Below are 144,179 nucleotides of genomic sequence, written 5' to 3'. Positions count from 1 at the left end.
TATTCATTTTGTGCGATAAAGTTTATATCTATAAAACTTTCTTTTAAGTCGTGCTTGTGCGAATCTTTCAGATCATACCTCCACGAAGAGCTGTCAGAGGTCATCCCGCTAGGAGAAATGTTGAACCACATGATTAAAGGGTACCTATTGCACCAGAAGTGCAACCCCAAGGAGAGGTCACCAATACTGAGTTCTGGGAAGCTATCCAGATGTTGATTCAAGCTGTGACCAGTCAAGTTGGCCAGAGAGAGAATCGACTGGAAGTGACTGATACTTCAAGGATTTGTGAGTTCTTAAGAATGAATCCTCCAAGCTTCATTGGTTCAAGTGTCATTGAGGATCCGAAAAACTTTGTGGAAGAGCTTCAGAAGGTTTTCGAGATTATGCATGTTGATGATGTTGAGGGAGTGGAGCTAGTTCCATACCAATTGAATGGTGTCACTAGAATCTGGTTTGACCAATGGAAGAAGAATAGAGTTGAAGGTGCACCAATTGTGAGTTGGGCAGTATTTGAGGAGGCCTTCTTGGGGGGTTTCTTCCCTAGGAACTGAGAGAAGCAATGGTACGAGAATTCCTCACTCTTAAGAAGGAATCTATAAATGTGCACGAGTACAACCTTAAATTCACCCAACTTTCCCATTATGCCCTAGAGATGGTTGTTGACATGAGGAGCATGATGAGTTTGTTTATTGCTGGGTTGTCACGTTTTTCAAGTAAAGAGGGCAAGACAACTATTTTGATAGGAGATATGGACATAAAAAGGCTGATGATCCATGTGCAACAGGTTGATGAGGATAAGTTGAGTGATAGAGATGAGTTTAGAAACAAGAAGTCTAAGACATCTGAGAATGAGTCCGGACAACAAAAGAGTAATGCCAACCGGTCATCTTTCCATCATAAGCCAAATGGACCTGCTCCATCATCTGCTAGTGCACATGCACCAAGGAATAGAGGTGAGTTCAATAATCAGAGTTCGTAGAATTTCAGAGCTAGACCTGCACAGTCTCAAGGTAGTGTGGCACAAGGAGGTAATAAGGCTCTTACATGTGCTAAGTGTGGTAGGAACCACCCAAGAACGTGTCGCGATGGCTCCATTGGTTGTTTCAAGTGTGGTCAAAAGGGTCACTTCATGAAAGAGTGTCCTAAGAATAGGTAGGGAAATGAAAATAGAGGCAGTGCGGAATTGGCCTAGACCCACATCTCCAACTGATATTAGGAGTTTCTTGGGGTTGGATGGATATTATAAAAGGCTCATCGAGGGATTTTCATCTATTTTATCCCCGTTAACCAAGTTGACTCAGAAAATAGTAAAGTTTCAATAGTCCAAGGCTTGTGAGAAAAGCTTTCAAGAATTGAAAACTAGGTTAACTACTACCCAATATTGACCTTACCAGAAGATACGCAAGGTTTTGTGGTATATTGTGATGCGTCCAGAGTTGGACTGGGTTGTGTATTAATGTAGAATTGTAAAGTTATAGCTTACGCCTCGAGTTAACTTAGGATTCACGAGAAGACTTACCCAACCCATGATCTAGAGTTGGTCGATGTAGTGTTTGCTTTGAAGATTTGGCATCACTATCTTTATGGTGTTCATGTGGATGTGTTTACTGATCACAAGAGTCTTCAGTATGTGTTCAGTCAGAAAGATCTTAATCTCATACAGAAGAGGTGGTTAGAGTTACTCAAGGATTATGACATGAGTATCATATACCACCCAGGTAAGGCTAATGTTATTGTTGATGCTTTGAGTAGGTTGTATATGGGTAGTATCTCCCAAGTTGAGGAAAAAAAGAGAGATTTAGCAAAAGATGTGCACAGACTTGCACGTTTGGGGGGCCGTTTGTTGGATTTCAATGAAGGTAGGGTAGTGGTGATGAATATGACAGAATCATCATTAGTGTCAGAAGTAAAAGAGAAACAAGACCAAGACCCTATTTTGCTTGAATTGAAGGCAAATGTTCATAAGCAAAAAGTGATGGCTTTTGAACAAAGGGGAGATGGTGTATTAAGGTATCAAGGTAGATTGTGTGTACCAAGGGTGGATGAGCTCCAAGAGATGATCATAGAGGAAGCTCATAGATCCAGATATTTTATCCATACTAGTTCCACAAAGATGTATCGTGACTTGAGAGAAGTCTATTGGTGGAGTAGTTGAAGAAGTGTATTGCTGAGTTCGTTGATATGTGCCTGAATTGTCAACAAGTTAATGTAGAGCACCAAAGTCCTGGTGGTATGGCTCATAATATAGAGATTCTGGAATGGAAGTGAAAGATGATCAATATGGATTTTATTACTGGGTTGTCGTGGTCTCATAGGGAACATGATTTTATTTGGGTGATTATAGATCGAATGACTAAATTAGCCCATTTTTTGCCGGTAAAGACTACCTATTCAACAGAGGATTATGCTAAGTTGTATATTCAAGAAGTTGTTAGACTTTATGGAGTTCTAATATCCATTATTTCAGATAGAGGTGCACAATTTACTGCGCATTTTTGGAAGTCCTTCCAGAAAGGTTTGGGTTCGAAGGTGAATTTGAGTACTGCTTTCCATCCTCAGACTGATGGTCAAGCAGAGTGTATCAAACTTTAGAGGATATGTTGAGAGTGTGTGAGATCGATTTCAAGGGTAATTGGGATGATCACTTACCTCTCATTGAATTTGCTTATAACAACAATTATCACTCTAATATCCTGATGGCTCCTTATGAAGCTCTTTATGGGAGAAGATACAAATCTCTTATTGGATGGTTTGAAGTTGGTGAAGCTGGGTTGATAGGACCAGACTTAGTTCATCAAAGCTATGGAAAAAGTGAAGATTATTCAAGAAAGGTTGAAAACAATACAGAGTCATCGAAAATCCTATACTGATGTTAGGAGAAGAGACTTAGAGTTTAAAGTAGATGATTGGGTTTATTTGAAGGTTTCACCCATGAAGGATGTTATGAGATTTGGTAAGAAGGGGAAGCTTAGTCCCCGATATATTGTTCTTTACTGGCTATCCAAGAAGATTGACAATATAGCTTATGAGTTAGAGCTACCCCAAGAGTTAGCAGAAGTTCATCCGCTATTTCACATTTCCATGTTGAAGAAGTGTATGGGCTATCCTTCACTTATCATACATATACCTACTGAAGATATTGATATTAAGTATATCTTATCTTATGAGGAGATTCCTGTGCAAATTCTAGATCGTCAGATTTGCAAGTTGAGAACCAAGGAGGTAGCATCAATCAAGGTTCTTTGGAGAAATCAGTTTGTTGAGGAAGTTACTTGTGAAGCTGAGGAGGATATGAAGAAGAGATACCCACATCTCTTCGAATTCGGAGAAATTCCAAATTAAGGTACTAATCCTTTTCTTGGCATCTGTTTTAAGTTGGCATGTTGTATTTATTTTTTGCTTGTTGGGTGTTTCAGTTGAATGTTAGATGTTACACCCTTAGCCTACTAAGAGTAATCTCATTCTAGGACAAATATTCCCAAGGGAGAGATATTGTAACACCCCGCTATTTGAAAAAGCTAGAATTAGAAAGAATCATTTTTGGAAATAATGAAAAATCTGAAATTTGGCAAGTTATGTTAAGTATGAGTTTTGGGTCAACTTCAAACAATCATAACTCTCGGTATATGATGAGTTAGGTGTGCCATCAGATATCAAATGAAAAGTCTTTGAATTATCTTTCCAACGCCATCGAGTTTGCTAATTTTCGAGCTAGTATGAGGGAGATATGCCCGTTTGAAATTGGGTTGTCTGGATAAGGAAAGTCACCCGAATTAGTGATAGGTATGTTGGTATTTTCCTTATCCAATCAGATTAATTCAATTTTAGGTATTATTTTGGGGTCAAATCTGATTGGGAGAGTTTTGAGGAGAGTTCAAGGAAAAGGAGAAAGGAGAAAAGTCAAGTGTTCATCAAGTTTTCTTGCGAATCGAGGATCGTTTCGCCAAGGGTTTGATCCCTAAGAGGTATGTGAGTTCTCATAGTGTTGGGTTCGTTCACCAACATGCCAATCATGTTAATTTCAGTACAATTTCATTCTTGAAATCGAAGAAATTGAGTTCTTAATAAGTGTTCTTGAAGTTCATTCATAAATCTTGATTTATGGGGTTATTGATGAGTTCTTGAGATAAGATTCATTGTTTTGAGTGTAATTTTTGAGTGGATTATCGTATACTAATTTTGGGTATTCGAATCTAAGTGATTGGGGAAGAAAACCAATCAATTAAAAGTGTTTTAGGATCAGAAAATGAGATGAAAAATTCGTCGAAATAGTTCTGGGATAGAGGTGGCGCGGCGCGCCTCAGATGCACCAGAAAGTGTTCTCTGAAGTTTAGGGGTTGGGGCCCCGCGCCAGCAATGCGCCAGGGTCGCCTGCACCCGCCCTTTTTTCTGTTGTTTGCTCCGTTTAAATTCTTCTAAAGTATATTTTTACTCCCTACTGATTCTAATCACTCTAAACTACTTCTAAACATCTAGAAATCATTCATAACATGAATCATAACCTTGAATTCATAATTCAAATTCAAGGTAGAGCTAAGAGTCAAGTCTTGAGATTTCTTCCGAGTCATTTTAATAAGTCTTTTACAATCATTTTAAACTTGTTTTAAGACTTGAGCATTTGAGTTAGAGAAAGATAAAGTTAAGTTCATTTTCTTCAAAATTATATATGGGAACTAAGTATTCCCAAGAGAAAAATTTTTACATTTAAGATGAGAGGAAACATCGATTTCCAAAAGAGCTTTTGAGCTAGTCTTTTAAGAGGAAGATTTTTTAGTAATAATCTCAAACCACTTAAAAGTTATGTTCTTAAAACATATGAGCTAGTTACATTTTGGGAGTAGTATTGAGCACCGATATGGGCACGAGTTCATATAACTCAAAGTTCTCATAAACCTTGTAGCCAACTGTCACGACTCAGGGGTACACCCTAGATGCAAAATGGTGTACTTGACCCCAAAGGGGTCTCATACAAACCCTTAGCATATCATAACATAAGATAATAGAAAAGTGCTAAATTTTAAAACATTTTCAAACAATCAAAGTCTTTATAAAACGAAGCGGAAGTCTATAACACTTTGTCTCAAACCATCTATAACCAAGTCTTCAACTCTTTGCTCTTCTAGAAACCTATCCTGAAGAATGGAACTCAAAATTGTCGAACCCTACATTTGATGAGAATGTAGGCAAGAGTATGTGTTAGTACAAAAGTACTAAATATGATAGCTAGCATAACATCATAAGAGCATACGATAAGGGTTAGTCCATCACAAGATATATTCCATATACATAAGAGACAACAACATAGTCATAAGAGATACACCATGTTCATAAACATAGTAAATCCTTAGATCTTCACAAAATAAGAGAACTACTTTTCAAATAACCTTAAAGCATACTTGTGCAATGCATGAATGAAACCTCATAATCCCATCCACACTAAGTACTACCTTTCAGTCACCATAATCATACTTACCCTCTTAGGATCTCATCCTTAGCATAATCCTCATAGACAAGGAAATCTTCACCGTTAGTCAAACATATCAAGGAAGGCAATTATAGCACAGTCCTATCTAAACATACATCACATAAGAGAACACTTCATAATTAGCTTCAAGTCATACTTGTGCAATGTATGGATAATACCCCATAATCCTACCCATACTAAGTACCACTTTAGGCTTTCATGCATATTGATCATCTCTTTGATCTCATATTTAGCTCATCATAAAAGACAAAGGGAATCACCTCTAGTCATGAGTGTATTGGAAGGGCCTTTCAAGCTACAATCCAAACTAGTTATGCTCATCATACTCTTTACTTATTATTAAGACATGGGCGCTCACCTCTCTATGTCTTATCATAAGGGTCAATGGGTATTCACCTCTTTATATCTATTATATAGGCCAAATGGGTATTCACCTCTTACTTTACATTATAGTCATAGGTATTTGCCTCCATAAATATTTTTAGGGAAACATAGGTATTCGCCTCCATGTTCCACCATTATATGATATAGGTATTCACCTCCACATCATTAAATAAGGATCATAGGTATTCACCTCTATGATCAACATAAAGTCTAATGGGTATTTACCTCTTGCCTTACTATAGAAGTTATTTATTAAGGATAGTCACCACACACTTCTCATATCATGTCATGGGTAATCTCCTCATGATTATCTATTTAGGGATAAGGGAAGTCACCTCACATCCCTTTCATACAAAGGTCTTTAGGGGAATCACCACAAGCCTCATCACATTTCATAGTCCTCGGACTTAGATTCATTTTAGGTGAGCAAGCCTTTCAACCTAGAATCATTCTATGTGAGAGAACCTTTCATATCATATCATATTCATGCATAAGTGTGTATATGAGAATAGCCTTTCAACAACACAACAGTTATATCATGAGCATATTCACTTTACTCTCAAAGTGTTCATAAGGCATGTACATAACCTTAATAAAACATGTATCATATCATATATTGCCCTTTCAAGGGTCAAAGCTCATATCATATCATATCAACACATCTAGAATTACTACATTAGACATGGATACTATAATAACCTAAGTGATTCTATCACTTCATACAATCTATCATTCATAAGGTAGATTAGGTAGGTAAAGTCTTTCCACAACAATTCTATTTAATAGTCTACCATTATCATGCAAGGTTCACTCTTAAAGCCTTAACATACATAATCCATCATATTGGCTTTACTCTCAAAACCCTAGTAGTAACCCTAGTAGTCAACATTCATTACTAGAAACCTTACCCTCAAAGCTTTACTTCTTACAATCATCATACATACCTAGATTTCAAGGCATTCTAATCACATTCTTCATTATTAAGTGATTCTAGTCATAACTCATCGTAAAGGTTCAACTTCAAGCTTTACTAGTCATGATCCATCATATATACTATAATCTAGTTCAATTCATGTCTACATGCTTCTATTCTTGAAGAATTACTACTCATAACATCAACTTTAGAAGATCATCTCTAAGTCTTCAATTTCCCTCTTTAGGGCACAAACCCTCATTACTTTAATTTCATCAATTAGATTAGGGTTATCCATGGAAAACATATAATATAATCATACTAACATATTTCAATACTAAATCAATCATAAACAAGTACTATTCATTCAATTGGAATCGTACTCAACACTACCCACAATATAGGAAGAAACCCTAGCTAGAATTGGGGTTCATCTTCACAATTTGGGGAAATCTAAGGGGATCCATGGATGAATAAGTTGTCATACCTTGATTATAAATCCCTCACAATGCTTGCAACAATGGAGGAATTTTCACTAACTTGCTTATCTTTTTCTTCTTCTTTGCTTCCTAAAGAGAGAATTTCTTGAAGGGAATTGAGTTTGATTTGGGGATTTAGGAATAATGATTTGGGATGACTTAATTAGGGGTCTAATAGCTTTATCTAGAAGGTCTAATCTAGGGTAAAACAATATCACTTAATAACTAATTAATCCTAGAACCTTCAATTAACCCCTAACTTAAACAACTTAAGGACCTAGGCTGCCTCACCCACGAGACCATGTCCACGGACCGTGGGTGGGTCCATGGGGTGTACTGATCCTCCATGGGTGGTGGCCTGTAAGTCCTCATTTGGGTTCTTGACCCACGACCCCTCCCACAGGGCGTGGGTCCACCTATTACCCGTGAGTCCTTCCGTAGGTTGACTGTTTTGGGCAGTTTCTAAGGGTTGTTTTAGGGTCCTCCTCAAGGACCCTTAGTTGGTCCTTGAGGAGTCGTAACTTGACGCTCTAACCCCTCGCATCAAGCCTTAGACCTCTCACATAAGGCTCTAGTTTAGCCTACTAGTTTACGGGTGTTACACCAACGTGGGTAGAAATGGTCATTCTTTTTAGATGATTCCTTAATATTTTTTAGCATAGACTAGTGGATCCATGTAGTAGTAGGTTCTATACCCCGGAAAAGTATAGGACGGATCTGACAGCGTGGGTTAAATGTTGTATCATCACATAGCTCATAGTGATGGTTGTCGGTTATAGAAACTCCCACAGAGATATTTTGTATTTTCATATACAAACAAAGTTTGTTTTGTTTCCTTGCATACAAATTGAGTATATTGTGTTTTTACATACATTGAGTTATTATCGACTATTTTAAAAGCTTTTCTTTATGATGCAGATACAGGTAACCAGGATCAACATCCAGCGCTTCGTTGATCTAGTGAGTTCCAGAGTTATTTGGTGAGCCTCCTTGCTTCTGGAGGATCCCTTTATTATGCTTTATCATTCCAGTTTTGTTAGGATGATTGGGGGTCTTGTTTCGACATCCCTCATAGTATTAGAGGCTTCATAGATAGATAGACGGTAGTTCATGAGTCTTTTCATTTCTAGTTGTTTATGTTGAGACTTGAGTTGCTTCTTTGGCTAGTTGAATGTTTATTTCTAAAAACATTATGAGTTTATCTTTTGAGACTTTTGAGTTAAAGCTTTCATTATGAGTAAGTCTTCCGCTAAATTTACGCTAGGCCAAGGGTTCGCTTGGGGTCAGCAATGGTTCTCGAGTACCAGTCGCGTCCAGGGTGTAGGCTCAGGGTGTGACAACCTTTATCGAAAAGATTGGTGGAAAAATCAAAGGAAACTATCTTAAATTGCCCTTCTCAGTTCCAAGAATGAAGTTGCAGAAAATAAGAGGTTTTTAAGACTTATCTGCACAAAACCCGAACTAACCTTGCTATAGCGGCGACGCCATAGCGGTCCACCCGCTAGAGCGGGAATCATCATGCTATAGAGGCTTACACAGAGACAGAGACTCATAAATCCATCCCAAAGCCTTCATTTTACAACACACCTTCGAACCTTGACGTTCTATACTAACCTTGCACGCCAGATTCGATACCGGGAGTTTTACTCACCTGAACTCAATTCTGAAAGGCCTTATGAATTTCTTAATGTCTCAGCTACTAGGAATTACGATCCAAGCTTAGACATAGAATCCCATCCATTCTTGAATTGTCCTAAACCTTACCTCGCTCAGATTCCATCTAAAACTGGCTTAGCCTAGAATTTTTAAGTCACTACCCAAAAAGTTTTCTGACCCAATTCTTTCACCATTGGGCTACGTATAACAACCGAAAAGGGACGTTATACCTGCTCAACGATATAGGTGCGAGATTAATTTAAATAGGTGATTATAAGGCTCAAAAGACCATGATCATATGACCATTCCTGTGATTCAATAATTTGATAGATATTTTAATCATACTTAATGACTATAATTTTAAAAAATGAAAATACGCAAGCATCATAGCCTAAGTCTATAATTTTTTTGTGATCAATTTCTGCAATAAATAATTGTGTCCTCTATTTGCCTTGGTTGATCCAATACTTCGATATATCAACAAAGGTCACTTGAGAGACTTATTATATACTAGATATAGGACCCCGTGCTGGTATATATTATTTTTTTATTTTAATTTATGTCATATTATGGAATTTGAGAAGTTATTGAAATTTTTATATGATTTTAAAAATATTTTAAATTTTTAGCTATTGTGATTTGTAGTACTTTTTTTTAACATAATTTTGAAAATAATATTTATTACTCTGTTTGTTCTAATTTATGTGGCACACGCAGAATTTCAAATATTAACCATTTTTTATGTCTCTTTAATATATTAAGTTGTTAATTATTGTATTTTATAGTACATTTTGAACATAATTTTTTAATAATATATGTTATTTGCCATGTCCCAATTTATGTGGCATTAATTGATAGATTTGTTGGAGTCGAGAGATTTATTTTGTTAATTATTGTAATTTATAGTTTTTTTTCGTCAATTTCAAACAATATATGTTGTTAATTGATAGAATACTTTTAATGTAATTTAAAAAAAAATATATGTGTGACTCTCCATGTCCCAATTTATGTGGCACATGTAAAGTTTTGACAATTAACTAAAATTTTAATACATTTAAAAAAATATTTTTAAGTCGTTAAATTTTAAGTAATTTAAATTGTTGTATTATTTATTACAATTTATAATGCTTTTAAAGTAGTTGAAATATTGTACTATTTATTATTATTTATAACACTTTTTTTTAATTTATGTCATATTATGGAATTTGAGAAGTTATTGAAATTTTTATATGATTTTAAAAATATTTTAAATTGTTAGCTATTGTGATTTGTAGTACTTTTTTTAACATAATTTTGAAAATAATATTTATTACTCTATTTGTTCTAATTTATGTGGCAGATGCAGAATTTCAAATATTAACCCTTTTTTATATGTCTCTTTAATATATTAAGTTGTTAATTATTGTATTTTTTAGTACATTTTGAACCTAATTTTTTAATAATATATGTTATTTTCCATGTCCCAATTTATGTGGCATTAATTGATAAATTTGTTGGAGTCGAGAGATTTATTTTGTTAGTTATTGTAATTTATAATTTGTTTTTCGTCAATTTCGTCGACTATTTTTTTAATTAATTATTGTAATTTATTGTTTCTTTTTCGTCAATTTCAAACAATATATGTTTATTATATAATCCATTTTATGTGGTACCAATAGAATTTAAAGAGTCAATTAAATTTTTTATATAAGTTTTAAATAATTAAGCTGTTAACTATTGTAATGTATAGTATTACTTATATTATTTTTAAATATATTTAAATATTATATGTTAGGTTTTTTATCCTAATTTATATGGCATTGATAGAATTTAAAGTGTCAAATAATTTTTAATTATTGTAATAGATAATATGGAGTATTTAAGTCATTTATAGTATAGTAATTAATCTATAATATGTAGTATTTAAGTGTTATATTATGGAATTTAAGAAGTTATTGAAATCTTTATATGATTTTAAAAATATTTTAAATTTTTAGCTATTGTGATTTGTAGTACCTTTTTTTTTACATAATTTTGAAAATAATATTTATTACTCTGTTTGTTCTAATTTATGTGGCACACACAGAATTTCAAATATTAACCATTTTTTATGTCTCTTTAATATATTAAGTTGTTAATTATTGTATTTTATAGTACATTTTGAACCTAATTTTTTAATAATATATGTTATTTGCCATGTCCCAATTTATGTGGCATTAATTGATATATTTGTTGGAGTCGAGAGATTTATTTTGTTAATTATTGTAATTTATAGTTTCTTTTTCGTCAATTTCAAACAACATATGTTGTTAATTGATAGAATACTTTTAATGTAATTTTTTTTTAAAAATATGTGTGAATGTCCATGTCCCAATTTATGTGGCACATGTAAAGTTTTGACAATTAACCAAAATTTTAATACATTTTTAAAAAAAAATTTAAGTCGTTAAATTTTCATTAATTTAAATTGTTGTATTATTTATTACAATTTATAATTCTTTTAAAGTAGTTTAAATATTGTACTATTTATTATGATTTATAACACATTTTTTTAAAATTTATGTCATGTTATGGAATTTGAAAAGTTATTGAAATTTGTATATGATTTTAAAAATATTTTAAATTGTTAGCAATTGTGATTTGTAGTACTTTTTTTTTAACATAATTTTGAAAATAATATTTATTACTCTCTTTGTTCTAATTTATGTGGCAGATACAGAATTTCAAATATTAACCCTTTTTTATATGTCTCTTTACTATATTAAGTTGTTAATTATTGTATTTTTTAGTACATTTTGAACCTAATTTTTTAATAATATATGTTATTTGCCATGTCCCAATTTATGTGGCATTAATTGATAGATTTGTTGGAGTCGAGAGATTTATTTTGTTAATTATTGTAATTTATAATTTGTTTTTCGTCAATTTCGTCGACTATTTTTTTTATTAATTATTGTAATTTATTGTTTCTTTTTCGTCAATTTCAAACAATATATGTTTATTATATAATCCATTTTATGTGGTACCAATAAAATTTAAAGAGTCAATTAAATTTTTTATATAAGTTTTAAATAATTAAGCTATTAATTATTGTAATGTATAGTATTACTTATATTATTTTTAAATATATTTAAATATTATATGTTAGGTTTTTTATCCTAATTTATATGGCATTGATAGAATTTAAAAGTGTCAAATAATTGTTAATTATTGTAATAGATAATATGGAGTATTTAAGTCATTTATAGTATAGTAATTAATCTATAATATGTAGTATTTAAGTGTTATATTATGGAATTTAAGAAGTTATTGAAATCTTTATATGATTTTAAAAATATTTTAAATTTTTAGCTATTGTGATTTGTAGTGCCTTTTTTTTTTACATAATTTTGAAAATAATATTTATTACTCTGTTTGTTCTAATTTATGTGGCACACGCAGAATTTCAAATATTACCCATTTTTTATATGTCTCTTTAATATATTAAGTTGTTAATTATTGTATTTTATAGTACATTTTGAACCTAATTTTTTAATAATATATGTTATTAGCCATGTCCCAATTTATGTGGCATTAATTGATATATTTGTTGGAGTCGAGAGATTTATTTTGTTAATTATTGTAATTTATAGGTTCTTTTTCATCAATTTCAAACAACATATGTTGTTAATTGATAGAATACTTTTAATGTAATTTTTTTAAAAAAATATGTGTGACTGTCCATGTCCCAATTTATGTGGCACATGTAAAGTTTTGACAATTAACCAAAATTTTAATACATTTTTAAAAAAAATTTAAGTCGTTAAATTTTCAGTAATTTAAATTGTTGTATTATTTATTACAATTTATAATGCTTTTAAAGTAGTTTAAATATTGTACTATTTATTATGATTTATAACACTTTTTTTAAAAAAATTATGTCATATTATGGAATTTGAGAAGTTATTGAAATTTGTATATGATTTTAAAAATATTTTAAATTGTTAGCTATTGTGATTTGTAGTACTTTTTTTTAACATAATTTTGAAAATAATATTTATTACTCTCTTTGTTCTAATTTATGTGGCAGATGCAGAATTTCAAATATTAACCCTTTTTTATGTGTCTCTTTAATATATTAAGTTGTTAATTATTGTATTTTTTAGTACATTTTGAACCTAATTTTTTTAATAATATATGTTATTTGCCATGTCCCAATTTATGTGGCATTAATTGATAGATTTGTTGGAGTCGAGAGATTTATTTTGTTAATTATTGTAATTTATAGTTTCTTTTTCTTCAATTTCAAACAATATATGTTGTTAATTGATAGATTTTTTGGAGTGGACTATTTTTTTTTATTAATTATTGTAATTTATTGTTTCTTTTTCGTCAATTTCAAACAATATATGTTTATTATATAATCCATTTTATGTGGTACCAATAGAATTTAGAGAGTCAATTGATTTTTTTATATAAATTTTAAATAATTAAGTTGTTAATTATTGTAATGTATAGTATTACTTATATTATTTTTAAATATATTTAAATATTATTGTTAGATTTTTTATCCTAATTTATATGGCATTGATAGAATTTAAAGTGTCAAATAATTGTTAATTATTCTAATAGATAATATGGAGTATTTAAGTCATTTATAGTATAGTAATTAATATATAATATGTAGTATTTAAGTGGAAGGTGGTGGGGCCCACTTATATAGTTTGATAAATATATTGGATATTAGTTGTGATTTATAGTATAGTAATTAATAATATATAATATGTAGTATTTAAGTGGAAGGTGGTGGGGCCCACTTATATATTTTATAAATATATTGGACATTAGTAGTGATCTTATTGGACCATTGGTAGTCATTCCTAGACTCTTCTATAATATAGTAATAAACATACTTCCTTTGTTTAAATTTATTTTTCTGATTTGACCTGAAATAAAGTTTTAAAAAATTTAAAAGTGCTTTAAATTTTATGATCTTAAATTAAAAATATGTATAAATAAAATATTGTATTATTTTTTTAAAAAAATGTCATGTCAAAAGTATAACTAAAATTACACCATTTTTTAAAGAGTAAAAATAGGAAGCAAGAAAAAGCAAAAGAGTGAAAAGATATAAAAGAAATGAATAGAGTCATAGCTTAAATTTCTTTGTTACTTTTATGTAGCTTCATGAGAGTAAAGAGATATAAAAAATGATCGATCTACGTAAATATACGAGTTTGTATTATAGATCATTCTACTTAATTCTTTATTAATTGAACTTTTAAATTCAATAAAACATAATATATTAAATCTCCTCTGATAATTGACTAGATTTATATGACGTTAAGAAGGTTGAGTTGGCGAGAGTACATGATTACACACTTGTTGAGGCAAAGTAAATATTATATTTAAATTTTAAAAAAATTAAAATCATAAAATAAAAAATAAGAATTTTCTTCTTCAGATGACGTGACAGAAAGAGTAAAGTAATAGAAAAAGAGATGGATTGTGATGTAACTTAAATTTGCTTTTTACTTTTTAAAAATAATAATAATTGAGGATAGGTGAAGGGGAAAATGATGAAGGATTAAATTTGCTTTTTACTACCTCTCAAGTGATGTGATTTAAAGTGTAAAATAGTCAATAACTTACACTTTTTATTTTATATTAAATTTAAGAAATCATAAATAAAATGATCAATATGATTAATTTACCCTTTATTCATATTGATAGATATCAAAATAATTTATGATAAAATATGACTTATATCCTCCGTTTCTTTTTTATATATCACATTTTTACTTTGCGCTTGCATTAAGAAATAATGTAACTTTACCCTTCTACTCTTATTTAATGTTTTCTTAAATCAACTTTATAATAATGATAAATATTAGATTTCAAAAATTGCATTTGAATGACTATTTAAATTTTTGAGTTTATTTTTTGTAGAATAGTGAATAAAGAAAGTAGTTAATCAATGTATGAAGTCCTCTCCCAATGAATATTAATTACTTGTAGATTTCCTAGGTTAGTCAAAGTATATATTTTCTAGACTAATTAACAACTCTATCAAGGGTATAATAGGAAAAATATAGTAATTTATGCATTGATTTTATAAAATGACAACTATTGTGATCTAACTATTTATAGAAAGAATGACATATAAAAAGGAACAAAGGAAGTACAAAAAAAAAAGGTATAAGTACTCCAAAGTGGGTGAGAGCAAGAGTATAAATGAGTAATTAAGTATTTAATGAACTCTTTGGAAAGATAGATTCTAGAAATTTTAATTTTTTTTAAGCTACCACATAGAAATTATGGAACATTAAGCATGGTGATGATATTAATTATAGGGGTAAAATGAATTTTTTTAAAAATTAATTTTATCTTGATTTAATAAGTGATTGAGTAATTTAGAACAAGCAATTTTAGAAAAGTGATCAGTTAATGAGACAGAGGGGTGGGTATCTATTTATGTGATGTTACTTCGTCATTTGTATGATTACAAATTATTATACTAAAGGTAAAATATAATTTTAAAGTAATATATATTTTAAATTATAGAAAGATGACATCTTTTTAGATAGAATTAAATTTTTTTTGTATAAATTCAGATAAAGAATCCCTCTGCCCTTTTTACTTGCTAATTTTTACTTTTTATTTGTCATTTTGACAAATAGAAAAAAAATAATTTTTTTTTTACGTATTATATCCTCAATTTATTTAGAGAGTTAATATTTTTCTAAAAAATGATAAAACTTTTTTGATGAGTAAATTGATTTTGTAATTCTATCAATTAATAGAAGTAAAATGGTAAATTTATTATATTAATTATTATTTTCTTAATAAATATACCAACTAAAAAATAAACAAGTAATTAGAGACAAACAGATTTAGATATAGTAAAAATGTCTAAGAACATTTTAAAGGGGAAAAAAAAAGTAAAATAACTTAGGATAAAACAATTGTGTGAGAGAATGGCTAGAAATTAGAATAGGGGCCGTTTATCATTTTTGTCCTTTGTGAAATAAGTGAGATGCATATTTTTCTTTCTAATAAATTAATGATGTTTAATGTTCCCGATGCATAAAAGAAAGTAGTTCATCCGTCTATTTTTAATTGTCATGTTATATTTTTTTAAAGTCAATTTGACTCATTTTTAAAGTTAAATTAGATTATATTAATTTGATATTTTAAACAAACAATTTAGATATTTAAAAACTATACGAAAAATACTATAAATTACAACTTTTTACATATCAAAATAATAAAAAATACATCATAAAATATTAGTCAAAGTTCTTATCGTTTGACTCTAAAAAAGGAAACCATGACAATTAAAAATGGATGGAGAGAGTAAAACTTAATTTTGTTTTATTGTTCAGGTCTATTTTCTCTGTCCAACAATAATTATCAACTACTCCTTTCGTTCATTTTTATATGACATCCTTACTTTAAATAGTTGGTCCATTATCAGTGGCAGAGCCAGGATTTTCAATAATGGGGTTTAAAATATAAAAAAAAATAGACACACGAAGTAGCTGAAGGGGGTTCGACATCTATTATATATACCTAAAAATTATTTTAACTATGTATAAATCATATAATTTTTCGTCGAAGGGGGTTCGGATGAACCCCTCATTGTAAGGTGGCTCCGCCATTGTCCATCATACTTGTCATTTCATGAAATTAAGGCATAAATTACAATATTTTTCTTATTATACCCTTGATAGTTAATTAGTCTTGAAACTATATATTTGACCAACTTGTGAAAACTAATACTCCCTCTCCATTCCATATTTAATTTAATTTTTGAAGCATTTTTCCTTTTTCAAATTAACTTAATTGTTCAGTTTTCAAGACTACTTTTAGAGTGTTCTTTCAATTTTACCCTTCATTAGTTAGTATTGGAATTAGTGATTAATTAATATTTAGTTATTTTAATCATAAAATTGACAATAATTAATAAGGATAAAAATGGAAAACTATGTTTAATTTATGTCTGAATCTGCTTTTCTTAAAGAGTGTGAAACACCTCAAAAATTAAATTAATATGGAATGAAAAAAATAAATAATTAATATCCATTGTAATTACTTCATACATTAATTTATTACTCTTACCATTACACTACTCTATAAAAAATTGATTTTGAAAGAAATATCTCAACAAATTAAAAAAAATAAAAGATAGAAAAAAATTCATGTAGTAGTAGAACTAAAATTCATGTCGGTCTAGTCATATATGCAACTATATTAAGATCATAAATTTCTTGTCTAATTTCACTATAAAGATCATCAGATTCATCGGGAATATATATATCTGTGTGTGTGAGAAAAAATTAATTTTTCCAGATTTTGGATCAATTCATACTGAAAAAGTTTGGGTCCAAAAACAAACTCAAAAAATTAAATAGTCATTCAAATATATTTTAATTTTTGAAATCTAGCATATTTATTATTTATTGGAAAAAATTTCAAAAAAAATTAAATAAGGAAAGAATTGTAAACTTACTTGGTTTCTTAATGCAAATGAAATCTAAAAAGTGACATATAAAAAGGAATGGAGGAAGTATTGACTTGGCACACACTTAAAGAAAAAATAAATAATAAGGATAATATTATATTACCTTTTGAATATATTCCCTCCGTTTCTATTTACTTATTCATTTTTTATTTGACACACTTACTAAGAAAATAATAATTGACATAGTGAATTTACCATTTTATCCCTATTAATTGATATAATTTCAAAATTAATTTACTCATCAAAGAGGTTATACCTTTTTCAAAAACATTGATTTTCTAATTAAATTGAGGGTATAATAGATAAAAAGATATTGTCTTTTCTTGATTTGTCAAAATGACAAGTAAGAAGTCAAAATTGGACAACTAAAAAAGCAGAGGGAGTATTAAATTTTATACTTCAAAAAATTTATCAGATATTGAATAATATTTAATAGTAAAAATAAACTAAAAAAAAGGTAATTATCTCTTGATTTTTTAAATTTTACAAATATTATTGAACAATTATTTTTAATATATAATAGATAAGTAAAAATAGCCCCGGGGGTATCATTTAAAGGAAAAATTTAACTAAAAAAAGATATCCTATAAAGTTATTTTTGTCCTTTTAAAATAAACAAAGTCACTTTTTTAATTTATTTTGTAGAATATTAAATCACTCAAATACATTTTTTCCTGACTCAAAAGATACGAGGCACATATTTGATATGTCATGTTATATTAAATTCTCATTTTTAATAGTCATAATATATAAGTGTGTCTATTTGTACATAATATATTACCTTTTTAAAACAATTTATGCGACACATTTCATTTTTTGATAGTCAAAACAATTTAAGTTTGATAAAAAATTTGCGCATGAAATCTTTAATTTTTTTTGAAATAAAATTTATATATTTGTAAACTACTCTCTCCATTTCAAAATAATTGAACTGTTGAGACATTTTTCATACTTAAAAATTAACTTAATTATTCAATTTTTAAGATTACTTTTAGAATATTTTTCTACTTTTACCCTTACTCTTATTTTGAATTTTCTATATGATGAATTCAAAAAACTTTAATTGCTTTGAATTATTTTCTTGCAAATTTCTTACATTAATGTGGCTGAGATTTTCATAAAGAAACTTTTCACTGTATTGACAAATTAATACTCCATTTTGGAGTATACGCTACTTGTTATCTACACCAAATTTAAAAGTGAATTAATAGATTTTACGAATTTTGATTTTGAAGATTCGATTCAAATAGTTCATGATACGGATAAAGACTCAATTGATATAATTAAACAAAAAAAATTTAGTCATTTTTGTTAAAGTATGAATTAAAAATTTAGTTAGTATTGGAATTAATTATTATAATTAATGTTAGTTATTTTAAAGATTAGTTTAACAATAATTAATACGATAAAAATGGAAAGTAATGTCTAATTTATGTTTTAATATTCTTTTTTCAAAGGTGTGAAATATCCCAATAATTCAATTATTTTAAAATAGAGAGAGTACTTATAATGATAGGACGGAAGTCGGGGTGGCTGCACTGCGCTTTATATTTTAAGCAGTGTACTTCTTTCCTTCGAAATGGATCAGTCAAGCTCTTCTTATCTTTCCCAACTTGAAAGCCAACCAAGCCACTATTCAAAAAGTCTTGGTTAAGCAAGGAGGCATGGATCAAGGAATGAAAAAGCCTTTGATGAATGAATTTAGGTATCAAAGTTTGACTGTTTGACACGTTATCTTTCGATGGCACTATCATTTTGGAGCGATATAAAAAATATTATAAATTACAATAATTGATAATTCAAAATATTTTTAAAATATATAAAAAACTTATAATAAAAAATAGACTTATATAAATTTCAAAATCTAAAATATGTCATATAAATTAGAATACAGACAATATGTTACTATCTATGATCTATCTAATCCACCCAATAAAAGTAGAAAAAAGGGACTATTTTAAAAGATTTTTGTCCTTTCCACCCGTGATGTAGTACTACAATAGTCCCTTATTTATTCTCTTTGTTCAATATCCCCTTCATTTCAAATTGATTTAATTATTGAGTCATTTTTTATTTTTCAAATTAATTTAATTATTTAATTTTCAAGATTGCTTTTAAAAGTTTCTTTCAATTTTATCCTTCATTAGTTAGTATTGGAATTAGTTACTAATTAATGTTTAGTTATTTTAATCATGAATTTGATAATTATTAATAAGGGTAAAAATGAAAAGTTATGCTTAATTTATAGCTGAATCTTCTTTTCTTAAAGAGTGTAAAATAGAGAGAGTAATAATTATCCATTATACTATTTGGGATGTCTAATAATACTTGTCCACTCTATAAAATTAATGAATAATTTTACACTTAGTTTTTTAATTTACTTTTATCATGAATTATGGAAAATCAATAGTGGACAAGTATTATTGGACAGAAGGAATAATATTTATGACATTATTAAATTTATTTTACAATATTATTGACCACGACGAATTGTTGATATTCCTCTTCCAGACATCTTATAAGTCAGTTGAAGAGTAAATTCACCTGTTAATTTTACAATAATTCACAAAATTTAATTTTATGGTATAACTAAGGGCTGTCTGGATTTACTTTTGGCTTATGACTTATAAGTCAAAAGCCATAAGTTAGGATTTCTAACTTATGATTTTTGGCTTATTTTGGCTTTAAAATAAGTGCTTATAAATACTTTTTAATTTTACCCAAATACTTCAAAACTGCTTAAAAACTATTTTAGCTTAAAAACACCTAAAATAAGTCAATCCAAACGAACACTAAATATCTTAATTCTATTGCAATGTTGTTGATTAATCAAATATTTGTGTAAAATTGATATTTTAAGTAGTGGGGTATTAAATTATTTTTAAAAAAAAAAAAATCACTTTTGACTAAATATCAGTGTTATGCATTGAACTATATATGAATCAACAACTTCACATGATACTATGTTAATCTATTATTTGCAGTAGGCAGAGAATAATAATCATTAGTATAAGATTAGTAGTATTTTTCAAATTGATAATTGAAAGCATGTACTTCCTCTGTCTCATATTAGATTTTTCAAAAAATATTTTCGTATATTATTTGATCACTTACTAAATCATAAAATTAATTAAATATTCTTATTTTACCCCAACAGATACACTTAATACTCCCTCGGTCCATTTTTACTTGTCATTTTTGACAAATTAAGAAAAAATAATATTTTTTTTACCTATTATACCCTTAATTTATTTAGAGAGTTAATATTTTTTGAAAAAATGTAGAACCTCTTTAATGAGTAAATTAATTTTGAAATTCTATCAATTAATAGGGGTAAAATGATAAACTCACTATGTCAATCATTATTTTCTTAATGAGTATGTCAAGTAAAAAATGGACAAGTAAATAGAAACAGAGGAAGTATGACCTTTGAAAGTTTAAACAAATTTTTAAGATCTAAGAATTTCTTTTTTCAAGAGGCTAATTAATATGAACAAAGGATAAAATAGTAAAATTGATCAATCAATTAATGATTTCTTAATTATCATATAAAATAGAAAGTATCCATCTAATATGAAACAGAGGAAGAAATTTTTTAATTGATGACTATTTTATTTTACTATCAAGAGTAAATGAGTGCTATAAAAGAGGTTCAAGGTCTAGACAAGGAGTTCAAAAAAAAATCATGGGTTAAATACAGAGGCGTATTCAGGATTTCATAAGGATGGGTGCAGCATTATTACGAAAAGATGCATCCAAGATATAAATTTGATCGGTTTAACCTTTACGTTCTTAACACTAACCGTTAAACTTTAAAAATTATAGGTCCAACATATATAATACTACTAGTTTTAAATTTTAATATACACATTTGATTTAATAATATAAAAATTATACCAAGCTAATTTTATTTAGGAATTTTCAATGTTACACATTTGAAAATTTTGAAAGATAAAAGCAAAAAAATAAAAGAAAAATTGATTGAAACGCTAAAAGTGCTATCGATAACCACTTGGAGGGGTGTTAATAACAAAAATAAGATAGATACAATATTTAAATTACTATATTTGCTTAAAGAGATGCACCCAATCTTCATCGTATTATTATATGTTACTTTTAATGTGGGTTCACACCTCTATATTTAAATATTTTAAAAAAAATATAACACTACTATATATAATCTAGAGAGAGGAGCATGGGTTCATGTGAACCCACGGAACCCCTCTAGATACGCCTCTGGTTAAATATGTTTTATTATTAAAAAAGAAAGATTTCCATATAATATAACAGGCTAAATATGTATATCTTTAAGTCAAAATTGTCCTAAAGAGAACAAAAATGATGTTGATAGGATCATATATAGGTAAATCTAAGATTCAAAGAATCGGAGCGCCGGTATTTTGAAGGATAAAACACAATTACTTATCTAAACTCGAACTTACAAAGTTTCCAAATAAAATCACAATTTCAATTGGTGTGCATAAATGAGTTTCAATCAGTGTTTTAAAAGGCGGGGCGTGAGGCGAGGTGTTTTACTTAGTATAGGACTAGGCGTAAGCCTTGAGATGTGGGGAGTAAAACCTATGAATCTTTAAATTTTTAATTTACAATATAGTATAATAATATAATAACACAAAATTATAAAAATATGTGAATAGTTTGAAATAATTACAAACATGATTAAAGAAACTCATAGAAAATAAAACTTTTAACATGATTATACAAGTATAAATAATCTAACATCTTAACTTTTTATTAATAAAATAATAATTATTTCACTAAAGATTTTAATACATAACTTGTGCAAGATCTATTAGGCAAGCCCCAAGTGTTGGGCGTGCTTAGGACGTATAATTGGGCTCTTGAGACGTAAGTTTTATAGAACTAAGCCTCACACTTGAGTCTCAGGGCGTTTTGCTAGAACCCTGCTCCAGGGCGAGCCCCAACATAGTTTTTTAAAACACTGATTTCAATTATGAAAGTGAAAAATTAAATATGACATCTTTTCTTAAATTATTATTATATATATAAAAATATAAAATCTCAGGTGCATGTGCATCCTCATGGCACCATGAGGAAGCCTTTGAGTAGGATATCCCATAGGCTGAGCAACTTTGTTATCCTGGCAAAAAATAAAAGTGACTTTAGTACGATATTTCTATAAGTTAGAGTGATCATGCAAGGAACATGCGCATATGTCAGTGGTGTAGTCAGAAAATTTATGAAAGGTGTTCAAAAACTGAATGGGTAAATAAAAATAATTTAATGAATGGGTGTACTAAAATTTTGTAAATCAAACTATGTAACATAAATAATTAATTTTCTTAATTAAAAATATACCAAAAAATTTAAATCAACTACATAATATTTAGTTTTAGTATTCATGTTTATTTAATAGGATGTGAATGGACAAAGAAAAAAATGAAGAGAAAAATTATTTTAGAATGAAATCTCTTTTATGCTTTAAGTTTTCATGAACCTTTGATGACTAACAACGAGATATGAAAAATAAAAAATAGAATTAAACGGGTTTTATTAAAAGAAATTTTATATGGAGTCTTTATCACTTTTAGTAGCTTTATATAAAAAAAAAATAGGATTTTCTTATTAAATTTAAATTAACTAATTACTTTTGAATTTTATTTAAATTTTACTTAGAAAAGCATAAAAATCAAAAGTCAAATCAATTAAAAATTCAATTGGGCATTGGCTACTAAACTTTTTTTCTCTTAATTTTTTAAGTCGCAAGTTTCTAATTTAAGATAATTTAATAGATAATATTATTTTTGAATTATTTTAAAAATAAAAAATCTATTAATTATGATTTAGAAGTTAATAAGGAGCCTTTTTGAAAATGTAAAAAAGAGTGTAGATTGGGGGAATTTGGATTTGAACCAATGACTCCCGCCATATGAAAGCAGTACTCTAACCACTGAGTTAAGAAAATCGAACCCAGGCATAATTGGTTGCAACTGCCAAAGCTATGGCTGATCAACAGAAATCCACTAGGCTAAGAAACATTATTGTTTAAGGGCGTCCAAAATGTCTTATTTAACCATCTAAAGTATTATGTTACTTATATATACGGTGTAATTTTTCGACGAAGGGTGTCCAATTCCTAGTGTAGCCCCACCACTGGCATATGCAGGAGTGTGTCACTGGATTCACATGAAACATGCTTTTCTCTCAAAATCATACATAATAGTAGTGTTCTATCTTTTAAAAAATAATTAAAAATAAATGTGTAAGCTCACACTCAAAATATGATAATTGAGTGCACTTCTCTAAGAAATCGTTTGGTAGAGTGTATAAAAATAATGCTAAATAGAGTGTATCAATAATACTTGCATTATTTTACTAATCAAAATGAACAGTGGAGTAGCAAAAAAAACTGAGTAATGGAGAAAGAGCCCCGTTACTTCAGCAAACTTGTAGCATAAGAGGTAACTGCCTCATAGATTGCAGCACATACACAAAGGTTTCCTTTCCTTCTAAGTAGGATAGAAATTATGGGTCTCTAATCAACTAGTAGGATATATACTAATTGAATAGTTCAATTTGTCTACAATTGTCTCTTTTGATTCTAGGGAAAAAGGATAAAAATACCCGAACTATTCAAAATAGGTCAAATTTATCCTCTGTTTTATTTTTAGATTAGAAATATCTTTGCTATTACACTTTTAGCCAAAAGTGTAACCACAAGGGCATTTTTAACCCAGAAACGTAAGGAGGGACAAATTTGACCCACTTTGATTAATTCAGGATATTTTTAGCCCTTTCCCCTCGAATTATTAAAAGAGGGAACCATAGACAAATTGCCAGCAGCATAGTTTGAACCACTTTGCTAAAATGTACACTACAAAGAATTATATGAACCTGCAGACTTACAGATAAATTATACGAATCTTTACTCGAATGAAGATGCAAAGTTGAGCATCCTCAAATTACACTATAAATATCCAAAACGGATTCTACCAACTGTATCAGAAAGAGATATTCCTAGCATATGATCAACCTTGCACCACACTACAGTTTAAGAGAGTGCATTCTTAACTAAACATTGTTAATCAATTTCGGGACAACGAACATAAAGATTAAATTAGTCTCCACTTAGTTCATCAGCATATGATCAAATCCACCTGCCTGTAGAGCAACACGGGCACCATTAACATTGTTAATCAATTGTTGTAGCCACCTCCTAGTTGTAGGGTCCTCCTGTTGAGCACAAGGGTATATTATATAAGAACTGGAAGATTGAGAGAAAACTAAGAGCTTAGCGGAAAATATGAAGCACTGAAATTGAAAATGTACATACACGAAGACAGGTACTGAAGGTGGTGTCTCTAAGCATATCAGGGAGACCACTTCTTAGTGCATCACATGCCCTGACGTAAACAATGCACATCAGCATTAGCTCAAGGCGCACCGTACAAGGTGGAAGCTCCATGAGATATTTAAAGTGCACAAGTCTCACCTTGGATTGTCTGACAAGCGAAGATAGCACCTAATTATGTGCTTCAGCAACCTAGATGAAGGCTGTTCAGCAAGTGCACCTACCATATTCCCCAAAACTCGGCCAACTGCAAAAAATCTTTCTGCTGTGGTACATATGTAATCCAAACCAACATCATCTAGAAGTATTTTTTGCACAATGAAAGTTGCAACCTGTCAGGATGACTCTAAATTAGATGTACGAAAACCTGATATAAACTCAGGGAGGATGTAACCGGAAATAATCAAACAGAATGTAGAATAAAAAAGGATACACATCATGAACAGAATATAATGCAGCATAAGTTGTCTTTCATTTTGGTAGCGGAAGAATATGATGACAATATTATGATTGTATGACCAACATAAAGAGGAAAAGGGATTTGAGGAAGCACTCAACCGTTTTTGACAGTTCACTGCCCATCTCCATTGTGCGCAGGCACAGGGGAATTATTTCAGTTGATAGTAGAAAACTGATAACTTCAGTATCATCAACCTGCAAAGAAATCACAGCAATATTTTTTTTAAGTCATCCAAAATGGAGAAACAAAAAGCAACCAGATTCATATGATGAATATTGCACTTTTATCACATGAAATTTCACCAAGTCGAGCTACAAAAAGTATGTGCCACATGTTAAATATATATTGCATATTTGGACAATATCTCTAGGTACCATAAATAGCATCTTCAGATTCTCAAATAGCACTGATCATGGTTATACTGAAAGAGAAGATATCAGCAAAATACAGTATAAGCATTACCTTCACAAGGGCACCAATGACTCCTAAGCTAGTAAGCCTCAGATATTCAAAAGGTCTTGATTTGCTTGTTGTATTCAGAAAAGGGTACAAGTACAAAGGAATATGTGCTGCAGTTTGGAATATTTCACCAGATTAGGAGAAAGTAAGAACACACCCAAATCAGAACACGTACCACACTAAAGTTGTTTAGATCTTGAAACATGCATCACAAAGTAGAAAAAAGTTGGAAGTATTTCATGAAATCAAGAGAAAGTAGTAATCATGAGTTTTCACCAAAATAGTCCACTGAGTATCACACTTCAACCAATTTGATCCTCTGAATATCACCTTTCAAAGATGTAATCTTCCAAGTATGTAAGGGTTCAGCACTTCTCATCTCAAACCTGATGGCTTAAGAAACTTAACGATTTGCAACATCACATGCCCACATGACTAACGTCGATAAAGCCCCATTTGACAAAGCCCTATATGAAAAACAAATCTATTTTCCTCCAACGTGGGATCCCTAAATTGAGGAGAAATTACAAAACCTGACCAGCATGGGACTGAAAATACAACAACAAAAACAGACCCAGTGCAATGGGTCTGGGGAGGGTAGGAAGTTCCAGACCTTACCCCTACCTTCGTGGCATAAAGAGGTTGTCTCTAATAGACCATCTACTCAACACAAACGTAATAAAATAGGATAGGCAAGAAAATAAAGACAGCAAAATAGGAAGATAAACAAAGCAATCGTAGTGGCAGTAAAATTGAAGAATAGGCAAGAAAGGAAGGTATCTATTGCTTGATCTCCGGGGAAAAAAATAAAAAGAACAACAATGATTTTAGCCAGCGTTATGTCACCATTGTTCGCGAAAGCAAGAAGTACAACTGCAAATGAAAGTAAAAACCAATTTTCTAGCATTCAAGCTCTCTTTATAATAATGTAATAAGACAATTCACTACAGTCAAAGAAATTTTTCATTGCCATGATTTATGATTCGTGATTCAACTGAAAAAAAGATGTCGACTACAAAGCTCAAGAAAATAGATTTACAAGGATATTGCATCTTCTTTCCCTTAAATTAGGGGTGTCAATGACAAGGCCCCAGGACCACAACCACAATGCAATCATGAAGGTGAAAAGCTTAACATGGAATGTAAGGGGATTGAACAATGAGGATAAAAGAAGACAAATAAAATCCTTAGTTAATCAGTGGGGAGAAGATATTTATGTATTCGTAGAAACTAAATTATGGGGGACAGTGGAAGAATATTTTCAGCAACTTTGGGGAAACAGATTGGTTGGAGGGGGGGTATGGATGGACTCCATTGGTAGAAGTGGTGGAATCATTGTATTATGGGACAAGAGGGGATGGAAAGGGGAGCTCATTGACACTGGCAGTTAGATGCTCACTTGTAAACTATCTGGGATCAACCAAGACTTGACTTGGTATCTTACTGCTGTATATGCAGAGTGTGACAGAAATGAAAGAGAAGAATTGTGGTGGGAGCTCTCAGCTATTAGAGGAATATGCGAAGGGCCCTGGGTAATCTGTGGGGACTTTAACGTATCCAGATTTCCCTCTGAAAGGACAAACGGTAATAGAATAACCAGAGCCATGGCTGATTTCAATCAATGCATAAATGATCTTGAGTTACTGGATCCTCCTCTTTCCGGAGGTAGTTATACATGGAGGAGAGGTCAAAATCACAGTTGTGCCACAAGAATAGATAGATTCTTATTCTCTTCCCAATGGGATGAGAGTTTCTCCAAAATCAACCGAAGTGTTCTCCCACAACTTGGCTCGGACCATAACCCCATCCTACTATCCTGTGGTGATTGGAAACATAGGAAATCATATTTCAAATTTGAAAATTGGTGGCTCAAGGAGAAAGGATTCATAGACAAGGTGAAAGAATGGTGGAGCAGCTTCAATGCAACAGGCAGACTTGACTTTCAATTGGCTTCTAAGCTTAGTCAATTGAAAGTCAAGCTCAAAGAATGGAGCAAAGCCAACAAGAACAACTGGGAGGAAAGGAAAGATCTGATTCTATCACGGGTGAGAAATCTGGAATCCATTCAGGATCACAGACTTTTGACAGATGACGAACAGCTGCAGAAAATTTAGCTGCCTATGGGGTTTAAAGAGGTGTCTAGAAATGAGGAAATTGCCCGGAGACAGAGATCTAGGGTATAATGGATCAAAAACGGTGACAAAAACACAAAGTATTTCCATAGAATGACCAATGCTCACAGAAGATTCAACTCCATTGACATCCTCCAAGTCGAAGGGGCTGAAGTTACTGATCCTGAAGAAATAAAAAATTCCATAGTGAGCTTTTATCAGGAACTATACAAGGAGTCTGAGAATTGGAGACCTGATTTCACACTCCAAGGGAATACCAGGATCTCCACTGAAGAACAGGTGTGGCTGGAAAGACAATTTGAAGAGGATGAAATATTAGAGGGGCTTAACCAGTGTGCCATCGAGAAGGCCCCAGGCCCTGATGGATTCCCAATGTCATTCTTCATTACTTTCTGGGAAATGTTGAAGACAGATATACTACTTACCCTACGAAATTTCCATTCACAACAGGGTTTCAAGAAGAGCTTCAATGCCACATTTGTAGCTCTTATCCCGAAGAAGGTGGGTGCAACCGAGTTGAGAGACTTCAGACCAATAACTCTCATCACTGGAATGTACAAGATCATTGCAAAAGTACTAGCTGAAAGGTTAAAGAGAGTGATAGATAAGCTAATAAACCCTCATCAAATGGCCTTTATTAAAGGAAGGCAAATCATGGATGCAACATTGGTGGCAAGTGAGTGTGTGGACACCAGATTGAGAGGCTCAGAACCAGGGGTGATGTGCAAATTAGACATTGAAAAGGCGTTTGACCACATCAATTGGAAGTTCTTACTCAGCATCCTCAGGCAAATGGGTTTTGGAAGAAGATGGCTAAATTGGATAAGTTTTTGCATTAAAACCACCAGGTTCTCAATTCTAGTAAATGGAGAACCAATTGGTTTTTTTCCAGCAGGAAGAGGGCTAAGACAAGGGGACCCACTATCCCCTTTTCTTTTCATCGTAGCCATGGAAGGCCTCAATAGCATGATGAAGATTGCAATACAAAGGAGTTGGCAAAAAGGCTTTAGAGCAGGGAGCAGGACATCAGGAGTGCTAGAGATATGCCATCTACTTTATGCAGATGACACAATAGTTTTTTGTGATGCTACTAGTGAGCAAATCAGTTTTTTGAGACTAATGCTAGTCATCTTCGAAGCAATCTCAGGCTTGAAGATAAACTGGAGAGAAAGCAGCGTCTTTCCTATCAATGAAGTCACTCAGATTCAGGTTCTAGCTAACATTTTAAGATGTGGAGTGGGAAAATTGCCAACTGTTTACCTAGGACTTCCATTGGGTGCTAAACACAAGGCATTAGAGATTTGGGACAACATCATTGAGAAGACAGAAAAGAAGCTTGCTATGTGGAAGGGACAAAATCTATCACTAGGAGGCAGGTAATCCTAGTAAACTCTGTGCTAGACTCATTACCAACATATGTGATGTCTCTCTTTCCTATGCCTTCTAAAGTACTCAAAGTCCTAGATAAATTGAGAAGAAACTTCCTATGGCATGGCAAAAAGGAGCATAAAGGTTACAATCTAGTGAAATGGAACATAGTGCAAAAGAGTAGGGAGCATGGAGGTATGGGGGTTAGAAACCTAAAGCTACAAAACAGCAGCCTGCTCAAAAAATGGTTGTGGAGATATGCTGAAGAGAGTCCCTTGTGGAAGAATGTAATACAGCAGAAGTACGGACAAAACGGGCAGTGGTGCACTGATGAGTCCACTGACACCTATGGAGTTGGACTATGGAGGACAATCAGGTCTCTCTGGACCAACCTGGGGAAGGACATTACTTTCCAAGTTGGCAATGGCCAAAAAATCTTTTTCTGGAAGGATAACTGGGATGGTCAAGGCACTTTGCAAGAGGCTTTCCCCAGCCTCTTCAACATCAGCACCAACCAAAATAGCACAATAGAGAACATCTGGACAGCTCAAGGATGGAACCTAATTTTTAGAAGATTTTTGAATGATTGGGAGGTTGAAAGAGTGGCTACTTGGCAGAATAAGAACCTTCACAGGGACTACCAATGAACCTGACATCATCAAGTGGAGGCACAACACTGATGGCAAATTCTTAGTTAACAGAGTCTACAAAAGGGGCCTTCTAGAGATGACAGAAAGAGATAGAGGACCTTGGAAAGCTACTTGGAGAAGTATGGCACCTACTAAAGTGAAATGCTTCTCATGGCCAGTAGTAAGGAAGGCATGTCTCACCCACGAGGCATTACAGAAAAGGAAATTTCATTTAGATTCCATATGCCCTCTCTGTATGGAACCCAATGAAAAAAACAGCCACCTCTTCCTCCACTGCAAGGTAACTTCTCAAGTTTGGTCCCTATTCATTACCTTAGCTGGGGAAAGCTGGACAATGCCAGAGCACACTGCTGATTTATTGAGCTGCTGGATCAGAAGGGGAGGGAGCAAAAGCCAGAAGAGATGGTGGAAAACTGTCCCAGCTTGCATATGGTGGACCATATGGAAGGAAAGGAATGAGAGAATTTTCAAAGGAAGATCAAACTCCATTCAACAGATCAAAGGGAAATGCATTTCTACTTTATGTTTTTGGTGTAAAGAGCAATGTATAGTAAATGAATTACAGATGGTGGATTTCCTAGGCTTATTGTAATTAGCTATCTATGTAAGCACACTTTTGGAGGTGGCCAGCATACCCTTAATGCTGAAGAATACATGTTACCAATTTCAAAAAAAATTAGGGGTGTCAATAGTTTTTTAACAATCGACTTAACCGAACAATACTGAACCGACTATTAGGTTTCTTTTAATAAAACCAAAGTTTTTATTAAATTTATAACCGTACCAAATAATTAGGTAGGGTTTTAATTTTATAAAATAAAGCCAAAAATTACTGAACCGTACTAAATAAGTTTCAAAAACATACCCAGTGTAATCCCATAAGTGGGGTTTGAGGAGGGTAGAATGTACACCTTACCCCTTACCTTGGGAGGTAGAGAGGTTGTTTCGATAGACCCTTGGCTCAAGAGAAAAAAAATTCAAAGCAAATCGGAAAAATAAATTAATAAGAGTGAGGAAGTCATGACAAAATACTATAGAAAGCATGTCAAATCATTCTAACAAAAAAAAAAATGTAACCACAACAAAATAGTATGAGAATCGAGGTGTGCAAGAAACAACAGGTAATAAAATACATCAAAGGACAAAAACTCCTAGAAAAACCAAATTACTAGTATGGAAAGATAAGCGAGACAATGCTCTACTACCTACCAATCTTCCATCCTAATTTGTTTCCTCCACAACCTCCTATCTAAGGTCATATCCTCGGTAGGCTGAAATTTTTGCCTTGAATTGTGGTGGAAATGACTACATCAACAAGTAATTAACACCCAAAGTCCCAACTACGAAACCTGTTGTGCTATTCCTATTAAAACAAAATTAGTTCTAGCACTTCTACTAATAAGCTAAGTTATTCCAACAATCTTGAGCAACAAGTTATAGAGTATTACAAGTCTTTCTTCTCATATGATCTTAAATTTCTCTTATCGGATACTCAATCTTAGTAGACTTGGTTCTTGAGTACCACATCTTGATTGAATTTTCCCCGCTCGTGTGATTTAAATTGTCTTAGTTTAACTTTGTTTTACACCACTGTAAAGAAGTGGGATGGATCTCTATCTTTGTCATCTTTCATGTTCCCTTGATTCAATACCTTTTGAAGGTAAAAATGTCTAGAAATTGTTTGCCTAAAGTCTTACAAAAGTATGCATGTTATCGTGTTCTAACTTTTACCTGTAACTTCTACATTACATATCTAAAAGTTCCAACAATTAACCGAACAGTACTGATATTGAAGAGAAACATAGATGATGGGATGGCGTTGAAAAGTCTGATTTTGGTTATACAAAATACTACAACATACCCAGTGTAATCCCACAAGTGGGCTCTAGGGAGGGTGGGGTAGTGTGTACGTAAATCTTACCCCTAACTTGGAAGGAGGTTATGCAAAATAAAATAGCCAAAAAATTGATATGGTATAAATTTCCATAGTCTATCAATTTATTGTAACTGGTTCTACATAGTCTTAACTCTGAAACCGTACCATTGATAACCCTACCCTAAATAAAGCCATTCCACTTAAAAGTAAAGCCAAAGAGGTTTTGCATACAAAAAGACCATGATCACCATTGAGCAAAACCCATAAAAAGGGAAAAAGATTACCATTGAGAAACAACATTCTCGTGTCAGGGTGAGAGGCTACACACTGCAGAATAAAATGGGAGGAAAGAGAGTCATTAGCTGGATATTTGACCCACATAAGAATTAGATGAAGAATTATAGTGATTACAATTCCTTAAAGCACATGTATGAAAATATTTGACACTTGAAAGTAAACTAAGATATGCCAAGTGTTCCAAGTAATAATAGTAATTGAAAGAAGTTTGCTCTTTTCTCTTAACAAGAAATGCAAAAGCTACCATAAATAGGGTTTGAACAATATGCAACACGCAACTGGATTAATGTGAGTCCCCCAGTGTGCTCTTCCTTCCTCCCTCTCCTCTTGATACATAAAACCCCCAAACAAATCCAATTTCTACATCCTACTGCTGACCAAATAATCCTAATGGAGAACGAAAAAAGCTTTTTCGGTTAACAGAAATCTATTATTTATCATGATGGAACATTACATGACAGTTGATAATTGATACTACTCATTACTTTACAAATTGTTGATGAGAGATGAGTAATGAAAACAGCACAAGGAATCAACTAAAAGAATTCCATCGGGAAAAGAAATTTCTATACCTGAAGAAGTGCTAAAGCATTGCAAACTCTGTTCGATTGTGCTGGAGTCAAGTTTGGCGGTGATAAAACAGGGTAGATGGAAACTATCTCCTGCAAGCATGTAATGCATGTAAACTTACAGCACAAAGGGAAACAAATACAGAGAAACAGTTGTCAAGTTCCAAGAAAAACTTTAGGAACTAGCCCCCAAGGCCCAGCTCGAGTGGCAAAAGGTGGAGGATTTGTGGCTTAGGTCGTAGGTTCAAGCCCCACACCACGCAAAGCGAAGCCCGGTATTTAAGTAGAGAAGGGTAGAGGGGCGGGCCCATTATCCACCGAGTTTAGAAGGCTGTGATTGGTCCAAAGGGCGGGTCACAGACGAATTTCTCGGTTATCAAAAAAAAAAAACTTTAAGAACTAGAATTCAAACGATTGGGATCCATTTTCTATTATAATGAGTAGCTCACTTTCACTGTTAAGATAGAACAAATCTGTCGAGGCGAGAAATAGCCAGGTCGTTACTTCTCTGTAGGACCTCAGGAAAGTCATTGTCCATCAAGTTAGACTACGCTTCAATTTTAACCTTTCTCTTTGGCATATCCTAATTTGTGTTATTCAGCACACAGCAGATTTGAAGTATCTTCGTAGCTGGAGCTTTAGGATGTCGAAAGTGTTGGATACTCAACAAAGATGAGACTGTGTGCACGTGAATGAAGCTCATTTCTTGTCATTTATCTCAGACAATCAAGGAAAAAGCATCAAGATAATCATTTAGTACTTTCACCATACAAACATTCCAGTTTTCACCATACCATCTTTTCCGTTCCTTTTCTCTCCCACCAACAAGAAGGTAATCCAATTCAGTATTCACAACTGTCACTCATTATCCAGTTTCCTTCACTAAAATAAGCAAAATGCCATCAGCTGAGTACAATCTCCCCCCCCCCCCCCCAACACACACAAACCCAACCGGCCACTCCAAAACTTCACAAACTTCTTTTATCATCACAAGATTTCACATAAGCTATCAGTTTTTACCATCCATTATTTTTCACTTTATCCATAAAGCAAAAGATACAAAAGGAAGTTCTACTCCTGAATTTCAGCTTAAATTAATTGATAACAGCTTTCCAGAATGGCATTCTAAATCACTCTGCCGCTATTTCACCCCTTCATTTGATTCCCTATGATTTTAGCTCATTCTTTTGTTCAGAAAGTATCAAGCCAGGCTTCGGTCTGTAACAAGGCCATTCAGATGTTTCACCGAGTCCTTCCTTTTAATTCTCACAAAGTGTAAATCACCGCCAATTTAACAGTAAGGCACAAGAAATCTTGTTCAGACAAATGGAGGAATATGGCAGTGTAACAGTATAAGTTGGTATAATCTGAAGAACTAGAATGAAACACTTCAAAGATTACCTGTAAGAGCGCAGCAATAGTACCAAACGAGTTCCATAGTAATGGGGCTAAGTCCTGGAATAATTCCCTCTTCTGGAAAAGGAAAACAAGATTAACAATTTTCTCTTTAAAGGGCAATATCAGAATAGAAAAAGAAAACAGAAGACTATCCAGCACAAAACGTCAAACATTTCTCATATTGCACAAAAATATATGTAGATGGATAAAGAGAAAAAAATAAATCACTGGGGCAAATACTAAATTATTCGCTGATAATATTGGATGAAAGAAGAAATTAGTGATTATTCTCCACCATTATATATTGCAACCAAAGGGAGAAGCCTGGAATTAAAAGTCAAGCTCTAATATTGCTCAATTCGCTGACAAAGAAGAATGCTGTGCAGTTGGGAAATGCTTGAACAGAAATTTTTCCAGTTCATATCACCAGTGTTCATGGAAGGAAGAATATTCTGTGCATGTAAGCACGTCTTTAGTCATTAACTACAAGTATGATGGAAGAATTTATATGGTAGATTCCACCAACAAAAGCTTTCAGCAATCCAAAATTTCCCAATTTGCTCATGGAAAGCTGTAATTTTCCATGTTTGACCAGATAAACCTACAAAGGAAGGGTTTTAATTTATGTAGTTGGTGCATAGATTTGCTCATGGAAAGCTGTAACTTTCCATGTCTGAGCAGATAAACCTACAAAGGAAGGGTTTTAATTTATGTAGCTGGTGCTATCTATTCGAAGAAATTCTGAAACTATGAATGAATTATTCTTACATTGCAAACATGTTTTGATTTGGTGCATGTTCCTGAACCTACATGGAATTCAGGGGGTAATGCCAGAATTTAAACCAAGCATTGTGCAGATGGCAGGACCAGAAGATAAGGAAGAAACAGAAGCTGATAATGAAGACCATCCCTTTATGCATTCTGTGGACTGTTTGGTCAGACAGAAACAGTAGAAGCTTTGAGGGAAAGAAGGAAATGCTGCTTTTTGTGATGTATAGATGTATCCAATATCTAAAACTATGGTCTAAACCTTCTATTAATGATGTTGTATCATGCTAAATTTCTTGGAATCCCTACTGTTATGAAGGGATAAAATCCAGAAAACTTTTGTAAAACCCAGTACATCTTGGTACTGAAGTTTTACTAATATAAAAGATTATTCTTATTTGTCAAAAAAAATTCCGTTTATTGCCTTCCTTTCTCACTGAATCAGAACTCCTCAACAGATAGAAAATATAGGTAAGCTAACATGGCAATTCTAGCTTATATATATATATACACACACACACACACATACACACACAAAACAGGTAGCATACCTAACAATTTATATATGTTCCTATCACAAAAGCAACAGATAAATCCCCAAAGATGATAAATCTAGGGAAGGTAATGAAACACTAATGAGATCTAGAAATTTGAACAACCAAAACAGGTAGCTTTAGACTCAACGCGATACAAAAAGTAGCAAAGACACAAAGTAGTCAACAACAAACAGCAATACATTAAGTAGGATACTTTAGCTAGTTAGCCCCGAGCTAATCTTCTATTAACCAAAGGAGATATGGAGTCCAATTTTGAGAGAATGACTACAGTCAAAGGAGCTACAAGTGTTAGCAGAGGGTACAATCTCGAATAGTGGTGCACATTCTTAACCAACTTTTAAGGGTTCCTCTCACAGTAGAAAAGATATTAGTTCTAGAAACAAGATATGAAAGCTCACACACCAAAACATAAATTGCTTTCATTAGCATCATTTCCCTTCCCAGTGCTGGAATCCTAAAATGGAACATTCCTCATATTTCAAAATTACACTCTCAGACGAACAACCATCCTTAATAGTGTTCAGAAACTTACTTTATCCATTCACTCAACTAATTTTTCACATGCTCCTTTAAGGCAAAACTTCTTGAGCGTGTTGCCGATGGGACAAGACAGGTAATTTGAACAACCAAAACAGGTAGCATTAGAATCCATATGATACAAAAAGTAGCAAAGACACAAATTAGTCAACCATAAACAGCACTACATAAAGTAGGATACTTTAGCTAGTTAGCCCCTTATTCAAGCTAATCTTCAATCAACAAATAGAAGATTTAGGAGCCCAATTTCGAGAGGATGGCTACCGTCAAAGGAGCTACAAGTGTTAGCTCAGGCTCGAGTAGTACACATTCTTAACCAACTTTTAAGGGTTTCTCTCACTGTAGAAAAGATTAGAGTTTTAGAAACAAGATATAAAAGCTCACACACCAAACCAAAATTGCTTTCATTAGCATTATTCCCCTTCCCAGTGCTAGAACCCTAAAATAAAAAAAAAATCCCTCATATTTCCGAAATTAAACTGTCTAACTAACAACCATCCTAAATAGTTTTCAGAAGCCTATTACATCCATTCACTCAATTCTTAACTTTTGACACCGCTTTCCCCCTTTAGGCAAACGTTGTTGAGCTTGTTGCAGATGGGACAAGCCAGGTAATTGAACAACCAAAAAAAGGTAGCTTTAGACTCTACGTGATACAAGTAGCGAAGATACAAAGTACTCAACCATAAACAGCAAAACATTAACTAAGTGGAATACTTTAGCTAGTTAGCCCCTTATTCAAGCTTATCTTTCAATCAACCAATTGGAGATTTGGGAGCCCAGTTACGAGAGAATGGCTACAGCCATAGGAGCTACAAGCGTTAGCACAGGCTCAAATAACGGTGCACATTCTTAAGTAGCTTTTAAGGGTTTTTCTCACTGTAGAAAAGAATAGAGTTCTAGAAACAAGGTAAAAAGCTCACACAGCAAAACCTAAATTGCTTTCATTAGCATTATTCCCATTACCAATGCTGGAACCCTACAATAAAAAATCCCTCATATTTCCAAAATTAAACTGTCTGACTAACAACCATCCTATATAGTTTTCAGAAACCTACTATATCCATTCACTCAATTCTTAATTTTTGACCCCGCTTTCCCCCTTTTGGCAAAACTTGTTGAGCGTGTTGCCGATTGGACAAGCCAGGTAATTTGAACAACCAAAACATGTAGCTTTATACTCCACATGATACAAAAAGTACAAAGACACAAAGCAGTCAACCATAAACAGCAATACATTAAGTAACTTTAGCTAGCTAGCCCCTTATTCAAGCTAATCTTCAATCAACCAATAGGAGATTCGGGAGCCCAATTTTGAGAAAATGGTTACAGTCAGAGGAGCTACAGCTGTGCACATTCTTAACCAACTTATAAGGGTTTCTGTCACTGTAGAAATGATATTAGTTCTAGAAACAAGCTATAAAAGCTCATACACCTTATCCAGTGCTGGAACCCTAAAACAAAAACCATCCTAAATAGTTTTCAGAAACCTACTATATCCATTCACTAAATTCTCAATTTTTGACCCCCTTGCCCTCTTTAGGCTAAACTTGTTGATCACATTTCCAACTACACAAGCTAGGCGAAAAATTCAATACCATCCACCTGATCACATTTCCAACTACACAAGCTAGGGGAAAAATTCAATACCATCCACCTCCAACACTTCTATTGTAAAAATCACCCGGATGAAAAAATTGACCATCTTTGAACTTTTAGCCCCAGCTTACCCCTTTCCGCAAAACTTCCTAAAAAGCTTAACACCACTCCCACCTCCGAGACAATTCTTGTAAATCACACAGATCAAATTGATTAATCTACATAAAACCCTGCTACAGCAAACAAAAACACTTATATATGGGCAATTCACAGTTCTCCGAAATTCAAAAAAAATAAAATCCAGTGGAAAATTAGGTCAAATTTATATACCTTAGAGAGTTCAAGAAGAGCATTTTCTCTAAGATCGGGATTGCTGAGTTCAAGCACAAGCTGCTCTGCTGATTGCATTTTTTTTCCGGTGGCTCCTCCTCCCAATACTGACATTGGCACTCCGAGCAGCAGATATATATACTGCATTTTTCAGGTAGATATATCTATATTACGTGAATGCCCCTCTATCTATCATTATTTACTAGAAATATATACTTTTAATAGAAAAACACGTGTAAAATCACATAGAAAGAGACACCATGCACAAAAGACATGTTTACAAAAAGTATTTTAGGATGACACATGAGTTTTGCTTTGTAACGCTTCAACAGGTTCCACCTCTTTTTTTTTAAAAAATTGTCGTAACTATATGGTTGCTAGGGTGCTCAATTGGATATTTTTCGTCGGAAAAAAATATTGTATATACAAGTAAAATGATATATGAAATGATTAAATAATACATTTTGGACACCATTAACACAACAAGTTAATGTAGCCTAGCTAGTAGTTTCAGATGCTTGGAATGATGTAGTGTTGCGTGTTCGATTCTTACTAGTTCTAATTTTTGGAAAGAGCTTTTGTTGTGCTATTTATGGACATTCTTTGTGACATTCCTGGCTTTGCCAATAGCGCATTCTTTGTGACTTTTCTAGCTCCGCCATTGGTCCCACTCAGTGTTTGGTATTGGACCACACTAAATCCAAATTCACGCGGGAAAGTCTCACATTAGGGTGTAAAGTATTATCTAACAACGACGACTCCGTAGCAATACAATTATTTACACAATCAAAATTACGATTTTCATTATAGATAATATAATGTAATTAATAATAATTATTCTATTATTTTTATTGTACAAATAATACTCCCCGTACCATTTTATGTGAGATAGTTTGATTCGGTACGAAGTTTAAGAAAGAAATGAAGACTTTTAAAATTTGTGGTCCAAAATGAATGATCGAAATTTGTGTGATTGTAAATCATTTCATTAAGGGTAAAATAGATATTTTATAGTTAAATTGTTACTTAATATAAAAATGTGTCATTCTATTTGAGACTGACTAAAAAGGAAAGTAATTTTCTAAATTGAATGTACTTTTCTATGATAAAATAAAACATGACATCAAAATATCATCCAAAATTAGGTTAAATAGAAAAAGGACCATTAAAGTACATTTAATAACAAGAACATCATTTTTCTTACCTAAATCACTTAAGTTTCCTTCTCTATATATATATATATATATGTATATATATAAAAAAAACTAGAAAAGCACCATTCTACAATTCAAACAATCAAATAGGAGTACTAAAGAAAATTTTTGTGAATGAATTTATAAATATTATATCTTTGTTAACTTGAAATCTACGTATAAAAAGAAATAAATACAAACAGTTTCTTTGAAGTTTTGCACACACAGTAGACATTATATAGATAGTTTCGATTTTAGTCTCCAGACCTAACAAAATATAAGTTGAAGCAGAAATATATATTTAAAAATTCTTTGAGTTTGTTATTCCTGCGATCAAAATATAACCAGAAACAAAAAAAAAATACTGAAAGGAAAAATTATCGTTCCAACCCCACAAGAAAACCGTGTTTCCTTAAAGAATTTAATTAATCCCTTCACACGGTTTGAATTAATGTTTCTAAATGTTTAATTTTATACAAATTTAAGTATTTACTTGTGCGGTGCACAAGTAAAGGCCATGGATTTCAGTAAGAGGTGATGAGAATGGCAATGCATGCGACAATGAAAGGATTTAGTGCAAGGTTGAATCTTGGTAGTAGTAGTAGTTAGCATCGACAATGACCAACACGAAGAATAGAATCGGAAGTAAGAATCTTGGTAGTTACAACTTCTTTGGAAAAGTTATTTGTGTCTTGGTAGTTATACATTTGGAGTTGTTTTGGTGTAAATATCAGCTCATCCAGTAGCCAAAGAAATTACATTTAATACATATTTACAAAAGGAAGTGAAAGAGGTAACAAATAGTGCAAGAAGAAAGAGCAAACTCGGCAACACCAACTGTTTGGTGGGGGGGGGGGGGGGGGGGGGGGGGGGAGATGCATTCATGCATTCTACATCTCATAGAGGTCATGAAACTAGTCGCGCGATCACGAAGAAGAACTTAAGTCGAAACTAATCGCACGATCGCGATGCTCAGAAACTTATACCATGCGATCGCAAAGCACTACCAATCACACTTGCGTGATCGTTGAAGGGTCCTGAAACTGTGAAGAACACAACAACATGTTGGTGTAATATACCACAAATACATCAGTGGCGGATCTAGGATTTTAAGATTGTGAATGCTCGAAATATGTTAAAAGTGAGATTCGAACTCAGGTTCATCAACACAAAAAGAGTCTTAAGCACCCACCCAAGAGCCAATGGACTAGTTAAATCATTTGGTCATTGGATGCTCTATGTTAATTATATACAAATACTTCTTAATTTCTCCATATATATATATATATATATATATATATATATATTCCGAAACGAGGTTAATGGGTGCTCGAGCACCCAGAGGACACCATGTGGGTCCGCCCCTGAATACAATAAATTACAGTTGAAAATAAAATGATAAAAATGAATAAACAAATATTTAGACTGAGGTGTGGATATCTTGCTCTATTTAAGGAGATTCAAGCCCACTGCGATATAATCTACACCGATCCAACAACATCACTCTTGACTTATCCACTCCAGGATATAACAGCCCAACAACGTCATACAATTCAAGCAACTCTAGGTTTAGTTGAAGAGTTCAAATTAAATCTCCACAAAAAGAACACCTTCCTTCGACATATAATTAGTCTCTCTTATATAGTGAATTAGTTGAAGACTTCGAATATTATTCTTTGTCTCAAATCTCTCTTTCAATACACTAATCTCAATATAATACTTCTCATCTTTTATTATATTATTTCTTTTGTACGTCTCTTCTACACAACACAAAGTAAAACCTTCACTATTTATAGGTGAGGAATTCTTCCTTTCAATACTAAGAAGATAATGAGGTAGTAAGTTGGGTAGAGGAATGACCCAAAAGTTAAAAAAGTTACAAACATAATGACGTAGAATAATAAGTGAATAATGAGTGAATAATGAGTGAAATAAAGAGCTGGTGGTTACAAGATCAGTTACACCAAAATAATGAATACATTCTTGTCAATTTATACTCATTAACATATGCACTTAATATTTTTATTTTAATATTAAAGTGCATAAAAACCAATACAACATATATTAGAACAACAACATCAACAAAGTTCACCGAAAAGACCATTGGGATTCGTTCGGAATCCCATGCAGACAAACAAGATATGCTACCGCAATAAATTCGACGTTCTGGATTCATTGAAACCATCGAAATACGAATTTGAGGTCTCCTTGAACCGACACCCGTTATTTCATCCAAAAAATATCAAAATACCCCTGGAACCTCCAGAAATTAAACCAAGATCTTACCTAAGCCTAAAATCACCTCCTGAATCTAACAGAATCGACGAAAATCTAATATGAGCGTCTAAATTCCAAATATTGACTAAAGTCAACTCTTGGCCTAAATTCACTTCAACCTCCAATTCAAGGACTCAAATCCATAATATGACTTTGAAACTGAAAACGACAACACTCCTAAACCAAATTTCACGTTTCAGAGCTAATGGAACTGAAAGAATTCCATTCTGAGACTCATATCTTCGAATGTTGACTAAAGTCACTTATATCAACTTAAGAGTCTCCAACTCTAAAACTTCCAAAAAAATCTCAACTTTTCGATCTCGCCACAAAACTATCCTCATAAACTAATCAAATACAAATCGATGGAACTAACAGAAGGGTAAAATTGTAATTTTTCATAAATTTCCAAAAATGACATTTAGGATCATTACGACAACAACTTATCAAGATATATTTTTTGTCAAATACCACAATTACATATTATCAGTTTGATCACGTCTATCTAAACTTGCATTTTATTTATAAAATTAATTTTCACACTTAAACCTATATGTTGTTAATTTATAGTTGGTCAATTCCAACAAGCTCTTAATATCATTTTGAAGTCGAATGATCATACGCTAGTTGGTCTACATTTTGTCATGTCTGGTTGATCAAAATAAAAAATTGTGATGGTAAATTATTAACTATGATAAAATACTGTAACACTTTAAATGTGATAAGTGAATTGAAAAAAAAAACTAATTAGTATTTGGGTACTAAATTCTCATAGTTTGGTGTTGTTGACAAATTTTATGTCTACTACTTTTCTTATTATTTATAAGTAAAATTAAAACCTATAAAAAAAATTAAGAAGTACCCTAACTCAAAAATTTATAACTAAAAGCAAGTAAAAATAAATAAGAATAATGAATAAAAATTATTTGACTCTTAAATAGAATTGTAATAAGATAAAAAAAAAAAAGATAGTTCATTCATAAAAATAATTTATATTTGTGAATGCAAGTTTTGACTTGATTAATCCTTCAAAATCAAAGCATAAGATTTTTTTCTTATAAGAAATTAGGTTTATTAATAAAGAGAAATAAACATGTAGACTAGATACCATATTGAAAAAATCTGATCTTGAACTATATATATTTAAGGATATATATATTTATTACTTTACTTTTTCTATCTTTGAAGCTAATTAGGAAAAACTATTGATTCCACAATATTTTTTTCAATAGACTTGCACAAGGGGCTTGTTTTTACTAAAAATCAACCCAAAAGTATTTGCTTGGGCTGTAGCAAGCCCATAAGGCAGAACCATAAAGAATGAAAAAAACATTAAAAAAAAAACCAGGCCAAAAAGGCCGATCCAAAAAAAAAAGACCTATTGCTATATGGGCTGCTATATTATTAGGGTTTCTAATAGGGGGTTCAAAATTTCTCTTCTCAACTTCCTCTCTCTAGTGAATAGGTTGATGGAAATGAGGTTTCACAATACTAGTCAGGTTCATGTTCTTCTTTGGATGATCAACACTCATGGCCCTCTTTGGTGTGCGTCGTTGTTTCTCAGCTTGTAGAAGTAAGATCTATTTCCTTCTCTTATTAACTAATTTTCATACTTGTAATCCTAGATTAAAAGGTCCATCTGTCCATTCCTTTTTCCTGTCTAGATGTTTAGTTTGGTGGATGGGATTGTTGTGTATCCCTAGGAGTCTATAGATGGTTGTTAGGGTGCCGGTTGGTTAGCTCTATGTTGGTGTTCCTCTAATTCCTTATTTTCTTGATTCAAATCTAGTTTCTTTTTAATCGATGGGTCTGTGTTTTTCAACTGAAGCAGGGGTACTAGAGTGAAACTAGAAGTTCTCGACCTCCTTCCAATAAGAAAATTATTATTTTAATATACTTATAAATATTATCAATTTTTTTCAAATTTTAAAATCAATTAATCCATATAGATGCCATGATTTTAATGACTTGGTTTATGTTCAAGGAACTTTTCCTATCATAAATACAGTTGTACACTTTCTTAATTACACTTTCAAACTACAACATAATGAGTAAGAGATTCATTCACTTATTTTTCCTTACATTAGGCAAAAACTCTTTCTTTTGAGGTGCAATTTTCTCCAATGAATTTTCTGGTAAGAGGAAGAAGGGAATTGTATTTGCAATTAGCAACATGCTAATCAAATGGCAACGCTTTTGAATTTCACTAAAAGTATGACATTATTTATAGATTTTGGTATCTTTGTTTTTCTTTATGTGTATATTTTGTAATGTCGTATGTCTCTAGGTTATTGCACAAACATAAGTATCTTAATGTGTTGACAAATTTAATGGTTTAAAGAAGGAAGATAAAAAAAATACACTTAGCTTCTATAAACGTATGCTTTGAGGTATTCCATCACTTAATAATCATATGTCCATAAGTACACTATAGAGGTGGTCTTCTCCTTCTTCTTTTTTTCCAACTGAATTCATTATAAAGATTGAATTTTTGGAAGAATTTTTCTTTTGGAAGGTAAATAATTTATAAGTAAAGTAATATTGGAAAACTCAATTTCTTGTTCATTCAAAAAATAAAACTTGAAAGTACGACATGACAAGATAGATCCGATGAATCGAATGATAGATGACATAACAGAACAACTAGGAAGTGAGTTTCACAAGTTTCCAAAGGTCGACTTTAAGACTGTTGCTTATTAGTAGGAATGGAATGAAGAAACTTAATTACCTGTATTGCATGCAAATAGATCAAATATGTATATTATTTACTAAAAATGGATAATATGAATATCCAGATTATCAATACCCATTTTTTGGCTTGTCATTCTTCATGACTTATTGTCTTTTAGGAGTCCAAGCTTGTGGACCATATTGGATATGCTATTGTTGCGACCCTAAGCTTATTTTAGTTTTTAGCTTGTGTTCACTTGAATATTCTTGAAACCACAGATAATATAAGCAGGTACGATATGTTTTATCCATTTTCATTTAATCCATTTTGATCCACCTATATCTGACCTGATCCGCCTGCTTGCCTCCTTTGTCTTGATCATGCCTAATCCTCTAATCAAAACTAGTTAATGATTCTTTACGATGAAAAGCGGAGGCAAGACTGGTTGAACATACATACATTGTCACTCTCCTTGATGCCCCCTTCTTGGGTATCCCAAACAACGTCTTTTCTTCTCCTCGTGTCGGAAATCTTATGATAAGTATTTGGTTATAAAAATTGTAAGAATTTTTCATAGATTGAGGCGTGTCAACAACACTATCCTTAAGAATATTTCATTTGATATAGGTGTATCTCCAAAATTTAATAAGCTATTCTAGTATAAGACTGAGAGCACAAAAACTAACAAAGATCCATCGAGAAAGAAAACCCAACACACGATAATATGGTAGGAATATTTTGAATTGATCTCTACCAAAGAGAAGAACTTGTGTTGATTTATAGGAGAGAGAATTCATCAAATGGGATAGATAAAATACTCTAACATTTGTTGAATACAATCAAGAAGAAGAATAATGACAATATACTGTAGTATGATGACTACATAATGGTCATAAATTGGTAACGACCAAAACATAAACAGAGGCTCAGTTATATGATATTAGAGATAATATCTCAGGTAGTCACTCAACTATAATTGAATTTAAGTGTGTTTACCATATTTTCTTCACGGGGAAGATCGTTCCAAGATTTTGCAATCATCTTTGTGAATTCCCAACGTTTCCTTGGATAAAGAGACTTGAGGATGACTTTTTTTTCAGCATAGAAGAAGTTGTAGTCATTCCATCTAGGTTTTGGGAGATTAAGGTCTCTCTCCTTCCTCCTCCTCCTCTTGTTTTTCCGTCCTGAATAGTGGTGAGGTGGTGGATTGTCAAGTACAATTGCGTTGCAAGATGGGTTTGTTCTTTTGGATGGTATATTACTCCATTGAGAACTTCAGATCCCACTTTGACAGACCTCAAACAACTAGAGTCAAATTTGTCATAAATTGTCATTTTATTGAAAATTTGTCTCTGGTTATTTGGGGTCTGTCAAAGTGGGATCTGAAGTTCTTAATGGAGTAATCTACCAACCAAAAGAACAAGCCCCATTTTGCAATGCAACTATACTTTACAATCCACCACCTCACCACTATTCAAGACAGAGAAGCAAGCGGAGAAGGAGGAAGGAGAGAGACCTTAATCTCTCAAAACCAAGATGGAATGACTACAACTTTTCTATGCTGAAAAAAAGTCGTCCTCGAATTTCTTTATCCAAGGAATCTTTGGGAATTCACAAAGATGATTTCAAAATCTTGGAACGATCTTATTCCTGAAGAAAAAATGGTAACACTCACTCAAATTTAATTTACCGGAGACTAAGTAAGAATGCTTAAGTTTTGAAAATTTCAAATTTTAAATTTGAAAGTTCAAACTAAATTTGAAACTTGAAATTTCAACTTTCAAATTTAAGATTTCAATGTATATATTTGAAAGTTCAAAATTCAAATTTCAAAGTAAGTTTGCTAAGTAAAGTATTAAATTATTGAAGTTTGTTTAATTATTTAAAAATTAAATTATATTTATAGAATTATTTTATATATAATTTTATTAGAAACAAAAGAGGTTCAATATTTACAAGGAAAAAGCCCAAAAGTAGCCTAACCTGGAAAAAGAAATAGGAAACCAATAAATCAAAAGAAAAAAAAAAAGGAAAGGTCACAAAGATTTGGACCATTCCCAATAAAATGTACCTTCGTTGACTCCTAGTTGCTCCATGGTCGGAGAAATCGGCCTCTTTGATGAAGGTACCGGTGAGAAGAGGATAAAAGATAGCTCAAACACCTCCAATATATAGACATAGATCAAAATGGATCCGAGTTTGGACAAATTTCATTGAAAGCACTCAAAAACTCTCACAAATGCCATGAAATGAGGTCATTTGAAGACTTCTTCAACTCAGATTGATCAGTTCTATACCACAAAATGAAGTTAAGTGAACAAAACTTTCTCCTCTGTCATCTTTGTGCACTGTTATACTTTGATTTAATTCATCCATGACCTCCTCTGTAGGTTGAGCCCGAAAGAGGCTGATACCACTGGATAAGGAGGCCACATATGAGTTCCATCTCGGCATAAACAGTCTAATGCAATTACGTCCACTCATGAAAGTGTACGGGTACTGCCATCGCTTTTTGATATTTCTTCGTCATCAATGTCTGGTTGTTCTTGTTTGTCTCAATTATGCTTGTGTATTGGCATCCTTGTTTTGAATGTTTCTAATTCTAAGATTGGGTATTTATGTTTTATATAGGTGTAATATTGCTTTCCCTTTTGGTGGTAAATCTTGAAAATATGAATAAATGATATATGTTATGCCTGCAAAAAGAAAAATTGGTTAGCTAAATAATCTGCAAGAGTGTTGCCTTCCCTAAGGATGTGCTCCACTCTTTCATTAACATTAATTTTCAGACCATTAATACTTTTCACCTCCACCAGGCTGCTCCAAGGATCTTCCCAAATTCCATTCAAAATCTTTTAGAGCATTAATGAGTCAGTCTCCAATATTATTGGTAAGTACTAATGCAATATACAATACTCTAGTCCTATTCTCAAAGCCATAGCCTCAGACATTAGAACTAAAGTTACTCCCAAACCAAAAGACTCGGCATGTATCTTATTTCCTTCATCATTTCTAATACAAGAAGCCCCAACACTAGGGCCACCAACTCCTTTCATTGCACCATCTGAGTTACACTTGTAGGACCCTTATAATCTGGACGATCTCCAGTGCACCATCTTACAATCAATAAGTGGTGTATATTCAGTTAAAAAAAATGAACCATCAGATGTCAAGTATTAGGAATGTTTTGCAACCAAGAATAGCTAACAATAGCTAGATGATATAAATTTCTATTGACCTCCATAACCATACCATAAAATAATTACCTCCATGATAAATTATTTTTCTCCTTTTCCGGATCAGCCAAGTGATAAATGACGGGACAACCTTGAAGAGAGGTCTAATCTTTGTCGAGCAATCCCTACTACACCATTTATGTATGGTATCATTAAGCTGCAAAAATGACCTTGCACATTAGCACTAATACTTGTATTAAATATAAGACAATAGTTGTAATGACTTGAATAAAGCCTTTAAATTTATTCAAATAAATTTTAAATGAAACTACAACTTACAACTTACAATTTACAAATATTAGAGGAGTAACTAATCTACCATCCACCTTCTAGGAAGAGTTCTGTTCCAACTAGTTCTCGTATACAAACCTAATATTTGTATTGTTCCATAAAATTTATTTCTAACTTTCATATCAATTTGACAAAAACATCCTACATAACTTGCAAAGACTCTAGTGCCTCCATTCCGTCGTCACTATTATATCCAATTATTGAATCTAATTCAGCTTCTTGTTAGGAAGTTAACTTTGGCAAATCATTATTTCGTCTCTCGATGTAGAGTCAATCTCTAAATAAAATTGATATCTCCAAGTTGTCTTGTGCCAATGAATGTGTGTGATCTCTAATTAGAAATCTTGTCGCGCTGAAAGTAGCCTCTGAAGCAACTGATCAAGCTTGAGTAGCTAGAACATCACAAACCATTTTGCTAAGACTTGGAAGTGCACTGCCACACGTTCTCCACCATTCTAATATTTGTAAGTTGTCATGCTTGTGTATAACCAATTTCAATTCTTGTTTAAGATATTCTTCAAGATCATCATGGTTAGAAGGATCAAGACGAAGAAAACCTCTCATATAATTATCAATACTATCACTGTTGTTAGCATTAGAACATTGAGAAGCATCTCGTTCATTATTTTCCATAAATCTATATTTATCATACAAATATTTGGCTTGCACTTTTATGCTAGGCTTACAAAGTTTTTATTTTGTTAAAATTTCTAAAGTTTCATAAATTTTATCAAAAAGTGCTTGTGCACCTCGTAATTTATATTAAGGATTAAATAAAATCAAAATTAAATAAATTTGAGGAATGGGAAAAAATGTTTTTAAAATTTGTCAACCATAGCTACAATTGTCGGTTTAAGTTTTTTATTTTTTTGTATTCAACAAATTATATTAAAATAACACAAATATTTACTAAGACCGAAGAAATAGTAGGATGATAAATCTCAGAAAATATTTTTGTAGTATGATTAAAAATTTATAAAAAATCAAATAGTTGTGTAGTTTCATCCAATCTTGTTCACAAATTCTATCTAGTGGGTCAACATTATGGGAATTAAAACCATTTGTACAGGTTATTGAAAATCATAAGCAATTAAAATCATTTCATAAAAAGAATTCCACCTAGTTTTAACATGTCTTGAAATTTTCCGTGGTGGAAGATCACATAGTACACAACGCTTGTTAAATTTCCTAATTCTAGCAGCTATGTGAGTATGAAAAATTCAATGAACATCATATTCAATTTTCATACAACCATAATCAAATAACTCAACACCATCTTGTACAAATAAATTAAATATATGTGCAACACATCTAATATGAAAAGAGTTAGCAGCAATTGGACATAGTCTAGCCTTTAACATACTAGCAATGTTGATTATATTAGAGGCATTATCTAATGCGACACTCATCACTTTATCACAAAGCATATAAAAATCTTAAATTTCTAAAATAGTTCGTGCTATATAAGCACCATTTTTTTCTCTACACATTGTTTGTAACATAAGCTTCTTTTTTTACAAATTCCAGTTAGTCCATTATTATCATACCAGAAAAGCACTTCATTTCATAAACTTTCAGGATACTTTGATCAAATAGCAGATACATATTTTCAATCTAATCCTTTCTTTTTTGTCTCTAAACTATTATGTGAATCGAGTTCACAGTTTTTCCATTGGTTTCTTGCATGAAAGCATCAAAGTTCTATGTTCTAGTAGTATGTTACTCCTTTGTTGGGGGGGAGGGGTGAGATAATTATTATGTTTATAATTATGTAACTTGATGATTGAAAACTTTTCCATCCTCATTAATAATCATGGATTTGATCCAACACTTGTTTATGCATTTGATCCTCATAGTAATATTGAATTATATTATCACATTATAGTTGCAGTCCCCCCTCTTGATCATCTAGTTGTCTTTTTTAAGATTTATTCATATCAATCAATTTCTAGGGAGTGCTCTTTCTTATATTGTTTTGAGTTAGAATATACAATTGTTATTGATGGGGGATTTTATATGAATGGGATGACTTACTTGAATACAACATCAAATGATGTGATATTATTCAATGTGAAAAATGAGATCACAAAAGTTCTACATATGCCGATCCACCTAGGAGATACGGTGTCTTAACTCTGATAGAAAATGAGTTATGCGATGTAACTGCTTATGATGACTGTGGGGATGTATTTTATTAGAAATCGATGGAAAAATGGACATGTGTCTCATGTGCAGTGTATCACTGTGTATGCATAAATCTTGGACAAAAGAAGTCTTGATAAACATTTGAGATATTTTCGATTGTTGTTAAGTAGAAAACCATTCTTGTGTTTTTTTGTTGAGGCATATTATTCTCTCCTTTCAACAGATATAACCTTTTTAGATCACCACAATGTTGTCGACACTTTTACTACTAGGTGGTACACTGCGCGACACAGTAACACTTTAAATTAGAAAAAAAATATTTATCAAATGCTTAAAAAGACTTGTTGTCTAAGATTACACATATACTACTTCAGGTACATGTCCATTTATCCAGAAATGTTTAATATAAATATACCCCCACACTCATTATAAGTAGTTACATATCATAGATCATCTGAGTTAAGGCACCATATCTCCCAGGAGGATAGGCACATATAGAACTCTTGTAATCTCATTTTCACATTAAATGGTAGTACATCATTTGACATAGTATTCTAGTAAGCGATTCTCTTCATATAAAATCCCCCACCAATAACAAGTATATCTTCTACTCAAGACAGTCTAATGGGAGCACCTCCAAGAATTTGATTGAGATGAGTTTATGTCAAAGAAGACAATTGGTTGATCAAGAGAAGCGATTGTAATGACAATGAGATAAAATGATTCAATAATACCTTGAGGCTGAAATGTAAGAACAAGAGTTGAATCAAATCCATGATAATATTAATTAGAAGGGATAAGATTTCAGTCTTCAGTTACATGATTACAAGCATAATAATTCTCTCACTCTTGATAAAGGAGTAACCTACCGCTAGAACGTAAAACATTGACACTTGAGACAGAAAACCAAGGGAAGGACTGGGTACTCCATTTGCAAAACAGACCAGACATAAAAAATTAGGATTAAACTGAAAATCCTCACCCGGTGTTTGAGAAAAGTGCCATGAAAGTTTATAATATGAAGTACTTTTCTGGAATGATAATAATGGACTAACTATCAAGTGATTTCATTCTTTAGGCATTGCCTAAAACTTTATTTATTATATAGAGGGGAGGAAATGCACTACATGTGTCTTGGCCACGTCTTTGATCTTCATATACTCTCTTATAATGTAGTCTGCATCTAATGTAGGTAACTCAGACTCATCACTCTACTCTTGCTAATAAGCAATAGTCTTAATGTTGTCCTTTGGAAACTTGTGAATCCCACTATCCTGTTGTTTAGTCTTGTCATCATCAACTTCATAGAGCTATCTATTATGTCACACTTATAAAATTTTATCTATGTTTTTTAATGTGCAAGTAATTGAGTTGCCGGAAAAACAAGAAGAAAGGGAGAAAAGAGATGCAAAATTCTAACGTTGAAGAGAACCATGCATGATCCAAATCATTCCAATACTACTTTACTTATAAATTATTTACCTTATAAAAGAGAAAATCTTCCAAAATTTGTTCTTTATAATGAACCTAGTGAAAAAGAAGAAGAATATCATCCCTTAAAGCGTATGTATGGACATGAATTTTTAAGTGATGGAATACCTCTAAACATGAGTTTATAGCTAAGTGTATTTTTTCATCTTTATTTAAAAAACATTGATGATCTTGGCACATTAAAATACTTCTATCTTTATTTGAGTGTTGTTTGTTGTGCCTACATTTGACTATCAACGCAATACCCTAGCTACATACAACATACCAAATATACACATAAAGACCAAAATCTATATGTTAATTATGTCTTCAATTTTTCCCTTGTATATTTTAAGAAACTTATAATCCCTATTGGTTTGGGAGACCCTTTGTCCTAATAGATTTGGAAAAGGAATATATTGACCTTATATGATTGGGAGAACCTTTTCCTTATATATTTTCCCAACCCCTATAGCGGTTGTCACCCTGCTATAGCACCTGCACATGCCAACTATAGCGGCTCCGCCCTCTATAGCGGATTGCACAAACCACTGCAACTCGAAAACCCCTAAAAAGCCCTTTTTTTTTACAACATATCTTCGATCCTTGACCCCCCAAAGTATCCCCTTTCACGCAAAGTTCAATTTCGGGAGTTCTACACACCCGAATTCAATTTTGTAAAGCCCTATGGGTTCCTTGGTGTCTTGGCAACTAGAAATATAAAACAAGCCTATATATATTACCCCACTCATTCGTGTATGGCGCTAGACCTCACTTTGTTCAGATTCCGTTTGAGACTAGCCTAACCTAAAAAATTTAAGTCACTTTACCAAAAGCTTTCTGGCCTGATTTATTTCACCATTGACCTACTTATAACGATCGGGATCGGCCGTTACATCTTTAGCTTTTAAAGAAACCCAACAAAAATAGCTAGTACTTGAATTTCTATGTTGATATTTATACTTGTAACACCCTAGAAAATTTTGAGCTTAGAATCGAACCATCTTTCATTGTGAGTAAGATTTTATCGAGGAATTTAATTTTTAAGGTCACTAGATATAGCACCTTGAGTTCCAAAAAGAACTAAAGAGAAATTTATTCAAGTCCTTCCTAAGTTCTTCTAAGTTTTAGGTCAACTTCAAACGACCATAACTTTTACCACAGGATGAGTTAGGTGACCCATAAGATATCAAATGAAAGGTCTTTGGATTATATTACCAATTCCTCCAAGTTTGCTAAGTTTCGAGTTGAGATGAGTGAGATATTCCCTTTTGAAGTCAGTCTGTCCATTTAAGGAAAGTTACCCCAAAAAAAGAGGGGTATTTTGCTCTTTTCCTTACCCAATCAGATTTAATTCATTTTTAGGAAGGTTTTAGGGGTCTAAACTGATTAGGTTCAGTTTTATAATCCTAATATACTCCTAGGGTTTTAGTTGAGAGTTCAAGAAGAGAAAAGAAGAGAAAAGAGGAAAGGATCAAGGAATGCGTTGTTGCAGATTTTCACCATGGGTTTGATCCTAAGAGGTATGTAAATTTCCATAGTTTTGGGTTCGTTCACTCACATGCCAAACATGATTTTCATATTCAAATTTGTCCATAAAGATTGAAAGATTTAAGTTCTTATTAAGTGTTCTTGAAGTTTCATTATAAATCTTGTTTTGTTCGGGTTTTGATGAATTCTTGAGATAAAAAGTGAGTGTTTTGAGGGATGTATTAGGTATATTAGAGTGTACTTATGTTGAGTAATTAAATCCAAGTGATTGGGGAAGAAACCACTCGATTCTAGGTGAGTTAGGGTCTAATATTAGAAAGAAAAGTCGTCTGGGTTTTCTGGGATAGGGCTGGCGCGCCACCCCAGAAGTGCACCAGAAACATGTATCTGTAGGTAGAGGGTTGGCGCCCTGCACTACTCAATGCGCCAGGGTTGCCTACCCCCACCCATTCTCTGTCGTTTTACCTGTTTGAGTCCTTTAAAAGGGTACCCTCAAGCCCTATCGATTCTAAACACTCTAAACTACTTATAAACACCTAGAAATCATTCATAACATGAATTATAACCTTGAATTTATAATTCAATTTCAAGGTAGAGTTAAGAATTAAGAGTTAAGTTTTGAGATTTCTTCCGAACATTTTGAGAAAGTCCCTTTGGGTTCTTTTGAGGAGTCTTCTACAATTTCTAATAACTTGTTTCAAGACTCGAGCAAGTGAGTATGAGAATGAAAAGAATGTATTCATAAGTCTACTTTATCATCACGAGATCCTTCATATCATGAACCATAAGTCTTGAAATCATAATTCACATTTAAGAGAGAGTTAAGAATAGAGTTCAAGAACGTCTGTGAGTTCAATTGTGAATTCTTTGAGATCAACTATCGATTTGAACTAAGTTTTGAGGAAGTAAGTATGAGAATGAGAAGAATTGTATACATAAGTTCCATATTGTTATTTAGTCCCTCAAGTCAAGTCGTTCATGCCCATAACTTCCGCATAAACTTTATAAATTGAGCATCTTTGAGAGGAGTAGTATCTTCAAGTTCTAAGTCTTGAGTATTGAGTTCCTAATCATTTTGGGATTATATTCCTAATCATGGGACTACTACACGTTACCTATGAAGGTTTTTGAGTTGAGTAATTCATGTCCATAATTCCGCATGAACCCTATGAGTCAAGTAGTCTTGAGATGAAAAGTATCATTGAGCCCTTGAGTTGAGTAGTTCATGCCCATAATTTCGCATGAACCCTTCGAGTCGAGCATTCATGAGATGAGTTGTATCATTGACTCCTTGAGTTATGGAGTTGTTGAGTTCCAAGTATTAAATCTATGCATGGTTATTGAAAACCATAAATTGAGTCATTCACGTCTATAATTCGGCATGAACCCTATTTTAGGAAGTCTTTTTGCAAATTGTTTTAAAACTTGTTTTAAAGACTTGAGCACTGAGTTGAGGAAGAGTAGAGCTGAGTTCATTTTCTTTAAAATGATATATGGGAACTAAGTATTCCCAAGAGTAAATGTTTTCACATTTAAGATGAGGAGGAAACACCGATTTCCTAAAGAGTTTGTGAGTAGTTTTGAGTACCATCTCTTTTAAGAGATAGATTTTTGAATAATAATCTCAAACCACAAAAAGAGTTATGTTTTTTTTAAACATATGAGCTAGTTACATTTTGGGAGTAGTATTGAGACCCGATAAAAAGACAAGTTCAGATAACTCAAAGTCTCTATATACCATGTAGCCAACATGGGTAGAAAGGGTCATCATTTTTAGATGATTACTTAGTGCTTTTTAGCATAGACTAGTGGATCCACTTAATAGTAGGTTTTATACCCCGACAAAGTATATGACGCCCCTGTCAGCTTGAGGGAAGATGTTGTATCATCACATAGTTCATAGTGATGGTTGTCGGTTAGAGAATTTTCCATAAAGTTATATTGTATTTTATGTACAAACTGAGTTATTATTGTATTTTTCAATACATTGAGTTGCTATCTACTATTTTAAAAGCTTTCCATAAATTGCATCTTTTATTGTTGCTTTATCCAGAGTTGCGTATCCAGAGTTGTGTATCTTATTGTTGAGTAGAGCCTTATTTCACTGAGTTGAATATCTTATTATTGAGTTGAGCCCTATTTTCTCTGAATTAAGTTGAACTATGTTTCCTTGAGTTGAGTTGAACTATATTTCTTTAAGTTGAGTTGAGTTGAGTGAATTGAGAAGAAGTAAGTATGTTTCTTTTCCACCAGATCAAGCTTATGTTTATGCTTTAGAATTCCCCTTACATGCTCGTACATTCCATGTACTAAGCTATTTGGCTGCAGATACAGGTATTCAGGATCATCAACAGGCGTTTCGTTGAGGTCAGGGGATATTCTAGTCAGCTTTGGTAAGTCTTCTTACATTTCAGAGGACTTCATCTTTATCTTACAGTTAGTAGTTTTGAGATATCGTGGGTCTTGTCCCGATATTCTTCTATAATAGTAGAGGCTTCATAGATAAACAGTATAGTTTGAGAAGTTTGTTTTATTTATTTTGTTTAATGTTTTAAATACTTGAGTTGCCTATTTCTGGCAAGTTGAATATTCAGAGTAAATCATTTGAGTTAAAGCTTTGTATTTGAGTTTCATGAATTTTATTCAGTTTTAAGCTTTTGTATTCTTGAGTTAGGCTTCCACTTGTAGTCATCCAGGATGAGAGTTCTCTTGGGGACCAACAATGGTTCTCGAGTGCCGACCACGTCCAGGGTGTAGGATCAGGTTGTGACAATAGTTGGCAACAGAAGTGTGAACTTGAGCTACTTTCCAAAATTTCCTTTTCTTCAAACCTTGAAACTTGATTTGGAAGATGGATCAATTAACTTTTTAACATAGTAAGAGGTGATGAGAATGGCAATGCATGCGACAATGAAAGAATTTGGTGCAAGGTTGAGTCTGTTGAGTAAATGTAAGTCACTAATGCGGTTGATATGTCAAGGGGTATGGTTTCGTGAGAGGTGTAGGGGTTGACCGGATGCTAGAGATTGACGATGAGCAAGCCTAAGATGTGGGACAAGTGAAAAATCAGAGATGACATGTTGTTTTACGGATACATGAAGAAAGTATGAGTTAAACACCTAGTAATATCCATCCTAAGCTAAAAAATAATGTAGAACTTACTTACCAAAAGGGGAAAAAATCTAGTTATACAGTTAGAGGCACTTTATTAATTATTGTATTTATTTGGTTGACACAATTTTCCCATGTAGTTTCCATTGATTGTTTTATTGAACTTTACTAGCTCTTTGGTCCTAGCATTGTCCCTAATGTGCAGCCTAGTAGTAGTGTCTTGATAGTTACACATTTTGAGTTGTTTTGGTGTAAATATTAGTCCATTATATATTAATGAGGGGTCATGAATATTCAACATCAAGACATAAGAATTTTTTCAGTTGCTTTGGATGTACTTTTAGCATGTATTCCAGTGATATTGGGAGCTGTGTTGGGATAATTTTGTCAATGTTACTTCCACTTTTCATTGCTACGAAGTTGCAAATTATAATCAGACGAGACATTGGGATGATACAAGAATGATTTTTTTTGGGAAAAATGAGGACCACATTATATATGAGGAGTCTCAAGTTGGCATTGAAATTATGACATCCGATTGTTGAGATACGATCAAATGGTCTCTTGCCATAGCTCGTGGTCGAATTTCTTGTTTTATGCATATTTTTTCATTGTTTAGTTTTGCAAGGTTTAATATTTGTTTTGTTTCATGATTGTAAGTTCAATATAGTTGCTTAAAGGTAAGTGTAGGACTATTAGTTTTGCAAGGTTTAGTTTTTGTCATTTTATTGGAGACAAGTTATGTGAAGATTATTATTGATAAAAATCCCCACTTATGTAACACCCCGTATTCGAAAACAGATCAAACCAGCAGATTACCAGAAGTTGCAGGTGCAATCCACGGTTGCCACCCACGGCCCGTGGTCCTGGACTATGGATCGAAGCCCCAGAACTAAGTCTCTGAATCCAATCCACGGTTGACAGGACAGACCTGGGTCAGTCCACGGACCGTCAGTCAGCATGTGGTCGGCTTCGACAGACTTAAGTCAGGGGTCGTTTGGTCTTTTTCTCATGCGTTGGACCCCTAAACTATATGGTTTTGGTCAGTTTTAGCCTAGAAACTAAATAAGAACTTACCCTAATAAATCATTCACCAAAATCATTGAAACTGTCACGCCCCGAGCTACCCCCGAGACGCGGACACGGGACCTAGGACCACAAGTGATCCCAAGCTAACCCTGCTGGCATGATCATGAGCATACTAAAGAAAATAAACTGATGCGGAAGCTAAATCATAAATAAATCTGAAAAGGTGGGGAATACCCATATACTATATCTGAATATATCAAATCTGAGAGTTTAATACAAAAAAAATATCAAACTCAAATACTAAGCTGAATCTAACTATGTCTGAAATAAGCCTCTAAACTGACTAGAAATGTTGGGACATGCCCCAACTAGATCTAGCAAAACTGAAACTAAAGACTAAAAGCGATAAAGATAAACATGTCACTAGTCCTCGAAGAATGAGGACTCACCACTGATGTTGCTGAACTGAAGATCGAGAACCGATCTAAGCGTGATCTGGATACTAAGAACCTGAACCTACATCACGAGAAGATGTAGCGCACGTGTGCGTCAGTACTTGAAAGGTACTGAGCAGGCAGGATAGAGTAAAGCTAAAAGAACATATAACTGAACAAAGCAATAAAACAATGAAATAATCTGAACATGATATAGATACTGAATACTGAGCTAACTGAATGCAATGACCAATTTATAACATGCTGACTGAATACTGAATGAACTGTAAATGTGGTCAATGCAATAGAGTCTAACTGAACTATGGGAGCTACTAATAACCGACATAAAACCACATGAGCTAAATGTGGAGTCCGATGTATACGCCCCATCGAGAGGACCCAATATACCCTGCCACAGGTATAGATGCATGCTGGCGTGATCACTAAACTGATGTTGCCCACAGAGGGGACTTACACCTACGTGGCTCGTAGTTCTGGGACAATATGGGTACGCTGAAATCCTCGTCCAACTCGGTATTATGCTAGTCCCAATGAATTAAGTGGTTAACTAGTTATGACTGAATTTCTGTAAATACTGGATAGCTCGAAACTGAACATGCAAACTGAGAATGCAACAATTAATCTGATAATGATGCATTCATAAACTGAGGCGGCATGTAAAACTGAATACTGAAATATCTGACCTAGCATGTGTAGTTCAAGAGCTAAAGAAATACATAGCTAGGGTTCTGAAATTCATGTGATAAACTGAGCAATAACATGAAAATCTGATTTGGAACATTTAAATAATTAATTCATGATGATCTGTTCAAATTCTAGAAACCCTAGGTCTGTTCATAATCATGGAATCAAGAATCTGACTGAATTCTAGGGACCTAATGGGCGAAAGGAACCCACAAGTGAAATCCCACATACCTGGTGACGAATTCCACGGAGAAATCTTTCGATTTCGGGGCTGGAACTGAAGGAAACTTGCTGCGTTCTTGAACTAGGGTTCTTGACTTCTTTTCTCCTTTTAGCGTTCTAATTCTTCTAAGTTTGATTAATGATTTGACTTAGGTAAGTTCTAGTTATGTTTCTAGGCTTAAACTGATTAAAACCTCATGATTTAGGGTTTAAACGACGTATCTTAGGGGTTAAACAAAATAGGAAAAGACCAAAAGACCCCTGAATTAACTGCTGTCGGAGTGATCGACGGAATGGACTGACGGTCCGTCAATCAAACGACGGTCCGTCGATTGGGTCCGTAGGTCGAGTCTGCCCGACAGGGCTTCACTAAAACGGGCATAACTTTTTACTCGGAGGTCGGAATTTAGCAAACTTAGTGGCGTTGGAAAGATAATTCAATTATCTATCTAACCATAGGAAATGGGACACATAATTAATTTTGTGATAAAAGTTATGACCACCTGAAGTTGACCCATCAGAATTTTCAGCTAACTGGCTGCTAACCTTCGATCTACAGTCAGACCTACGGACCGTGGATCGAACGACGGTCCGTGCTGATCAACCGTAGTTCGTGTCAGAGGCTGGGTAAACGAGGTCTTGATCCATGAACACAGACCACGAACCGTGGGTCGAGACTTAGCCAATTTTTTTCTGAGCTGGCTGGGAAGGGGTTGCAGTAGCGAACCACGGACCACCAGCACGGGCCGTGGTCTGACCTACGGTCCGTGGATGGTGACCGTAAGTTGCACCTGCAACTTCTTAAAATCTACATTTTTGTCTGTTTCGAATACGGGGTGTTACAGAAACTTAGAGCAAAAGAGGGAGAAAGAGATGCCAGTTTTCCTCCAAAAACACGCAGCGAGTTCTCGTCAGTTCCACCCCCGAAATCGAAAGATTTCTCCGTGAATTTCATCACCAGGTATGTGGAATTTCAATAGTGGGTTCCTTTTTCCCATTAGGTCCCTAGATTTCAATCAGAATCTTGACTCCCTTAATATTATCTAGACCTAGGGTTTCTTGAATGTTAGAAATTGTTGGGTTTTAGCTATTAGAATGATCCAAATCAGATTTATCATATTGTTGCTTAGTTTCTTGTATGATATTCAGAACCCTAGTTGTATATATTTGTTTAGTCCATGAATTATACATGCTTGGTCATATTATTCAGATATACATGCTTCATTTTACGAATGTCACATTATTAGTCATAATTATTACATTCCCAGAGTTTGCATGTCAGTAATTAAGCTATCCAATACTTCACCATTTCAGTATTAATAATGCTTATATACATCAATTGAGAGTAGCTTAATACCGAGTGGACTAGTGTCAGTCACCCTCAAGTCCCAAAACTATATGCCCCCGTAGGTTTATAAGTCCCCTCTGTGGGCATTATATTTTAGTGATCACGTCAGTCATGCCTCTATACCTTTGGCAGGGTATATTGGGTCCTCTCGATGAGGCGTATACATTGGACTCTACATTTAGCTTATATAGTTTTATGTGGGTTATTAGTAGCTCCCACAGTCCAGTCAGATTCTATTGCATTGACCATGTTATCAGTTACAGTCAGGTTTCAGTCTAAGCATGTTATAAATTTGGTCATTACATTCAGTTATGTCATGTTCAGTAATCTCAGTATAGTATCATGCTTATCCCATATCATTGCTCAGTTATATGTTTTTTTTCAGTTATGTATGTTGTTCAGCTTTATTCTATCATGCATGCTCAGTACCTTTCAAGTACGGATGCATACTTTGCACTACATCTTCTCATGATGTAGGTTCAGGTTCTCAGCTTCGAGATCATGCATAGATCAGTTCCTGATATCCCGTTCAGCAGTATCAGTGATGAGTCCTTAATTCTCGAGGACGAAAGACATGTTTCTTTTGCTTTTAGTCTTTAGTTTTCAGTTTTGCTAGATTTAGCTTGGGCATGTCCCAACACTTCTAGTCAGTTAGAGGCTTATTTCAGACATAGTTAGTTTCAACTTTAACATTTAAGTTTGACCTTTCAGTTGTTGTTAAACTCTCAGTCTTTATATATTAAGATTAGTATATGGGTATTCCCTATCATTTCGGTTTTCCTTATGTTTTAAGCTTCCGCACAGTGTTTCTATTTCAGTAAATCTTTATGTATGCCTATGATATGCCAGCAGGGTTAGCTTGGGGTCACTCGTGATCCTAGGTCCCGTGTCTGCGTCCTAGGGGTAACTTTGGGGTGTGACAAAGTTGGTATCAGAGCATTATGTTAAAGAGTCCTAGGATGTCTAAAAAACCTCACTAAGTAGAGTCATTTTCATAGGTGTGAAGTGCACCACATTTAATGAGAAGGAGGCTACGAAATATTTTAGGAAAACTTCACTTTCTTGATCGTGTGTAAGGTATGATCTCTTTCTAATCCATCGTTATACGCTTTCAGATCATGCATCATCGTAGAGCTTACAGAAGGAATGTGAATGCCCGTAACGCTAACGCGGCTCCTCCAGTCCCAAATCAGGAAGTTTCGAATGTATAGTTCTGAAATGGCATTCAACTTTTGGCTCAGAGTGTGACCAACCAGAACAACCAGTATGTTCCAATCCCTGCAAATACTAGTGGTGGATTAGTGGCAACAAAGTTTTATGATTTTGTTAGGATGAATTCGCCGATTTTCTTAGGGTCGCAGATTGGTGAGGATCTACAAAACTTCATAGATGAGGTCGAGAAGATCTTTGGAGTGATGAAAGTGACAGATAATGATAGGGTAGAGTTGGCATCCTATCAGCTTAAGGATGTAGCTCACATATGGTATACTCAATGGAAAGAGAACAAGGTTACTGATGCAACTCCTATCACTTGGGAATGCTTTAGTGAGACTTTTCTGGACAGGTTCTTCCCAAGAGAGTTGAGGGAGGCAAAAGCTCAGGAGTTCATGAATTTGAGGCAAGGTAACTGTCACGACCCAAGCCTAGGGCCTAGACGTGACATGGCGAATGAGGAACCCGAAGAAACCCCAAACAAGCCTCTCAAACTAGTCATCACACTTCATCGATCGCGGAAGTACATTCAACATTAATTAACGGGAAATAGGGACTAAGGCAAACCATTTCAAAATGACATCATAGAATAAGAGTCAAGCTCGTTTACAAAATACTTGTCCAACTCACACCTCTACATACATAGATAGGACGGGGGCCATGACATATTACCGGCTCCCCTCATAGTTAAAATACAATTGCAAGCTAAAGTCTCAAAACATAGGAGTAAAAAACATAACATAGCCCTCGAATTATTGAGGACTCACCAACAAACTCGGATAAGCGTCGTACTAGCCACGTGAATGGAGAGAAGGATCAAGAGTAGCTCCGGTCCCTACATGGTGACATCATGTAGGCAAAATATGCGTTAGTACTTGGAATGTACTAAGTATGCGGGGTGCAACACAACAATAAACAAGGACACAATCGAAATACAAGAAATAGTTTCATAGGCATTATGAATAACAATATGAGGATGCATGATCAAAGTGAAGTCAAAACATGTTTAAGTAAATCTATACTAATAGTAGATATCATATGTGTATGCATGATCCAACCAATCTATAACCCCAACTTAGGATGGGGGATGCCGTTCACACCCGGACACCCTGGTGGCAAGGTATAAACCCCTCACATGGTTGATGTTGGTCACACCCCAAGCATCCTAGGTGGTGAGATATAAACCTCTCACATGGTTGATGTTGGTCACACCCCAAACATCCTAGGTGGTGAGATATAAACCTCTCACATGGTTGATGTTGGTCACACCCCAAACATCCTAGGTGGTGAGATATAAACCTCTCACATGGTTGTCCGGTTCTTTTCCCCCGGACCGGGCATGGTCATGCAACACTTTATATAGGAAATTCTCATTAGGCTCTAATGCAATCTCACGTATGGAATGAACATATACACAAGCTTAGTTTGTCATCAACACATCTTTGAAGTTCCATACATCTCATAACTCAAGCTTTAAAACATCAATTTATCAATTCTCCATAGTTGGACATTTTGTCAAACACCTTGAAGGCATGTAATGAAATCAAAGAGCATGGAAATTAGGGTAGTAATTATGCAACCAAAACAGTGAACAACCTACAACAACACCTTTACATTCATAACATGATCACATTATCTTCATTGGATTCTCATTCATATAATGTCATGATAACACTCCAATTTCTCATACTATGCCTTTAAGGTCATAAGCCTCACATACCAATACACCAACAATACACCATAAAATAAGCATGGGTAATGACATACTTCAACAATCTAAAGACCTTTAAACAAGTTTGATTCATATACATTCATTATCTAGCAACCACTTCATAAAGGCATAAACTAGGAATAGAGAGAAATCATGGGTTCATGGAGTATTTTCATCTTAAATCGTCAATACAACAACAATATAACCATAAAGTGCCATTAGAAACCTTTTAAAACCATTTGATGGAAGAACCCATGAGATTGAGTGAAAACCTAGATTTTTCATATTTTGAAGTAACTTTGGATTTGGCTCCTTGTATGGAAAATTAGACAAGGATCAAGACCCCCATACCTTTGCTATGATCTCCCACGAAAATTGATGAAGAAAGCCTTGAATCCAAAGCCCTAGCTCCCACTTCTTCTTCTTCTTAAATGGAGGATTGTAGAGAGGGAAATGTTTTTTTTTTGGGATGGGAATTGGATTATGGTATCTAGGAATTAATATAAGTCCTTTGAAAAAAAGGGTCCAACACTTAGAAAAAAAAACAGGCGGGTGAACAGTAGATGAACAGTAAAATCAGCTACTGGAATTTGGATTTTCTGCCGGACAGACTTTACGAAAATGGGCATAACTTCTTCGTCCGAACTCCGAATAAGGTGAAACGAAGTGCGTTAGATAGCTAACTCAAAGGGATTTCCATGGATATATTATTGGCCACCAAATAATTTGTGTGCTAGGAGATATGACCCTCCAAAGTAGACCCTCGAAAAAGGCTTCACTTGGAAATTTTGGATTTTGATACGGTTGCTCTAAAATTTGGGTTAGACCCATTTCCCACTCAATTTGACCCCCTAAACAAGAATATGAAGTCGGATTTTCGAAAAACGAAACGGATTTTGAGATATATGGAAATTACAATTATAGGTGTTTCCGAAGCACATTTTCGGGCATTTTTTTGGGGTCGTTTCAGTAACATGACAGTCCAAGAGTATGGACTCAAGTTCACCCAACTCTCCAGGTATTCTCCTCACATGGTTGCTGATTCCAGGACTCAAATGAACAAGTTTCTGTATGGGGTATCCGACTTAGTGAAAACAAAGTGTAGAAATGCTATGTTGCTGGAAAATATGAACATCTCTAGGCTCATGACTCATGCTCAGCAGGTTGAGAGAGATAAGCTTAGGGAACAGGCTAAGGAGAACAAAAGGCTAGAACATGCAACTATGAGTATTCTCAACAGAAGTCAGGTGGTGGAAATCGCTCGCAGTTCATCAAAAGTCTTCAGCTCCAGCACATTCATCAGCCATCTTCCAGGTTTCGACAGTCATGCCTCTATACCTCTAGCAAGGTATATTAGGTCCTCTCGATGGGGCGTATACATTGGACTCCATATTTAGCTTATGTGGTTTTATGTCGGTTATTAGTAGCTCCCACAGTCCAGTCGGATTCTATTGCATTGACCATGTTATCAGTTACAGTCAGGTTTCTGTCTCAACATGTTATAAATTTTGTCATTGCATTTAGTTATGTCATGTTCAGTAATCTCAGTATAGTATCATGTTTATCTCATATCATTGCTCAATTATATGCTTTGTTCAGTTATGTATGTTATTCAGCTTTATTCTATCTTGCATGCTCAGTACCTTTCAAGTACTGATGCATACTCTACGCTACATCTTCTCGTGATGTAGGTTCAGGTCCTCAGCATCCAGATCACGTATAGATCGGTTCCCGATCTCCAGTTCAGCAGCATTAGTGGTGAGTCCTTAATTCTCGAGAACGACAGACATGTTTCTTTTGCTTTTAGTCTTTAGTTTTCAATTTTGCAAGATTTAGCTGGGGGCATGTCCCGGCACTTCTAGTCAGTTAGAGGCTTATTTCAGACATAGTTAGTTTCAGCTTTAGCATTTGAGTTTGACCTTTCAGTTGTTGTTAAACTCTCAGTCTTTATTTATTCAGATTAGTATATGGGTATTCCCCATCATTTCGATTTACCTTATGTTTTAAGCTTCCGCACAGTGTTTCTATTTCAATAAATCTTTATGTATGCTTATGATATGCCAACAGGGTTAGCTTGGGGTCACTCGTGATCCTAGGTTCCGTGTCCGCGTCCTGAGGGTAGCTTCGGGGTGTGACAACTTAGTTTGCTGCTTAGTGGTATTTGGTTAGAAAACAATGAGATAGAGGGCGTTGAAATGATCTTATACAGACGAAGGAGGATAAGAAGAAATTGCAAAGGGACTTAAAGAGAAGCTTGAAATCTTCAAAGTAGCACCTCTAAGCTAGCTGAAAAATAATAAGAGGTAACTAAATTGAGCTATATGTATGAGTAATCCCAGGATAAACTAACGAATTTCAATTCTAAATTAAAGAACTTAAGGCTGAAGCCCAGAAGAGAGCACAAACAGGAGTTGAAACGTGTATCAAAAAACAACCTGAATGTTCATTTAATTATTTGCTCCTTGTGAGAGGTGGATCTAAAAAAGAGCTTGATTTTGTTCAAAAGGGAATATAATGAGTTCAAGTCTTCTCGAGCTGAATTGTATGGTATAAATAAGTTGAAAGCAAGATATCAAAGTATAACTATCATATTCAACCCACTTCTCTAATTCAATTAGCTAAAATCTAGTTGTATAGAATGATATTAGGTTGAAAGGAAGGCCCAAAAACCACTTCTCTGTAGGAAGGTAATTGTGTTGTATATAGTTGGAATGAGGACACAAAAATCACTTTTCTATAGAAAGGTAATCTCGAACTTTAAGCTGCCCCTGATGTTCTTTTTGATACAGATCTAGAAAAGTTTTTTTAAAATCAAACATTGGCATTTATTAATCAAATGAACACAAACAAACACATCACATGGGCAGAAACCCAAGTTTTCCCGCTCAAACAAAAATAACAAGACAAATTATAAAATAACACAAAAATAAAAACACCTAGTTGTACATATACATGTATCTCTAGGGTTTCCTAATTCATTTGTCCTCTTTATCTTCTTCGTTGTTGAAACACTTGAGATAATCATTGTAATTGAAATACAAATCACAATCTTCCTTCTCATTTGAGTCATTTCCTTCAATATCAACTGCATTTGATGCCGTGACAATGTTGCTTGGACTAGACATGTTTTGTTCACGAACATCTTGTGGAAAATTAGTATTTATTGTTCCCAATCTATTAACTGTCGCATCTCCAATATTTGTATTGAACGCCATTGGACTACTTGAATATGTTGGTACATGGGCCGCATTGACATCCATGTTGTAATTGTGATGATCACAACTATTATACTCCAAACAAGGCTTATAATTGGTGCTCCTAATAATTGGTCCTTGTGAACCAAATAATGGTCCATTATTTTGTATCCGACCATCAACATTATTTTGTGAAGACAAAAAAGGGTTAAGGTAGTGGGGTTGAGCCTGAAGTTGTGGGCGGCACAACTGTTGTTGTTGCTGTTGAGTTGAACTAGCAAAAATGTTGTTTGTGTTAATTGGTTGAAATTCTCTAACTCTTGGGGTTTGATTTGGAATATTTTTTTTTTAATATGAAGCATTCTCTCAAGCTCTATAAAGTTATTTTCTTGTTGACAACCACTTGACGATTCTTGACGAATGTATTTTTTCTCTTCTGGAGGTCTCCATTTCTTGCTGCGATGCATCTGAAAGAAGAAAAAAAATCAAAGGAGAGTTTGGACTAGGGATATATTTATCATCACAACTCATTATTATTTAGATGTGTTTGAAATACACTTATTTTGATAGAAAACATAATTGGTGTTTGGTAATGGTGAATGATAAAAATCGTTTTTTGAGTTAAAAATTGTCATTAATATTATTTCATTGAATAATCACTACAAGAAAATAAAAAAATAACAAAGAATAATTTCTATCACTAGACATACAATAAAAGTTTGTCGCTAATCCTCTTTTGATAAAACTTTTGAGTACTATGAATAGTTACCTAACATTTATCAGCTGACAGATGTAAGATTAATTTTTTTTTTCTAATTAATTAAGCAAAATTAAAGTTAAGCAAACCATTTTCTAGCAAGTGTTTGACGAAAAGTATGAGATCTCCCAAGCATTAAATCAAAAATCGTTCTAAGCAAACATTTTCATGAAAATATCTTTCCCAATACCAAACACACATAATTTATAACTTAGCCTTTTTTTAGGAATGTTACCTGAAGATGGCTTGAAACTTGATTCTTGGTAAGACCGGACACATTCATCTCCTTAACAATATTTTCCGGCAAACAACCTACATGTTTCATTAGAATGTAACTTAAATTTAATCACTAGTAAAATACTCCTTGATCAAGCCAAGGTATCAGTAAACACAATAATTACTATGCATTAATTCCAAACTACTTGACGTTATATATAAATATGAATTTCTACTGTTCATATCGCTTCATAGAAATGAATTGTCGAGAAAAGTAGTTAATAATGAAGTAAACTTACTTTTTTCACCAAGTTGTTGTGTAGCTTCCACAAATTTACCATGAAGATTTATTGTCCATTCTATGCAGTCCTTTCGCGTAACTGTTACATTACTAGCATTTATCTTTCTTTCTCCTTCATTAATCTCTTTTGTGTTTTGTCTTCCTCTTTTCCTCCCGAGACTATATTCTCCATTTGATATGACATTTGTTTCAACCTCATTAGTATCTTTTCTTTGTTCCTTAGTATTAATAGGCATATTCTTCTCCCCAACTTATTTTTTTACTCCAACAATATTATTGTTACCAATTTCATCAACAATATTCACCAAATCTCTAAATTCTTCTCTCTCTTTCTCTCTTTGTATTTTTTTACTCAATACAAATTGCCACAAGCATTTCACAATTTCCTTGTCAAGTGGCCTTTTGAAGTAAAGGAAAGCTTCATCATAGAAAGCCTTCTTTGCAAAGAGTTCATTATATTTATCACATACAATTGCATAATTATTTTCAAAACTAGCAATTTGAATTGAGTTATATTAAACATTATGTGAATAGTTAGTTTCATGCATAATCACTAAATTTTATGTGTTATTACCATTACAAATCAATTGCATATCATATCACTGTAGAAAAAAAGGATTAACACTGGATAATTTCTATTGCCAAATAATTAAAAATAGTCAATAATGACAGATTATCAAAACAAACTATGTTAGCTACATATGAACTATCTAGTGATGAATTTTATATTATTTTTGAAGTATATATTGATAAGAGTAACTAATTTTACCCACTATAGCAATAAAATCTTAAAATATTCATGTCATATCTAGTAAAACCTTATGTGACTAATTAATTTCAAGTATATTGACTGATATAAATTTTACAAGATATCCATTTATCATATACTAAAAAAATAAGATTCGATAACGGATAATTTATGTCGCTAATTAAAGAACAAAAAATCTTTAATCTTATTTAATGATGAATTATTCAAACTTTATTTAGCTACATACTATTTAAAAATTGATTAACGGTGAATTTTATAGTTAATGATTGCTTGTAGTATATTAATTAATACAATTGTCTTTACACAACAAGAAAATAAAGATCGATTAAATACTTACACAGAGAGACTATATTCAACGCCACAACTTGTTTCAAGAGTTCAAAACAAAATGAATCTGGTGAATGGACATTGATTATTATCACATCAATTTTTTCCTTTTCTTTGGAGAGCATTGACATCCCCACGAGAGCCATATCAACGGTCGTAACTGTATATATTCATGCACTTTGAAAGTCAGTGTATTAAGAACAAGAAAAAAATATTATACACACTCTTATCATTATTAGGGCTGTTTATTAAATACCACTCCTACAATTAATTTGTTACTTTAATTTGTTTGTACAACACAATTTCTTATTTTATGCATGTGTACTTCTATACCTACAAAGTAGCTAGCAAAAAATTCAAGTCAACACAATTTACATAACTTAGACATAAACAATCAATGAACATTTACAAAGTAATTGAGAAATCAAACAAAAGCAAATAAGAAAAAGTCATAAAAAACGCACTTAAGCTATACCCCCTCCCCCAAACCCACCCAAATTGATGGGGGTTTGGCTGCCTAAATTACCTGTTATATACTTTTTTTTCGGTGTAAAATGGTTCAAGAGAATTACTATTTAAGTTAGCTTTCGGGGTATAGTAAGATAATTATAACATTTATTTACTTTTTTCAAGAATTTTAAAAATTGTTTATTGTCTTCACAAATTAAAGCAGGAAAAGTAATTGAATAACTATTAAGGTTGAGACAAAATTAAAAATAATATTTGAAAAGTAGTCATTAAAGTAGACTCAAATTTGGTCCATTTCGATTAAGAAAAAACTAAATAAAATTAAAATATTTAAAAAACTTGAGGTGCAACCAAAAGAAGGTGTGTATTAAAAAAAAGTTCTTTAAAGAAAATATTATTTTTTTCGTAAAAAATATCTCTCCCCACTTTTTTATCTACACCAATAAAATACAAAAAAGAAGAAGTTATTTTAAATAATATTGACAGCAAGATCAACTCTTATCATGTCCTTCTCTTACTCTTTCTATTCCCTCCCATTACTCTAATATGGTGCCTCCACCACCCTAGTGAATTTATTTTTTATAAAATGATAGATTTATAAAATTAGAGATCTCCACCTTCAAATTTTTTTTTGAGTAATTTAAATAATTTTCACCTCCAACTCTATGTCTCTCTAGGCCATTTGACAAAGAATAGTTTCCCTTCTTTTTCAACAAAAAGACCAAGTGTAAAACACATATGTAGGTTGATTAAATAATCAATATTATCATAAAAATATGTCCCTTACGATGAAAAATCTGATTAAATTGGAACGACACAGAAATCAACATAAATCTATTGATCCCCTTTTAAAAATCATATACATCTTTATGAAAGAAACTAATCATTTGTGTAAATGGTTATTGCAAGAACCACAAATAAAAAAAAAATCTAATTTACTTCTTTTAACCACAAAAAAATCATTTATTAACTAGTAAAATAACATAAACAAGCATAGAAATAGTATTATGGAAACAAGAAAGAGAGAAATTCAAAATTTGAAAGATAAATGAAATCCGAAAAAAAGTCAAATGATCACAAATTAGATAATAAGTATCATATCAATTAAACTCCTATGAAAAATGACATAGAATTTAGTTATATCTATATTAAAAAAAAAAAAGATGTTATACGATTTATATAACATTTTTAGAAATGTCACCTTTATATTTATAAGATTATAGCAAACCAACTATCTCAGTAGCATTCTCTTTGTCATGATCTACAAGCATCACACGAACTTCATCTATCATACTATTAAAAGGAGTTGCCATCAGATTACTTATTTCTTCAATAATTTGAGTTTTATTTTATTCAGACATAAGAATGAGGAGACACAAGACACTACTCTATATATAGGGCTGAATTTATAAGATAAACGCAACTCTTTTGGTAAATTTGTTAATTGAAGATCTAATGTGGTGTTCACTTTCCCCTTGAAGCCTGTTTATATTAGGAAAATGAGAAAGCTTAGGAGTGAAAAAGTGGAAACACTTTTTTATTATTTTTCAAATTATTGAAAATTCAGAAATTTAACTTCAAGTTAATTTCTATAATTTGATGGTCAAATTTGTTTTTTAGAGTTCAACTACAAAAAATAGTAAAAAAAATTCACAACCAAACACACAAATCTGAAATATCTAATACAAATTAAGCAAAATAAATCCGAAATAATACATTATTTTTTTTATTTTATAAAATATAAAAATTTGGGACAAGTTCAAAATTAAATGAAAACAATAATTATATCTTGACCCAAAAATAAATTTGAAGCAAATTTTGCCAAACAAAATTTCCACAATTTTTTTTCTCCAAAAATGCTTCCAAAATGTGTACCAAATGAGTTCTAAACGGAAAAAATTCCACAAGCATAATATATTTCATAAGTAAAATTTTTTTTAAAAAAAATAAAAACATAAAAAAATATAGGGAAAAGGGTCTGATATACCCTTCAACTTTGCCATTTTGGAGCTGATATGCCCATCGTTATGAAAGTGGCTCATATATACCCAGAGGCGGAGCCAGAATTTGATATTTGTGGGTTCTAAATTTTAAAACAGAACAACATATTTGACTAATATAACAATCGTTAAAATTTCACTAGACAAGTTGTTATGTTTTGAAAACAAAAATGATGCATCATTTGGTACACTTTCAAATAGTTCATTTATTAATATGAAGATTTGAGTTATTCATTTCAAAGTTCTAATTTTTTGGTAAAAGGTAGATAAGTGTTATATTTTAGTATAACTTTTGAACATTTTTTTCTATATTCTCAATATTATTTTAAGTAAAATTAAAATTATTAAATTCACCATTAATATTGTTGGGACCTAAAGGGAAGGTTTTACTTGCTTCACCCTGAGCCACTCTTGCCCTGAAAGTTGAAGTTCTGAGAAGCAAACAATAACTTAATTAATATAATCAATTATTAATACGTGGAACAGTCTTAAAATCGAAGATTAATAATAAGATCCTTGAATAAATTGTTATATTATGTAAAGACAAATAAAAAAAAAAGAAAAGGGAGAGCCGAGGAGGAACTGAGAAGAGTAAATAGTACTTATCAGGACAGAGGTCTGCACTTTGACAACAAGCAGTAGCAATGAAGTAGGTAGTAAAAATTAGAACCCTAATTTTTTAATTTTTTTGGGTTTAACATTTTATTGAATGCTTCAAAAGAAATCAATAGTGAGATGTTGTTTTAGAGTATGTCACTATATTTTTGTTACTTACAATTATCTATTTTGAAATTAATTGTCAGATGTTGTTTTGGAGTATGACACTACCTTTTTATTATTTTCAATTATCAATTTTCTATTTTATTGTTTGAAAAAGAATTTAGAAAAATCTATATAGGAAAAATTGAATTAAAGGAGGGTAAAAGATAGACACAAAGCACATTTTTAATCCAAAATAAAAAAAATCCGGAAAAATTGAATTAAATAAAAAAATGAATAGTTGTTAGTGGGGCTCAAACCCCCAACCAAAGAATCAGAGCTACCCGCGCTTATCATTGCGCCACACACCTTAGTTTGATGTGGGTTCGCACACAATATTTAAATATATATACATGATTTTTTAGTACGTATATAGGGTCTACGTAAAAGCCAGTGGGTTTGTCCGAACCCCCATTTAATACCGTAGCTCCGCCCCTGTATATACCTTTACCGTTATACAAACGGCTCACATATACCCTACCATTACAAAATGAGCTCACACATACCTTCATTTAACGGAAGTGAAAAAATTAATTTTAAATTTATATTTTTGACTTTTAATTTTTTTAAAAATCATTTAGGGGTATATATGATTCTTCTAGCAAAGTTCAAGGTATATTTCAATTTTTTTCATACATAAATTATTTTTTGACTTCTTTGATTTTCATTATTTGAGTTTCTTATTCTTATTTTATTTAGTTCTTTCATTTCTTAGTATAAAGAAAAAATTTTAATTTTTTTTTTGTGGCTATATTATAATTTAAAACAATTTTTTTTTTGTTTATATTGTAATTTAATTTTTGTATTTGAAGAAGTTTTTTTTTTGTCATCTATAATAAGTTTTACAAGAATATTAGCGAAACATAAATAAATTTGACCATTTAAATAATAAATTTAAATTAGTCATTGAAACAAAAAAAGTAAAAAAAAAATATGTTTGAGGAGGATTAAATATATCCATATGGGATTATAGGTTTTTTTTAAAAAAAATAAAACTAAATTTTTTCTTTTTTCATTTTCGTTAAAGGAAAATGGTATATGTGAGTATTTGTATATAAGCACGCTATTTATATATTCTATATATATAATAAGCCACAATGCAACTATCATTGTAACTATCTTGTTAGCTTTCAACCAAAAGTTAACAAGATTTTTAGTTACATATTATTATTTAGTTAAATAATAAATATGTCATTGTATGAGCTATTTATTACTCATTCCTTTTTAATTTGTTAATCTGATTTTGATCTGACACATTGTTTATGAAAGTACATTAGATTTTGAGAAAAAACATTAAGTGATACTTGAAGTTGTCCCAGATTTTTCTCTTATTATATAAGTGGGAGTTGAAGCTACCCATTAACTTGACATGTGGAATTACTAGAGCCCACATATATATAATAAGTCACAATGCAACTATCATTGTAACTATCTTGTTAGCTTTCAACCAAAAGCTAATAAGATTTTTAGTTACATATTTATTATTTGGGAAAATGCATAAGTACCCCCCCAGCCTATGTCCAAAATCCCTGAGACACACCTAACCTTTACTAAGGTCCTATTACCCCCCCGAACTTATTTTTTAATTAATTTTTTACCACTTTCGGCTTATGTGGAAATATAAACCAAATAGGTTGAAAGCTTTGTTCAACACGCGTCGGACCCCACTTTTTCAACTTTCTAAAAAGTAGCTTTTACACTTTCCAAAATTTCAAAAAGCTATCTTATTATTTATAATCTACTTTGTTAATATATTTTTAGTTAGTTTATAGATTTTAATGTTTATATATTTTATTTCAAATTTGGGCATGTAAAATTTTGTAAATATTATATATATAATTTTATTTTATTTATAGATAAAAAAATTATTTATAATCTACTTTGTTAATATATTTTTAGTTAGTTTATAGTTTTCAATGTTTATATATTTTATTTTAAATTTGGGCTTGTAAAATTTTGTAAATATTATATATATAATTTTATTTTATTTATAGATAAAAAAAATATAACTTAGAATCTACTTTGTGAATATATTTTTAGTTAGTTTATAGCTTTCAATGTTTATATATTTTATTTCAAATTTGGTCTTGTAAAATTTTGTAAATATTATATATATAATTTTATTTTATTTTATTTATAGATAGTTACACTTTTCCAACTTTATCATAATTGTAGGATACTTATAAGACTAGAAGGTACTCTCTAATAGTGCATATAATTATTTTGTTTGTTCAAACATGTTTTTATTTGTATGCAACCTCAATTTTTATATCAATTATGTAGAAACTTTAATAGTGAATAATTTCGATCATTATTATTAATAGAACATAAGAAGAATTATTACTCAAAATCTTTACGTTAATAAAAATATAAATTGTTGTAACTATTATTTATAGATGATTAAAAAAATAAAATTGGGAAGAAAATAGTAAGTAAAAATTACACGTTATATTAAATTATCTTTACATTAATAAAAAAAGAAATTGTTGTTAGAATTATTTGTAATATAATTAAACAAAAATAACAATGGGAAGAAAATAATAAGTAAAGATTACACGTTGTATTAAAATAATAAGTATTAAAAATTATGATAAATTTTATAATAGTCATAACAGGAATTTACGCAATAATTACTATATTAGAATACTAGAAAAATTGATAAGTTCCTCGACATCTAATCATTGATTAAAATTTAAATTATTATTTTCTTCTGCGAAAGTTTAAGAGATTAAATTAATGTTTTAAAAAATAATATAACAAACTAATTAATTAATTATTTTCAATGATTAATAAGAAAATGTATATAGCAAGTACATGCATTATTATTACATTATTTATATCCACTCTATATTAAATCATTTTTCTATTATAGTTTGACGCAAATTTCAGAATGTAAAGAATGTTTTGGATTCGAAAAATAAATATTCAAAATATACTAACATGTCATTTAATCTTATGATATTTTACATTTCATGTGAAAAAAAATTAAATATTAATTTTTTAATATGAAAAATATTAATTTATTAATACAACATAAAAGTAATAAAGGACAATATATAAAAATATTTGAAGTATTTGATATTTTATTAAATTAAAATAATTTTAAATTAATATATAGCCGCGCAACGCGCGGGTACGTATACTAGTGAAGAACAATAATAAAGAAGAAGACCATTGAGTTAATATTTATTTTTTCCAAGTTTATTTTAACACATGACCAATTTTTATTGGTCAGTGCTGTCTAAAAGCTGCACCCACGCGCTTAACATAGGTGAAATCACGGACTCAGCCACGTAGGCCGAAAAGTGGTAAACAATTAACTAAAAAATAAGTTCAGGGGGGTAATAGGACCTTAGTAAAGGTTAGGTGTGTCTCAGGGATTTTGGGCATAGGCTGGGGGGGTACTTATGCATTTTCCCTTATTATTTAGTTAAATAATAAATATGTCATTGTATGTGCTATTTATTACTCATTTCTTTTGAATTTGTTAATCTGATTTTGATCTGACACATAGTTTACGAAAGTAAATTAGATTTTGAGAAAAAAACATTAAGTGATACTTGAAGTTGTCCCAGATTTTTCTCTTATTACACCTTAACTTTGTGTGCGTCCTATTACCCCACAAAACATTCAAAATCACAAAAAATACACATTTTTTACACAATATTTTCACTTTGGACTAAAATATCCTTCGAATATGCAATTTCTTAAAAACAAAAAGTCGGACCCATTATTGATGTATTGAAGGATGCTTTGGTAATTTCCTATGATGAATTTGTTTTGTTTGTTTCTTTTAAATTTATTTTACTATACTAAATAATTGTATAAAATATTATGAATCACGATAATTAATTACTTAAATATTTAAAAGATACAAAAATATATAAAAGATCTGCTTGACTCTTCAAATTTTACCGGTGACACATAAATTGAGACAAATGAAATAATATATATTATTTGAAAATTTCTTAGAAAGTACTATAAATTACAGTAATTAACAGTTAGAAATATTTCAAAGACAAAAAAAAATGATTGAATCTCAAAAAATTTTTAGTACTACATAAATTGAGAAAGAAGAAATGACCTCTATTATTTGAAAATGGCGTAAAAGTATTATAAATCATACAATAAGAATTAACAATTTCAAATTTTAAAAGACTTTAATGCTTTATACTTATTTTATTTCCACTTTGGACAAAAATATCCTCCCAATATGCATATTTTTTTAAACAAAAAGTGGGACCCATTAATGATGTATTGAAGGATGCTTTGGTAATTTTCCTATGATGAATTCGTTTTGTTTGTTATTTAATTTTTTTAAAATAATTGTATAAAATATTATAAATCACAATAATTATTTACTTAAATATTCAAAAGAAATAAAAATATGTAAAAGATTTGATTAACTCTTCAAATTTTATCGGTGACACATAAATTGAACAAATGAAATAATATATATTATTTGAAAATTACTTACAAAGTACAATAATTTACAGTAATTAACAATAGAATATTTTAAAGACAAAAAAAATTGATTGAATCTCGAAATTTTATTAGTACCACATAAATTGAGAAAGAAGAAATAACCTTTATTATTTCAAAATTGCGTAAAAGATATTACAAATCATACAACAATAATTAGCAATTTAGAATGTTAAAAGACATAAAAAAATTTTTACCATAGTTAACAATAATTAAAAATTTAAACTATTTTAAATTAATATTAAAGTTTGATCAACTCTTTAATTTTGTCTTTTATCACATAAATTGAAATAAAAAATGATACATATGAGAATCCATGTCTAGTATATCTATACTACCTTAAAAGCATGAACCCCCTAACTTTAATGTTAAATTATTATAATACCCCCCCAAATTAAAACACCAAATTTAGTATATATTCTATATTTTATATATGATGGGTAGTGACTTTTCCGAAGGGTTGTGACATTTTATAGAGTTGTGATTTTTTCGAAGAATTATGACATTTTTGAAAAGTTGTGATTTTCCTTAAGGGTTGTGACTCATCTGATAAGACATGATAAATACATTTTAATACTATCCTTTGTTGGGTATAAACAAAGAGGTTTTCTCAAAATTTCAAACTACAAATTGTGTGAGTTTTCTATTCTTATTTAGGAAGATTATGAGAGTTGTTCAATTATGCTTTACAATATTTTTTTGAGTAAACTACACAAATCAACAAAAATAGATGCAACAATTAGAATGGAATAACTCAACTTCAGATGAGAAGACCATCTAGATAATTAATATGTACTCATTTTCATAGGCATAGCCATAATAACACTTATGCAGCAAATTCTACATGACAAGAAGTTCAATGATTTTCTGTTGCACAAACTACAAATTTGTGTTCAAGCTGTGTAAGTCTCAAACTGTTGGAGAAAAAAGATTTGATTAAAAACTTCTTTGAAGAGTCAACTAGATTTAATAGGTACTCCTCCGTTTCGAATTTATTTGTTGTACTTTTATTTTTATTCAGTTTAATATAAAATATTTTTTTCTTGGTGGGTTGGGGTGCATCTTTAAAACCATAAAGTTAAAAACATTTTTAATTTATTCCTCATATCCTTAAATGAAAAGTCTTCTTTTATTTTTTGAAACTTCATGTCAAATTAAAAGTAGACAAATCTATATCCCTTTTTTGTCTATATATAGAGAGGTTTTCACACTTTTAAACTACAAATTTTGTAAGATTTCTATTCTTCTTCTTAAAACAAGAAAGATTGTGAGAGTTGTTTAATTATGCAATTACAATATTTTTGTGGGTAAACTAGATTGATCAACAAAAATTGATCCAACAAGGAGAATGAAATAATCAGCATTAAAAGAGAAGACTATCTAGATAATTAATATGTACTCATTTTCATAGCCATAAATATACTTTTGCAGCAATTTCTACTTGATAAGAAGTTCAATGATTTTCTGTTGCACAAACTACAACTTGGTGTTCAAGCTGTGTAAGTCTCAAACTATTGGAGAAAAAGAATTCAATCAAAAACTTGTTTGAAGAGTCTAAACTAGATTTAATAGGCACTCCTCCATTTCCAATTTATTTGTTGTACTTCTATTTTTATTCAGTTTAATATAGAATGTTCTTTTTCTTTGGGGGGTGGGGGCACTTGTTTATGGCGACAAAGTTAAAAGACATTTTTATATATTCTACATATCCTTAAATTAAAATTCTTCTTTATTTTTTAAAATTTCATGTCAAATTGAAATTAGACAAATCTATATTTTTTATCTATCTATACTACTTTAAAAGAATGAACTACCTAACTTAAATGTTAAATTATTATAATACACCAAAAATTAAACACCAAATTTAGTATTTCTTCTATGTTTTGTATTGTACTATATTTATTTATTTATATTATATTATATTAAGTAGACACCTGCTCACATTGAAGGGTAGTGAAATTTTCAAAGAGTTATAACTTTTTTCGATGAGTTGTGTCCTTTTCGAAGGGTTGTGACTTTTCTATAGAATTGCGACTTTTCAAAGATTTGTGAGTTTTTCAAAGGGTTGTGACTTTTCCAAAGAGTTATGACTTATTCAATGAGTTGTGATTTTTTTTTTTGAAGGATTATGAATTTTCTAAAGGGTTGTGATTTTGTTTTTATAAGGCACACAAACCATTTTGTAATACCCTACTCTTTGTTGGCTATAAAAAGAAGGGTTTCCTCAAAAAATTTAACTAATTTTTTAAAGTTTTTCATTGTTCTTCTTTTTCATAAAACACCTTATTTAGTATATCTTCTATATTTTATATTTTATTCATTTTGTTTATTATATTAAATGATATTAATAGAAGGCACCATTTCATATTGAATGGTTACGACTTTTTGAAGGAGTTGTGATTTTTCTTACGCGTAGTGACCTTTCCGAAGGGTTGTGACTTTTATGATATGAAAAAATTTACACATGATCATGCTACCCTTTGTTAATTATAAATGGTGGAATTTCCTTACATTTTAAGACTAAGATTTTTTTATGTTTTCTATTCTTCTCTTAAGTTCAGTGAAATTTGAACACTCCTTAACATGAATGTTCAATTAATATAATAATCCAATTTAGTATATCTTATATATTTTATATCAATATTTATATTATATTATATTATATTAAAAGTAAGAACTCCAACAATACAATAATAACTAAGTAACGCACTATAGGGCAGTAAGGAGATAATATATTTAAGAGGTGTAACTAAGTGATTTTAACAGAAGATAAGGTATAAGAATCTCCCTAGATTTATAACCAAAATCTCAGACACACACTTTATCAAAACTAAGGTCTTATTACCTCATGAACCCATTTTTTTGTAATTAGGTGCACCTTTTTGGCTTACGGGCGCTGAATGTGCCACAAAGCCAAAAGGTGGACAAAATTACAAAAATTGAGTTTGTTTGGGGGGGGGGGGTTAATGTGACCATAGTTTATTTAAGGTGTGTTTCTGAGATTTCATTCATAATCTAGGGGGTACTTGTGTCTTATCCCAATTTAAGAGTGACTAACTTTCAGTAGTAATCATAAGTATTTACATCCACTATTCATAGGAACTTATACTTTATCATAATTACTTACTTAATTTTCTCATTTAATAATATTCACACTATTTTTAAAAAAAAAGTGTAGTACATGATTTGATATTCACGTGCAACGCACGTGCGTCAAAACTAGTATATATATATATATATATGACAAAGTTGAAATTATATCATGCCCTTTTCTATATTTCATAAGTATTCCTTACCAAAATTGAATCTTTTTCTCTATGAAATTCTTCCTTTGAGAATTTGTTCTTTGATTGCTCTTCTGCACGAATCGGACCGCTTAGCATAGTGTTAGCTAATTGCACAATTTGGCAAATACTGCACTTTGATTCTTCATGGAACTCAAATTTCGACATCGAGATTACAAAGCTGAAGAACAAGTTCACTCCCTCTCTCGTGTGGCAGCAGAGACTCATCCTCTCTCTCCTCAATCACCGTCGTCTGACCAGGTTCAATTTGTTTTTCTCTTCCTCGTTTATATTAATCGCAGCAACTTATTACCTACTGCTTGCATTTGAATCAATGGAGAATGTTGTAAAGTATTAAGTTTTTGTGATAAATTGTACAAAAAGTGGAATCTAGGGTGAACAATTTCAGTATGATCAGGGTTTTAAACAAAGTAATGAACACAGACTACATATGATCATGATTGAATAATTAAGTTGGTTATTGACCATGTTTCCTTGTGAAATTTGAAGAAAAAAAAGTAGATTTTGTTTATCAAAGTGAAAAAAATGATTTTTTTTTTTTTTTTTTTGTGTTTGGTCATGAATAGAAATTGGAGTTGTTTTGGACTTTTTTGTGAGTAATTTGAAGTGAAAACACCTTTTTGTTGTTTTTGAATTTCTAGAAAATTCTAAGTTCAAGTTGAAAATTTATGGCGAAACGCGTTTTCCGGAGTTGAACTACGGAGAAAAGTAAAATATTCATGGCCAAATGTCAGGGTCAAATTTCATGGCCAAACTACTCATTATCATGACTAAATCTTCTATTTTTCAGTATAGATTAGCCAAAATAGAATGTGGGTAAAATTTCAAATTGAAAATTTTAAGTAAAATAGTTACAGGTGAATCTCAGTGCTTCATTATGAAAAAAAAAAGTTATTAAGAAGTAGATAAGTTAGAATTGCATTCAAGTTTTTTGTGTTCTGATATAATCTGAGTGTGAATCTCACAAACTCATTAATGAAGGAAGTCAGTAGAGGAAGAAGAAGAAGAGAAAGGAAATTTTGTATTGAGAAAATGAGCAGAACTGCTCTTTATAACTGTATCTATACCCTTTATATACATGTGTGGACTACTCCTAAATTATCTACTCATTAATCACCCAATAACAACCTAACCGACTAATAATCTTTTTATAGCTAATTGGCAGCTAAGCTTAATAGAACAGAGTTAACAGCTTAACAGAATTAGCAGCTCAACAGCTTAATGGACACACCCAATGGAACAATGTCCAGTGCTTACAAGCCACATGTTCAAATCAATATTTCGACACTCCCCTCAAGCTTGAGGGTGTAATATGTTAAGAACACCAAGCTTGCCCAGCAGGTGATGATGTTGTTTTTGTCCTAGACCCTTAGTCAACAAATCTGCTATTTATTGCTGTGTAGGAACATACACTATTTCCACCAAATCATCCTTAATCTTATCTCGAATGAAGTGCAGTCAACCCCTATGTTCTTAGTCCTCTAATGGAGGATTAGGTTGGCTGCTATCTGGCATCTGCATTGCAGACTTGCTATCACTCAATACTGTGGCAGGCATCCGAATGTGAACATCTAGTTTAGTGAACAACCAAAGCAACCAGGTCACCTCTGCCACAACTGTGGCCATACTCCTGTATTCAGCCTCAGTTGAATATCTGGAAACAGTCTGCCGCTTCTTTGATTTCCAGGACACTAGAAGCTCCCAAATTTAACCACATAACCTGTTACTGATATTCTTGTATTAGGGCCACGTAGCCCAATCTGAGTCACACCTACAAGTCAATTCTTCAGTAGGATGAGCTTGCAATCGAACTCCTTGACCAACTGGACCTTTCAAATATCTAACCACTCTAGTGGTAGCCTCCCAGTGTGACTTCTTGGGATGTTGCATAAACTTACTGAAAGTTTGGACAGCATAACTGATATCAGGTCTAGTGATGGTAGCATACATAAGCTTTGCAATCAGCCTCTGATAAGAGGTGATATCATTCAAGACTGCATCTCCTATATTGACAGTAGCTTAATCAAACTCTAAGGTAGTCAACCTCAAGTTGAATTCTAATTTAGTAGACACTGGCTTTGCACCAGTGAGACTTATGTTCGAAATGAGCTCTAATATGTACTTCCTTTGGTGCAGAATGACCCCAGCTTTGGATCTCAGGACTTGAATGCCCAAAAAATTCTTGAGCTCTCCCAAATCTTTCAACTTGAACTACTGATGCACTACTTCTTTGGCCTCATGAATCATTTGAACATTGCTTCCAATGATTAGTAAATCATCAGCATACACCAAGATGATCACCATTCCCCTCTTCTTTTTCAAAGTGAATAAGGATAGTCATGTACACTCTGGATGAATTCTGCATTCAAGAGGGCAGTTGTAAGTTTAATATTCCATTGTCTGGAAGCTTGCTTGAGGCCATATAAGGACTTGAGCAATCTGCAAACCTTCTTCTCCCCCTACAGGCCAAAATCCTCGGGCATCTCCATATATACCTCCATTTATACTTCTTCATACAAATCACCTTATAAGAAGGCATTATTAATAGGGAAAATTACGTGGTTAAGCAAACTTATACTACTTAATTACTCATCATAGCTATAGTTTGCTATAATTACCACTCACGACTAACATTATACATTAATTACGCGAGCTGACTTCGAGTTTGTGTAATTAGCCACATTTGTATATGCATAATTCGCCAGAATATACAAATACATATGTATAATATACAATTATCTAACCTATATACATATACAATTCACCTCTCTCCCACTCTCTCCCCTCTCTCGGTCGCCTCTCTCCTCCCTCTCCCAATCTCGCTCGCCTCTCTCCTCCCTCTCCCAATCTCGCTCGCCTCTCGCCTCCCTCTCCCAATCTCGCTCGCCTCTCTCCTCCCTCTCCCAATCTCGCTCGCCTCTCTCCTCCCTCTCCCAATCTCGCTCGCCTCTCTCCTCCCTCTCCCAATCTCGCTCGCCTCTCTCCTCCCTCTCATAATCTCGCTTGCCATATATACAAATGCATATGTATAATATACAATTATCTAACCTATATACATATACAATTCACCTTTCTCTCACTCTCTGCCCTCTCAAGCTCGCCTCTCTCCTCCCTCTCCCAATCTCGCTTGCCATATATACAAATACATATGTATAATATACAATTATCTAACCTATATACATATACAATTCACCTTTCTCCCACTCTTTTCCCCCTCTCTCTCGCCTCTCTCCTCTCTCTCCTAGTCTCGCTCACCTCTCTCCTCCATATAACATGTAGCTACGAATTGTAATTATCAAACTATAACTATGGAGAGTAATTAGGCTATTTTTGAGTGGCTATATGTGAAAGTTCCCCTTATTAATATCCATTTGACATAAAGATCGACCTTTGGAAGGGAAATAACACACCTCATCGTCACCATCTTGGCAATAGGAGAAAAAGTATCATGGTAATCCAGACCCTCTTACACAATATCAAAAGACTTAGATGCTCTAGAGGCACTATTAGGAAAAGACGGAATAGCCTAAGAGACCCTTATACTTGGCTCGGATTGTCAACTAAACCCTTTCTACTCATGACTTTTCCAATTAGACACTAAAACCCAATAAAACTCAACCTTTACACCTCTGACTATTGACCGAACTTATGTGGCTTGTAGTTGCTGACTCGGATGTAGTGCGTGGTATTACAACTTTTAAAGCGAGTGAATGCAATAAATTTGATTGAATAAATATTAAATTCAAGAAGAAATAAATTGTATAAAATTGAAGTAAAAAAAATTCCCAACCCCATCCCATCTTCATAAAAAAGAGCACAACATGCATCATCATTAATGAAAAAATGGTGTTCTTCCATCTTCACAAATTATGTACAACAGTCAATTTCTTGCCTTCCAAACATAGATGCCTCAACAATGTGTGAGACCCTCTCTCCTGTGGGAAAATTCACCTTATACTTCTGTGATTTGGGCATTTGGCCAAACTATGGTCTTCTGTCAACAGATGTCTACTTGGTAAGAAGCACCAGAATCTACTATCCAGTCATTTGAAAAAACATTAACCATTAAACAAGTAGTGATGCTTGTTATTTGGTTTGAATCTCCTTTGTATCCTTACTCAATAGATTCAATATCTGCTTGTACTCACCATCTGTGAAACTTGTCCTTTGGCCACACAAGCATTATTCACATCATGACTAGTTGAAGCAATCTGATTATGATCACCATGGCTTCCAGAAATGTTTTTTGCTTAAGCAAAAGAGTGTTGGCCATTGTTGCTAGACTGACCTCCATGTGGTCCAAAGTTTCCATATCCTCCAGAATTACTAGACTGACCTCCATGTGTTCCAAAGTTCCCACATCCTACAGAATTGCCATGACCAGATGTTCCCTTAGGATAGCCATTACCATTTCCAATTTTCCTCCTTTGTTTCCAATCAGCAGGGTAGCCAATCAATTTGTAACAATTCTCCTTGGTATGTCCAGTGAAATGACAATATTCACATTGTGAAAGCACCTTTCTTCCTCTATAGTTTGAATTTCCTTGATTATAGTTTTGAGTTCCTTGATCTCTACAGGCTCGCATAGCTATTGGATCTGGTTTCTCATTCACAGTAACTAGACAAGCTGAATGCTGAATCTCATCCTCAATTATTATAGCACAAGCTGGTTTATAGATGGAGTAGTGCCTTTGAACAAGCTCTGTGTACGTGCTTGTTCATATGATTCATTCAATCCACTTAAAAATTGTATTAACCTCAACTGATATTGATGGTCTTCATAGTCTTTTGATTTAGGACAACCACAACTTGGTGAAGGTACAATAGCACCATATTCACCCCATAAATTTTTCAATTTTGGGAAATAGGTTGAAACAGAATCAGTACCTTGTGAGAGAGTTGTGATTTCCCTGTGCAACTGATAAATTCTCATTCGATTTACTTTGTCAAATTGTTCCTTCAAATCTGCCCAAACTGCAAAAGCACTGGTATCATATACAACTCCGCTAAGAAGTTTCTCACTGATTGTACTCATCAGTCAAGACAGTACGATGGCATTGCATGTCTCTCATTGCTCATGTAATTCATCTCTATACAGTCCCCTTATGCATGAACCTGTTACGAAACCATATTCTCTTTCCCAACAGTGAGATCCTCATCGATCTGCTCCACACTCCATAATTCTCAGATTCAGTTAGTTTGATAGGGATTAGCCCTGCTTGAAGCATCTGAGGGACCTATGTAGAGAGGATCTTTCTGATCGATCTTATTTGCCACCATTGATGAATCTTCGATGTCTGAAACAAAAAATAGACCTAGCTATACGGATAAACTCTGAGCTAGTCTCAGTCAATTGTCTACACAGCCAGCATTGACTGCTCTGATACCATGGTAAAGTTTGAGCTTGAAGCTCACAAACTCATAAATGGAGGAATTCAGAAGAGGAAGAAGCAGAGAAAGGAAATTCTGTATTGAGAAAATGAGCAGAACTGCTCTTTACAGCTGTATCTACACCCTTATATACATGTATGGACCACTCCTAAAATATCTACTCACTAATCACCCAATAACACCCTAACTGACTAATAACCTTTTGACAGCTCACTGCCAGCTAAGCTTAATACAACAGAGTTAACAGCTTAACAGAAATAACAGCTTAATGGACACACCCAATGGAACAATGTCCAATGCTTACAAGCCATCTATTCACATCAATATTTCAACATGTTCACATGATTTCTACTTTATTGGGATATAGGCAATGCAATTTCACCAGAGCAGGTTATAGTTGGACTTCCCGTACTCCTTATGTTAAGACTCAGGGCAAACAAAGTGCACCCAAGCCTGTGCAGTAATGAAGCACACGGGAGACCCTAATCCTTTCTGCCTAAATTTTGGTGGGAAGAGCTCACACTTGTAAGAAGATGCATGCACTCGATAAAATAGGTTAGCGAGTTGGTTCCCACACTACAGTTTAAAAAACAGAAATAGAGAAGACATACTTAAGACAAAAAGAAACTACTCCTATAAGAGAACGGACTAATAAGCTAGTTGAAAAAGAGGAAAACCAGCACCGGAAAAGAAATCAGATGATTGTGTATGCCATATATGTAGCTAAACTTGTACCCGCTGTTAGTGCTTCAATATTTTAAAAGATTATAATGGTGATACCAATATACCACCATGGGTCATCAATTGTTAAGTCAATAACCTTACTCTATGATTGATCACGGGCTCTGTTTTTCTTAGCATATTCAGATGTTTTGTCATTTCCTAATTTTTCCATCACTTGGTTGAGTCTGTAGGTTGATGGTACGGATTATGGCAGGGATGAGTTCTTTGATCCATTAAGGGAGAATCATGGAAAACCAGAGGATTCCATGAAGGGTTTAGGAAGAACGTCTACTGAAATCGCAGGTGAACCATATAGAGATATTGCTATTCATTTTCTGGGCAAGGAGTGGACATCTTACAAGAAAGTCTTGATGCAAAAATTTCCCGTCTCCAAAATGATCTCTATTTCTTCGGTGAGTATGCCACTTTAATCTTCACACACATGTTGTTGAGCTACTTACAAATTGTCCAAAAGAAAGGTGATCTTAGTGGATCCTTTGACAGTGGTCTTCTTATAGTTTGAGGTATAAGGGTGTGTTTGGTATGGAGAAAACCCTTTTCCAATGTTTTTCAATTTTCTCATGTTTGGTTGATCAAAATATTTTGTTAATCAAGTTCCTTATAAATAGGAAAATAACTTCCCTAGAGCGAGTATGAAAAACAAGTTCCATGAATGACATTGATCGTTTTCTCTTCCTCACCACAGCGCCCCAACCCCTACCCTCGCCACCCCTTGACCATCCCACCCCATAGTGTTTTCCTAGATTACATAGAAATGCTCTTAGGACAATATCTTTTTGCTTACTTACCAAATACCATAAAATAACTAAGAAAGAGACAGAATATGGTCCATGTTTCTCAACTATTTAGAAGTGAAATGGACTATGCCCGAACATACAGCTGATTTACTTAGTTGTTGGATCAAGAGAGGAGGTAGCAAGAGACAGAAGACCTGGTGGAATTTGATTCCACATTGCATTTGGTGGACAGTGTGGAAGGAGAGGAATAGTAGGAATTTTGAAGATATATCCAATTCCATTCACAAGGTTAAATGGAATTGCATTGTATCTCTATATTTTTGGTGTAAAGAGATAGGATTAGAGGATTCAGATCAACTTTTAGAACTCTTAGGATCCTTGTAAGTATTATGCTTTTTGTTCTTTTCTGAATTTTTTAAAGGTCCCCAGCATATCCTTAATGCTGAAGAATACAATGTTTACCAATTCTCAAAAAAAAAAAAAAAAACTAAGAAAATCACTTATTGTTTAAGAAAACAAATCTGTGGCAAATATTTTCCTTTATACCAAACACACCCTAAATTTGTTTTAAGGTTGAGCTATCAATTTCTATTTATGTTCAATGGATTAGATGGAAATTCTTTTATTATGCTGCAGTTGCTAGCTGCATCTTATAATGAAATTGTGTTTGTTTTGTCCCAAAGTGCTTTGGTTTCCTTCTTTTCTTTTAAGTTTTTCTTTTTGGGTGGAGGGTTGTGGACTCTATTAACACTGCAGCAAATTGCAAATGGTGGTGAATTTCTTGTTTTTTTTACCTTAAGATTAATATATTTTTATCTTAAGATTAATATATTTTCATTGTCTACCTTTGGGATCAAGTCAGAAGCTTTTTTGCTTAAAATGAACAACAGAAAAGAGAAGGAAAAAGTTAAGAAGAAGAAAAATTAGGGTGTCAACAAAAAAAAATTACAAAATTTTAATCAGTGTTTTATTGTGTTCAGTTTTAATACTGTTCTGGGTTTCTGTATGACCTTTTTTATTGCTCCTTACAGCTGTCAAGCTCAATTATGAAGACAGGCAAGGGTATGATATATCCTCACTATATTTTCTTTATGTGGCTCATTATTTAGTTTGAAGTGTCCCAAATTAATTACATATGTTGTCACCCAATAATATTCTACATTTTACAAGGTTTAAAACATTTTGATTTAAGCTTGTGATACATTATTTCATTTAAAAATGACTTGCATACCTAATCCAAATCTACTTCAAATGTTTTCTACCTGTGCAAAATCAATATTAAGTCATCTGGTTCCTTAATCTGTGTGGCTCAATCAAAGATTTTTCATATAAAACAGGACAAAAGAAGTGATTATAAAGCTTTTTTCTTTATTTTCATGGACTTTTAAAGTTCTCTCATCCTTTTATTTTCTAATGCAGCTAAGAACAATGTAAAGGGGGTATCATTTGAACTTGTTTGATATGGTAGACTAACTATTTTATTTCCTCGGCAATAATTGCTATAATGATAAAATATTGTAGGCCCTGAGAAACCCTCAGCAAATGTACATCTAGAGGAGCTAGATGATCCTCAGAGATTTGCTGAAGAAGGTGTTAAATATATCACCCTGCAGGAGTATGTCGCACGCTTAACTGAACTTAAAGATGAAATTAGTCGTGCCTGGCATGCAAGTGACCGCATAACCTCCTTTAATTTGTCAATCAAGGTAGTTTTTGTTCTAAACTGTGTCACATTTGCTTCTTGCTGGATTCTGAACTTTCCAATCAAGTGATCGTTCTTTTTGGATATGTACCTCTCAATTTAACAATTTTATTTGGTATTCGTACAGTAAGTCAATTTTAAACTTGCTGCTCTCTCCCTTTCAATATGTTTGTCTTAGTTTGACTCGGCATAGAGTTAAAGAAAATAAAAAAGACTTTTGAATCTTGTGGCCTTAAACTAAAGATGTGCATAATGTACCAACATCCCCCCTTTAAATCTTGTGGTCGTACATATGCCATGTGAAATTCTGAAATTAAAGATTTGTCAAATTAAGAAAGAGACAGTTTTTTTAAATAGACCAAAAAGGAAAGTAAGACGACCAAATTGAAACAAATGGAGTATTTAATACTGGGTCATAGCTCAGTCAAGTTCACTCAGGTTATTCCTGATCAAGTGATCAGTCTTTTTGGATAAGTACCCGTCCGCTTAAAAATTTATTTTGGTATTTGTTCAAAAAGTCAGTTTCAACTTTCAAGTTTGCCATTTAGTAATACTTGGCTGACTTCGGTTTTAATTAAGTACCCGTCCGTTTCAAGTTTGCTAGGGATGGGCTTTTTCAAGCCAAAAAACCCTCTGAACAGAATATTTTATTTTTTCAATTTTAATTTTTTAAAATTTCAGTTATTCGGTTCGGTTTTCATTCTTAAGGAAATAAAATCGGTCAAACTGAAAAATCGAAATTTGTACTTGTAAGTAACGTGCTCAACCATTGTGATTTAGTAGTGTGAGAAATTGGCATGAATCCAAAGGGAAGAAGGGATATTGTAAAGGATTGGAAGGATAACTGAAAGAAGTTATTATTTCATTCTTCAAAATCTGAGAAAACATTCGACAAGTGGGCCAATAGAGGAAGTTTAAGGAAAATAATTTAATTGTTTCTTTATGTTATTTGTTTGCTGATTTATTTCCTTTACATTCATTGAGTCATTGTGAGCCATAAATTAAGAACGGGGATTTTAATTCTTAATTTTCTGTGTTTTCATATTTTCACTTTGTTTCTTTTCAAATTTTCATATCTTTCCTCCAGTGTTTGTTTATATGCTTTTCAGAATAAGGAAAAGATGAGTTGGTGCAATATTAATGTCAGTTTTGAACTATCAAGTGTAGAAGTATTTCCCAATATGTTCTGTTACATGAACAATGTTATCTGACAAAACTACATTGGTAGGAAGCAAAAGTTACGGTTTTATGCTACCACAAGTTCTGATGAATTGAATGACCAGTCAGGAGAAGATTTTGAAAAAGGCTAACATGATAAATCCCAAACCCAAAATCCGAACCAAAACAAATATAAAAGAACAAACCGAACTAATTTCAGATTGATTTCGGTTTTCACTTTTACCAAACCATAAACCGAAATACCGAACCAACTTCTAAAAACCAAACAACCGACTGAATGCTCATCCCTAGTTCAAACATATAGCATCAATCAACAATAAGTCCAATTTAGTTCTATCTCCACATTGATTTGAGGCAAACATTGCAGACTATTCCCTTATTTTCTGCTTCCAACTAATGACACCTGTTACTGAAAAGATGAATTCATCTGTTAAGGTACAACACACTTTAACCTGATAATCTGACAGATCAACATAATTTCAAGAAAAATAAACAGTAAAAAGAACATGATTGAATTGCTTTCTTATAAATCATTTAACAGTATACGTTTCTTCTCTTCTCATTGATTTCAACAGTAAAACAAATAATAAAAATATGAAGGATCAAATTAGTTAACTGGTCTAATGGAACCACAGATCTAATAACTTAAGACTCTTCTATAACATCACGTGGCCTGTTGGCAATTCTACTTTCATTTCTTAGCTAAATGTGTCTTGACTTCTCTTGAATAGGTTGCTAAGTTACTGTCGGACACATCTGTACTACAATTGTATCCAACACTTTTTGTTCTAGCTACAGAAATACTAGATATGTTAGGGGATATGGTATGGGAACGCATCAGGCAGAAAGCTGAATACACTGAAGATGGGACATTAGTCCATTTACCAGGTATATCCCTCACATTTACCTCTAGCTCTGCTTCCTCGTGGCCAACTGGCACCTAGTTTCCAGTATCCAGTGTCCACTGCTGTCATAAGTGCTTTTACTGTGACTCAAATTTAGTCTCTAATGTACTGTTTGTGTAAAATAAGTTTGTCATCATCCTTTTGTATAAATCAACTTGGAAATAATTTGTAAGATTTTCTAATTGATTTTGTTTGGATGACTTAGAGCAGTCTGCCACTGTTTATTGTAATGGAAGACTGTAGAATCCTTAGGCCCACGGTTAGAATAGTAGATATCTCGGTAACAAGTTATGAAATTTGTCTTATTGCTAAGCCTGACATTGGCACCTTAAGGATCTCCAATTCTCATTATAGTTAATCACAGTCAAAGAGGATGGTTATATGGTGAAGTGATGCTGGATAAGTTAATTGTGGTGTTGTTAACATTCCAAATCAGAATTGCGCAGATTTTTTTTTCATTTGTAAAATTTTATTTTTAAGTTGAAGGACAAGGTTTCAATGTCTTTAGTATACTAATCTCTAAGATATCTGTCCAAATTTTGTTTCTTCTTTGTTTTCAGTATTCTGATATCCTTGATGTAATTGTTCTGGTTTCCTGAGTCCCATTTCTTCCTAAAAGACGCACTTGATCTGTAACAGATAACTTTCAAGCAACTGAAATCTGTGCTGAAGCCAAAGAAACCTGCTATAACTGGTTTTGCAAAGTTGGTTCCATCCGCGAGTTACTGCCACGCATGTGAGGTCCTCAGTTCTTGCAATTCCTATCCTGTGTCTTTATAGCTCGTGATTCTGCTTTTTTTTTTTTTACTGTAATTTATCTTAAGGTGTTTATTATTTATTAACATAATGTCGTTAGGTGAGATGCTGGAATGGATTTGGAAGCATTATAGAGTTATTGGAAATTGACATATTTAAGGAATGATCTTTGAATTTTTCCAAAAGTGATAATCTCGGTTCACTAGTGAGAAATTGTTAGAATGCAAGCTGTAGATTATCTCTGTATTGTGATAGCATGGTGAGTTTTAAATTATCTAGGATACATTGCCATGTGGCTTTTCTATGCAACTGCTTTCATCAGAATCATAAAAGTAAGGTAGATTCTGCTTCACCCTCTAGACTGAAATGATTTAAAGTTTTCAATGAGAATTCCACCTCTGGTATTTGTAGTTTCGTTCTCATGTTCCATATCAGCTGAGCAGTTTCTGGAACCTATTAAGAATTAAATATTGTTAGTATGTCAAGAGTCCATTATAAATATGCAAAAGGTTTTAGAATCCCTATGATTGTGTAATTAGAACTCGAAATTTCTTTCTTCCTTTTAAGTTTTACTTGTAAAACTATTTAAATACCAACATGCTTGATTGAGTAATCAATTACCAGATCTCTTCTTCTCTTTTTCTTTAGAAAAGCGAAGTGTCTGCAACCTATACAAGATATCATTGCAGGGAGAAAACCGAAATCACCTTTTTCATTTCTTTTCTTTCTTAAAATTGAAAAACTGTTCACGAGTTTATATTTCTGTTGGTCTTCTGTTTGACAAATACTCTTGTGAACAGATACTTGGAGCTGGCCATATGCCATTGCTGGCGTTTCCTTTCGGAACAACCTGCCAATTATCTTCCACGACTAGTTATGATGGCAAGAGGCATTGCAGATCCACTAGCATCGTTTTATTGCCGCTTATATTTGGCCCATTGTGCACAAAAATTGCCTCAACGGGACATAGGTAACATTTGTGTAGTTTACTTGTTTAGTCATGAAACGTTAGTGCAAATACGTATGTGTGTTCATATTTGCTAATAAAATTTGCCACATATTTGACTCAGCAAGTTGTAGCTTCTAGCGGTCATGCGAACTACAATTATGAAAAATTAATGAATCAACATAGTAGTATACAACAACAACATACCCAATGAAATTCCACAAGTGAGGTTGGGGGGTAGAATGTACGTAAACCTTACCACTACCTCGTGGAGGTAGAGAGGCTGTTTTGAAGTAAAATCCCCATATAAAAAAGGAGACAATGTAGAGAATATAACAAATAACAAAGAGCAATGCAAAAGTACAATAAAATAATGTGATAACGAAACACCATAAACAAGGATACAAGTAAAAAAAAATCTACCATAGTACACTAGTACCATTGCAAATGCCAGCCACCCTATAAGCAAGACAACACTACAATACCTACTACCCTTCTACCCTAATGCGACCCTCCTGTCTAGGGTCATGTCCTCGGTTGCCTGAAGCTGTGTCATATTAGTTATTATGTCTTATCATCTCTTCCCAATATTTCTTTGGCCTACCTCTGCCTCTCCTCGTGTCTTCTATAGTCAACCTCTCGCACCTCCTTACCGGTGCATCTATGCATCTTCTCTTCACATGTACTCACCTTATTCCAGATATCCTCATTTCTAATCTTGTCACTCCTAGTTTGACCACACATTCACCTCAACATCTTCATTTCCTAATTACCCAATGTAATCCTCAAAGTGGGGTCTTGTGATAACTAGAAATCTGAAAAGGAAAAGAAAAATCATATAGTACAAGTGATACAACCCTATAAATCTTCCTAATTCTATGAAAGAGGAGTTCTAAATCTTTCCATGTTTAAAAAATATATATTTCTGTCATATTCAGTGCGGATGCAGCCTTTGAGTAGTAGGTTAAACTGAACCCAGTATTTCCATCAGATAGTATAAATATATATGTGAAGAGTAAACCAAAATTTTGATAAATAATAGATCTGCTGTCAGATAAAAAAAATACAATGAGTTCCGCACAAAAAACCTTGAAGTCAAACGCTTCAAATTTGAATCTTGAATCTGCCTCCAATCATATTTACAGTTTCTTAACAAACTTCTTCTCTAAAAATGTTGGTTTGAATTGTATATTCACTGTCAAGAACAAAGTAATAGTTCTTTCCTTTTGCGATCCTTTCTGTGTCAAGGACTTTACAGGTTCTATATTGGAAAAAGTCTCTCTACCCCTCAAAGGTAGGGGTAAGGCCTGCATACACACCACCCTCCCAGACTGCACTTGTGGGATTACACTGGGTATGTTGTTGTTTTGTGTTGAAGAAGTAGAATGCTGCAACTGCTAGATGGTAGACAATCCACACACTACCCTAATCTCGCAGCCAAGATATAGGAAATGTGATCTTCTTTTTGTTCTTTTGATAAGTACGGGGAAAATGTGATTTTGACTTTTGCCCCTCTAGATATCTACCTTTTGCTGAACTACATGCAATTTTGGAACCACTTTTGAGCATTCGTTTATTGAGTAAACTGAGTGTCAGAAAATGCAAATCCAGTTAATGTAAGGTGGAGTTGATTGCTTATATGTTGGGGGAAGTATTACATCTGTAGTGAGCTGATATGATATTGATTTAGTATTTTTTGAATGATTCATTTTGTTTTTTCTCACAGGGCATCTGATAATTTCTATGAATGACATGAAAACTCTTCTGATGAATGGTGCACACGTTGCATCTGTGGAGAAACCGTCTGGAGCTCTATCAGGAACTCGAAGTTCAAAACTGGGCCTGATGGAACCAGCTATAGAATATGTTATGAAATGCTTGTTCAAGGAGTCATGTGAGGTTGGTAATTAGCAGCTATTGTTTCTTGTTTTGCTTCCAGCAACGCGTGCTGTGCCTTGGTGTTTTCTCACATTCAGAAAGATGCATTTACTATTTAAACAAGGCTCTGAGGTTTGGAATAAGTAGTTAAGCTTCCACCTCTTTTACTTAATTTTTATAATGCCACTAGTAGAATTAACTGTCCTTTTAATATGTGATAGGGTGTTATGATAACCTCATTAAGAAACCAAAAACAAAACATATGATGCATTATCAGGATGCGTTCAGTGAGTTGGGCATTGTGATTGGCAGAGCCAGATGTAGGTTATCTGTGGGACGGGGAAAGTGTTGGCACAACAGGACTGGAGTGGATAGACAAAGAGGGAAAGAAGGTTCTGTTTGGGAGATCAGGTTCGGAAAGGAAAGGGAAGAAGAAGCGGAGAGCAAATTCAGACTACGGAGGGAGGGAAAAGATAAAGAGAGTGAAGGTTGGGTAGTAAAGGGAGGGTTAAAAAATAAAGGAGTGGGGAAAAGGAAACAAGTAGGTTGAGAGAGGGAGGAAAGATGGAAGGAGGAGAGAACAGGGTAGGGTGCACTAGAAATTGAGGTAGCTGGCCGTGATAGAGTGGGGGAAGAGAGATATGGGCATTCAGATGGTGAGGGGTCTATTAAATGATGGGTTACAGGGGAAATGGGCAGGAGATGTATATGTTAGGGGCCATTACTCGGACTCAGGTGCGAATTCGTGGGTCGAATTCCGCAAAATCTAAATTTTAAGATTCAGGGGTATGGATCCATGTATGGATACGGGTGCTAGGATTCAGCTAAAACAATTCAAAATTATTAAATTTAGCTACAAAAGAAATTCTAAATTTTGAAATATCTTCTGTGTTGTCTTTGATCAAAAGGCAAAAACTTCCACAAAAATAGATTTGTAATTGTCATTTCATAAAAACATAGCAATATAAGAGTCATGACCTAAAGTTTGTAGGATTTGTTTCTATTGGCCCCTGTGCAGTTAATTTCCTTAGGTCTGAACCATTTAGATTTAGACCTCCATCAAATGCAAAAAAAAACAAACGTAAGTTGATGAAAATAAAGACTTCTTAGGGACACATCATTTGAAAGCTCAAGAAAATGGATTGTTGTTGGGAGAAAAATAGGTACATGTCTATCTTAGCAGCAGAGTAGACTATTCCCCACAATACATGTAGATATCCTATTCTTCTAACTTGCACGAGTATCCTCATAATTCAGGTGACTTGTAGATGTTTGATGTTGGAACTACTCATGAGAAAAAGACATTGAGTTCCACCAAAAGCAGAAAACTACAAGGAGATTGGCTTGTTAAGGTTTTCCCAAGTTGAAAAATTTTGTGCTCCTATTAAAAAGTTATGTGAAGAGTCCCACATCGGCCCTTTTAGAGATGAGTGGTCTTTAAGTTGGCTTGGGTGATCCTCACATGTTGAGCTAACCTTAGGGGTCGAGTTAAGTCAAGATCCATTTCTTTACATGGTATCAATGACAGAATTACCCCAATTGGGCTCCCTATATGGACTTGAGTAATCATCCCCTCATGAGCTAGCTTTTGGAGTTGGATTAGGCTCAATGTCCATTTTCATAACATGGTATTAGAGAAGGACCCATTCCAACTCTCATTTCCTATATTGGCCCCCCGTATCAAATTGCGCATGCACCAAATGTCCAGTCTTGGAGGTGGTGGGGGTTGTGAAGAGTCCCACATCGGCCCTATATGGAGTGGGTGGTCTCTTTATTATGTAATGGGCAATCCTCACCTCTTGAGCTAGCTTTTGGGGTTGAGTTAGGCCCAAATCCATTTCTTTAGAAGTTATAAGGTTCTCTATTCCTTTTCAAGATGGAGTGAGGTTGAGATATATGACCTGTTCTCTTTTGGAACGAGATTGTGCCAATAAATAATTTAATAAGTTTCTCTCTCTGTCAATTAGTATTACTTCAAATGAGAAAAACAATTGTATGATGAGTAAAAGAAATAAAAAAAAGCTCCCCTGCTGGGAATGAAATTGAGCTGCACGTCCCTTTATTACCAACTTTTACTCATTAATTGCTATACCTCAATCCAGAGAAGGGCTAAACAACTTTATCCAAAGAAAAGGGCAATTGCTAGACAAGATATCAAATCAGAACTGCCCTATCGACCAGCCTAGGTCTCTTTCTTCTCTTCTCAGCAGAAAGTAATCTTTAATCTTCTAGCACACATTCAGTGACCAATTAATATTTTTACGGGATAAGCACAAGCACAAAAAGAGAACTTTGCAGCACCTTCCTCTTGTGCTTGATTTTTGACTCAAAATCTTGAGTAATAAATAACTAAATGTTTCTATAGTAGAGAGGAATTCTTTCTTTTGTCCACATCACTAGCTATTACAAGAAACGCAAATTAGATATCGAGATACTTTGTAACAATCTATTGACTTGTAATGCATATGTGAAGCAGTTGCAAATTGGAGACATATTGATGGGGCTTGGACTTGCGAGGAATCAATCAGAGTTATTTGGAAACTCATCATGCGTCTCGCTTGTTCTCCACCATTTATTAAGGGAACTTCCTATAAGAATAGTTTGTTCTAATGCCTTGGACATTCTTCATCTCATTGAGTGTAGCAACGATTACTCCTTCAATCAGGTATTTTATTCTGAGATTCATGTGTTGCTGCTTCTTGAAGCTTTTGGTTCTGTTTATGCCTAAAATCATTTCTGTCCATACAGTGTTTGAATTATAAGTTACTGGGACTCAGACTATGCGAAAACATATCTCATGTGAAAGAAGTCCATCTCGTGATGAAGAAGGTTATCCAGGTAGTGCAGTGTCTCTCTTCAAGCCTTTGTTTAGTTCTATGTTTCTTTGAGGGCTGGGGTGGGAGGTGCTCTTTCTTTCTCTTTTTTTTAATAATTTATCTTTGTGCGGACTACGATAAACTATGAAATGAAATGAGGCGTGAAGACTACTGTTTCTTCCTAAATCCTTTTATAGTCACATTTTACAATGTACATAGCTGTAATCATCACAGGTGGGTATTAACTCTATGCTACATCTGAGTATACTTATTTAAACTTAACTATATTTTGCACTCCCCTCTAGTTGGTCTATACAACTCGTATGTACCAAACTTGTTTTACGTAAAGACTTGCAAGGCACTTGGTATATTTCTGCAAGTTGAGTAATTTGACTTTATCAACTAAGTGGAATGTCTCATGAGAGTATCTTTTCTCTGACAAACTGACATTATGCACTTGCTCCTCTAATGAAATACTAAATTTGATGTAATATGTGGCATAGTCTGATTATCGTGCACAAGTTCCATTTTACCAATATGCAAACTTCAAATCTTTGATTAATTGTTCGACCAAAAAAGTTGGCAAATTCCCACTACCATGTTCGATATCATGCTTTTGCACCGAATCTTGCAATCGTGTTCTCGTTCGTGTTTTTTCTCTTGCTTATCCATGATGCCGCATATCCTCCAACTAGAATGTAATATCCACCTGTAGAAGTAGAAGGTCTTTCAAAGGGTGACTTGGCCAAATCTGTGTCTACATACCTAGCAATTTTCTCATGTCCTTGATTCTTGTAAAGTAATATTTTGGTTTGAGTAGATATTGTCAACCAAAGGATCAGACCATTGTGTCTGAATGAGTATCTCACAGAGGGTCCAATAACTAATTTACAACAATTACTAGGAAGACAATACTGCATCGAGTCATTGCGAGAAAGACTGAATTTGATGTAGTATGAATTGTAGTCTGACTATCACAAACAAGTTTCATTTGACCAATATGCAAACTTCAAATCTTTGATTAGTATCACAAACAAGTTTCATTTGACCAATATGCAAACTTCAAATCTTTGATTAGTTGTTTGATCAACAAAGTTTGCAAATTGTTGCCACTAGCATTGTTTGATATTTTTCTTTTACACCAAGGCTCGCAATTGTGTTTTAGTTCCTGCTTTTTCTCTTGATCATCCATGATCCCAAAGTTCCTCCAACTAAAAAGTAATATCCAGAAGTAGAAGTAGAGGGCCTTTCAGAGGGCGGCTAGGCCTAATCTGCGTCTATATACCCAACAATCTGCTCTTGTCCTTGATTCTTGTAATAATCTTTTTTGTTGGAGTAATGCAGACTGTTGAAGAGTCCCACATTGGATGAAAAAGGGATGGATGGTCTCCTTATATGGATTTGGGAAATCCTCCTCTCATGAGCTAGCTTTTGGGGTTGAGTTAGGCTCAAGATCCATTTCCTTACATGGTATCATAGTAGGGTCCATCCCAATTATAGATTAGAAGGTGTTCCCACACGTAGCGGATAACCTTACATACCTAATACCTTAAATGCTCCAAATTCTTGAGAAAGGTCTGGTCTTTGGAGGAAAAGATAGCAAGAAGTTGTTCTTGAACCTTGGAGGTGGGTTTTCTTGAAAACCATAGGATGTTCTAATGAAGAACCTTGTTAGAATTTCATAACTTTAGGTTAGAATCATTAAAGTCTACATGGTAGTTCGTGGATGATGTCTTACCTCTAGAACCTTCGCAAAATCCTTCACTTGAGTTCTTGAGAAGTTTACTTGAAAATCTCTGGATTCCATGAGTTGGAGGTACTAATTTGTGTTAAGATGAAGAAATCATCAATATTCTATGGTCAAATCTTACCTTGGATGATGGATGAACCTAGGAGAAAGTTGGGTTCTTGAGAGCTTCTCTTTTTAGGGAAAATTTTCAGACTTGAGGGTGAACCATGACCTTGGGATGCTTTTATAGTGTTTTTCACGTGCGTGGTCACGTAGCCGATTCCTTGATCTGCAACAATGGAAGTAGCACTGCTTTCCTGGCAAGATTGGCTGCACGATCGCGCAGACTGTGCAGTGTCCAGTAAAATGAGCATAACTTCTTGCACAAATATTGGATTGAGGAAAGGTTTGTTGTGTTGAAAACTAGACTCAAAAATCTTTAATTTGATGGGCTATGGTTCGTGTAACACTTTATATTCTAGGAGATATGCTGTTTTAAGTTGGACTTTTCCCAAACTGACACCAGAAACTTCGTTGATAGGGAAGCTTTCAACCCAAACTCTTAAGATTTGACTTTTTCACCTATGTACAGTCAAATTCATCGGGTTCAGGTCTAATCCCATGTGAGAAGCAAGATAAACAAGAAGCACCGAAGAGTGTGACTTAGCTATTAGTGAAGCTGAAATGAAGATCGTGGGAAAAACAATCTTCAAATCCTAACAAAGGGTAAAAATGTAGAGATTCCTTTTCATCTGCCTAAGTTTGGTGGCAAAGTTACTCTACATTTGTACTCAGTGAAATAGTCAAAGTGAACGCAAGTTGGATCGGTCACAAAATGATAAACAAGGAGCTGAAAGACTATAGTCACACTTACAATTTACGAGCTATATTTACTGGGCGTAGGACATTGACTCTATACTACATGAAGCATAACTTTTTACAATCTTATCGCCCCACCCCCACCCACGCACATACATGCAAAAAAAAAAAAAGAAGTTCAATGTATGCACACTTGATTTTATTTTTATTTTGTTATCTGGGTTCAGTTTTCTTCATGTTAATCTCAAAAGATTCCCTATGCTTGTACAACCTTGGTTCTCTGCTATAATGGTTTTTCACCAAGTTTTAATTTATTTATAATTTCAGGTTGTTTCTCAGTTTAATAGCCTTGATGAGTACCTCAATGTTGTAGACGCTCATGTAGATATCGCTCTCCAGAAACACATGGTAAGTTGAGAGAATTTTGATGATTGGTTTACGTATATCTAAAAGTTGTTCCATAGATCTCTTACTCTTGTGCAGCTATGCTACAAAGCATGATGTCATCTGCTAGACCGTGACTCCTGTAGTCTCTATCTTGTCATTGGAGCATATGTTGGTTTAAATTAAATATGTGATAGTCCTTTTGCATCTTCAATCATTGTTACTAGTCTCAGTTATTTATGATGTACATCCCAAAGCTAGTACATAATTCCATTTGTTCTTGTATAACTAAATTTGGTTAAATTAATTCATGTTTTGGTTGTCGGAAATTCCAAGAAACATATTAGACATTTTAGGATTGAGAATTTTTTTTCAAATCCCAACTCAAATCTCAATATCTATGAACTGTATCCTTGTCTTCAAGTGGTCACTAATCCACCAATCAGTGGTGAAGTTTGTTCCAGCTTCTTAATTTATGTGAGAGGAGGACATGACATTCAATCCTCCACATTTTGCTGACACCCATCTCTTCTTCTTCCATTTTGTTTTACTCCCCAGCCTTTTTTACCTTTCAACTTTAGCAATCAGTGCTTGTAATGGTAACACTACGAGGGTGAGTTTATTTAGGTTGGTTAAGTTTGACGTGTTTATTATGTTCTTCTTTGTTTTCTTATTTGGATGTGTTTGATACAGTGGAAATGATTCAATCAATATTTAAATATTGTTGTCAGCTTTAATACTAGAAAATATTACCAAACATTATCCTTGTACCATATACTACATCTGTGATTACCATATGTTACCTACTTCTATATTCAACCAAAGACTGGCAAACCAAAAATGATTTCCCTAGGTAAAATAAATTTCATCAAATTACACTTCCCATGGAAACATTGTCCTTCATACCCTATATATTCTCGGTTTATATTGTGTTTTTCTTATAATTTTCATCTTACAATATGTTGATGTGCACTCATCTCTAATATACCTCAGATACCATATGTCATTCTCTTAACTTTATGGGCCTATTTTCCTCTTGTAACTAAGGAGAAAAAATCATTATGTTATCTTTTGGTCTTTTTAAGTTTTATTCTGTTTTACAAAAATAATGCTCAAAGTTAGTAAGTGTTGATTCTCTATTAGAGATAGGGGAGATACTAGTGTTTGCTGATCTTAGAGCTCATGTTAGGATGGAGTAGCTCATAGAATAGTTGGAGTGTCCCATGCTGGTGATATGACCTGGGGTTCATTAGGTAATTTAGTCTTTGGGGGCCACTATTCAAAATAAAACAGGTCAACTTGCCTAGCGCACCAATTACCAACTATGAAATTCATCTTGATTGCATCTGAATTGATCTTTCTATATGATGATGGTATATTAATTGTTATCTTCTCCTTGGACATGAAAGCCCCAAAAGATGCTGCTAATTGTTTGTGTAGCTATTTTTTCTAATTCTGTCTTCTTGCGCAGGATAGTTATCTGGACAGCATATTAGATGGAATATTTGAGCGCACATTAGATGAAGAGATTGGTGAGAATGAACTATCAAGCCTGCAATCAATTCTTCTGAAGCTTCTAAATCATTTTGATAACCTTGAGAACATATTGCGATTGGTAGGCTACTTGTCTTTGTGGTTGCTTAAATTCATTTTCCTTTTACTAATGTTTCTTAGCTGTCCTATGCTTCTACTAGTCATTTCATACCTTATGCTGTTGTGAGATAAAAATATGATAAACAATCATCAATAGACATGATTACTTGTAAATTGGGCCCTGCAATCAGTTCTATAATATAGTGGTAGAAGGGGATATGAATCACTTAATGTTGAGCCGATCTACCATCATCATTATGCAGAATCATTTCAATCAAATATTAAGCGTGATGCAGGGGAGCTCTAGGACCATCGTCAATATGCGGATCCTTAGTATTGCTACAAGGTATAACTGTTTTGGCCAAATGTGTGTTTAAATTCCAATTTTTGTTTTATCGAGCAATAATCTGCAGCATTTCTTCCTGCATAGGTATATCCCTTACCCCATTTAAGACGGAAAGAAAGCGCTCCTATTGTTTAAAGTCAGTGTGTAAGACCTGGATGACTCACCTACCTTGGGTGAAATTTTAAGATGATAACCACTTCTCCCACTCTGTGATCCATGTAGAAACAGTATACTCTTAACTATCATGGATCACGAAATTTTCTTGTTGGTCAATCTGCCTAACAGGGTTGTTTTGTACAGTCTTATCTTAAGGATATGCATGGTCTCTATAGGAAAATGGATATTTTTCTCCTTTGTCTAAGTTTAGTATTTAGAAAAGAGGGAAGGGAATGACCACTTTGATTGTCCAAACAATATTCCCTTAACCATTTCAAGGAAAGTACACTACGCATTTATACTGGTACATGAAGCTGGAGCTCTCTCTTTGTTGTAGTCACCTGTATGTATTTGTATGTATTACATAAACAGTATACTGAATCTTTAGAATGTGTATGATGGCTACACAAAACTATGATCCCTCAGATGGGGAAGTTCATTGCCATTTCACCTAAAAATAAAATGCATCCTCCTTATTGTTGACGAGAAATTAAAGTATAATGACAAAAACCACACCTCAATCCCAAGCTAGTTGGATCAACTGTATGAATCTTCGTTATCATAATTGCTCATCAAATCATCCTGAAAGATTCTCTTGAAAATTGGTCCATAAAATTTCAGTACCCATACTTAAGTATCATTCAAGGGGTTCTCTAATAAACTCTAGTGGTTATATCCTAATGAAAAAATACAAGAGTCTCTGAGCTGACATCACTGATAGAAATCCTCAACTTCCATTGTTTCTATCTTTTGCTAGATCTCCCTGAATTCCAAGACATTCTTAATCTTTTGAGTTAAATTTTTTCCATGTGATTTCAGATCTACCTCCTCTTCTTTTAACCAGTGTTTTGGACGGCGAAAGGCGATAAAAGGCGACAAGGGTCTGCCTCACCACAAGCCGAGGCGAGCAGCGAGGCGCTTGCCTTTTTGAAGTGCGGCCCAATTAATGCCAAAAAATTAAAATATTTAAATTGTATATATAAATAATCAAAATCTCAATTGCAATAACATATTAGCAAATATTTCAATTGAAAAACTGAAAATAGATAACACATACTTAGAACTTGAATGAGAAAAAAACAGTGAAAAAATCAAAACAGTGAAAAAAAAAAGGGTAGAAGTGACTCTGAAGTCTGAAGAAGAAGAAGGAAAAAGAAACAGAGGAACAATAAATCTGAAGAAAAAAGAAGAACAACGTATTGGTTGGACTTTGGAGTCGCCGGAAAATTTTGGCTGGTCGCTCGAAGAGTCTAGTCGAAAACCATAAAATTACCTTTTAACTTTTAAAACCCTAAATTGATCGCATTTTTAAAAGAAAATACAAAAGGTGGCACCTTTCTTGCCTCTCGCCTTTGTCACCATCGTGTTGCCTTTTGAAGATCGCCTCGCCACAAAGCTAAAAGGCGGTGAAGGGTCGCCTCGCCTCTCGCCAGTGGCGACGAGGCGATCGCCTTTCACAACACTGATTTTAACACTTTCAATCATCATGTTTTCACATCTAAGAGCCGGTGCATCTAGGGGCAGGCCAACCTAACATGTGGTCAAATTAGCTCAAGTGACATTCTCTCATTTTATTCTCTGTATACGCTACTTGCACCTTCTGATGGATGTGATCATTTCGGATCTTATCTGACCTTGTATGACCGCACATCCATCTTAATATTTGCATATGTGCGAACTGACCTTGTGGACATGCGCTTTAGAGGCCCAACGTTCACCCCTATACAACATTGTTGGCCTTAAAATCTTTCGATTGAACTTAGCTGATGTTTAATTTGCTGCAAAGGTAACTGATGGTTTTCTTGGTAAGATATCTTTTTTGGAAAATGAAAACAAATTGTCAGTTTCTCTGATGGAAATGTAATTGTCAATTATCTTCTTCTTTTTTTCTCTGTTAGGAATTCTTGTGTTAGAGATCCTACAACCATTCAATTCCTTTTTGAAGTTTCAAGGTCCTTGCATGATAGCATAGATCTCTCAACTATTAAGGAAAAGGAGAACAACCATTCAGCACATTTAGTTTCTCGTTTTATACACATGGTAATGAAATATTGTTTGCAAATAATATTCCTTTTCTTGCTGCTTGGTCAAGAAATGCGAACTAAAACACATTAGTCCTTTACCTGTTCTAATACATTTCTTGATCATAATATTCAGGTTGATTATGATTCTGAAGTTGAACGCCACTTAGATTTTTTGGTTCAGTGCCGTGGAGCTTTTGGAAGCATGAGTGAAGTCAAGGTTAATGCTCTCTAAACTATGTGAAGATATCCTGAATGGATTACTGAAAAATCTTGCTTATTCTTTGCTTCCATGAATTATGCATAGGGGACAGTTTTGGGTTATGTGATTTCTTTTTTATGTTGTTATATGAATGTGATGTCACTTTGTAGAGGTTTACAATATCCTCGACTCTTACTTCTTGTTCCCCGGTTCTTTTTATCCCTGTCAGTTGGTGTATGATGTTAGTTGTGTCTTTTTGAAGAGAACTAGTCTTTCCAGTTTACCTGAAAGACCTTTAATGTACTTCCTCTCCTCGCTGAGTGTGTATGTGTGCATATTGGTGTGCCTATTGCTGGATGTGGTGCATGTAATAGTGATCTTATGACACTTTGCCTTCTCCCTAATCTGTTTTTCCCTGTACATAGGAAGTGCTCTGGTGTGGTGGAGTATTTCCTCACAAAGCTATGGAGTCTTCCTTCATAGAATTATTGAAGGATGTTAGGAAATATTTATCTTGACTGTCCACATTTTTACCTACAATCAATTGTTTCAACTAACACTCATGATATGTCAAGGAGAATTTAGATTAGTGTTAGGGAATTGTAGTAATAGTTTGCCAAAGAAAAGATCAAACTTATTAATACTGCAGCTAAAGCAGTACTACTTTAGGGGAAGTGCAGTGCACAGGAAACAAATATGTCCAGAAGCTGGAGTCTCAAATAACTGATATTCTATTAGGGTCCTTCCTAAATCTTTTATTATAGTTAGGAACAATTGAACCATGGGATATGCAAAGAAAAGCTTATCCGTTTATGTATTTAATATCTGATGATAAGGTAAGTGAAGAAAAGCTTCTCTATAGTCATCCTGCAGTGAACATAATAAATTCTTTAATATGTAAACAAAAGTTTCCTGTTATTAGTCTAACTTTGATAGTATGGTGAACTCTTGTAACCTTTACAGACATGGAGGATAAGCAGAACAATTTAATAGCAAAATAATGGAGGTCATTCACTTTGAATTAATATTTTTTCCAGAAGAGTGTTTATTTTGGGTCAAGCAACATGAACTTTTGCAAGTTTAACAAATTTGTTTCTTAATCTTTCATGGAAAAGGTAGAGGGTAAAGTTAACAAATAACTTTTGAAAGGATTGACAACTCGTTGTTGCATATTAAGAGTTCTCTTTTATCTAAACTATACTTTTTCTGTAAACAAGGACTTGCAACTCGTATAAATATTGGTTGAACTTTTGGAAGCTTAATATGTACGTGTAATGTGTAAATATTTGTACTAGACAACACCAACTTTGTGTAATATTAATAAATACTTTATTTTAACCCAGAAAAGGAGCAAATTGATTCTCTATAATTGCACTGCATGATCTGTAATAAACGTAAGTTTGATGAGTTAATCCATGCAAAATTACTCCTTTTTTCCCACAAAAATGAAAACGTTATTGAAGGTTCTTTATTTATAAACAAGTCAGAAAGCCCTTTGCTTTCTAACATTACTTGCATCATTCTGTGTTAAAAGGGGCCTAAAATCACATACGTGATAGGAAATTGTCTCAAAAGACCTACAATTTCTTGGAATCTCTTGTAGATTTAGCAAAAATTAGAACACAGTAGAAGGAAAATACCCATATAGGTGATATCAACTACTTCCGTTAGTTTATATGCGGTGTTTGACTTGGCGCAAAGTTTATGAAAGAAAGAAAGACTTGCAACTTAAGGATTTAAACATGCCATGACATTTATGTGGTTTTACAACTTAACGATTTAAACATGTCATGGCATTTATGGGGTTTTAAGAGCATTTCATTAAAGGTAAAACAGGAAGTTTAAAGTTAAAAAGTATACAGTTACAAAAAAGTGTCATTCTTCTTGGAATATACTAAAAAGGAAAGAGAGTCATATATAATGGAACAAAGGGAGTAGTTAAGATTAAGGCTTGGTCATATTGGTATGCTGATTTAAGTACATTGACTCATGGAGTCTTGTAATTTTGTAAGGGAGTAAAAAAGTATAGAGAAATTTCTAGTGTTCCAAAACCAAAATTATTGAATATTGGACTGCAACGGGTCTAAAGGAATGCTATTTATATGAGGATTCATAGAGCTGACACCAACTAACATGGGACTGAGGTGGTAGGTTTTGGTGTTGTTTCCTTTTAACAGTACTATCAAGCTCCCACTTGGCTGCCTTGTTAGGTAGCATGGTGTAGAATTTGGACATAGTAGAAAGTTTTGAGCGTTGTTTAGATCTTTTGAAACTGATTATTGCTCCAAGTAGTCCTTGTTGATGAGTCTGGTATCTTCTGCTTCTCTTTTTGAGAAAGGTAAGGTATTCATCAGTACCAAGATTGTACTGGCTGTAAGATGTATCTTCTGCTTTTTCAGGAAATGATTGTTCATTCCAGCAATTTACTGGTGGTTAAAGCTACACGGAATGACATTAGTGATGTCATTTTTGTCAAATCTTGTATAGCATGCAGTGAAGTTACAATACCATCTATCCCATCTCATCTGAAACAGTTAAACCTCTACTTGGAAACTGCAGAGGTAATGTTAGTTCTTTCTTTATTCTTATTTTGCGCTGCTGTTAATTCAGATAATTTTATTTTTTTTGGTTTCTTAGGTTGCATTAATGGCTGGTTTAGTTTCTCACTCAGATGGACTTGTAGATTCAGCATTGAGGTGCTTGCATAATGTTGACTTATTTGAAGGTTTGTCTATGAATTATTCTCCAGATGGCTCGGTGCATATTAGTAGTAGACTGGAAATTGTAGATTTGCACTGCACAAGATTAAATCGAGCCTTCTCTATTTCTCTCCCTATCCTGTAAATGTATCACTTACAATAACTTTTTGAAACCGATTTTGGAGTTAAGTTCCTCTCTTGATTCCGAGGAAGTTTATATCGTCATTGCCTCGAATATCCAGTACGATAAATATAATAGGTGACTAAATATTTAATAATAAAGGTAACACAGTTTCATTCTCTCTTGCTTTAACATTAGTAGAAAGCTTACTACCATAACATCCGCAATGGATGATTAAGCATCTCAGTTTATTATTGAGAACAACAATGAGGTCGAGCTTATGAAAAAATCACATTCTGCTCATGATCAGTTAAAAATAACATGATTTCCTCTTCTAGGAGGATGGTTGAAGTGCTTGTTGTCACTATTCACATTTTACAACTTAAAAAAAATTACTTGCACCAAATGGTCTTGGAGGTTTTGGAGATGCTCCGTGAGTCTAGCCTTTGTATATGAGCTTTTGAGTTGTTGGGGAATGGGATATGGGTTTGCCTTTTGAACTGTTGGAGATAATGTTAGTGAATATGACGACAAGATAATAAAGAGGAAAAGACAAGGCAAAGTTCTCAGTGTCAGAGCAGTAACAAGGTGCAATAATTGTGTGGAGCACATATTGCTGATTCAATTTACCTGAGTTCTCCAAGATCTTTTCATGTTTGACCCTGTATATCTTTGGCTCAAAACCTGATCAAATACTCAAACTAGCGTGTCTTTTGCATCTGTTGTGAAGCCTCTTTGCCTGAATTTGAGAGGTTATGCATGCTGCTGTATCAAGAAGCAACCAGATTAAGATATTCCACCCCAGCTTTATCATGGTTTTCCGTAGTAAAATATTGAATTGTGTTGGAATATGAATAGGTTTATACAATCCTATTAGAATAGGAATAGGTTTATACAATCCTATTTAGAATAGAAATAGAAACAGGAATAGTAAATAGTATCCTACTTGGTAAAGGATTGTATTCTAGTGTCTATAAATAGGGTCTCAATGTAATAATGTAGACACAACAACAATTCAATAATATTTTTTTCCTATATTTCTCACATGGTATCAGAGCCTCTACGATCTTGATAGAAAATCAAAGAGCTACCGTTGTCGGCGGGTGGCTATTACCCATATATGTTGCCCGTTTGGCCAATGATTATATTAGCAAAAGTTGGGTCACCATGTATATCTTTCATGTGACTATTTTCTCATATCTAATTTGTGTAGCACCATGCCATCTTTTCAGTGACTACTTTCTTATATCTAATTTGTGTAGCACCGTGCCATCTTTTCGGTGACTACTTTTTTCATATTTAATTCGTGTAGCACCGTGCCATCCTTCCGGTGACTACTTTTTTCATATTTAATTTGTATAGCACCATGCCATTCTTCCGGTGACTACTACTTTTATTTTTCATATCTGATTTGCGTAGCACCATCCATCTTTCCGGACTACTTTTCATATTTAATTTGCGTAGTACCGTGGATCTTTCTGAACTACTTTCTCATATCTAGTTGCATAGCACCGTGTGTCTTTTCGGTGACTCTTCATATTTGATTTGCATAGTTCCATTCGTCTTTCCAGTGACTCAAATCTGATTTGTGGAGGTTGTGCCATCATTCCAACCCTACTCATATAATTTCTCCTTTTCAGTAGGGTTGTGTCATCATTCCGACCCTACCCATATTATTTCTCTCTTTTTAATAGGGTCATGCCGTCAATCCGACCTTTCCTATATAATTTCTATTTTCTAGTTGGGTCGTGCCATCATTCCGACCCTATCCATATAATTTTATTTCTTAGATTGTGACCACTTTCAGCCATCAAATCTAATACTCCGGCGTATGAGCATGTTCCGGCCAATTTTTCGGTGACTTTCTTGTTTAATATCGACTCATCTATTGATTCCAACACGATCCATATACTTAATACTAGATTTTGAGTACTTTGTTGCTTAGGGGGAGTTTAGTAGCCTTGTATGTCGATTATGTAAGTCACTCTATGGTCTGAAACAGTCTTTGCAAGTTTGGTTTGGGAAGTTCAACAATGTAATTTTATCACTCTGTGTTTTATCGGTATTATGCATCAAATTCAGTATTTCATGAGAAGACCAAGCACATTGAGATTGACTGCATTATGCATCAAATCCAGTATTTCATGAGAAGACTAAGCACATTGAGATTGACGGTCAATTTTGTGAAGTCGAGTGATCAACTTACAAATATCTCACCAAGCCCCTCATCGATCCTTGATTAATTATATTTGTAACAAGCTAGGTACATATGATTTGTATGCACTAGCTTGAGGGGGAGTGTTAGAACATGAATAGGTTTATACAATCCTATTAGAATAGGAATAGGTTTATACAATCCTATTAGAATAGGAATATGATTATACAATCCTATTTAGAATAGGAATAGAAATAGAAATAAAAACAGGAATAGTAAATAGTATCCTACTTGGTAAAGGATTGTATTCTAGTGTCTATAAATAGGATCTCAATGTAATAATGTAGACACAACAACAATTCAATAATATTCTTTTCCTATATTTCTCACAAATTGTAATACCATTATCTGCAGGCTCAAGGATTCCCAAGGACATTGATGGGTTTCAATCAACATTGTGCAAATTTTGCAGTCTTATTGTTATGATTCCAGGTTTTTGATCTGTTCCTCTTCAATTCTTCTATTTTGCTTGTCCTTTGTTATGTGACATGTCTTTGTGTCTTGTCATCTTGGAACTTAGCACAGCATGTTGTAAGCAAGACATAGTAATATCAACTGCTTGGGAATGGCCACCTGGTGAACCTGTAGTGTGAAGAGTTAATTTGAACAAACTGCATATAGATATATGTAGTGGGCTAGAACAAATCAGAACAAGTCTGAAATTTTCCGAAATCCCAATGACCATGGTGTAAAATGCTCTAATAAAGTAGGAAACCTCTATAGGAGGAAGTGTTTAGTCCTGGTATAGAAAACCAAATCTGATACAATATGAATCGAAGGTTGATTCATTTGGTTGATATCTCCAAACTCTAACTTTTGATCAACTGTTTGATCCAAATTAGTTGGCAAGTTGCCCGCAACCATTGCCTGATTTTATTTTTTCTGCACTAGCTTGAGAAACTACATTCTATTTCTTGTTCTTCTAAAATATCAAATTACCTCCTACTAGAACACAATATCCAAACGTAGATCGTCTATAAGAAGGTGATCCTGCCCATCCACGCCTATGTATCCTGTGATCTGAGCATGACTTTGATCCTCAAAAGGTAGTCCTTTTTCATATAGAAGAAATATGAACAATTACATTCCAATGACTAGCACTTGGACAGTCCATAAATCGACTTATAACACTTACATGATTAACAATGTCAGGTCCAGTCACTACAAGGTAGTTCAACATACTAACCAGTCGCCTATATCTTTCAGCATCACTAAGGGGCTCCCCTATCTTGGCAAAAGCTTAGCATTTGGGTCCATAAGAGTGTGAATTGAGCAAGAGCCCTTCCATACAGGACTGTCTACAGCCTGCTATTCCCGTCTCCTCAAGAATGTCTAGTACATATTCTGTTGTGAATTGACAATACCTGACTTAGACAGAGCAAACTCAATACCTAGAAAATACTTCAATCCAGGAGACCCTTAGTTTGGAAGTGCTGAAAGAGATATTGCTTCAATCCAGTGATACCATCTTGATCATTGCCAATAATGACTATATCAAACATAACCCACTAAGTTGATTCAAAGACTTAGAGAAGAATACCCTATAAAACACATAATGATCAGTTGCACTAAAATTCATGCCAACTCCTGCATAATTGTGATGAACTTACCAAATCAGGCTTGAGGGGACTGTTTTAGACGAGAAAGTGATCGTCGCAATAAGTGAACAAGGCAACTGAACTCCCCTGAGCGACAAAGTCAGGTGGTTTCTCTATATAAGCCTCAATCCTCAAGATCATCATGGAGAAAAACATTCTTAATCTCCAACTAAATAAGGAGGTCAATGACAAATATTACCATGGATGGAAAAAAGATGAAAATATATTATTTTTTCACGGGTGAGAAAGTATCATTGTAATCAAAACCCAAATATCTGAATGTAATCTTTGGTCACAAGGCAAGTCTTAAGTCTATCTGTTTGATCACCTGGACTATTTGACTATATAAACCTGCGGACAACCAATTCAAATACACCCGGATGAGAAACAAGATCCCAAGTACTATTATTGGGTAAAGCAGATATCTCCTCATTAGTACAAGTTGAAATCCAGGGTGAGAGACTGTTTTACCTGTAGACATGAGGATTAAAACATAGGATAAACATGGCACAAAGACATAATGAGCTGATGAGAGCCGATGACAACTCAAACATGTATAAAGGGGGTTGAGGTTACGAGTGGATCAAATACTTCTCCAAAGTGCAAAGAGTCGACTATGAGAAGAGTTTGTAGTAGTTGAAGGATCTGATACATGACGTGAATCATTTGGACCTGATGTTGCATGCTCACATCAAGAGTAGTGAAGTTGTAGATGATGGAACTGTGGGCGGTGAACTATAGATGGTGGAGTTGTGAGACAAGATGAAGGAAAGATAATGACAGAATTCCCCAAACATGGAGCTGGTAACACCTAAAAACTGTTTAGGTTGTCAGAAGAGGAGAGTTGAGTATGGTTGCATTCAACAATGTGAAATCAACATACATAAGGTACCACTGGAGGTCAAGTGAGTAACGTCACTATACATTTTGCACACTTGAGTAACCTAAAATGTGCACTTAAGAACATGATTGGCTGACTTGTCTTTTCTCGGAGTGAAGTTATTGACCAAACACACACTTCCAAACACATGAGGTGGAAGAGAGAACAAGATAAAAAACAGCATATGGAACTTGATTTAGAGATACTTGAGGAAAGTATACAATTAATAAGATAATAAGATTTGAGAACTGTATCCCCAAAAATGTAATGTAACATGAGATTGTATGAGTAGTATGCGAGCTGTCTCAATAAGATGCCTATTCCTCCTCTCAGTTATCCCACTTTGTTAAGATGTATAAGGGTAAAATGTTTGATTAATGATCCCATGAGAGTTCATAGAACTACTAAACGGAGAAGATAAATATTCTGAAACATCCAATTTTACAGCACTAATTTGAGACAGAATTATTATCTATTTTTGTATCACCCATAGTTCGAACAAGTAATGATCCTTTGTGTCAAAAATTGAGCACAGATATTCAGAAATAAATAATAACCTTCCTGAGATAGAATCTGCCTGATCTAGCCGGAAAAATTATGCCTGGACGGCTGCATCAAATCTTCTAGAACTTGGATTGGAAAGGTCGGAATAGGTTTTCGACCCGAGATCTGAAAAATATTTCTGGGAGAAGTCGTTGGAAAGCTAGTTGTTGGGTCAGAACCCTAATTTTGGTGATCGGTAAAAAATCAATATCGGTAGGTATGTACTCCGAACAAGCCTTTGAAGTGAGAGATGGGAAAAAAATCAGAAAAAATTGTTAGAAAAGTAGATCTCACATTTAAAGTAGTTGCCACTCCGGAACCCTAATTATGGTGGCCGAAATGAATCAAAGTTGGTAGGAATAGGCTCGGAATGTTCCAGCGACCCAATGGAGAAAAAAACAATTCCAAAAGGAACTGATCGGAAGGAGATTGTGTTGCGGACAGCCAACCAAGAAAGAGAAAACTTGACCTCTTTGATAAATACGGAACCCTAGTGCTGCGAGGGAGATAACTCACCTCAAAAAGGCAATAATGGCTCTGATATCATGTAAGGAAATGAATCTTGAAATTCACTTAACCTCAAAAGCTAGTTGATGAGGGGAGGATTGTGCACGGCTATAAGGAGACCACTCATCCCTTTTTAACCCAATGTGGGACTCTTCAACACCCACCTCACGTCCAGGGCTGGACATCTGGAGCGTGGAAACTTTTATATGGGGGTGCAACATCGGTAACAGTAATTGGGATAGACCATGCTCTGATACCATGAAGATTTAAAGAAGAAGAAAAGGCTTCTTTGTATTTCTTTATGAATATACAACCCATGAGAATGGGTTTTTATACAATGAGTCCTAAGACTAAATAAGGAAAGACAATATCACATAATCAATTACATTCAATACACTATCATTCTACTCCTGTAATTAACCTATTAGTATCGATCAACATTTTCTCACCAATGCTCAGATATCATGTTAGAAAAATAAGACAAGAAAGGAAGAATATCATGTTAGAAAAATAAGACAAGAAAGGAAGAATTGAGTGACAAGTCAGCTTAATTATTCCTTCAAGCTATTGTAATTCAAATAGTGAATGTACAAGTGCCAAAACAGGAAGAATCAATCTAATTAATTGGACTATTCCTTTTTTTTGAGATAAGGGTAACTTAATTAATTGGACTATTCCTAATTGATTAACGATATTGTTTACAATATTCTTAATAGTGAGGGTCTAGTGTCTTGTGTAAAGAGAGACTAGAGAGTACTACTAGATCGGATGGTCACTAAAACTCATTGATGGAGAAGCAAAAAGTTGTGGAGTTGGATCATGAAATGTCTCTTGGTAACTCTGAAGAAATGGAAATATAGAGCTTTTAATGTGATGAAGATAGTTTTCAATCAGTTATGGTTCTATATTTTGTAGAAATTATGCTGCCAGTCATGGAGTTGTTGAACTCTTTGAGATGAACGTGTTCCTTTTTTGCTCATCTTTATAAGCACTTGCATAAGATTGGCCACAGTTGGTATCCAATTTGCTTTGCTCATCTTTATAAGCATTTTTATAAGATTGGTCACAGTTGGTATCTAATTTGGATATATATTTGGCATTGGGAACAAATAATTTGATAATGCTTAAGGTCCTAGAATGTTGTCAAAGAACTGCATAAAGTGAATTTTCTTTTTTGATGAGAATTAATTGATTTTCTGCTGGAGTTTATGGAAAAGTAAATTGAGTTAGGTAACATCTTCCTAACTAATAATTAATATAAGCAAAAAGATATTGATACAAGTGTGCTAAGATGTTTAGATGTCAAAAAGTTTCGATAGAAGATCAAGTTATACTTCCAATGAGCTTTATGGCACTGCCTTATCTCCTGGATTTTCATTCTAGGTAACATTGAGCGAGGAGTCACTAGCATCCCCAGGAATATGTTTTCCATCCTCAGCTCCTTGTCATGGTGAGACATCCTTATATCTTCTTTTATCATTTCCCTTCCATTCTTTATTAATGTTCTATTGTTCGGTTATAGGATGCTGCCAAGTATGAAGGCAAAGGTGTTATGTGCACTCATCTTAACAGTTGCTGCATTGTCCCAGAATAATCTCCTGTACCATGCAATACATGATGAGGTATTCCTGCTGTTTCATAATTATGAACTTGGTTGTACATTACATCAGTTTTCAGATGTATAGTATTCCATGGAAGGAAACAGTTAGTATGTGGTTAATCTTTTATAAGGATATCATTTGTGCTAAAGCAATTAAAGATGATTTATGTAGGTAACCTTCCTGCAGTTATTATTAGTCTCTAGCAGATTTAGTCTTGGAAATATTGAGGTTTGGAGTGTTATATATATTCTAATATATATTCTCAAGACAGGGAACATTTCCCTAAAGATGCTCTGCATCATCAACCTTCAGTATCTACTCCGATATGCTCAGGTCCTTTCTGATTAAGTATGTAAATCAAGCACGTTGATATCCTGTTATCCAGCTTAGCAGACAGGATGGCTATTCTCCTTCTCTTGGAAATATTACTTTTAATGGCAGCGGTGACATGGAATTTATAGCAGCCACATCTAACATTTACACTAGTGATGATTAGAGATGAATTTGATCCAAGGCATAGGTGTCACTGCTGTGAATGCATCAGCTGTAGCCAAGTAGGAAAACATTATATTCCTGCTAAAGTCAGCTTATTAAGAATGAGATAAGTTGAATGAAATGATTCATTCCCGTCATCTGGATGAGCTAGCTCTTCGTACATTAGATACTTTTACTATGGGAAGACAGTTTTGGAGATTCGCATGCGAGGAGAATGCTATGGGAAGAAAGTGATTTGGGTGAAGTATGGATGTGAGTTGTGACTGATATGAATGTTAAGGAGGTGACAACTACTTATGGGGACGGCAAATGGATTATGAAGGGAATTTGATCTTTTCAAAGCTTATTGGATTCTATGTGAGAACTGTAAACTGAATACAGTTCTGGCTTGATGTATCTTATGGTGACACCACATCTAAAGAAGGCTTCCCAAATTTATTTTCTGTTATGAGTGACAGGATCATGGTGCGGAGGTCCATAAAAGTGGCGGTGTGCAGGTGACTTGAGATTATTCTTGTAAGACCCTTACAGGACTGGGAATTTGAAGAGGTAAAACATTCTCCCAGAGGTTATACATCCCTCTTCCCACACAGTTCAGAGAGGATGATTTTCAGATTTTGAAAGGGTGATCTAGTAAATACTTCACAGTGAAGTCATACTATCATGTTCAGTTCTGTTCAATGTGTAGAAGCAATGCCCGATTGGAAATCATTATGAAGATCTAGAGCTTCAAGGATGGTGGAGTTTTCTATGTCATATGCAGTATAGGATGCTAGTTTGGCATTAGACAATCTAAAGAAAAAAATGTAGTATCATTAATGTTGTTAATGCAACAACAGGAGATGTAGTATCATTAATGTTGTTAATGCAACAACAGGAGATGGCAGCAACACCTGCTTTTACATTGTGGGTTTCTTTGGATTTTGATATTTTATGCTTAAATCAAGTACACTGTTTCTGAGAACTGTGGTGAGGTTAGGAGCTAGCAGAAATATGTATGTGGGAGGGGGGGGGGGGGGGGGGGGGTTGGAGAATATTCAATTCTCAAGCCTGTATCTGGTGGAGAATTTGTGAGGAAAGGAACAAGGGATGTTTTTTTGAAGATAGTATAGTACAGAAATTGAAAATGAAATGTCTAGCTCTTTTTACTTCTGGTGTAGAGGGATGTATTAGAAGATCATATTCCTATTTTTGATCTCTTAGATTCCTTACGAGATAACAAAGGAATACGAGTACCCCATATGTGCTCACTTTTGTATGTAAGGTTGACTCCGAGTTTTGAGGAGCCAATCTTATGTCAATAAATTATCATGTGTGTTGTGTTTGACATCTATAAACAAGTGTCTTGTATACATCAGGTCATCACTCTTCTCTTCTCTTATTTTCTCACCGAGATAGTTCTAAAAGTTTGCTTTCTACGGCAATATCTTGGGTGGCCCTTACAGCGGGTGTGTAGGATGAATGGTGCACGAGTATACTGTATAACTTGATAGAAACAAGGTGTGTATTGACATTTCATCATGTAAGATCGTCCTACATGCAACCATTTTATTTATGGGTGGAATGAGAAACTATACATGTGGGCATTTCATTTACTGGAAGAAATGCCTGTTATAGATATATTTTTTCTTTTGAGAAAGGTTAGATCGGCAGTTACAATTATTGTTGAGGGCATAACAACTTGCAGTTTCTGGTACTATGTTAATAAATGATGGATATGTGAAACATTATCCTAAAAAAGGAACCGCCTTCATTCTCTTACTAGTTTTTCATTCCCTTGATTGGATATCTATATATTTTTCATCTTTCTTTCATAAGTGTCCTAGTGCTTTACCCTCTCTATATTGATTTATCATGCATCCAGGTTATGGGCAATGACTCTTTGTTCTATTGTGATCAACAATATCTGCAAGAGCTTTTTTCATTTTCTACTGTTCTTCTTCAGAGCTTAATCGATACTGTTTTACAAGAACCAATACAGGTAACATCTTGCTTATCCTTTGCTCTTCCATGAAAGATAAAAGAATTAGGGGCCCGTTATTAAGCTAAATCTGAATACTGTCTTTGAAGGCTGCCCGAGGAAATCTCGCACTTGATGCTTGCAATGCTGTTGCATCTTCTTTTGAAGTAAGTCACAGTTCTTTGTGTGCTTTTTTCCTGAAATCATTGACTGAAGGACCTGTCATCCTGGTTGGTATATAAAACTGTACCAATTACGAAAGAGAAAGCTTTTTTCAAATCTTCCTATCTCTTATGGATGGACGTTAAAATGTTGGATTGTTTGTAAGGTTTGATGCAAGTAAATAGTCAAAGTTCTGTTGTTTAATCCTAGAATGCTTGTTAAGTAGGTATGTCAAGGAGCATCAGAAATTTGCTCCAAGCTGGTCGAAACTGCCAAGCTATCTTTGAGCTCTAATAACAAATATCTTCAATCTACAATCAAGTTTCTCAACAACCGTGGATTTTTGCAAAGGGGAGAGTCATAAAAAGCAGGAAAATAACATGTTCTGCAAAAGTGGTGTGTAGCTTACTTTGTCACTATAGTCTTAATTTGTTCTTAAGTTAAGCATCTATTTTTTTTTTTTCCTTCATCAAGTTTATATCTATCATAATTTAGATTTTTCTGGTGTTCGAGAGTAGGTTTTTATGTCTGTAGTGTTTCTTCATTTCAATTTTCTACTTTGGTTTATTCATTTCGACGATCGTGTATTCTATAGTTTACCTGGGAAAGTTCATTGGTTTATGATCTATGTTTGTGTTGTCAATCAGTTTTAATTCTTTGGGAACCAATATGTATTTGGTTTTACTGTTGTAAATAGGAAATTACTTTTTGTCAAATTTTACGTCACTTGCCCAACTGGAGATAAATATCAACTCGGCAAAATGAACAGTGTGTGTGAAGTCTGTTTTAGATGTTTTTTTTTATAAAATAAAATGGACTAAACCTTCAAAAAGAGAAAAACAATTTAACTTGTTTTTTGCGGTTTTGCAAAAGTTTAAAGTTGCTTGCAGATTATTTGGAAATTTCCAAAGAAATGGCAGCGTCTTTGGTACGAAGGAGAATATTTGATATGGTTTTAAATTAAAGATATGTAACATATAGCAAAATGTCCTTTAATCTTGTAATCTTAAACTAAATATAATAAAAATGATCTATTTAAAACAAAATTGCATGAAAAGTAGACTCATGTAGTATACCCTTATCCCTTGTTTCTGCAAATTGCTCAAAAGATTAAATCGATGGATATCGCGAGCTCTTTATCCTCAAACTCAAACATGTGGGCGCCAAATGCTAACCTCAATCAAGCAACATTCTTTTTTCACTTAACATAGAAGAGGGAAGAGACCTTTCTAAGAAGGGCATGGGACCTATGAATATTTTTCAAGAATACACATTAAGTGCTGCTATTACACATTTCATCTCTAATAATAGATCCATAGTTTTTTTTTATATAAAAAAAAAGACTGGTGATTGTTCCAAAAAATATGGTATAGTTGAGACAGTTATGGATGAGTTCAACTCATGTAGAAGCACATAATAGATCGATATGAACATAATGAAATGCCCCGTAACATAACCAATTATTGTTGTATGGATGAATCTGAAACAGAGGTGAATTCCAATCAGGTCTACCAGAACAGTTCAAAAAAAGGGTTTTGCTTCAAATCAAGAAGACAAATACAAGAGTCGCTGCATAACATGAACCAAAATGCATAAAAACAGTTCAAGGTGTGAAATATATTCAAGCAATAAATTATCCCTCCTTGGGCATCATGTGAAAAAGTATTGAGTTGTGGAAAGTATGAATCAGGGAATTGTTACATATCTCTATTTGTATGTCTCAAGTATAGATGGTTGCAACTTGGTTAAATAATCGGGGACAAAAGCAATGTCAAAGGCCTCAATAACTTTGACGAACGTTTATTTTCTGGTTTTTAGCTTGCGCAAACACTTGGGTATACCACAAAAAGTCAAATCAAAAGCCAGAGATGGTTGTATATCTTATCTTCAAACATCAAGGAGCAGGCGACGTGGATCCTCTACCACGTCTTTAATCCTTCTCAAAAAGTAAACTGCCTCTCTTCCATCAATCAGCCTATGATCATATGTCAGTGCAATGTACATCATTGGTCTTGAGACAATGTCACCTCCAACAACCATTGGGCGATTCACTATTGAATGCATTCCCAAGATAGCAGACTACAAAATCAAGCAACAAACATCAATCGTCAGATAGCTCTACAGGGAAATTTCAAAGTTCAAACCATGTTGTCTCAATAAGGACAAGTACCTGAGGAGGATTTATGATGGGGGTACTTAGAAGACTTCCATACACACCACCATTGGATATTGTAAACGATCCTCCAGCCATTTCATCAATAGAGATGGTTCCATTAGTTGCCTTCTTAGCAAGCTCGTTTATTGTCTTTTCTATCTCAGCAAAATTCATTCGGTCAACGTCGCGGAGAACAGGGACAACCAGACCCTGAACAATTGGAAAAGGAAAGTTGAACATTGGCAAATAAACACAAAGAGTAGGGTCTCAAAAGCAGGTAGAAGGACAAATTCGAGCCATCAGATTACAGGTTGTCTATAAACTGTCAATTTAATTCAAAATATTGAGTCAAAGAGAGGGGTGCTCATGCCTTTGGGGTGCCAACAGCTATACTGATGTCTACATAGTCCCGATATATGATGTCATCACCGTCAATAACTGCATTAACTATAGGTTGATTCTGGAGTGCACTAACTGCTGCCTGAAATTTAGTATAAGATCTTTTCCATTGTAGTTAGTCAACAAAAATATATTAAAAATATTATCAACATTGATGCTTTTCATACCTTCACAAATCCAGACATGAGTCCTAACTTCACACCGTGCTTTTCAACAAACGTGTCTTTATACTCAGATCGGAGCTTCATTAAATTTGTCCTGCAATAAGAAAGATGGAAGAAAGTGAATACAACTTATATAATGGGTGTGTAGCTTCACTTCATGGGGTATGACAAATGGCTCCTACATTTATAATGTATCAGAAGAACAGAAACAGTCTGCTTACAGGATATTAACTTGAGAAAGATGCTTAAGTTATAACCTCAAATGTCACTAGCTACAAAAATATATCACCAAAAAGAAAGAAGTACTAAGATTTGGACCTTCTAAATCACTCAAGTAAACCAGTTTTACACATCTAAAAAACCTGTTACATCATATATGGACCCTTCCATTTTCATTGGTGTACCCATGTCAAACGGGTGTGATATGAGCATGGTTTTTCACGTGGATTCTTCAAAATACAAAGTAGGCAAAAATTAACCGGACACATACTGAATATGTACCCTTACATAAATCCATGCAACATAGATCAAGTTGTCAGAGGACTTGGTTATCTTTCTGATAACAATAGGGTTAAGCTACAACATATGACAAAGAAACTCACAAATTTGTTTATCAAAATAACAATCCAAACTTACATATCAACTTCATTGAATGTAGTCAACAATGCAAATGTGTTCTGAGAATCTTTCAATCGAGTGGCAACTCTTTTCCTGAGCCTAGTCATGGGAACCTATCATCAAGAGGGATTCAGATGTTGCTACTCAGTAATTGAGACAGATGCTCAAATGATAGTGTCATGACAAGAAGCTTTCAAAAGTCTAAGAGACTTACTCGTCTTTCCCGTTCTTTAGGTGGAAGTTGGGGTTCTGTAGCAGACCGTTTAGGAGGCGGTGAAGTTCCCTTAGACTTCTCCTTCACAGGAACTGTCTCAACTTTGGGTTTCATCTCTTCCTCCTTTTTCTCTTGAATGGGAGAAGTTGGCTTCAGAGCTTCTTTTTCAGATGGCTTCTCAGACGGAGCAACATGATCTACACTCTCCACACCCTCACCGGATTTTGAAATGATAGCAACCTTGAAGCCTGGTTCCACGGTGTCTCCTTCCTTAGCTACAAACTATCAATGTTCAAAAGCAAATGCAAAATCCATTGATATCAAAATAACATATAAATAAGAAACCTGGGGAAGAAAATGAAGAGTTCCAGTATTAAAACGATATTCTACCTTTTGGATTACACCGGCTTCAGGACTGGTTACATCAATTGTTACCTGGATGACATGTAAGCCATTAAAAATCCACAGAAACCCATAAAAAAAATTGGAGTTAATTAGTTAAACATGTTCAAATACCTTATCTGTTTCAATCTGAGCAATTGGCTCATCAACTTCTACTCTGTCACCAGGATCTGCACAAAAAGAATTGAGATTAATATAACCAAGTTATAAAGAAAAAAAAATTGTGGACACAATAACAAAAAACATACTCTTCAGCAATTTAGCCAGTGTGCCGTCGCTTATGGATTCGCCCATATAAGGAACAACAGCATCGACCAGATCACCTTTGGCAGAAATACAAATGAGGCAAAAGAAAGGCACAAAATGTTAGTAATTGTTATTACATTGCAGAGACAATTGAGCACAGTAGGACACGGCAATTTAAGCAATTTCTGAACTATTAATAAAATTGTCAGTCATCTCACTGATGGTCATTCATTCAACAATTGAGAGACAACTAATTGTGCACACAATGAATACATGGGTTAAAAGTGTCTATAATGAACTTGCTAGACATAACACTGGTAGTCATCATTAAACTCCATTATTGCAGTACATGTATAGCTGATCCCTCCACTTTGGATTAACGTATTTCAAGATATCCATCAGCTGAATTCATGTACTAATAATGATAATAGAAGGGTAAACGTCCTAATGTTCCTGTGTATTCATATTTAATCCCAACCAAGCCCAATAGAAGAACTAAAAGGGATAGCACTGAAGGGAAGACTAGAAATGGAAACAGGAAGATGAATAAGAGTAAACATCCAACCAATCCATCATTTCACAACATATGGAGTATAAATCAATTTTAAATTTTAAATGAATACATAACTTCACCCCCATTCCAAGTAGCTATCTCTGTATGTTTAGATAGATTATGCAAATTAATCATTCAATCTTAAATAGGAATTTGCAGATTATCGCGACTAACATGTTAAAAGTTAGAGATCACAATGGAAATAACAAAAGAACTAATATCTCAATACTAAAACAGAATAGGAAACGGTATCTTCTCAAAGATTATGAATAGGTAATAATCATTTCAGGTGACAAAAACTAGAGAAGACATTTTAATTTTAAATAGCTACATGTTGTACATTAGCAGATGCAGCATTAATAAAAAGATTCAAGACAAGGTTAATCACTATTATAGAATATATACCACTATTTGAACAAAAAGGCCTGATGCAAATCTGTTGTGATAGACTTGAGTGAAGATTACCCACAGCTCCCCTGCAGACAGCAAAATAATTCATGTGGACCAACAAAAAAGGGGAGTCAAAAAAAGTAGAAGCAGCAAAATGCAACATAATCATCAATTTCACTTGCTCTTTACTCACTAACATCCACCAAAGAAAGAATTACATCATAACAGGGTACAGCATAAGAAAGCGTGCACATACTTCAAGGCGTATTATCTCATCTTTTGTTATACAGTTGGTGATGAAAATGGGAGAATAATAGTCGAAAATGATTTCAGTTATTTTACTGCATATCCAGCATTTTATTCTGTTTTCCTTTCTTTAAACTACAATTTAAGAATGACTTTAAGGGTATAAAAGTGAAATGTCTTTGTGGTCAGTTCTGCATTATTGATAAAGGTCAACTGCTGCAATAATAGATAATATATATACAGACACACACACTAAAGCAGATTAATATTGCTTTTTAAGATCCACTTCTTTTATTGTTTCAAGATCAACTTTTTTTGTTTTTTGGGTACAAAGACTTTTTTGGGCATACAAAGTTATCAGATCTATGATCATTAAACTCCCTTGCTCTCAGTTTGTAATTGTATGATGAAGTCCCACCCCTATGGACATCCCGAAAATCCCGACACAATAAAATCATTCACAACTTTTCCAATAGTAAAGTTCAATTTAGTTAAGATACAAATCTAGATCATGATATGATCTTCTCCTTATCAATCTCCATGTCTTCAAAAATTAATATATTCTTCTAACAACAATGTGAAAATGCAAGTCATTTTACTAATCTATAGGCAATCAAATTATGTTTGTTTGTTTGTATTCTTATCAACATTCAATATTGGGTCATGTGTAGCATTACTATACATTCCCTATTCATGGGGTTGATTATTTCTCAACACCAGTATAGCTTACAATGTGTTTGGAAGCCCTCCACCATTGTATAGTTATTATAGTATAAAACAGGAAGTAGGGAGTGTTCTACTTAGATCATGTATAGAAACATGTAGATCTTATTTTCTTTAGGGCCCATGAAAATGCTGTCCTTTTCAAGGCTCATTTGTTTGCACTATGATTCAGACCTTAGGTCATTAAGTGCATTTGTTTTCATTAAGATTTAAGCACTTAATTGATCTGAATAGGTCTTATTCATCAAACAAAGTCGTATTATCATTAAGAGGTATTCTTGTGTGGATAATATTCACCACTCTATTCACAATCACCAGCCATCACTTCTAACCATATATTTGTCATTACAACCACCACCACCACTACCATCATCAGCCATCTCTACTACAACCATCGCTGCCAACTACTACTATCAGCCGCTACCACCTCATCATTAAAATTATATCCATTATGACTACCATCATCATCATTGTCATTGTCGCCACCGCTACCTCCAATACCACTATCAACCACTACCACCAGTAGTCAATCTCTACCACCATCACAACTAGCATCGCTGCCAAGTACCACCACCACCATCATTGTCACCGTTGCTGTCACCTATTCCACCACTATCAGCCACTACCACCACCACAGTCAATCCCTACTACCAACCACTTCCACCATCACAACTATCAGTGCCACCAACTACTACCAACACATCATCAACCACCACACATTCTTCCGCCACCAACATTAACACCGCTAACTACTAACATCAACCAACTTCACCATCACAACCACCACCACCACTACCAATCGCCACAATCATGACAATCACTGTAACACCAACGACATTCACTATCACAACTATCACCACCACTATTACTAGTCACCAATACCAACCATTACCACCACCACTATCACTACAAACCATCTTCACCATCACTAGCGAACATAAATGTTTCATTTTTATATCAAATAATGATTTTTTTTATTTTACAAAATAAATAAATTATGCATATTCAGATGTTAGAAAATAAACAATCTTGATCATTTAGTGTTTAGATCTAGAGACAAAATTTTAATCATTTAGATTAAGACATCTTAAACCAAATGTAAACAAGTGAGGCCTCGACCTGCCTCAGCTCTTGATTTCTCAATTATGTACAGGAAGACACATAGGCAGCCACCAAAAACAAGGTCTGGTCTTCTAGTAAAGTATAATGACAAAAAACAATGATCAAGTTGTATACTAACAACAATACTAAGATATGCAAAGATTAAAAAGACAATTGTTAGTTTCACCTCAAACATAGAACTAAAGCACGGTTGTCCTATGAGGAAAATGGGAACGCTAATTGGAGGAAACATATGGTGCATTTTTTCATGCTATACACCTTTACAAAGCAGGTCTCTTAGTAATGAAAATGGTTACTAACCTTTCTGGCCTCAAGTTCACTGAGCATCCTGTATCACAAATTAGGAGTTAATAACAATAGCACCATGAGATGAATATATTGAATTTTGTGATTGAGCCACCACAATTACCAGGTAAAACAAGATGACTGAAATGCCGAGCATGACCGCATTGTCTAGGAAGAAGTAATATCTGTTGACATGTGAAAAGTATGTTATGCCTAAAATCTCAAATAGAACAAAGTATACAAGCAAAAGGAAGGAGCATAGCCAGTCCAATATATGAGACTGGAATTTCAAAAGACAAATAGCATCCCGGAATTAGAGGACAAAAAAATATATATATTGCCTGGATAACTATCAGATGGTTTATCTCAAAACATCATATCATGAATTCTGGAAACTACCTAATTTAGAACACAATCATAGCCGAAAGCTAGAAATATCACAGTAGATAACGAGAAGTAGAAGGAAAAAAGACATGGTAACGTAAACTGCAGGTGAGGTCTAAGGACTGACATCATACAGTTCCAAACCAATTTACCTAATTAGCAAAACAACCTAAAAGCCTACCAAGTTAAAGGAAATCAATTTGATGAACAGTACTCCCTGTTTGGATAACCTGATATTCTTTATCAAAACAATGTTGTCATTTCATTGGCCAAGATAGACTATTGACAAACGATCATCAAGTACTTAAACCCGATAGCTCAATAATTAACATCTTTTTCGATAACCATAATGTCCGACCCAGCTTGCACGCATCTCGACTAATTCCATATGATACTTTCCACCTCCCACCAGCAATAAGTATACTAGTAATAAGTATTAGGTAACTCTGTCCACCAAGTCTAGGACAGATGACCTCCAAGACTTCCTTATAGATATAGATTTTCCATACTGCCAAGGAAGGAATACAGATAGAGAGAAACTGCCTCGTGTTTTTGTCTTGGCTGGGATTTGAACCCAAGACATCATGTTGTTTAACCCACTTCATTGACCACTACGTCAGCTCTCCCTGTGGTAACATTTCTCCCACCTCTAGCTGGGATTTGAACCTAAGACATCATGTTGTTTAACCCACTTCATTGACCACTACGTCAGTTCTCCCTGTGGTAACATTTCTGACACCTCTAGCTTTGAATTTCAAAGGTGTAATTGTGTAAAGCATCATTACCTTGGGTGCTAGCTCAGTAATGTATAAAACTGACCAGATGTCACACCTCAAATTGCAAGAATTTCAGGTAAAAATGTTCCATAATAGAATTTAGCAAAATCTTGACCACCGAAAAACTGAAAATCAATAAGATAAGAAACATTTACATTTACATCCAGCTATAAATAGACATTACCTCTTCAGTTGCAGCAGATGAAATTCTAGTTGACAAACGATCATCAAGTACTTAAACCCGATAGCTCAATAATTAACATCTTTTTTGATAACCATAATGTCCGACCCAGCTTGCACGCATCTCGACTAATTCCATATGATACTTTCCACCTCCCACCAGCAATAAGTATACCAATAACAAGTATTAGGTAACTCTATCCACCAAGTCTAGGACAGATGACCTCCAAGAATTCCTTCTAGATATAGATTTTCCATACTGCCAAGGAAGGAATACAGATAGAAAGAAATTGCCTCGTGTTTTTGTCTTTGCTGGGATTTGAACCTAAGACATCATGGTGCTTAACCCACTTCATCGACCACTACATCTATTCTCCCAATGGTAACTTTTATAACACCTCTACCTTTGAATTTTGAAGGTCTAAAAGCTCGTTACCATCGATGCTAGCTCAGTAATGTATTTATCTTAAAACTGACCAAATGTCACACCTCAAATTGCAAGAATTTCAGGTAAAAATGTTCCAAAATAGAATTTAGCAAAAACTTGACCACCGAAAAACTGAAAATCAATAAGATAAGAAACATTTACATTTACATCCAGCTATAAATAGACATTACCTCTTCAGTTGCAGCAGATGAAATTCTAGATGTAGACACTGCAGGTCGAACTGCATACATAGATTTCCCTAAACCCTGCCCAAAAGAATAAACAGAAAAATCGCATATTCATTTCATCAACTCATCATAAAGCTCCGAACAAAGTATACAACTTTTAAAAAAATAAAAGATAAAATCAGAAAACATACCGAAGCAGAAGCAACCTTGCGCCTTAAAACGCCCAGCATCGTAGATTTGGTCTGTTAAACCTGTTAAAAAAAAAGTTTAGATGGTGGCGATAAAGTAGATCTCTTACAGAAAAATCAATACATAGGAGAAGAAGTTTTTGACCTAAAGAATCAATGGAGGAAGATCAATGGAGTAGGGTTTAGGAGAAAGGAAAGTCTTAAGGGAGAACAAGTTCGTACTTCCTACAGCAGCTTTGCTTTTTTATTCTTCTTATTATTCAGACTATTCTTTGCTTTTTGCCTTCCAGAAGGAGGTGAGGGAATAAACTAGAAACGTCAACTTGTCTCAAATTTGACCCTCAATTTTTTTTAAAATAAAAACAAGTTAGGTTAATACATTGTTTATTCTCAAAGTTTGTAATCAAATCATCTTTACTATTCTATTTTTCAGCATTTGTTAAATCGATCCAACAATCTACATTTTTTGTTATTCATTTTTCATCTTTGTCTCTAACAATAACAACTAGAGCATCGGCCCTATGAGTTGGTAGTCGGAAAATCGATGGTAAGTCTTTCAAAGAAAGAGCATGTCAAACTAGTCGAGACTTGTCGGTTAACTATTATAGGTAAATTTTATAATTAGACCTTCAATTGAAAAGATAAGATCTAACATTGGGAGAACTATGGCTATAAAAGGAGCTATCTAGATTAAGGTGTATAGTCTCATCATATTTTTATTGATTTTACTCTGGAAGAATATTATAGGAATATGTATAGCATAAATTTTTTATTTCGATCTATAGCATGCAAATGAAACTTCCATTTAATGAAACTTCTAAAATGGAGAGTTGATTTTAAGTCTGAGCTTGAGACTACTCTTGTCCTTGTTGGAGTTAACATCTAAAACATGTGGATGTTAATTTTGTGTTGAAGTTTAGATCCAATTTGCATATTTATTATTGTCACGATCCGAGTCTACACCTTAGGTATGACCTGCATCAAGATCACGAACGACCCCAGGTGGACTCTTGGTATTGACATGCTGCTAATGAATTGATCTGGCATTTTATGAAATATGAGCAGAAGCTAAAATATGGTTAACTAAACATGTACTAAATATGAGTCTGAGCAAAATAATTCAAAAATCCATGAAACTGCACAACCAACGTAAATAAAGCATCAACTATCTAGAATGAGAAAAACAAGTATGTTGGGACATGACCTTTAGCTACCTTATAACAAATAATAGAACTAGCAACAAGTCTAACTACTAACTAATTCATGAAGTCCTCGAATGAGAAGGACGGACAAACTACTAATTGGAAAGCTACAATCTATCTAGCCACGAGTCTAAGAATGAATGCTTAAGTTTTCTTTGAGACTTAGGGTGTGTTTGGTATGAAGGAAATTCCAATTTTCTCATGTTTGGTTGGGTTAAATGTTTTGGAAAATGTTTTCCAAATCAACTCATTTTCCTCAAATTTAAGGAAAATGACTTCCCTTCAAAACTTAAGGAAAACATTTTCCAAAACTCTCTTCCAACTTCAAAATTTCATTTTTTCACCCCTACCTTCGACCCCCCACCCACCCAACCCCTACCAGCCCCCCCCCCCCCAAAAAAAAATTTAAGTTTATTTTTAAAAAATATTTTTAACTTTAAAATTTCAATTTTTCACCCCTACCCTCGACCGCTCCCCCCCCCCCCCACCCCAAAAAAAAATTAAGTTTGTTTTTAAAAAATATTTTCAATTTCAACAATTATTTTTTACTCTAGTAAAAATAAAAGAAATTTTTCAAAAACATTTTTCATTCATAAATCAAACACTAAAAATCTTTTTCAGAAAATATTTTCTACTCACCAACCAAACATGAGAAAATAAGTCAAAAATCAATTTGTTTTCCAAGAAAACATTTTCTAGGAAAACATTTTCCTTCATACCAAACACACCCTTCATGGGTAAAAGAATGCTCGTTGATAAAATCTTACATACTTGGAATGAAAATGTCTGATGGAATTCTTGAACTAAAGCTTGAAGATGCAGAACCTTAGTTTCTTGCTTAAGAAGAGTTTGATTGCATTGTCTGGTAATTCTAAGTGTTTGGCATAGGGGGAGTGGTATTAGTCGCCCGTTCCCCTTAATCCCACTTAGAATAGAAAAAAATGACATATTCTAGAAATTAAAAGAGGAGAAAGACCAAACTAATCTTGAAATAAAAATTGTCGAAACTTTCCACGAGAGTCACTTACTGTTTGTGAATGATTGACGGTCCGTAGATTTCATCCGTCGAATTCAGACTAAAATTTCAGCCTCTGAGTTCAATCCACGAGACTAATCTATAGTATGTGATTCCATCTACGACCCGTAGATTGTGTCTGTGAAAGTGAACCAGTAGAAACAATAGTTATGTTTTCTTGCACATCATTCCACGAGTCCAATTTACAATCCATAATCTGATCCACAACCCGTGGTTTGAACTTGTGAAACTCAAGTTAATTAAAAACCAAATTTCTGAAGTTGATCTACGAACACCATTTATGGTCCGTGGTACATTTTACAAATCCTAAAGTTTTGAAATTAAAAATCTCTTAACCTCTCTTGATTTGTTAGGTACGATATGATCTGATTTTAAAATTCATAAGATATTGCAAAGACTATCTCCCCAAAAAATCTAGTTTAATTGACAGAATGAAATGATATTACTGAGTTGTTAAACCTTTTTTTTTTTTTTTTTTTTACCGTGGTTTCCGGGCGTCGCTTTGCGAACCCGACTAGCTGTACCCACCGGGTCCCGCTGTTTCAAGGCGGGTCCACCACGGTTAGTTCCACGGGGCCCTGGAGACAGGGCCGGTTTGTAATGCCTCCAGTGGCCCTGCTGGGGCTCGAACCGGCGACCTGAAGGACTTTGTCCCAGGCCTTTACCAGCTGAGCTACCCCTCAGGGTTAACCTTATTTTTATTGACAATATTTCTCATCACTTACATAATTTTCCAATTCCTCTTGTTGCAGAACTTACTAGCTAATTAACTCCAAAAATATACTTTTATGTCTTTTCAATCATCCACCAACTATATTTTTATTGTCCCACCACATTATATCATTTTATCTCTACTCGACATCAACCTATGCAAGAATTGGCTTCTTGCTATTCAATGCCTTCGCGCACCTTAGTTGCCAAGCTAAGTGAGCTTTCTTGTATTATATTTGTGACGCTGCAATGCAAGACAATTGATTATTAGGTTAGATTCTCGTGAAGATCTTGTGATAGAACTTATTTAAATTAGTTTTTCTCTTTTTGATAAATCAAAATCTATCTACATGAGATTTTTACGAAAAATCTTAATAGTTTGTTGTCAATTTTCAACATCCATTTTAATGTCCTTTCGCTACAATGTAGTTCAACTTAACTCCATATTATCCTCAACACTTGTGTTTGTACACATATCAATAATTCAATTTTCACAAAGTTAATCATCGTCTAAAGCTATACTAATGGGGGTTCATTTAGGCATTCAAAAAGTGTCTAAAATTTAGGGGTATTAAAGTAATGCTGTTTATCAGGCCAAAAAGTTGATGTACTGTCCTTTGTCTTGACCGTCCATATTTTCCGTAAGTACTATTCTAAATTTTGTTAATACTTATATATATGACTCGTGTTGAGTTATTTAATATTCTTTCGGTTTAATTTGTTTGTCCGGTTTAATTTGACATATAACTTAATTAAGTAAAGATTTTTTTTAAATTTTTTTGTAGTTTTAAATTAAAAATTAAGTGTATCAAAATATCTTTTAATATTGTGGTCTTAAATATGTCATGTGAAAAATTAAAATTAAAAAATTGCTAAAAAGGAAAAAAAACATTCTTCTCATATACAACAAATACAGTGGAAAATAAAAGGAAAATTTCTCGAAGGACATGTTAAACACCAAATTTCTATTGATATTGCTCCAGATAACACATATTAAGAGTACTATATAACTTAGTTTATTAATTCCCATGAAAATGACAGAGAAAAAGAGAACTTGAATTTGCTTTAAAACCATTAATATAATCCATTTTTCTTTTATCAGCAAATAGCATTGCTAATATTGGTATATTATAAATTAAGTAGTTAAACAAAACAAAAGCGGGGATAGCTCAGTTGGGAGAGCGTCAGACTGAAGATCTGAAGGTCACGTGTTCGATCCACGTTCACCGCATTTTATTTTTGGATTTTTTTTATTTGTTGAAACTTGAGTTGTACATTTTTCTCCATTATATTGTATTCTTCAATATTATTCATATGTAATCTAGCAAATTAAATTACTATGCAGGAGGAATGGGGTAGTGAGTGAGGGTTCAGAGATGGTAAGGTTGGGATGGTTAAGGGGTGGGGAAGGAACAATGAACCTGAAATGTTATTTAAGAAATTTATTTTCCCTATTTCATTACAAGGAAGTCATTTTCTTCATCTTTAAATAAATTTATTTTCTCAAAGAAAATATTGCCAAAATATTTTAACCAACTACGAACGAATGTGAAAAAATTGAAAAACATTTTAAGCTTCATGTTAACAATTCGATGAAGAAGATAAGTAACTATAGTATAAATGAATCAGCCCCACGTCATGAAATAAACTTCTTCTTTTTTTTGCTTTACACTAGAAGAAATATATTTATATATGTAAAAAATTACTAAAATTTTAATAAATATTAAATTTTGAACCCATAAAATGAAAATCATAATGAATTCAACCTTCTATCCGCCTATAAACATACATGTTATCTTGGAAACTTGGCACATAGAGAAATTTGAGAAAATTGAATTCTAAAGCTCCGCTTCTGCTTGTTCTTCTTCTTGATAATGATGTCCGTAGATGACTTAGGATCACGCAAAACACAAACGTCTCCATTACAGACGAATCGGTTGGACTTTGAGTCTGACGACTCAGAAAAACAACTGCAAAAATTGAACAAAGCCATAGAAAAAACTAATGAAATATGTATGTGTTCAATTATTTTTTTTATGAAATAAGGGGTCTTATGGCACTATATATATAATATATGTGTAGATAGGACATCCAAAAATATAATAATATTAATAATGTGAAAAATAAAGTGCATTGAATTGTTCCAGCTTGTGTCTTGCAATAATTTTCACTACATTGAATTGTTCCAGCTTGCTTCTTGCAATTTTTCTTGTAAAGGTCGGCATCTTAATTAGAGTCAATTAAAACAAGCTATGACTCTATGTGTGTGTTTTTGGTACATAGAAAGGAAAATGTATTTTATCATTTTTGGTAACTAGCCGAAAATATTATCTTAAAACTATTTTATATAATCTATGGAAATATTATAGCAGTATCGATGGAGGGTAGGGGGTGCGATATGTGGTACGACAGAGAGGAAAAATTAGTATGGAATATCATTTATGAAACTTATTTTCTCAACCTCTACTAAATAAGTAATTTTTTTCAAATATTTCTTTTAAAAGATATTTTTTCAAATTTATGATCGATCAAATATGGAAAAGTCTGAAAATAACTTTACCAACCACAACCTATATATGTTCATCATTGCCGGGGTGGTTTAGTGCACATTCTTTGCTGAAAAATTATGTGCAGTACGAAAGTTAATTATTAACAATTATAAGCGTACATTTAGTTTTGTACATTCTTAATATGAGAAAAGAGTTGTGTACTTATCGTCAAGTTTTTGGCTCTGGTATATGCGTCCATACCAACATCATTAATAATTGGAACTATTCACGTGTGAAATGAATGCGCTATTTTCTACTTTAAAAATCCAAATTAAGTGAGAATAATCCATTTTGATTAACAAGGGGCTGGGTCAAGGACCATACACAAACAAATGTATGAAAATATATTTAATTAATTAGACTAACGAGTCCAAATGTTCGATGTGTGAAAGTTTGCATAAAAAAATTCAACGTTTAACCAACTAATCCACTTTTTAATTTCTAAATTTTCCTATTTTTTTTGTCTCGATGTGCTTTCTTTAATGATATAAATGACTTCCACATTTGAAAATTTCAATTGCTTTTTAACCACGTAAATAAAATTTAACCATTTAAATTTAATGAGTTAAATTTTTTAAAGAAATTTATCACCGTTATGAAACTAATAATTGTGGATGTCCATTATTATAGAAATAAATCTTCCATTATCTCTTATTATTACTATTCTCTCTGTTGATTTTTACTTGTCCATTATACTAAAATAGTTGTCCAACAATACTTATCTTGTTTGAAAAGTATTGTTGGACATACTTATTTTATACTTACTCTGCAATGCTTTCCAAATTTTCTTTGCACTAGAGTAAGTTCTATCATAATAATCATAAAAATTATCAAATAGACAATTAAGAATATAATATCGACACTTATAGAAATCACCATCAATCGTACTTTTCCACTTTATCTAGATGAAAAATAGTTTCATCATAATTCATAGAGGTGATGTCTACTTTATTAGGATTCTTCTCAGTTAACACATAAGAAACATTGAGGAAACTTAAGTAGAAAAATGCTTTACCCTTCCATCTCTTGAAATGGTTACCATTGAACTGAAATGGCTTGTTAAGGTCTCCAATCTTGACATCCGCGGTTTTTTCAATTGTAGCCATGATGAATCTCCTTAAAATTGTCTTAGGATTCAAAGAACAGAAAATAAAATGAAGAAATAAAATTATCTTGAGGCTGAGGCACGGATATCTCGCTCTCTTTAAGGATATTCAAGCCTACTGCAACAAATGTTTTTCATCGGTCCAACAGTAGTCCTTCTTGCCTTGTCCCCTCCAGGATACAACAGCCTAATCACAAAAGTGTAACTCAACAAACTCTGGACAAGCGAGTCCAAAGCTCCACAAAAAGAATACATCCCTTCAACTAATTAGAACTCTTTTTTTTACTAACTTTTTCCTCTCTATATTTTTCTTGTGTCTCCAAATGAAGACCACCACTATTTATAGTTGAGGAAGTCTTCCTAGGAATAAATAGGAAGATAATGGAGTAATAAATAATGAACATAAATGGCCTTAGGAGTTAATAGGTTACACGGATAATACAGGAATAAAGAATGAAGTAATGTTGGCAACCAATGCACTAACGTGTTGGGTTTTGGGCCTTTTTCCCTTACTACGTGGATAAATAAAGGGAAACTTACATAAATATACTATATTAAGAAAATATTTACCATTTTTTTCACTTAATCAATTTTAATACATTTATAATACAATTCTAATACATATTATAAAGAACAATTTATTATTCACATATAATATAAGTTTTATTGATGAATAATACATTTATTACACATTTTAATACACTTATCATTCAATGTGTCAATTTCTTACCAAACAAACATAATCTATTTTAAAAAAAATAGTTATAATACATATATATATTGCATACATAATTCACTTTTAATACATATTGCAGATTTAATATAGTATTGTTATATATTGCTATAAATAGTAATAAATAAAAAGTATCGCTAAAATCAATAATTATTTATTAAAATGTATCAATCCAAGTAATTTTTCCTAAGTGAAATTGGGCTAAATTTATCCACAGAGGAAAGGAAGGAAGACCCAAAACCTTGGACTTTTATTTATGGGAAAATTACTTGGATTGATACCTTTTAATAAATAATTACTGATTTTAACAATACTTTTTATTTATTACCATTTATAGCAATATATAACAATACTATATTAAATCTGCAATATGTATTAAAAGTGAATTATGTATGCAATATATATGTATTATAACTATTTTTTAAAAATATATTATGTTTGTTTGGTAAGAAATTGACACATTGAATTATAAGAGTATTAAAATGTGTGATAAATGCATTATTCATTAATAAAACTTGTATTATATGTGAAAAATAAATTGTTCTTTATACTATGTATTAGAACTGTATTATAAATGTATTAAAAGTGATTAAGTGAAAAAAATGTTATTGCTATAAATGGTAAATATTTTCTTAATATAGTATATTTATGTAAGTTTCCCATTGACTAACTCACGTTTGCTCATAAGCCCAATATTATGTTGCATATGTAAGACTTTCTTTTAGGTCTTATTTGAGTAGAATTACAAGAGTTAGAGAGCAGCCATATAGAGAGAAAAGTAAAGAGTGCAGATTTTCGCACAAGCCCTAGCAACCAATTTCAAATCGCGATTCCCGCTTCGTTTCTTATCCGATTGAGCTGATTTTTGGACAGCTTGTTCCTTTCAATTTGATCTTTGATTGGAAACTGAGAGAGGGTGATTTGGAGTCCTGTAGCTTCAGATTTTTGCTCCTGAACAGTAGCTGCAATTTGGTGTTTTATGCTCCTTTTATTTCTCTAGTTTTTGTGCTTTCTTGTAGTTGTGTTGCTCATTGTTTGGCACTTTATTGGTGACCATTTTGGAGAACACTTTTGTAACACTTGTTGATTTTAGTGGAGCTTTGGCCTTGTGGTTTACTCTTCACACCAAAGAGGTTTTCCACATTAAATTTGGTGTCTCATGTGTTGATTTATTTTGCTGGCTTGGTTGATTTGTTTGCTGCCCCGAACAATATTTTTTTTTGCATTTTTTGTCTTCTCTTGGTGCAAATAGAAGGAAAAGTTTTGACTTGGATTTTCTTCCGCTATCGCCTTGTCGTGCACGTTTATTTTGTGCTTGTCTTTCCTAACAAAGTGGTATCAGAGCATTGAGTGTTGTTGATTATTTATTTGAATGATGAAGTCAAATATGATCTAGATGGTTTGTTTGAATGACAACAATTATCATACTTGGAAAGACAAGATGAAAGATCTTCTATTTGTCAAGAAAATGCATCTACATGTGTTTGCTTCTAATAAACCTGAATCTATGAATGATGAGGATTGAAAATTTGGCATTTACAGGTTTGTGGCTAAATCAGACAATGAGTTGAAGATAATGTAAGAAATAACATTGTTAATGAGACAGACATGAGAAGTGTAATGACCCGAAAGGTCATTTTGGTAATTTTTCGTGGAAATGACTATTTTGCCCTTTCGGTAGTTGCCCCGAGTCCCATGTTTTGTGGTTGTAAAGTTGGTTTGAGGAAAAGTTGGTAAAAAGTTGAGTTTTTGAGAAGTTGAGTTTTTATGAGTAAAAGTTGGTTAAAAAGTGCTTTTTCGAGTCATTTGGAGTTTCGGGACTCGGATCGGATTTCCATCGATTCCGGCAGTTTTAGAATGTCGAAACGGGTCTGTGTGAAGTTAGGGAGTCAAATTTGGAGTTGAAACGAAGAATTGAGGTCCTAAGTTGCTAAAGTTGTGAAATTTTGATAAAGAGTTGACTTTGGTCAACATATGAGGTTCCGAGGCTCAGATTGAAATTCCGAGAGTACCGTTGGTTTCGGGAGGCGATTCTAAGTCTAGAATGAGTCTTGGTTGAATTTTTAGACGCTCCGTTTGAGTTTCGAATTTTTTTGGCGTTAAACTAGTTTCTTGGCATCTTATTGAATTTCGGGTCAAGGAGTCCTAGAATTCAAATTCCGACGGTTCCATTGAGTCCAGAACGTCGAATTTAGTAGGGGTACATATTTAGTTTGTGTGCACGAGATTCCGAACGAATCCCGAGGGTCCAACGGGGACTTAAACTTTGGTGTTATTGTTGTTTCAGCTGCTGTGTTTTTTTTTAGCTGCAACAGCAGTCCTTTTTCTTCTTTTTTAAAGCCAAAAACAGTAGTCATTTTCCCCCAACTTGAAAAATACCAATTTCTCCATTTTTAGACTTTGAGAGCTCAAAAATAGGTGATTTCAAGTGGGTTTTCGCAAGGAATTCATTGGGTAAGTTATTTCCAACTTATATCTTTGATTTCCATCGATTATTTATGGATTTTAACATCAAAATTTGAGATCTCAACTGAAAAATTTGGGGGTTTTTGCCTAATCCGAATTTAATAGAAAATTTGAGTTTGTGAACTCATTTCAACTCCTTTTTCGAAACGGTTTTCACTATTGGATTCTAAATTTCTTGGGGAACATTTTTCACTAAAAATTTCTAGATTTCGAGAATATTTTTCGAAACGAGATTTTTTTGACCATTTTACCCTTTTCTCCAAATTTCACGATATTGGTGTTGTTAGATTCGTATTGATTGTGAGATTCCATTTATGAATAGATTGTAGTGATTTGGAGCGTGCTCGGAAGGGTAAAACTCAAATTTGAGTTACTAGTTGAAGTGTTTTGAGGCAAGTGACTTCTAAACTTTGTTAAACTCTTAGACTACACATGACTACTTTCCTAATTGTGTTGGGGAGTAATGGGGATTGATGATGAGTTTTATTTGTTGATTGAAATTGTTGTAATTGAAAGATGGGGAATAAAACGAGCTAAATGTGTTATATGTGACTTGAATTTGTTGAATAAGTCATGTGATAACTGATATTGAGGGGATAGAAGAGCATGAGTAGGCTATGATTGATACAGACATTGATGTTGAGACAGATGAGGTGTAATACTATGATGTGGTCGTGATATGGTTGTGATTGAGACAGATGATGTGTAATACTATGATATGATCGCGATATGGTTGTGATTGAGACAGATGATGTGTAATACTATGATGTGATCATGAAATGATTGTGATTGATGACATGTGCATATTCATTATTCATCCCATGTGTGAACTATCTGTTGCATGAGTTCTGAGACACTGATATGAGGATGGATGGATATGAGACACAGTTGAGACTAGCTCCGGCTAGCGATTTGGATGTCGATGGGATCTGGTTCCGGCGGTGATACATGGTCCATGTGTGGCCCCCATGGGTTCTGATTTGAGTATTCAGCGCAGTCTGATTACGTCAACAGATGTGTATCTTAGGACAGACATGCATCACGACTACATGATATCATTATTGCATTTGCATCGCATTTGACTTCATCTTTGTCTGTGGTGTGTATACTTTACCTATTTGCCCCTCTTCATGTGATATATGATCTATTTGCTCTTACATGAGGATATGAGGTTGATGTTGAGACACTGTTGGATATATCTGTTGATTATGAATTGTGTAGTATAGGTTGTTGGTTCGCTGTTAGAATGAAGTTTCGGTGGTTCGGTTGGGATTGAAAGGAGTTGTTTGTAGCTGCTAGTTTAGCTTAGTTTAGTGTTACTTGCGAGTACCTGTTGCTTTTGGTACTCACCCTTGCTTCTACACAGTTGTGTAGGTTGACAGCTCTATCAGATCCGACTTATTACTCATCTTCAGATTAGAGCTTCCAGACTTACTTGAGAGGTAGCGGTTCATTCCAGACGTGCCCTCAAGTTATCTATATTTATTGTTCTGTTCTATTCTAGAACTTTACTATGAGACTTGTATATTTTATTCAGATTCCGTATTAGAGGTTTGTACATGTGACAACCAATTCTGGGGTTATGTTGAGTTTATTTAAAGACTTCCGCTTATATTTCTATCTTATTCTTGTTTTATAAATTCTGTATCGTCGGGTTTTTGGGTGTTAGGCTTACGTGTCAGGTGGGGTTTGGGCACGTGCCATCACATCCGGTTTTGGGGTGTGACAAGAAGCTTATGGGATAAGCTTGAGACACTTAATGCTTCGTAGACTAGCAATAATAAGTTGTTTCTTTTGAAACAATTGATGAACATCAGGTATAAAGAGAGCACTCCTATTTCTGATCATATTTTCAGGGTGTTCTTGACCAGCTGTTCGGAATGGGTGTAAAATTCGATGAAGAAATTCAGGGACCATGGCTTCTTAATACTCTGCCAGATTCTTTTGAAACTCTTCGAGTTTCTTTGACTAATTTTGCTCCTAGTGGTGTTGTGACCATGGAATATGCTAAGAGTGGTGTCTTGATTGAAGAGATGAGAAGAAGATCTCAAGGCTCATCTTTTTCTACTTCACACTCAGATGTTTTGGTTACTAAAGACAGGGGGAGAAACAAGTTCAGTAGGTTATTCAAAGTCTAGATTCAAGAATATTACATGTGACTATTGCCACAAGAATGAGCATATTAAGAAGTATTGTTTCAGGTACAAGAGAAATATGAAACAATAAAACAAAGAAGGCAATAATGAAATTCGTGTTGTTGTTGTTGCTAACGATGACCTTCTTGTTTCTTGTGATGAAAATATCGTCAATCTTATTTGCGATGAGTCTAGCTGGTTTATGGATTCTGGTGCTACTTTTCATGTCACGCCCAGGAAGGAATTATTTTCTTCTTATACTCTAGGAAATTTTGGGATGTTGAAAATGGGAAATAATCATGAGGTTGCGGTTCTTGGCATTGAGACTGTTTGTTTGGAAAGTAATAATGGTTCCAAACTAGTTCTTAATAATGTCAAGCATGCTATATATGTTCGCTTGAATTTGATTTCTATTGGATACCTTTATGATGAGGGTTATGTTGATACCCTTGGTACTGGCCAGTGGAAGCTTACTAGAGGTTCAATGGTTGTAGCATGTGGTGACAAGTTGTCTAACTTGTACGTTTTTCAGGGCTCCATTTTCAGAGGCTCAGTAAATGTGATGGAGAATGATACTTCATCATTGTTATGACATAGAAGACTGAGTCATATGAGCGAGAAGGGGATGTACAATTTGCCTAAGAAGAATTTACTTTCTGGAGTGAAACAACAAAAGTTGAACAAATGTGTTCATTGCTTAGCCGATAAACATAAAAGAGTTTCTTTTCAGAATCATCCGCCTTCAAGAAGCTTGATTTGCTGGAGTTGGTACATTCTGATTTGTGTGGTCCTTTTAAGGTAAAGTCTATGGTGGTGCACTTTACTTTGTGACTTTATTGATGATTATTCGCGCAAACTTTGGGTATTCTCTTTGAAGTTCAAGGATCAGGTACTTGATATGTTCAAGAATTTTTAGGTCTTGGTTGAGAGACAGACATGAAAAAATTTGAAATGCATCTGTTCTGATAATGGTGGTGAGTATATTGGTCCTTTTGATAGATATTGCAGAGACCAGGGTATTCGGATAAAAAAATCCTCCAAAGACTCTTCAGCTATATGATTTAGCGGAGAGGATGAACAAAACTCTTGTTGAGAAGGTTATATGTGTGCTTTTAGATGCTAAGCCGCCAGATTCCTTTTGGGCAGAAACAATTAATATTGCTGCCTATGTTATCAATTTATCACCCACTATTGCTTTGAATGGTGATGTCCCTGATAGAGTTTGGTCTGGTAAGAATGTTTCTTATGATCATCTTAAAGTTTTTTGGTGTAAAGCCTTTGTGCATGTTCCTAAGGATAAGAGGTCAAAGTTGGATATTAAAACTAGGCAATGTATCTTTATTGATTATGATCAACATGAATTCGGCTATCGTTTATTTGATCCAGTTGAGAAGAAACTTGTTAGAAGCTGTGATGTTGTGTTCTTTGAAGACCAAACAATTGAAGATCTTGACAAAGATGAGAAAGTTGATTCTCAGAGTAGTGAGGCCTAGTTGATGTTGATCCAGTGCCTTTGACTATTCTACCCGATAAAAATCTTCAAAATAATGAAAATCAAGTTGATATTGAAGATGGTGATGATACTCAGAATGACCAGTATGCCGTTGATGCTACAGTGCAAGACGATGTAGTTGGTCAGCAACCAACTATTATTGATGCTCCCGAGAGTTCTCTCTGAAGATCTGTTAGAGAGAAAATACCTTCATCTCGTTATCCTCCTAATGAGTATCTACTTTTGACTGACAGGGGAGAACCAGAGAGTCTTGATGAGGCCATGGAAAGTGAAGAAAAAAAAATGTGGTTTGATGCTATGGAGGATGAAATGAAGTCTCTACATGATAATCATACCTTTGATTTGGTTATGCAACCTAAAGATCGAAAAACTTTGAAGAACAGGTGGGATTTTTGGGTGAAACATGAAGATGGTAACCCAGTTCCATGGTACAAGGCTAGATTAGTTGTGCAAGGCATTAACCAGAAAAAGGAAATTGATTTTGATGAGATATTCTCTCTAGTTGTGAAGATGTCATACATCCGTGTGGCTCTAGGCTTGGCTGCAAGTCTGGACTTGGAGGTTGAACATATGGATGTTAAAATTGTTTTTCTCCATGGTGACTTAGATGAAGAAATTTATATGGAGCAGCCGAAAGGCTTTGAAGTCAAGGGAAAATAGAATTATGTTTGCAAATAGAAGAAGAGTTTGTATGGTCTAAAACAAGCTCCCAAGCAATGGTACAAAAAATTTGGTTCTTTTATGAGTCAGCAGGGCTTCAAGAAGACTTCTTCAGACCATTGTGTTTTTGTGCAAAAATTCTCTGATGGTGACTTTATTATCGCTTTGCTTTATGTTGATGACATGCTTGTTGTTGGTCATAATACTTGCATGATTAAAAAGTTGAAGCAAGAGTTGAATAAGTCTTTTGCTATGAAAGACTTGGGACCAGCAAGGCAGATTCTTGGCATGCAGATTGTCCGTGGTAGAGATGTCAAGAAGTTGTGGTTGTCACAAGAGAAGTACATTCACAAAAGTACTTCGTAGATTTAACATGGACAAAACTAAGGTTGTTAGTACATCTTTAGCTATGCACTTTAAATTGAGTACTAGACATTGTCCTTCCAGTGATGGTGAGAAAGAAGATATGAAGAAAGTTCCTTATGCTTCAGCTGTTGGTAGTTTGATGTATGCAATGGTGTGTACAAGACCCGATATTGCTCATGTTGTTGGTATTGTTAGCCGTTTTCTTTCTAATCCGGGAAGAGAGCAATGAAATGCTGTAAAGTAGATTATGAGATATCTTTGTGGCACTTCTAGTCTGAGTTTGTGTTTTGGTACAGGGAATTCTATTTTTTGTGGTTATACTGATTCAGACATGACCGGTGAAGTTGATACTCGTAAGTCTACTTCAGGCTATTTGATTACTTTTGCAGGGGGAGATGTGTCTTGGCAATCTAGGTTGCAAAAATGTGTTGTTTTATTTACTACAGAGACTGAGCTTATTGCAGCTGTTGAAGCTTGCAAAGAGTTGATCTGGATGAAGAAATTTTTGGGGGAACTTGGTTGTGCTCAAGAGAGGTATTGTTTTATTGCGACAATCAAAGTGCTATTAATCTTGGCAAGGATTCTACATTTCATGGGTGGTCTAAACATATTGATATGAGGTATCATTGAATTCGAGATGTGTTGGATTTTAAGTTGCTTGCACTTGAAAAGATCCATACCAATGATAATGGTTTCGACGTGAGGACTAAAGCTTTGCCAAGAGGGAAGTTTGAAGAATGTTGCATGATTGACGGGATGGCGGTTCCCTCCACATAGTCGGTAAGGGGAGAATTGTTGGATTTTGAGCCTTTTTCCCTTTCTATGTGGATAAATAAAAGTCCAAGGTTTTGGGTCTTCCTTCCTTTCCTTTGTGGATAAATTTAGCCCAATTTGACTAGCCTACTTTTTTCCATAAGCCCAATAATATGGTGCATATGTAAGACTTTCTTTTAGGTATTATTTGAGTAGAATTACAAGAGTTAGAGAGCAACCATATAGAGAGAAAAGTGAGAGTGTAGATTTTCGCACAAGCCCTAGCAACCAATTTCAAATTGTGATTCCCGCTCCGTTTCGTATCCGATTGAGCTGATTTTTGGGCAGATTTTTCCTTTCAATTTGATCTTTGATTGGAAATTAAGAGAGGGTGATTTGGAGTCCTGTACCTTTAGATTTTTGCTCGTGAACAATAGCTGCGATTTGGTGTTTTATGCTCTTTTTATTTCTCTAGTTTTGGTGTTATCTTGTAGTTGTGTTGCTCATTGTTTGGCACTTTGTTAGTGGCCATTTTGGAGAACACTTTTGTAACTCTTGTTAATTTTAGTGGAGCTTTGACCTTGTGGTTTTTATTCTTCACACTGAAGAGGTTTTTCAAGTTAAATTTGGTGTCTCGTGTGTTGATTTATTTTGCTTGCTTGGTGGATTTGTTTGTTGCCCCAAACAGTGTTTTTCTTGCATTATTTTGTCTTCTGTTGGTTCAAATAGGAGAGAAAGTTTTGACTTGAATTTTCTTCCGCTATCACCCGATCGTGCACATTTATTTTGTGTTTGCCTTTCCCAACATAACGTGCAAATGAAAGAATTGCACAACGGCATAACAACAGCCATAACTCCAACGTTCACAGAATGAAGAATGACAATTAAGCCAAAGTGAGAATTGATATGGCATCAATAGTCATCAACTGACAAAGAGTAATAATTCACCATAATGTAAATTTAGGCAGAAATGAAACCACCAAATTGGAAATGACACTTTATAATATAATAATAATAATATTAAAATTACTCTCAATAACCAACACCTTCTTACATAACAAACACTAAAACTAAGTTTAAAAAATTAATTAATTTCAAAGAAACTAGAAAATACTTTTGACAAGAAAACATCTTCACTCATACGTCCAAAAATTCCAAGAAGATGTCTTAGACTGGAACAAAAATACTTTTGGCAACCTCTTCTTAAATTTGAAAAGAACCCTAGCAAGGTTAGATGGTATCCAAAATCCCCTGCTTACCACCACAGCCAATTCCTCTGGAACTTAAAGTCCGACCTCCTCAAAGAATATGACAATCTTCTCAAGTTGGAGGCTGAATTATGGAGAACCAAATCCAGAATTGACTAGTTGTCCTATGGGGATGCCAACATCAGTTTCTTCCATACCTCCACCATCAACATAAGGAGGAGAAATAGGATAAACAATCTCCAGGATAACTCTGGCAACATTCTGCACAACCAGAGTCAAATCATCGGCCACATTCCCTCCTATTTCATCAATCTCTTCACAACCAATCAAACCTCCCACCACCTCCAACCAAGGACCACATGCAAAACCCCAACTACCCCAATCCAGCCCATCTAGAATCTCCCCTTAGGGACATAGAGATTACCCAAGCCCTCCAATCCTTCAAGGCTACCAAATCCCCTGGACCTGATGGGCTTCACCCCCCCTTCTACAAAAAATTATGGGGAATTGTTGGTCCAAAAACTAGTGCATTCTGCAAGGAAGTCTTCTTGACAAGCAGGATGCCTCAACATATGAACACTAGTCTCCTCTGCCTCATTCCTAAGATCTCCAATGCCACCAGCATCAGGAACTTTAGACCCATTGGTTTTTGCAACACCACCTACAAGCTGGTGACAAAAATTATTGTGAATAGAATCAAGCTTATCCTCCAAACCATTATCGGCCCAAATCAAGCTAGTTTCCTTACCAATAGAAGGGTTGCATACAATGCTATCATAATGCAGGAATTCCTCACCCACTTTAACAAAATGAAAGGCAAAAAGGCCAATATGATCCTCAAAATAGACCTTAAGAAAGCCTTTGACAAGCTAGAGTGGTCCTTCATTAGAGACTCCCTCATATTTTTCAACTTTCCCCCTAACCTCACTAGACTCATCATGTCTTGTGTCAGCACCAGTTCTATCTTCATCCTTGTTTATTGAGGGAAGACCTCTTACTTTAAACTCTCTAGGGGCATTAGGTAACTAGGGTGACCCTATGTCACCATATCTCTTCATCATCTGCATAAAGAGATTAGCTAGAGACATTGGCATGGCTGTCATGGATAAGAGGTGACATCCCATCAAAATAACCAATAGTGGCCCTAGTTTCTCCCACCTTTTCTTTGCAGATGACCTCACTCTTTTTAGAAGAGCTGATCCCCAAAGTTGTAATACTATCATGCAAATCATGGGGAAATTCTGCTTAAACTCTGGCCAAAGCATAAACCATGCTAAGTCCAATGTAGTCTACTCAAGAAACTGCACCACCCTCTGTAGGGATTCTTGTGCTAGTATACACAACATCAAAGCCAGTAACACCTTTGGAAAATACCTAGGCTTTCCTATTTTCCATAAAAAGCCCACCCACAATGATTTCCAGTTCATCATTGACTTGATGAACAACAAGTTAGCTGGTTGGAAGATCAACTTCATGAATATGGCTGGTAAAACTGTCCTAGTAAAAGCCTCCCTTAGCAGCATCCCCAGCCATATTATGTAGTACATCCAGCTCCCTGCCAAGACTAACAAGCTTATTAATAGAATTCAAAGGAACTTTGTTTGGGGGACTAATGTTGAAAAGAAGAAAATGCATCTTGCTAACTGGAACACTCTCACTAAGCATAAAGAGGATGGTGGACTGGGTCTTCACAGAAGTAAAACTAGGAACAGAACTCTTCATGCCAGTCTTGCTTGGAGACTTATTAACAATCCTAATAGCTTTTAAGGGCAAACCCTCATAACCAAATACTCTAAGCATGTCATAGATTGGAGGAGGAAACCCATCTCTAGAACATGAAAATGTGTTATGGAGGGCTGGAATTCTTCCAAAGAAGGCCTTAGATGGGTTGTCAACAAAGGAACCAAGGCCAGTTTCTACAATCACAAATGGATCCATCACCATGGGACCATCAGGAACATAATGCAACATAATGCAGGACCTCTCAATAAGGGAGAAGAAGAACTTCTAGTAAAAGATATAATCAGTAATGAAAACTGGAACTTCAATGCAATATCTTTTTACTTGCCTGAGGAACTCAGAGCTAGCATATAGGCTATCCATGTTAGCAACAACACTAACCTGGAAGATCAACCAACCTC

General features: G+C 33.8%; 4 protein-coding genes and 1 non-coding gene across 8 annotated transcripts; 2 read left to right on the top strand and 3 right to left on the bottom strand.

The window, feature by feature from the left end:
- Positions 1–24,291: 24,291 nt before the first annotated feature.
- On the bottom strand, positions 24,292–37,896 carry LOC125814631 (uncharacterized). The gene is made up of 9 exons (XM_049494102.1): positions 37,733–37,896; positions 33,945–34,016; positions 32,547–32,636; positions 31,962–32,004; positions 25,655–25,761; positions 25,291–25,386; positions 24,874–25,064; positions 24,715–24,784; positions 24,292–24,614 (listed from the first exon to the last, which is right to left on the bottom strand). The coding sequence occupies exons 1-9, from the start codon at positions 37,877–37,879 to the stop codon at positions 24,510–24,512; spliced, it is 921 nt and encodes a 306-aa protein (XP_049350059.1). The 5' UTR covers positions 37,880–37,896; the 3' UTR covers positions 24,292–24,509.
- Positions 37,897–65,253: 27,357 nt separating this feature from the next.
- On the bottom strand, positions 65,254–66,982 carry LOC125814537 (two-component response regulator ARR2-like). Its single transcript, XM_049493992.1, has 3 exons — positions 66,745–66,982; positions 66,465–66,541; positions 65,254–65,733 (listed from the first exon to the last, which is right to left on the bottom strand). The coding sequence occupies exons 1-3, from the start codon at positions 66,980–66,982 to the stop codon at positions 65,254–65,256; spliced, it is 795 nt and encodes a 264-aa protein (XP_049349949.1).
- Positions 66,983–78,830: 11,848 nt separating this feature from the next.
- On the top strand, positions 78,831–116,555 carry LOC125814625 (uncharacterized). 2 transcript variants are annotated; one of them, XM_049494093.1, is made up of 23 exons: positions 78,831–79,096; positions 85,162–85,383; positions 86,760–86,790; positions 87,250–87,434; positions 89,341–89,497; positions 90,154–90,250; positions 91,071–91,240; positions 92,943–93,115; positions 95,568–95,759; positions 95,843–95,932; positions 98,786–98,866; positions 100,314–100,457; positions 100,699–100,781; positions 102,836–102,977; positions 103,095–103,178; positions 105,560–105,721; positions 105,798–105,885; positions 108,550–108,627; positions 113,107–113,173; positions 113,246–113,345; positions 115,684–115,800; positions 115,890–115,946; positions 116,168–116,555. In XM_049494093.1, the coding sequence occupies exons 1-23, from the start codon at positions 78,983–78,985 to the stop codon at positions 116,303–116,305; spliced, it is 2,772 nt and encodes a 923-aa protein (XP_049350050.1). In that variant the 5' UTR covers positions 78,831–78,982; the 3' UTR covers positions 116,306–116,555. The 2 variants fall into 2 exon arrangements, with proteins under 2 accessions (XP_049350050.1, XP_049350049.1); XM_049494092.1 differs by lacking the exons at positions 78,831–79,096; positions 85,162–85,383; positions 86,760–86,790; positions 87,250–87,434 and adding an exon at positions 88,669–89,044.
- A 967-nt stretch (positions 116,556–117,522) lies between these two features.
- LOC125814628 (dihydrolipoyllysine-residue succinyltransferase component of 2-oxoglutarate dehydrogenase complex 1, mitochondrial-like) lies at positions 117,523–125,897 on the bottom strand. 3 transcript variants are annotated; one of them, XM_049494096.1, is made up of 15 exons: positions 125,747–125,897; positions 125,605–125,664; positions 125,417–125,491; positions 123,583–123,643; positions 123,474–123,501; positions 121,098–121,168; positions 120,142–120,216; positions 120,008–120,063; positions 119,882–119,926; positions 119,492–119,773; positions 119,296–119,390; positions 118,663–118,753; positions 118,467–118,577; positions 118,112–118,306; positions 117,523–118,020 (listed from the first exon to the last, which is right to left on the bottom strand). In XM_049494096.1, the coding sequence occupies exons 2-15, from the start codon at positions 125,641–125,643 to the stop codon at positions 117,829–117,831; spliced, it is 1,416 nt and encodes a 471-aa protein (XP_049350053.1). In that variant the 5' UTR covers positions 125,644–125,664; positions 125,747–125,897; the 3' UTR covers positions 117,523–117,828. The 3 variants fall into 3 exon arrangements, with proteins under 3 accessions (XP_049350053.1, XP_049350054.1, XP_049350055.1); XM_049494097.1 differs by having other exon boundaries at positions 125,605–125,656; positions 125,747–125,763; XM_049494098.1 differs by lacking the exons at positions 125,417–125,491; positions 125,605–125,664; positions 125,747–125,897 and adding an exon at positions 124,803–124,825.
- A 3,811-nt stretch (positions 125,898–129,708) lies between these two features.
- TRNAF-GAA (transfer RNA phenylalanine (anticodon GAA)) lies at positions 129,709–129,781 on the top strand. Its single transcript has one exon. It is a non-coding gene; the product is annotated as a tRNA-Phe (tRNA).
- Positions 129,782–144,179: the final 14,398 nt, after the last annotated feature.

Source organism: Solanum verrucosum, unplaced genomic scaffold, assembly GCF_900185275.1.
Source record: "Solanum verrucosum unplaced genomic scaffold, falcon-dt-bn FXZP01000268.1, whole genome shotgun sequence".
Classification (NCBI taxonomy): domain Eukaryota; kingdom Viridiplantae; phylum Streptophyta; class Magnoliopsida; order Solanales; family Solanaceae; genus Solanum; species Solanum verrucosum.
The sequence above is the reverse complement of the archived record's forward strand: the minus strand, read 5'-3'. Positions and strand labels throughout refer to the sequence as shown.

Excerpts from the sequence above, each read along its gene's own strand:
- LOC125814631 (XM_049494102.1), bottom strand. The coding sequence starts at position 37,879 with ATGCAGTATATATATCTGCTGCTCGGAGTGCCAATGTCAGTATTGGGA. Across the intron at positions 34,017-37,732 it reads CTCTTCTTGAACTCTCTAAG|AAGAGGGAATTATTCCAGGA; the intron begins GTATATAAATTT and ends TTCCTTTTCCAG. Across the intron at positions 25,387-25,654 it reads TCATTGGTGCCCTTGTGAAG|GTTGATGATACTGAAGTTAT; the intron begins GTAATGCTTATA and ends ATTTCTTTGCAG.
- LOC125814537 (XM_049493992.1), bottom strand. The coding sequence starts at position 66,982 with ATGCCTATTAATACTAAGGAACAAAGAAAAGATACTAATGAGGTTGAA. Across the intron at positions 66,542-66,744 it reads ACAACAACTTGGTGAAAAAA|GTTGTTTGCCGGAAAATATT; the intron begins GTAAGTTTACTT and ends TGAAACATGTAG. Across the intron at positions 65,734-66,464 it reads AAGTTTCAAGCCATCTTCAG|CAACAACAACAGTTGTGCCG; the intron begins GTAACATTCCTA and ends TCAACTCAACAG.
- LOC125814628 (XM_049494096.1), bottom strand. The coding sequence starts at position 125,643 with ATGCTGGGCGTTTTAAGGCGCAAGGTTGCTTCTGCTTCG. Across the intron at positions 119,774-119,881 it reads AAGCCGGTGTAATCCAAAAG|TTTGTAGCTAAGGAAGGAGA; the intron begins GTAGAATATCGT and ends GAACATTGATAG. Across the intron at positions 119,391-119,491 it reads CTAAAGAACGGGAAAGACGA|GTTCCCATGACTAGGCTCAG; the intron begins GTAAGTCTCTTA and ends TCTTGATGATAG.
- LOC125814625 (XM_049494093.1), top strand. The coding sequence starts at position 78,983 with ATGGAACTCAAATTTCGACATCGAGATTACAAAGCTGAAGAACAAGTT. Across the intron at positions 87,435-89,340 it reads CCTTTAATTTGTCAATCAAG|GTTGCTAAGTTACTGTCGGA; the intron begins GTAGTTTTTGTT and ends TCTCTTGAATAG. Across the intron at positions 95,760-95,842 it reads ACGATTACTCCTTCAATCAG|TGTTTGAATTATAAGTTACT; the intron begins GTATTTTATTCT and ends CTGTCCATACAG.